This window comes from Aulostomus chinensis, chromosome 8, assembly GCF_037954235.1.
Source record: "Aulostomus chinensis isolate RoL2024-O1b breed Wild chromosome 8, RoL_Achi_v1.0, whole genome shotgun sequence".
Lineage (NCBI taxonomy): Eukaryota > Metazoa > Chordata > Actinopteri > Syngnathiformes > Aulostomidae > Aulostomus > Aulostomus chinensis.
Window position 1 is genome coordinate 18,551,890 of NC_141327.1, and position 127,854 is coordinate 18,679,743.

Here is a 127,854-nt window from a genome sequence, read left to right on the forward strand (position 1 = left end):
AAAACTTTCACCAAAAAGTCCCAAACTTAAGCAGGAAGTGTACAGAGGCAACAAGTTTGAAAGTCTGGCACCTTGAGTCACTTCAGAAAACTTTGAAATAAGTTGAAATATTTTTTGAAATCGACTCCAAAATTACAATGCTTGTCAGAACGTTTCCACCTCCAGCAATACCAAAAGTTTATAAACGCCTGAAACTAAACACAGTCTCACCTGTGGAAACAGACAGACAGAGAGATGGAGCTCGTCATGAGCCGGCACGACCCTACCTGCTCTCCCCAGCCGCAGTCCAGGACTCTTGGGCCCCTGGTCCATGTTACCCCGTAAGAACAGGGGGAGGCGATGGAGGGGGGAAAAAAAGGAAAAGAACAAAAACTTTTTCCTGTGTCCCCCCTTCTCCCTTTCTCTCTCTCTCTCTCTCTCCCTCTCTCTTCCCCTCTCTCTCTCTCTCTCTCTCTCTCTCTCTCTATCTCTCTCGTTGGCACTGTTTTTCTTCACTCCCTCTTTTCGCCCCTTGGTTTTACAGTACTTTAGGGGGGGAATTGTAGGTTGAAATAATTCGACCCTTCCGCTCCCTATTGCACTCCCTGCAAGTGCTCAGTCAGCTGCAACTAAACGCTTTAGGTGGAAAAAGGGCTTCGGGGGGAAGCGTGAAATGATCACGCGGCGTAAAGGAGCCGCTCTCTCAATGTGCGCTCATGTCTTGTCCTTTTTCCTGCACACACAAATGCATTACGTGTCCACGTGCACGCGCCCTCTCACGCAAGCACACTGGCGCGCACGGACACGCATGCAGATACATCCTGGACCTTTCCTTGCAGAGGGCCGCGCCCCCTCACTTGCATCTGTTACTAAAGTTCCACTTTATTAACCCTCCCCCTCCCCCTCGCTCCTTTTCTCTTTCTCCTTCCCATCTCCTTCTGTTATGTTAGGTTCATTTCCTGTCAGGCTCAGCCGTAGACTGCCTTGTAGGTAACTTTGAAATATATGTTGTTCACGTTCGGTTCTTAACTCACAAACCTTAGTAAGTTGTATTTTTTTTTTCCACGCGGATTGACGTTCCGCTTCTGTTGCCCGGTCTTTCTAAATCAAGTCCATGTGATTTTCTCCAAACTTCCCTCCTGCTCTGTCAGGATAGAACTTTACGCACGGTGAACTTTACGCATTACGCACGGACTGCGAACCCTGTGGAGCAGTGCAGACCTCCACGTGCGTGCACTGCAGGTGTTGGTGGTGTTTGCCGCTGTGCGGATAATCGGCGGCTTCCATTTTTCGTTGAACATTCTAGAATACGCCAACTGAATAGTTCTGCTTGTACTGATGCACCCGACTCGCAGTTTAATGTTCTCAGGGAACTTCATTCACACGCGGAAGAACAACAAAACTTATTGCGCGTGCGTTGGCTCTTCATGAAAGCAAATATCCACTGAAGACAAACAAACTGGAAAGATTATAATCTCCTCCAGCGTAGGCGACCTGCTGGAGCCATCTTGATCATTCATCATCATTGGAAGTAACAATTCAGATTACGCAAAATTTGTGACGCTGATGTTTATGTCCACGCTTTCATTTCCCTCTGTATGTTAGTTGACCCCGAGTTCACGTGCGTTAACAAGAATAAAATAGTTGAAAAGAGAATGGAGCCTATCAGACATTCATCAGCTAACAACCTGAGGGCGCATTCCTGCTTCCAAAAAAAAAAAAAGTAACCGGAAGTTTTCTCTCTTCGGGGGACAAATTCTCACAGGTAGACACGAGTGCGTTCAGCTGGATTTTAGCACTGAACCAGAAACCAGGAACATCATTTTTTTCGTGTTGAAATACGAGTGAAAAGTCATTTTAAAGCTAAACAAGTGGATGTTGACATGAAGGCCACGTCACGTCAGTGTCACTCACGAAGTCAAAAACGCAACTTTAACACTTTTTCAAACCCAGTTACACCTCTCTCTCTCTCTCTCTCTCTCTCTCTCTCTCTCTCTCTCTCTCTCTCTCTCCTTCCATCTCCTCCAGACAGCCGCAGCAGGTCTCCGGGAGGGTTCACGCGCAGCCCCGAGACTATTGAGTGCGGAACAAAGCGCGAGACAGCGAGCCATTCTGCTCCGCTTGTCGCCTCGCGCTGCAACAACCACGACCCTGACCTCCGGCTCGCGCGCGCCCACAACATCAAAACATCAATGTATTTTATTTGAGATAGAAGTGGTGGGGGAGGGGGGGGGGGGGCATCCGGAGGAGAATTCATAAATCAATTAGTAGATGGAATATTTAGTGTTAAAAGGGTAATGAGAACCTTATTATGGAGGGTTAGAGCCTTCATTTTCACTTACGTGTAGACTAAATATGAGAGGGAGAGTTCTTATAAATACAGAGACTTCTAATATATATCAATAAATGACCCGAAGAGTTACAGCCAACTCTCTGCGTCCGTTTCCAGCTTCATTTTGGGTAAAATAGATCATAAATCCCCAGCAGACGTGTCTCCGCTTTATCTTTTTTCTAGGCCCCCAAAGTTGAATCTGTATGCATGACCATGCCGCGGATTACTCAGTGCATTTCCTAAACGTGTGAGCTCGCAAGAAAGACTCCACAATTATCTGTTACTGAGCTTTTTCAAGAAACCCGGTTATTATAGACACTATACACACGTTTTAATTTCGGTTTTGTTTCCAAGGTCACAGCGAGGATTAAACATTACAGTTTCAAATATGTAAAACCGTCAAAAGTTGAGGGAAATTATGTCATGAAGGCCTTAGATTAAGCTCTGCCTGATAAATGGTGACGGTGGAAATTGGTTTTCACATGAGCAAATTATAAACTTGTATTATTATTAGTAGTAGTATTTTTATTATTAAAGGGCAGTAAATCGAAATGACCCGGAGTTCTTTGTTTTTAAATCTTGGAGGACGAGAAGGTTCTCACTCTTCTCCTGCAGCCTGACTGAGGTGTCGCTCCACATTTGGCTCGCCTGCTGGATCTCTTCAAAGCATTCGCCATAGTTTCGATATTAATCCCCTCTTGTTTGTTTTCCATCCCCGTGCTAATTAATGTAATTAATAATGGGGGGGGGGGGGAGAGACGTTGGATCGGTGACCCGCTCTCTGACCGTGCGGAACCGGAAAGAATCGCATTAAAGAGGGAGACAGAAGAACTAAAGGGACGATTAGAACAATAAGTAAACACGTAAACACAGGGGGAGATTCTCTCTCTCTCTCTCTCTCTCTCTCTCTCTCTCTCTCTCTCTCTCTGGGACTTTTGTCTTTCAGCAGAGCGTTTAAACTGCAGGGAGAGTTCAAAGACCCGCTGTTGTCAGGGCTGTAGATCAATGCATATGTGAGGAGGAGGAGGAGGAGGAGGAGAGCTGGACAGAGACAAGGATTTGAGTGTCTTAATGAGGAATTACACATCACCACCAGCAGTGGAGCTCAGCAGTCAGCAGCAGGAGGCAGAGCCCAGAAAAAGTAGTGGAAGATCACGTGTTTTCTATGAAGCATTTAAATGTAAAATACTACTCTTATGTGCCATATGATGGATTAAGGTGTTCCAGTATATATCACCTACCAAGGTGGAGGAGAAGTTTTCCAACAAGTGGTCTTCTTTTGTTCCTGGAGCAGCAAAGAATGTTCATTGTGGTGTGATTTAACCAGGAAGTAGGTTGAAAGAAGGCTGAACTGGACGTGAGCCTGTACGCTTTCATCCCAGCGAACCTAACATGAAGGGGTCTGGGGGCTCTTGGTGGAGTTGGGCCCTAAACTTTTTGCTGAAACGATTTAATTACAATATTAAAAGTCTTTCAAGACTCCTCTTTTCATGAGAATGAGACCCTGTGGCTTCGTGAGAGTGCCTGTTTAAATAAAGGTTAAATCTATAAAAAAAATCTTTTATTTCCATCTAATTTTTAATTTTTTTAAAAATATTTTCGACTTTTGTGTTTGACTTGGTTGTTTTTTGCTCTAAATGCTGTTATTGTAAGGCATTTTTGGATTTTTAGAATCATACACACACACACACACATATATATATATATTTTTTATATATATATATTTATTTTTATTTATATATTTGATCAATTTTGAAGACACCTTAGTAACAACTTACTGGTGCTCATGTGTTTGACTCGGATCCCCCCCCAACCCTGGAGCCCCAGTGGTACTGATTGAGCCCACCTCTATATCCTTGCGATGTAATTCAGAGTGGCACTTCTCTGTGGCGACACAAGCTTTTTCCTTTTTCTTGCCACGCTGTTGCTGTGACTATAGAGGCTGGAAGGGGGCTTAAGGGCTGCAGGGCGGATTGAGAAATGGGACACATTATTTGTCCATGAAACATTATGTGACACAACATGACACCAGGCCATTTGTATGTAAAGGTAAACATTTCAGCGTGACGATTGGACACGAGCGAACAAGGCTTCTGTCAATGTGGTTTTATATTTGCTGCCGAGAAAGAGGTGTTGTGGCATCGTGTGTGTGTGTGTGTGTGTGTGTGTGTGTGTGTGTGTGTGTGTGTGTGTGTGTGTGTGTGTTGAGCTTCTGTTCACAAATTTAATCCCTGTAGACACAAGTCACTCGGCCTGGTCTGAAAAGGTGTTGTCAGGCTTGTTCTCTTGTCTTTTCCTGCTGAAAGCATCAACAGACTGCTGATCACAGAGCTGCACAGAAAAGTGTTTTAGCAGTGTGTGTGTGTGTGTGTGTGTGTGTATGTGTTTGTGTGTCTGAATAGGCAATTCATTTGATTTAAAAAAGCTTGACCTGCAGCAGGTGTCTAAAACATGCGCCAGAATGGCTGCAGTCCTTTTTGGCTTGTGGCCACTTTTATGAGTGTGAGTGTGAGTCATCATCGCAGGTCATCATGGCCCATTTTACTCTGAATCGCAACTTTTCGCCCTCAAAATGTTTTGTTGATGTGTGGATGAAATCAGACACTTTAAACGATTGATTTAATAAAAAATGGATTTATTTCAGATTCCCCTGAACTTCCTCAAAGGCCGAGTGAGTGAAACTATTGTTGGCAGTTTTGCAAATAAATACGCTGCCTTAAAAGCTTTATAATGGCAATATTGGATATTTTATATAATAAAAAAAAAAATCAGCCCGATTAAATAACTTTGACACTTTAAGCTACTTTGAATATGTTTCCCCAGATATTCCTACTAAGTATTCTATTCAAAGTTGTGAAATGCATTTTATGTTTTCACAGAAAATCTACAGTAGGACAACGGTCATTCAAACTATTAATTTTAGAATTCCTTATAATTGTAACATCATAATTAGAATCAGAATATGCTTTATTGGCAAAGTATGCGCGCACACGCACACACACACACACACACACACACACACACACACACACACACACAAGGGAACTGGCTCCAGTGTTTCCACTACACTCTGAGTACTTTCACAGCATAGATATACAGTATGTACAGTACAAGCTGCACTGTATGTGTAGACTGGACAATGGTAAACACATATTTAGAATAATTATGTGTATATAGCTATATACATTTATACATATCTTTAAACACGCTTGTGAAAAGTTAACCGTTATGTCAAGTCAGAGTGGAAGAGGAATAATGAAAGAATAAATATGAAATGATTATCCCAAAAAAATGCAGTTTTCTAGAGATGGGTAGTGTTCTGGATTATGCAGTATTTTACAAGAGAGAATAAAAAGTAAAAAATAAAAAAACTACCAATTTTGTGTGAAGGAGTGATTCTTTTCCTGTCCTTGTCACTGCATTCATGTGAGGCCCTGATTACCAGGTCAGGGACCACTTGTCTAAGAAACTGACTGTCAACATGACACTGAGCTCTCTGCTTTATTTTATCCTAAAGAGGTCAACAACAAAAAAATGAAATATTAACAGAAGTATGTGAATCCTTCCATGTCTCCGAAAACGTGAAGGTGGTATCATTTCTTTAATCCGGCGACTTTTCTTTTTCCTGAAAATTAAAATACGTTTTCAATAAGAGAAGAGGAACCCCAGAAATATGATTTTTCCATAAAAGTCATGCGTAAAAGCCTGTGAAGAGTCGTCATTCCCCCCGCGGCTTTGTTTTATCATTTGTTTCCTCCTGCTCTGATGAGTACATGCTCTACTTGGCATATTAACTCCACATTCTCTTTAATACAATCATCAGCTTCTCCTCCTGCAAGTATATTTGTTCCTCTGATATCTGTTAGAAACAAAGCAAATACAACATCCTCTGTTTATGGGATTGAAAATCTCAAAATGTCGCTGCAGTGATCCGAGGGTGTAAAAAAAACAAACAAACAAACAAAAATAAACTGGTGATGCTACTGTAGTACTTTAGATTCACAAACGCTGTACATCCAGTGTACGTGAATGGCTTCAGCACAGAGGGCCCCATTTGGGTGATGCATGCGAGCCATTTTTGTTCAAAAGCGCTGATCCAGGGCGAGGTTTTTTTTTTTGTTTTTTTTTTCACTGGGAATTCCTCCTGCCTGGCTGCTTTAATACAGGCTGGCTGGTTGTATTTACATACATACAGTAACAAGGAACCCTGCAGCAACAAACAATAAAAAAAGGAAGCAGTGTTTTGTTTTTTGAACAGAACTACAGAACTGAAACAAGCTGCAGCAACCAGCTGGTGTTACATGGGGAAAGGAATTATTTAGACATTTTGCACTTACTTCTATGGTTCCAATGTATTTTCATTAACAATTCACTGATTAGTTTCTTATTTAAGCCATTATTTCTTCAGTTTTTAAAATGGCGCGCTCGTAGCTGGGGGCCAGAGGTCATGGGGACAAATTGTTGTGTAAAACGACAACAACAACAAAAAAAGCATTAAAACATGGGATCTTCTGATTTGTAGCATAAAAGACAAAGAAAACAACAAAATGTTCACATTGGTGAGAGTGCATCCCGCAAATTTTTTCCCATCCCCCCCCCTAAAAACTAAGCTGATTAGAATGGCTTATTTAAAAAACAGTGTATTTTATATTTTCTCACATTGCACCAAAGGTCAATATTCCCTAGAGAGAATACAATGTCTCTAAAATCCTCATCAAGGTTTTGTCACATGGAATAAATCCGAGCCGTATTCTGGTCTTTTCTGGAAGTGCGTCTGTACACAAATGACCATCAGTTTCAGAATATTGCCAATAAAACACACAAGCTGACAAGAATCCTGGAGAGTCGGCCACAGCCAGTAGTCCCAAATGAAAGTGGGAGCCATCACGGCTCATACAAACACCATCAAATGAGAGCAATGACATGCTTCTTTTAACTCCTTTTTTCTTCAATAAAGATCATTCATCAGGCAGAACCATCCTGCTGAAATGTGTGATTGGAAATCGGAGAACTTTAAATCGCCATCCTGGACACTCCATCCATCTTCAACATGCCGCTGGCCTGGACGCGTTGCTGAAATATGAACTGCTGAACCAGATGCTTCCATTCTACTTTTTTTCTTATAAAAAAAAAAATAATAATAGTAAATACCAGCAAATGCATGAAACCCAAAATCAGGCAGCCACATCACAATTTCATTGAGGCAGTGAGGCATCCCAAACCTGCATCCAATTTAGGGAGATATGTGGAGCAGAGGAGCCCCCCACACACCCACACACACACACTTCCCAAAAACAAAACACATGCAGGATATCAGGTAGGTTTTGTGTGTGTGTGTGTGTGTGTGTGTCCGATGGGCTAGAAGAGGTGATAGTGTTGAGACATGAGGTGCAGCCTAACCTTTAGAAGGAAACAATCCAACTCAGTGATGGCCTTTCCTGAGTTGACACGCATGGAGAAACCCCTGGGATCAGATGGCATTCGCCTTCTGATTCTCTATTATAACGCTCACTTCTATCAGGATAGGGATGCCTATAGTTGGATATATAGGGGTCACAATTATTCTCTCGATATGGAGAGGAGAAAAAGATGGATGTTAATGTTACAAAGTCTGCACGCATGCCAGGGTGTAGAGTAATTTTGCTGTATTCAACCTGTAATAAATATGACTGATGGCGATAGCTAGTCTGCTGAATTACATTTACATATAGATTTACATTCCCATCAACACATAATAATAGCACAGGCCTGAAGGTCCACCAGTCGCTCACACACACACATCCACCGCCACATTTCATGGCGAATATTCGTGTTTTATTGAGGAAGGTGAAATTGGGCTGGATCATTTATCAGCAGGAAAAGCTGCACAACTTAATTAATGACATTTTATAATCACACGTCTCACAATAATGGAGTGAATGGGTGTTTTCAAATGTGGGCCGCTGTAAGTTTGGCAATATTTTTTTTGCATCACAGAGCTGTTATTCAGATTCCGTGTTTTAGACGTTTTCGATTGTGACGGTAAAGAGCTGAGAGGAAATAAGAGTTCAACTCAGATCCGCTGTTTAATTTGAATTCTTCTCTGAGACCTAAGCTGTTTTGAGTAATTTATGATGGAGCGCCATGTGAAGAAGAGGTGCAAAAGAAAAAGCGGCTGAACACGGCCCGACCACGCCTTGTGCAGGAGGAGGTGGTTCACTAAATGTGGGCGCATTGTGCGGTTCTCTTTATATGTTTAAGCCATTCGGCATCAAGAAACCCATTTGGAAGGACAGTTACAAGATCAAGCCTTAGTTTATCAAAGAAGATGCGCCATAAAGTACAAATGCCCTTGAGTTCCAGCATAATCACATGCTAACAAACAAAAGAAACAACATGAAATGTATATTTACATTTAAGTCATTCAAGTCAAGTCATTTCTTCATATATCCACATTCTATAAAGGTGCCCAAGAGAATTTCATTGATTTTGTCATTAAATACTCTTTTAATGGGGAAAAATACACCGTCAGTGGTTTGGTGGTCTTGTAGTTTGAGGAGGAGCCTGAATGCCAACACTTGGCGCTTGTCTTTTGGGCAAACCCTCAAAAAACAAGTAATTTTAGACTTGGTAACTACGTCTCTTGACTACTTCAAGCTCAAAACGGAGAATACCACAGCTTCACAGTCCTTCACACCAAATGAATTTCAAGGCAAAATGTACTGACATATTTCATACATCAATGATATTGTAGGTTATTTTCTTATTATTGGAAGAAACCACAAGCACTGACGCTCTGTAACCCAGAGGTCCCGGAGGGGGGGGGGGGGGGGGGGGTCTTTGTACAAGTGTCTCTGCCTCTTTTTTCCCTTACTTCATTCACACTAAACTGCCATCCTGCACAAGGTACCTCTCAGCTGCCTGATAGAATTATAAAAAAACAGCTGTTAGCGCTCATTTATGTTTATGTTTGAAGAGACGATTTAATCTCTCAAAAAGCATAAACATAGCTCTACATAATTTTCTAAATACTATATAGGTGTATTAATTACTTGGTCTGTTATTAATCTAATCATTAGTATTTATATATTTATCCTTTTAGAATTTATTTTACATCTGGTGGGACAAAGTGAACCTTTTGTTAGGCCAGGTTTGGCCCCAGGCCCCATTTTGGGCACCCCCTGCTGAAGCCAATTAATACAGCATATTAAATTCTTTTCAGGATTTTTAAGTTTTTCCCTTTGATGAGGAAACGTAAGCACAGCAAACCACAAGTCTAACAGATGACTCCAAAATCCACACGAAATCTGTAAATAAAACACAGTAGATTATTTAAGGCCTAGGAAAAAAAGCATACATTTTGAATTTAGGAAATAATAATCAACATAGGATCGGCCTGTTTAAAACGATCCTATTGCAGGTGAAGGGATGAGTGTTTTTTTTTTTATTTAATTTTTTTTTTTTTTTTTTTGAAACGCTTTGCTCTCCTGTGCTGGCAGTGTTCGCCTGGCCATGTGAAACGTTACGGTCGGCCAACCTATTTTCACCGGACAAACCCGGAAGTAAATCCCTGTCGGTCCCATTCTGGCTGGAAGTGAGAGAACTGCGCTGACACCGGCTTCAGTTTGTTGCATAAAGGTGAGTTCACTGATATTGATAATAAACAAACAGTGACGGCTTGACGGAGAGGTGCTGCGGTCCCAGTCTTTCACTTTTCACGCGTGTCTGTGACGAAAGTGCTTCATTGTTTACATTCTGCTGTACTGCTTGTAAACACGTGGAACAGATATGGGGAACGCGTGCTAACCAGAGATGGTCGATATCTAGACGTGAGCCCGGTGACTTTTCATGAAGTTAATTCTTGAGTGGCTTCAGGTGATATTAGATGGACTGATTTAATGCTCGCAGAGCTTAAACGAGAACTCGTTTGTGGAGCTGTGTCCCTGCTAGCCAGTAGGTTAGCATTTAGCTTCCCTGTGCTGCTATCAGATTAACTCATGTTTGAGTGAGAAATTTAGATTTCTGCCATTTCAGTGGACTGTTTTAGACCTATTGCCCCACAAATATCCACATTGACCAGTTTGGGAGAGATTTTTATCCCCCCTCCCCCACCACACACACACACACACTCATTTGCTAAATAAATTTGGTCATGCAACATTTTTGGTTTTAGGATGTCATAGCACACTGAGCCCACTGAAAATATATTCACACTAAGGTTCAAAAACTACCAGTGGGAAAAGGCTTCTACTATAATAAATGTAATAAAATCACAAATACACATTAAAAGTTGGGGTGGATTATTATTATCATTATCATTATTATTATTGTGTTTTATTAGAGGTGGGGTGCTATATTACGGTTATCCCAATACTTAAAAAAATCTAGAAACTGAGAAACTGACCTTGATATTTGTCATATGACATCAAATCACTCAGGCTGCAGTTTAGCGTGGGTCTGAACAGAGCAAGTGTGTCAAGGAAGGAGCTTTAACATCCTGATGCTACATCACCACAGAACCAAAGCTATTATGAGGGTAGGAAGTGGGATGTCCATGAACTCATTAAACACTCACACTCACTCTCACAATCCTGAGGAGAAAACAAGTCAGCCTAAATACATAAAAACACAAAGGTGTTTTCATCTATTCTGGCTGATTAGACCTCTGCTGCTTTGGTTTATGGTGCACACAACAGTTCAGTACATTCAGTTAATTACATTCTTCCACTGCAGCAATAATTCATCAGCTTCAGGTCTCCGTGATCTGCTGAACTTATTACACATAGCTGGCGCTTTCCCTCAGCAGCTGGTAAGACTTCTTCTGTCCTTTTAATCCCTAACGGCCAGCTTGTGACTGTCTAGCGTGGCATTTCTGGAGTGTGTGCGGTCTGAGAGCCAATCATCTCCAGCCATCATGGCACAGACACGCAGGACTGGACAGAGCAATGGGCCAGTGCCATTTCTCTGTCCACTGTGTGTGTGTGTGTGTGTGTGTGTGTGTGTGTGTGTGTGTGTGTGTGTCAGAGAGTGTCAGAAAATTAGCTGCACGGAGTGTTTTACAGCGTGTAGAAAGTCTTTGCTTCTACCATAATTGTTGCAGCCAACATAGCCGTAGAGATGCAGTCTTGTTGTGTTGTTTGTCGACATTTTCACCACACAGGTGACAAACTTTGATCCGAGCTGAGTTTCTTAGCACCAAAGTTCTGATGAAACTGTCCACAGGTAAAAAGAATCAGTGCCACTGGACCGTGCTCTTCCTCGGCTTTGTTAACAAGCCCTCATGGATTTCAGAACCAGACCAAAGTCTGTTCCCCTCCTGTAATTGATGTTGGCTTGTGACCACTTGTTATTCACCACTGTAGATAATAGCTCAAATGTTTTATACAGTGGCCAGTGAGAACTCTTTTAGGACTGTCTGGAAGGTCTGGATTAACTCTTAGCAAGCAGGCAGTGTAACAGGACAACTATGGTGCAGGTGTTTGTTAGCATGTCTAAACTAAAAAGCCCTCAGAGAGTTTGTTCACCACCAAGGAGGCTACGTGGATACAGAAGAGGAGTTTTGGACCATCGAAATATTGTCATACATTTTCATCCTAAACACAAAAATTCCAGTCACCTGGATGAGTGATGCAAAGCAGTGTACCATGTCTAGGAGCTTAATAGTTTTCTCTCTGAAAGGCAAATTTCATCATTGACCCTTATTTAGAAAGTAGTTTTGTGGATCATAGATTGTGATCAAAATTCATCTGACGTGTTCAGTCATGAAACCAAAACTCTCCTCATCAGGAGCCGGAAGCTGCAATGTGATCCTGATCACCTCCAAACGTTCATGCCAGTCATGATAACAAATTATTGCAGTACATAATATTGTCATTTCCAGAGCAATTGGCTGAAAATATGTTCGTAGCTTTAAATGTGTGTCTTGGAAAGCTGGGTTAAGTTAAAGTAGTTTTGGCACATCGGCTTCATGGATGATTATATTCATTTTTTTGTCAAGTTTCGTGCAGTATTACATAATTCTGTTAACGGCCATCATTGTGTTATGAAGTCCAGTAAAATGACGATTACCGATGGTCATTGTGTTAAATCGTGTTTTTGCGTCTGTGTTTTCATTCCAGATTCGGCTGCTGAGGCCTCCGTTCCCCCACTTGTGCGTGTGAGTGTTTCATATGAAAGAAGTACTTACACACATGCACACGTGTGTACTGAGGGCGTCCTCGCGGTGATGTACTGTAACTATCAGGACCGACAGGAGCTGGAGGATGATCTCTACCACGTGGATGAGGGGGACTCCGAGGGGTCCGAGGAGAACAGTGAGCTGGAGTTCCGCCTCTACAGTCAGCTCCACTACTCGGCCAACGCAGATGAGCCGGAAGAGCAAGAGGACGGTGAGGAGACGGAGCATGGAGGACAGACTCAGCAGCTGGAGGTCACTTCAGATGTTAGAGAAGTAGAAGCAGAATTCAGACCTCCGTCATCGAATATCGCCAAGTCGCAGAAGACCAAGGGAGAAAAACGTGCCAAAGAGAAGAAGCAGGAAAGGGCCGCTAAAGATCAGAGGTCATCACTCTCAGTTTTTGAGGAGGTCATTGTCATTGACTCCAGCCCTGAGGTTATCTCCATATCGGAGGACGACACTGCTGACGATGACAAAGGAGTTTGTGCCGTCAAGGGTCAGAGTTCATACCAGCTGCAGACATCCACCCCAGCTCAACAGGTAGACACCAGACAGGGTGTGTGTGTGTGTGTGTGTGTGTATGTATGTGAATGAGAGAGAGAGAGTACGATTGCTTTGATCAGTTACATTGTCCACCATATGGACGAAGGGACACGATGCAGTTTCTGTCCGTCACTACACGAGGGATTATTGAACTACATCCAAGCTTTCACCTTACCAGTCGTAATACAACTTTGATGCTGACAATAACACAGACCCTGTTAACATGGATTGCAATATTATTTCATATACGGCTCTATTTTTGATTTAATCGGTTATAGTTTTTACTTGTGGAATATTCCACTAATTGGACTATTTTTATTCAACGTGTTGTCTGATTAAGACTGAAGACACACGCCTACAATTATATCCCTGTATTCATGTTGGAATCCTCCTCCTGGATTTTAGCCTGAAACCATCCTGCTGTTACCATGGTGCGTTTGAGTGTTTTCTTGCTAATTGCAGAACACTGTGCTTTGATTTGAGCACCAGCTGGAAGCTTCAGCTACTGTATGTCACAAAACAGTTTGAGTGCTGTTTGTTTCCCAGATTTCTGCAAAAACCCCTGTGAACTTCAAAGCGCGATGAAGGTGTAAACATGTCTGCAGCGCGCTTGAATCAGGCAGCTGCCATCAGAACACTCCTCCTGACTGGATGTCGATTTGCTGCGACCTTATTCTGGCAGTCTTAAGTTCTTCAGAAAAAGCTGTTTCCATGACGGTGTTTTATTCTAAATATTGCAAATTACTTGTTTTAGGAGCCGATTGTTGGCTAAAACTTTGCATTAAAAGCATTTCAATTAAAAGAGAAAGGTAGAGAGGGAAATTGGAATTTAATTGACATTTTTCTAAGACAAAGAGACTCTCGGGTCTTAACCTCCAGGTCTTGATTGGCTTCACTTTGACAGTCATAGTTAAGGGTTCATTTGAATCAGGAAGGGATCCATAATGGTGCGACTGACTATTCACACTGTCGTGTGGTTATGTAGGCCTCCCAGAAAAGGAAGGCGAGTCTTGGAGGTCCGGTGACTGTTGACTCCAGCAGCTCAGAATCTGATTCAGACTCAGAGCTGGAGTCCAAATCTGAGTCTGCTTCATCCGATTCTTCTGATTCGGACGATCTGGAGAACTGGATGATCCTGGGTCGAGGGAAGCAAGATGGCGACCACTCGATATCGCTCAATGTGGAAGGCGGATCTGACAGTAACACAGGTGTGTGTGTTCTTACATATTTTGTCCGTGTGTGCATGGAGTAGTAACGCTCAGAGCCTTGTGCTTTATTCTTGTGCATTTTGTGACAAGGAGAGTGGAAGCACGCAGCCATTTTGTGTGGTCCAGCTCACTCAGAACACTTAGCTTCCATGCAGCACATCACTAAGGTGCAGACACAAGGATGGACCCATGTTTGTGTGCGCGTGTGCAGCATCTTTGTCTGCGTGCGCACACATTTGTAAGCTCTTAGCATTCTTGGCACCATCCGCTCAGTCGCTGGCTTTTCTGATGCATCTTTAAGTATGTTTGTGTGCATTATGTATTGATATGTGCATGCTGGGGTTGTGTAAATGCGAATATTTGTGTTTATAAAATATTCCACTTTCTAATCAGCATGCATGTGTACATGCACACACATACCAACAGTCATAACGCTAATGCCAAAAACAAACAAACACAGAGACAACGCAGGAGGAGAGGGAGGGAGAGCTGGGGGTAATCAAAAAATGAATAAAAATGTTCCCTGCAAATCTCTTCAGATCTACACATTATCTTAACCTGCAGCCTCAGCAACCTCTCCAACACCCACCCACACCCCCCACCCCACCACCCCACCCACTCCTCACCCATCTCATTCTTTTATCCTATTTTCTCACTATTGTGCCTCTCTCTCTCCCCGCTCTCCCTCCCTCTGTCTCTCTCTCACCGTTCCTTCCTCATTTGAATTTCCCTGGGCTGATGTTTCTGCAAGAGTGCCCACTGACTCCAAAACACAACTGGGCTAAAGGAGGGGGTCTGGAACTGATGGGAAGGCTTGAGATTTTTGGCCTGGTTTTGGGAGGAAAGGAGGATTTTAGGTTTCTCTCTCTCTCTCTCCCTCGCTCTCGTCTGGCTCCTCTCTGTGATCTTTGGAGCTTGACCTCATGTCTGCACATGGGGGGTCAGGGGTGTGGTGTGAAAGGGGTCTTAAAGTGAGAGGGGTGGGGGGAGGGTTTTGCCCCCCCAAAAAAAGGAAATGAAGGTAAAGAAATTTGAGGGATGAGCCTCGATAGTCTTGAGCTTTTCCCCCTCCGTTTCCATGATACACACTCATCCGAAGCAGGTTGAACATATTAAAGGAGCAGACTAATGATACGTTGATACCCCCCCCCCCTCAATTTTGGTTTACAATTCAATGAAAAGGCAACAAAAGATTGATATAATTTATTTGTCTGTGCCTTGGAGCTCCATTGTCTCAAATATTCTTTGAAGTCTGCCGTTAATCTTGCTTCCTTTGCTACCATGAACCTGGATATCATGAGCTGTGTTTCCGTACAAATGTTTGAACACGAATTTCTAAATACAGCATTGAAAGGTCGATTGAAGACGCAAGAAAATTGAAAGGCAACCAAATAACCTGCTCTTAGTTCAGTTGATGATAAATTGGAAGACATTTTGTGAATAAGTTTTGACGCAGTGAACGTTTTAATCCATATTACTGATCGTCTGTTTCCGTTGTGAATGTTTTAACACAGTTTTTGACAAACTGTTAAAGTCTGAGAAGCAGGTGGACACGTTCGAGGCTGAGCTTCAGCAAAACATCAGAAACCTGCGAGAATTTGAAGTGGGTATCTTTCAAAAGTGTTCAGTATCAGGGTCTCTACCTGTACCTCAACTTTAATGGATCCTGAAAAATACTCTCGAAATTGCAGAGTCAAATCTGTTCTAATCAAATGAAAAAAAAACGCATTAAACACGAGGTCACGAGCCGTCTGTGGTAGTCACTCAGTTTCACAACATGGAAATGTAAAGCAATGTACCAAAATAGGTTTACCCAAAGTTAAATAGTCTCAACACGTTGGCCTTTTTCCACTGAAAGCAATTTTACATCGTAGAAAAATAAATTGCAAGGAGTTGTGAGCATCTGTCCATACGCCGCAGTCTTGAAGCGACTCGGGCGGTGCCTCAAAGGTATGGAAGTTGGATACTCAAGCCTAACTATCAGTTCTGGGGGGCAAAGCTGAAGCCTCAGAGCAGATGTGTGTGTTAAGCTGGCGTATATAATGATAAAAAACAGTCCCCAGTAAATGTATCATTCTGATTTACTCAGCGGTCCTTAGAGCCACTGCGTGTTAAGAAAATGTCATCGATTTGACCACACGTGGGCAGCGGCATTAAGTCGCCTCACTGCAACACACGGAGCCTCCTCACGTTGCCGCGCAGGGTTTGTCAAACTGATAAAGATATTTTCTTAATTTTGCTTGAGTTCTCTTATCTCCAGGTGTGCTGAGCTCTCAGGGCCGCTGTAATTTAAGTGTTTTTAGCAAGGTTTTCTAAAACCGGTGGAAGTCAGATAGTCAATATTGATGTTAATGCTGCACAAACAATAATTCAGCCACCAGCTCCATCACTATTTAAAAATAACAATAAGTGGAAACTGTTCTTTTTCCAAACGGTAAAGCATGTTGCCAGTCTCGCCTCGTCTTGTAGCAGCAGCACGAGGCTGGGGGCTCTGAGAGCGCAGCCAGGGTGTCATTCTGTCTTCTCGCGGTATTAATACACTACAGTATGGAGCAGCTCCATTAATACCTTCCTGTGTAATTATATCCCGATGCATTTGTTTGCTGAGAATACAAATAATAGTAACAGTTAACCTGAGGTGTAACAGGCTGTGTGCAGTGTTAGTGTGGAACGACAGGCAGCAGCAGCAGCAGCTCAGCAGAGATTTTCCGCCAAAAATAGTGTGACAAGTACGTATCCAGCATGGAGGTGGGCTACAGCGTTCCCTCCTCTCTCTCTCTCTCTCTCTCTCTCTCTCTCTCTCTCTCTCTCTCTCTCTCTCTCTCTCTCTCTCTCTCTCTCTCTCTCTCTCTCTCTCTCTCTCTCTCTCTCTCTCTCTCTCTCTCTCTCTCTCTCTCTCTCCCCCCCCTCTCCCCCTGCTGTTGTGGGTTTACTAGTGTTTGCAGTTGATAGACTGGCTGCTTTTGTTCTTCTAGGAGTTTGTTTCTCATTCTGTTTTCATTCCACAAAGGAAGAGAGAGTGAATTACATCACCGAAACACCTGATTGAATTTTTATGACAACGTAACCTCTACCATCCGCAACTTGTGGCCGTGAGATACATTTAAAGATCGATTCTATTTATTCTTTTTTTTTTTTTATACCATAGTGTATATTGAAGCCTCTCTCATGTTTCTTGTTCTTCGTGTGTGTGCAAATGCACAGAGTAACAGGTTTGCACGGCGGTGACTAATAGTATTTGTACGCCTAAAGCCCTTCTCAGCATCCCCATCAAATCACATTCACTACACTTAGTCTCTCCCTCTCACCTACAGAAATTGAATCCTTTCAGCCTCTCGTTCCATCTCTCTCCTGCTCGCTGCCACTTGTTCACATACTTTTTTAACAATCTAATCTTGTGTCTCTCACATAGGGGTTTTTATCAAATGCATAGACACTAGTGCACTCAGGCCAAGTAGCTATCTGTCACCTGGCTGTTGGTGGGTGGGTCTGTAGGTACACTGGATAAAAGGGAGAGAAAAGAGGGATGAAGAAACCAGGGGAAAAAAAAGGCAGGGCTTGCCAAAATCCATCTCAGTGCCTCTTCAACCCGGAGAGGGGTAGGTGTGTGTGTGTGTGTGTGTGTGTGTGTGTGTGTGTGTGTGTGTATGCGCGCCTCTGGCTGAATCTGGGGTGTAGGCGGGGTGTGCTGAAACTAAACTTGAATCGTAAGTGGTTAAACTTCACTCAGTGATCACACTTTTTTCTCTCTCTCTTTTGCTCCCCCTAGTTTTTTTTTTTTTTTTTTTTTTGTCCCTTCGGTCGTGGTCAGTGCACACCAAACTTTGTTTGAGGCTTAGAGAGTCGGCTCTGGCTCACTATCAGGGTGGCCGATCACATCAGAGTGTGTCTCAGTGTGTCTGTGTGTGCGTTTTACTTAAAGTCTTAGTGAATTAGAGAAGGAAGTGTGTTGTGGTGTTTTCACTCAAAGGTCATCTCTGTCTGACAGAGGAGGAAGGTAAGCTCTTCTCTCCTACACTTAACTCCTCTCCTCACCTCTTTTCTCTCCTCTCCCCATGTCATTCGTCCTCTCCTCCCTTCTCCTGTCCTCTCTTTGGGCCTGCGCCCTCCTGCAGTCTGAGACCTCATTTGGCTTTTGTATATGAATACAGAGAAATATGGATTCAGTTGGCGTCTCCGTGTATTTGTGACCATGATTATGAGTGTGAAAGTGTGATTATATTAAGGGCATTGTAAAAATGAGATTACAGTAGCACGCTGGGTACCACACCAGTTGTGTCGGTGAGTGTGTGTGTTGTGGGTGTGTGTCGTGGGTGTGTGGGTGGGCGGGCGTGCGCTGCAGAAGGGAGGCATGGATAGGATCAGCTCTTATCTTGGCTGCCCAGTGCCACACGAGGTGTAACGCCACACCCACACCACCACACAGTGTGTTTGAACAGGCACACACACACACACACACACACACACACACACACACACACACACACAGACACAGACACACACCATGAAATTGCTGTGCCATAGTTTGACTTGTATTATTCAGTTTTTACAGAGGATACGCAAATTAGATTAGGTCACTGCGCGGGCCTTACATTAGCGCTTGCAAAGTAAATGGTAAAAATTCAGTTGAATTCCAGATGTTTTCATTTCTCAAATCTTTTCTCTGAATTTTTGGACAACCACGGTCGTCTGATACGTAAGACAGTGGCATCTTTTTAGTACAAAGTGTTAGTAAGCGTTCAAATTTGGGGACACGCTCCATAAATTTAGTAGTGTCATGAAAATGTCATAAAATGTGAGTGAAACCTAACATTTAACATCCAGAGCTCGTGTATTTCATATTTTAAATGAAGGCATCGCATGTTTTATGTCTTCAAGTCCTTAAAGGTTATTTATTTACATTTCCACCTTGTTATTCTTCAGTGCCTGATCTTATTAACAGCAGAATAACTCCACCGCTCACCTTAACTTTCAAAGAACGTTTTATCGATCCATAATCACAGAAATATTCAACAAATTACCCCCCCCCCCCCGTCTCATTCTACTTTTCGAATTTCCAAAAAATTTTCATGCCATAGCAACAAGACTTCAGATCAAATCAGAGGGAATGTTAAGGGCATTTGAGTTTATATCCAAAGAAATCAGCATCAGACTGAGGGAGGGAGAGACGTGAGAGTGGGTCAGTTCAACGAGACGGGCCTTGCCGGTCGGGCTGGTTCGTCTCCAGGCTGAGACCTCAACTTAAACAGGGTTTTATTTCTGTCTTTTGAATTTCAAATTGTATAAAATATTTTTTAAAAAAAACCCATAAATACGGTTCCCGCGCAGCCTTTCTCATGCTATGAAGCAGCAGTTAGCTTTGTTACCTGTGTCACACTCTCAGGTTTAAATTACTGTACGTTCTACTCGTCATTCGTGTGGGAACAATTTTCTGATAGTTTGAGAATGTAATTCGTTTACATTGACTTGACATTTAATCTTGCCGTTGAATCGAGGACTGCAGCATCAAGAAACAAAATAACTCTAATTATTTTACGGAATTACGTTGCTTTTTGATTTTGCATAAAATGTCAGTTTGTGAAATTGAAGGCAGACGTTGTAATCCCTGCTATGGGGGATTCAAGAATATTCTTCTGTCAGCCGTGCTGCAGTCTTTCTTTTATGTGGTTTATTGTTGCATCTGGAAGGACCAAGCCATCCTGTATGAAAGTATTCTTTGTCAAAATAATCTATGAAAATTTGTCTTTTTTTTTCTTTTTTCTTTTTCTTTTTTGGTACTTTGACTAAAACAACACCCACAGACATCTGTGGTTGAGGCTGCAGGTGTTCATTTGTATTAATGTGGCTATTTGTTGTTCAGTGTGAGTAAGGGGCTGCATTTAAATATAATTTCGAAAATATTTGGCTAACTTTGAGAGACACACACACACACAAGCCCAGCTGTATTTAAAGTAGTATTGAAATGGGCATAACTTTTTGAACAGAGCTGAAAATATTTATTTTAATGTGACCGGTCAGACTTACAAACCAGGATGTCTGCAGTGCAATTGTTGAGTTAATGAGTGAACATTTTAGTGAAAGTGAATCTGTGATGCAAGGATGGATACCGTGTGTGTGTGTGTGTGTACACGCGTGCTTGCACCTTTTAGACAAAAGTTTGCAAGCCGATTCACCACCACGCCTGAAGTGAGCCCAATAACCGTGCACTGGTCCTCTGGAACGAAGTTTCACTGTCTTTAGTTCCGTTTAGAGAAAGAATCCAAGAACTGCAACTGACCAGAAGTGTCAAAGTGAATATGAAATAGCAAACACACACACACACACCCTTTTTGCACTGACTGTAGCCTGGAGGAAGCGGTAATAAACTGGAGACCAAGCGGTCCCTACTGTAGTTTAATGTATGTGTGTGTGGGAGTGTGTGTGTCTTCTTTAACCTTTATTTAACCAGAAAATCCCTCTGAGATCAAGAGTCTCCTTCCTAAGAAGTCCTACAGCAGACATTGTGCCCTGAAGCTACAGGATCAGACCCCAAGACAATTCGTATACACACACACACACACACACACACACACACACACACACACACACAGATGTATGCTTAAATAAAACATAAAACACAACACCTGTAATCCAAGGTTATATGTTGTGATGGACAAGGTAGTCCCTTTGAATTAGGAATACACAGATAGTGAAATTCTGACTCTATATGACATTAAACAAAAAAATAATTGGCTGATACATTATACTTGTTTGTATCATACACAATACCGCTTGTGTGTGTTTTTACATGATCTACACCCCCCCCCCTCGCCCCTGAAATGAAGAAATATGTATAGTGAGTAACACTGAAATATTCTTCAGCCTTTAATGACACTGTCTTTGTACGAATGCAAATTCACACCTAAAAAAATTGGTGAAACAACCTTTAACTCAACCACGTTTCACATCAGCAGACATCGGCCACAGCGACTGCCGAATGTCATCTTATTTGCCATTCGGCTAATAGCAGTCAGGAAGGCCAGGATCAGCTGATAGACGGCCGATACATTGATGCATCTCTGTTTTAAAAGTCAGATTTAAACGTCAAATGCAGCGTCTGCAGTCTTTAAAACAACAACTCAATCCATTGGTTGCACTTGCCCATCTGCATACACATTACAGTAAATGCTGTACACACAAGAGGAAGTACAGCCTTGTCATACACACGTTCCAGCCTAGCTCGTGTTGATGGCTTTAATGGACAAAGGAATGTTGAAAACCGAACTCGGTAGCATCTGCAGTTAAAGCGCCTTTCTTGTATTTTCCACCCCCCTCCGACACATGGTCCATCCGCCCGCCCCCCCCCCCCCTCCCCCCCCACACACACACACACTTTTTTTTTTTTCTCACTTGCTTGGAACAATTTCACTGCTGGTCTTTTCAAAAAAGACCTGCAGAGAGGGACGGGAGGGACCGCAATGTGGTGAGCTTAGGAAGAAAAAAATGTCAATTACAATTACCAATAATAATCATTATAATTAAGCAATCACTTAATAGAAAATCAAATTATTGTGGGGGTGACAGTGGGACAGGGGGCTCCCATGGGACTGTTATTAATTTCTGTTCTTTCATTTTGGCTGGAGAACTTTCCCCCTTATTGTCTTTTCTTGCTTTTAGGGCTAGGAGGGGTCGTCAAGAGGGCTTTATTAACTGGTAGCCTAGGGTGCTGATATTTATGGGGGGTGGAGGAGTTGAAGGGAGGGATATGTATTAATATTAATACGTTTTTGGGATGAGGAACAGGAAGAAGAGGGGCGCGCAGGGTGTGTGTGTGTGTGTGTGTGTGTGTGTGTGTGTGTTTTGGGGGGGGGGGGCTGTACAAAGGCAGTCATGGATCCACAAAATTACCCTTCTCTCCTCGCTCCATTCCTCTCCCCCTTTTCCATGGCCGTCTTCTTCCGTGACCACCAGAGGGACGAGCCGTTTTGGAATCAAGAAGTTCGGTTTAACAGTCAACAGGACAAGAGGGAGAACCCCAAACACACACTTAGAGTTCGTACACTTGCTCTGGTATGCAAAGAGTTGCCTAATAATAGCTGGCCAGTGTTTTTCACAAGGTCCCACAGGGGGTGTGTGTGTGTGTGTGTGTGTGTGTGTGTGTGTGTGTGTGTGTGTGTGTGTGTGATTCTTGGCAGTGTACCCTGCAGAAACACAAGTGTGCCTGTTTAGCAGTTTCCTCTCCAGAGGCTCCTGGCAGTGTGTATGTGGCCATTCCACGGCTTCTCCTCATGTCTCTTAATTAAGGCTCTCGTCAGACAGAGAGCAGCTGGACCTGGTCTGGCCGAGCTGGCACTCACTTTAATTTCAGTCAATCCAGCCCTGCCCTCATCCTTCAGTATCTGCTTCCTTCTTTCTTAGACGGTTAGATAAAGAATGTATTTGTTTCTGTCCTTAGCAATTCCATGTTTTCTCTCACTGATGATGGACTAACAGTTAAGGATGGTAATTGATAAAATTATTTAAATGCCATTATTAATTTTGATTATTGGTCCAATTCTTTGGCGATTCCTGGTCAACTTTTCATTGTAAGGGAAAAAAAAGAGAAGGCCTATATAGGATTTCAACTCCGTGGAAACAAAGTACTCATGTCTGTGACATTTGCTCACATCAGTTCTTTTAACTCCTCATCTTTTCCCTTTCCGGGGCATAGAAATGCAATGATGAGCCTTGAGGCGTACAATGTTGGGCCTGAGCAAATGACACCAATGCTCTAACGATTCTGGTTCACTGATGTCTCTGCATTGATGCTGAGGGTCTTAATAGGTTGACCTTCCTTTATTAAGCTCCATTACCATTTAAGAGCTTCACCGTTCGTGGACTTCTAAACACCAGCATTTAACTGTCGGTCTGTTGTCACGGGGGCAAATGCACAAGAGATGATCACATATTTCTTCTCCTTTTTTAAAAATTTGATCATAAAAGCATCGAAACAATAAGATTGATCGGGAAGCAAACTCCTATTTTTCTTCAGGATATTTGAATATTGCTGGAGGTCTTAATTAAGAAGGATGCTACATTCATAGCTACACGAGCACCAACACACAGCCCTTAACCTCGGATGCGAGGATGTGATGTTTTCTCAGTTTGAGACAAATGAATATTTCAGGAAATAAACGAGTGTGATCATTAGTGGAAGGACTTCCCCGCTGTCGTGGGGGTAAGTGTGCATTCATCAGCATGATATCTTGAATATTTCCCAAAGCAAACACAGACTAAAGGTTCTCTCCATATCCACACCTTTCTGCCCCTTCCCCTTCAGCACCCCTCCCTCCATCCATCCATCCCATCTCTTTATTCATCCACTCCCATCCCCAACCACCCTTCCACACAACAAGACCAAGCCCTGGTTACGTGGCTGTTGCTATGCCGGGCTTGCAGACTCGGGATTCCTACTATAGGCTGGTCTGAGCTAATCTAGCTGACAGTACACACACATCTCCTCATTCAGCGGGTTCAGTATCCCATTCATGTGCCTAAATGTGGTGAATAACCATCATCAGTTGGGTACATTTTCTCAGTATTGGTTCGACTAGCTCCCCTTGCACAAATATTGTGTGTCTGTGAATGAAGTTCAAGTCTTTGCTGGTGCGTCCTATGTGCACGCATGCCTGTGCATTAGCACACCTAGGCTGCCCCTTTATCCGAGGGATTATGGTTAAATGGAATGCTCAGATTCTTGCGGCGAGCGACTGATAAAGCCGAAGTCGGGCGTTGGGAAAGAAAATTAATTATTGAGGATAAAATCAGAGCGAAGGAGATAGTTACCAACTCGTTGGGGAGTTTAGTCATTGATATTACTGCACATGCTTTCAGACAACACAGCCTTAATGTGAGGTGTGTGTGTGTGTGTGTGTGTGTGTGTGTGTGTGTGTCTGTCTGTCTGTCTGTCTGTCTGTCTGTCTGTGCGTGCGTGTGCGCACATACGGGCAAAGCTTTGCAAACTTTTAAAGGTTTGGCTAGACGTCCCCAAATGGAAAAGCATTTCGCTTTTACAAAGCCTGACTTAAGTAATATTTTTCTGTGGATCAGCTGAAATATTCAGGGTCTCCTGCAACACCAGGTGGCCTAAATTCCATTTCAGAAGGCATATAGCAGCTCTTTACCAGTCCTTATTCAAACCCATATTCACTATTTAAACTTGTTTCATGCATGTCTGAAAAACATGAAAAGTACAACAAAAATTGCTATTTTAATGATGTTTTTGATTAATGATATTTTTAATCCAAAGAAACAAATATAGCACCCTTGAATTCGGTGTTTTGGGGACAAAGATGCTCCGGAACCTTTTTTGAAATGACAAACAAAGACCTACCAAACAAAGACGCGTAGGGAACGTAGGAGTTTAAAAGAATGTTAAAGCTGATGTCAACTAACTGAAATGGCCCCCAGTTGTTATCCTAATACACTTTAACAATGAATGAATGATATGAATCCAGTTTCTCCTCATCACTCCATCTCAGTATTGTCTTTGTCCTTTTTTGGCTTCAGTCTCTTAGTCTCCGTTCTTTGAATATAGCTGTTATATTCAATTTCGTATGAACACATCGAGTTTGAAAACACACAAATGAAACACTGCCACACACAGCGGCCACCTTCAGATTTGATCACCAGTGGTTTCACGGCACCTCAGTCAGTTCGTACCAACTCCTTCCTAATATTGAAATGAAACGCTCCGGGTCTTTATATGCTGTCACAGATCACCATTTTCAGGTCAGAATGGAAACTGAATGAGAAATGTAATCTGGAAAAGCTTCACACCGTTTTCCAGTTTTAACAATCTTGGTAGCTGGGACCAGATAAGCATGTCTGACCTCGGTGATGACGTTGCATCCAGGTGACCCTGTTTCTCTCCTTTAAGGGTCAACTGATCAATAGCACTTGGTTTGAGTGTCTCAGGCCTGTTGTCTCCTTTGTACATCGGTCTTTATGTAGGCCAGCAGAGCACCAGAAGAGAAGAAGGGACGGGGAAGGGAAAGAAAAAAAGGAGGGGGGGTAGCGGCGGAGTTAAAATGGAGGATGTTTGCAAGTCGACGAGCATGACCGACTTCCTCAACCAAATCTCCGGATATTTATTCAGCATTACTCACTAATCTAAAAAAATCTTCCTCCCCTTTCTGTCTGTCCTCCTTTTCATTCACACACCACACAGGAGGGGTGAGGTGTGTGTGTGTGTGTGTGTGTGTGTGTGTGTTTGTGTGTGTGTTTGTGTGAGAGCGAGTGTGCTTGTGTGTAGGTTTCAAGTGATGGGAAACTGGGGATGATCTTAAAGTTGTGTGATACAACAGAGAGATAACTTGTTTTAAGATCAGCCTTCTCGCCTCCTCCTCACTTTGCCTGCCTTTCTTACAAACACGCTACCGGTGTATCGCTCCACTCTCCTCCCTTGCTATTCCCTCTCTTTTATGGCTTCCATAAAAGCGCTGTGTGTTGAGTGAGGGCGGCGAGTGCCAGCGGTATTAGCAGGGAGGCATTAGGCATAAACTCTAAGGTATATTAAAGCATCGGCCCTGTTGTTCATATAAACACGCCAATTCAATTTAGCCTGCCCCACGGGGAATGGGATTTCAGCAGCTTCCGAGAGGAGGAGGAGGAGGGAGAGAAGGGGTGTGAGTGGTGGATGAGGTAAGGCAAGAAGAGGAGGTGGGATGAAGGGATCTTGGGCAGTAGAGGAGAGATGCTGAAGCAGGAGTGGAGGAGGAGGGGGGGGGTTGGAAGGGTGGAGTCGTGATGTGGAGATTGGCACATGGGAGTGGTATGACGGCGAGTTGGAGGAATTCATTATCGCATGACGTAAGCACCCATGTGTGTGTGTGTGTGGACATGCATGCAGGGATGAGCACCGCTGTTATAAATACATGCATGTCCACACACACACACACACACACACGCTCTCGCATGCAGGCAGGCAGGCAGGCAGAGGGCTGCGAGCGAGTGTCTTGCACGCTTGGACAGAGCGTTTGGTGGGAAACCCTACAGTTATATTATTCAATCCAAATTCAAATGGGCTTGTCAGGAAAGCTCCTGCTTTTTATTACCTGTCAGAAAAGCCAAGGGATGGATGGAGCAGAGGGGAGCAAATTAAACGTCGTAAATAAGACCCCCGTATCTCTCAACTCTCCCCCTGCCATTCTGCCATTCCTTACTGCGCTGAATTTTGGAGGCACACACACACAAACATTTACAGATTTGACAGCGTGTTGTTGTTCGGCTCTGTCTGAAGTTTACCTTTACAATATTTTATCCGTCAATCAGATTCAGGAAGACCACATTATTTTGTTTATGACGGTGTCAGCTGAGCCAAACACTGGACGTAGCGCCGGAGTGAGACGTTCACTGAGGACAGTCGAATGCACGTTTGAAATCTAAAAGTGGGAAGCCATGAAGGGAAGGAAATTAAAATATTAAGAGAGCTTGAATTGAAGATTTCTGAGCGATGAGCAGATTATGTGGAGAAGTAAAGAGAGAGAGACACACACACAAACACAAGCACACAAAACTGCCTCCCTGCCTCCCCCTGTCTTGCCCCTTTCAGCCAGGCATAACCTCTGCCATCTGTCCACTCTCCTGCCGCTTCTCTTCCTTCTCTTTCATGTTCATCCTCCTTCTCTGCTCTCCCTCTTCTGTCTCCAGACCTCACCCCCCCCCCACCCACCCCCAACCAAAATAATGTGTGTTTAATGTTTACACATTATCATCGTCCATGAAGTTTGGACATAGCTCATCACTTGACCTCAGTCTCAGTTTTAATTTTTTAATCCTGACTAACCTTGGTTTGTATTTTAGTCATGTTCTTGTTTACACCCTGTGCAGTCTTTGCTCCTGATTGTTTCGTCTCCTCTTTCTCTTTGTAAGGAATGAAGTTGACTAATTAATCCTGAACACCAGAAATTTTGAAAACCAGGTCTCAAGTGTGCAGACTCCGCATTTTTTTTGTATGCTTCCACAGATTTACAAATTTACACATACTTCAGCTGTAGTCCTTATTGACCACGGTTAATACTGTTGGATAAGTATTTAGGGGATTTCTGGGGGCCTTTTTAAAAGAAAATAAAGAGCTCTAAATCCACCAGGGTGCCTTGCATCTCTGATTATGTATCAGGTGTCAGGGTGCGGCTGCTCACATCTAAACCCGCACCATTACCCAGAAGTCGTAGCGATACGAGTGGTGTAAAGATTCGCTGATGTTTCAATATTCTCTGGGTTTAATTTTTTGACAATATGGCTGTGTGTGTGTGTTCAGACTTCTCTTATCGATTTTAAAAGCCCGAACATTAATCGTGGATACAGGAGTTCCGCACTTGGCGTGTTGATGCTTCCCACTCTGACTCATATGTTTAGATTACAGCATTGACAAACTGCAGTGATTGTTTCGCCCTGTCCTGTTTTCTTCCCCCTGCCCTGCTCGCTCTCTGTGCCGCCCAAATTGAGCCCCTGCCCCCCCCCCCACTTTTTTTTTTTTAAACCTTAAATTTCTCTTAGTTGGCAGAAAACGAAGACTATATATCACTAAACTTTCATAAAACACAAAGTTGGATCAGGGTCAGGTTTTATAAGAAAACTGGAAGATGTTGTTAATCAAAGCACGGTGAACAGCAGCCACGTAGAGCGTCCCAGATCTCCCACCCTACATCCAGGCGCACCACGGAGTCACAACATCTGCAGCTTCAAGTGATGCAGCTCAAATGAGAAAGCAAATGACGCCAAGCCAGAGCTCCCTGGCTTCTGTCTGACATTTTCCATGAGGATTTGGTAATGATATACTGTAATAATTCACCATAAAATTGTATCATCGGTTTCAGATTAATATATTAGACATTTAAAAGAAAAGTCATTTGAATTGGGCACCAGTCCTGTAACCAATGAGAATGGGAGGTGCTCTTCTTGCCGCCATGATGCTTGTGTTTCTTGTGTCACTCAGCTAAAGCTGCACCTGCCCAGGTATTCGGCCAAATTTTTAGCTTTCCCAAAGCCAGGATGAGGGGTTTATCCAGGTTTATGAAATCAGGATATGATGGTGGGATTGAAAACAAGTAGGCTCTAACCTGATCATCACTGAAATATCTCAAACATTTGGCACCAACGACTAAACGTGAATCGGTATTTTGCAGTACCAATGTAATTTGGTCTGCACCCGGAACAGTACAGGGTTCACCACCCACCCAACCCTCATCAGTTATCATCTCACAATAGTTGACTCATAATGAAACGTGTAGTTGTGAGACGAAATAAATCAGGATTTCTTTTCCACCCTCTGTCTTAAATCTCCCTCCAACTTTGCCAGATGAAAAAAATAGGGCAGCTGGATGCATTAGAAACTGTATTTGAGTGAAGTAATAAAAGAGCCATATTAGAGCTCCTCTTCTAATCCCCTTTTGTTGTCTGTCTGTCCCATCCCACAGAGGGGCTGCTCTAATTAAAGACTAATAATTGTATTGTTTTATAAAGCCACAGAGACGGAGCTTTTGCTTTCCAATCATTCACTCTCTCCAGTGTACGCTGCCAGTCGAGGGCTATCTCGCTGGATGTAGTCTAACACATTGGGACTGGCTGTCGTGTGTGTGTGTGTGTGTGTGTGTGTGTGTGTGTGTGTGTGTGTGTAAGCATACAGTCGGAGGAGGAAGGAAGGAAAAGGCCAAATCTAAATTAAAACTTTAAAGCACCATTATTTAATTATCCCAAAGGCTGTGGATTTGAAGGATTGAGGGGTGTGTGTGTGTGTGTGTGTGTGTGTGTGTGTGTGTGTGTGTGGCCAGGCAAACGTACGTGCTGTCCAGGATTATTTCAGTTTTTCAATTTGCCCTTTCTCCTCAGTGTGTGCATGTGTATGTGTGCGCATGTGTGTTTGTATGAGGGTGTGTGTGTGTGTGTTAAAGAGTGTCAGAAAAAGTAACCTCTTATTGGTTGCCCTCTCTCTTGTTGCCCCTCCTTCACCTCTACCCTCCACACACACACACATGCTGAAACGCCGGCAGATAAAAAGGCATTATGGTAAATTCCACTTAATGACAAATTTTTAATTCAGGGAACAGGGCCTAGTGAATGGAGCTTAATTACCAAGGCCAAAGATCCCTTGGAAAAATAACCCCCTCGACGTGCCCAACCTGCCCGATAATGGAGCGCTCCGCAAAATGCCTCTGATTAACCAACGCCGTTTATCTACCCTCCTTCCCCCTTTCTCTCGCTGTATAATAACAAAAATAACAATCATGAAAATTCTATCTGCCTCCCAGCCCCCATCACCCCACTTCCCTCTCTCGCGCTCTCTCGCCTTTCCGCCCTCCCGCCCACTGCCTGGCTCACTCCCGCAGGAGGAAATTCATCAAAATGAAATTGAGGTTGCAACTCACTGGTTTTATTAAAATATATTTGCCCCTCACAGACATTGTGTGCCGTTGTTTGTGTGTTTCTCCACAGATGACAAAAAGGCCTCTCTGAATAATGTAAGAGTTTTAGAAGGGATATTTTATGTTTGCGTGACAAAATCGCTATAAATTCAAACACTTGTTTAGCGGTTAGCTACTCTGCTGTCACACGATTATCAGGTTAAAACCTCAGACTGGCACTTTGGGTATGACAGCTTTGTTCTAGTGCTTGTAAGCTTGTAGAGATAAATTAGGTTAAACTTAAAATAATATTGTGCATTGATCATATAAATTAAGAAATACTTTGGCTTAGAATGTTCACTTCATGATTGTCCATTCATATTAATGTATTCCATGTATTTTTAATCTATAATTTTTGATACACAATCACTACAAATGCCGACATCCTCAAGCTCCTCAGCCGTTTCTTCTCCTGAAATCTGACAGTTACGCGACCTCCTATAAATGACCAGTCATCCCAGTTTCAGATCATCAGCTTAACGTTTTTTTTTTTTACTACCAGTTAAATTCCGGGTAAGAAGTTATAATACCAAAAGATTAAAGCAATTGTTTAAGTTTTTAAGGTTCTAGCTTCCTCAGAGCTGTCGCTTTTGGAGTCTTGAAGAGATACTCAGGTAGGGAGCTGTATGAGTGCACTGTTGTTAGTCAGTCTTTAACATGTTTTTAGGCATAAACCATTCAGACATGTTTGGGCAAAAAAGTAAGCAAATTATTATTTGTGATGAGTGTGTGTCTGATAACCACTCACTCTTCATCGACAGATGATGATAAATGGTATGTTTCGATTGAGCAACGCTAAACCAACAACTTACGGACATTAAAAAGGCACGACGACTACCTGCCTTTTGTAAAAACCACAGATGCACTCTCACTTGAACACGTCTCTGCCCCACGCTCTCTCTCACACACACACACACACACACACACACACACACACACACTCATACCAACAGACTCTCACTTTTCAAGGCCTCCTCTGGTCCCCGTTATTGTGCACCCTGATTGGACCATGTGGTTGCCATGCGGTTGCCAGACCGCGCCCCTGCTGTGTGGTAATTGGTGTCTCTGGTGTTGCCGCGTGGCGACGGTACTTTGACTGACAGGTTTGGCCACCTGCCCTGCCCTGGCTGCCAACATGGTGTGGAAGGGGGTGGGGTGGGGGGGGTTAGGCAAAGAGGAAGAAGGGACGTGGCACAGGCTGGCAGGGGGTGAACATTCGACACGTCATGGGTGGGGGGTGGGGTGGATGATCAGAGACAGGTTACGATGAATTATGTGATGGCCGACCACCAAGACTCAACAGGGACCAGGGTGATGGCATCTGCTTGTGTTTCACGGAAGCTGCTTTTGCAAAAACAAACTCGTCATTAAACGTCCTTTAGTTCTCCTTTTTAATAACTGGCCTTACATGTGACCCTTGGTAACGAAAGCTTCCTGAATTCTCACCGAAGCAGATTTACTGCATGGTTTAGCAGATTAGCGAGAAAGCAAGCTAACAGACGCTAGATATTCAGACTCTGGATTTTATTTAATATAGTCTATGAAGAAATTTCTCTCTCTGGTTTGTGTATTCATCCAACTTTCCAAGCGGCGATCTGCTTGTGTCCATATGGGGCCGGTCACCCTTTGGTGCATCTCTGCTTCTTGCTAAATCCTTTATGTTTTGTGGCGCTAAGAAGTAAAGGAGGCTATAACAAGTAGGAAGTCATACTTGCAGGTTTTTTAACATTTTGTGTAAGCTCATCGTCGTTTTTCCCTCCATCTTTGGTAACGCAGAATGACTACACACTCAATTGCCAATTTATTAGGTACACCTACATCAAACCTTTACACAGTAATATGCATATCCCTGCATGAAATCTTCACATTATGAGGAATCCAATGTGTTGGTGGAGTTATTTGGTAGTCATTGTAATGAGGCGAAAATTTTGGGTTACACTGTGAGGAGACCCCAGTATTTCTTGTCCTGTCAACCGTTGGTCTGCTTACATATTTGTCACCATCGAACGTTTGTTCAGTCGTCAGGCCTCAACTTCCTGCTCTCCTCTTCCTCAAGGCTGCTAGTCTTTTATAAATGAAATGTGTCTTTTGACTCTGCGAGCATGACAGGTGACCCGCAGCTTTTACATTACTGGAAATTTACTTGACTGATCATTTTCTTCTCTCTCAGCCTCTAACAGAGAGATCAACGGAGATGAGGAAAGAAAGAGCATGAAATGAAGCCAAATGAAATCTGCTGCTTCAATCTATAATCGGCCTGTACAGCTATTGATCTATTCCCTGCGTGGCAAACATTCTCGCACACACACACACACACACACACACACACGTTGACTGTCTCTGCATGACGTTTCTTTGCCTAATTTCGTCCCACATTATTTTTTCCCCATTTTCTTTCTTCTCTTAAAGAGCTCTAACACTTTGCCCTCTTCTACCTGAATGCTGCTGGCTGGCTGTCCGGTGGGCATCAGACTGCTTCTCTTTTGTTGTGTTGTAATGTGCTCCACGGCCCATACCCATGCATTTTCATCCTCATTTCCTCCCTCCCTCCCTCCCTCACTCCCTCGTCCTCTCCCCGCTCTTGTTCATCTCACTTGTTCCTCCTGCTCTCTTTGCTATTGTGTTTTACACCCTTGGCCAGACTTTTCTGTCACACAAAAGATGAACAGGAGGAAAGCTCTGTGTGTGTGTGTGTGTGTGTGTGTGTGTGTGTGTGTGTGTGTGTGTGTGTGTGTGTGTGTGTGTGTGTGTGTGTGTGTGTGTGTGTGTGAGTGAGAGGTTGACTCCGCCAACCTTTCCGTGTGTTTAACCTTGCAGAGGGCAATGCTGTAGGGCAAGGGTGATGTCACAAAGGAAGCACTTTTTTTTCATGCACACATGGACGGACACACACACACTCACCGCCTGCACACTCCTCCCACCCCTCACTATTGTCATGTATAGTGTTGCTAATCCAACCCTGTCGCTTCAGTATCAAACATAACCTCCATTTGGGGGGCAAGACCCCTCTTTGGCTCCCATTTTGTGTGTGTGTGTGTGTGTGTGTGTGTGTGTGTGTGGGGATGGTTGGTTGGTTGGTTGGTGTGTTAATGGGCCCAGTCAACAGCATGGTACAATAGGCGGCTGGTTTGGGATGCCTGTTTAAGTGTCAGGACAGGAAAAGAGGGTTAGGGACAAGGCGGGCCTGTCCAAGGCTTTGATGCTTCTACGCACACACACATACACACAAGGAAACACTAGCTAATGGTTGTTAGCCCTGCAACATCGAAAGATGGGATGTGTGTGTCGTTGTTTTCAGTCTCGTCGTTCGGTTATCAGCTTTAAACCACCCTGTCTGGACTACTTCCCGTGAGGACGGTCCCTGAACATTTCCTACCAGTGCGTCTGTGTGTGTGTCACCCAGGAGAGCCGGGTGTTCATGGTTCATTAGCCACACGTTCACTTCCGTTCTGTTCTCCCTGGTAGAGAGACACATTCACTCTCTCTCACACGTACACACACATACACACACACACGCATACAGTTTTGTTGTGTTCTGCCGGCTCTGATGAACTGGCACACAGCCTCCTCCCCTCTCCTCCTCATCTTCTAGTAATCAGAGTACCTATGAGACAGACAGGTAGCATCTGTCGCCTTCTCTCCCCTGATCCTTCCCTCCCTCTGTTACTGTGTGTCCCCCCTCTTCCACGCCGTCGTGTTGAATTTCCCTCGACGAAGCAGTGATGTGATAATGTAAGAGTTGTCCCGTAAAATCAGAAATCGGTCAGAACTTGCTGTAAATGGGGCGCTGAGACAGACTTCCAGCAGGCGATTGTTTTGATGGACACATGCGAGCCCCTACATGAGGACTTGGACCTCTAAAATGGCCACAAGGAGCACTTTGACATTAGATCAGTTGAAATTGAACAGTTGCAGTCAAACATGGTGGAGGCATCTCTGGAGTCTGTTCAGCTGCTCAGTGAAGCCTCAGCCATCTGCTTATTCAGCTCCAGACTCCTTCAGATCTGCTGGGCTACGACAGAGCGAGCAGCTCTGATCGTTTGGTTTAGAGAAGGGCCTCAAGGTTGATTAGCATATTTTAACCCAGTGTACAGACGACGGCCCCCCCACTCCACTCCTCTCCCTCTCTTCCCCCTTCCATCCTCATCCTCTCCCGCTACAACCCCCCCCCCAACCCCTCTTCCCCCTTCCATCCTCATCCTCTCCCGCTACAACCCCCCCCAACCCCACCCCCCATGTGTTTGATTCCTCGGCCGTGACAAAGACCTTCACTCTTTATCCGTTTGTGTGTTGGTGAGATGGGGGGCCCTTAGATTAAGGGAAAGCTTCCTGCTCTTTATTTTGGGAGTCCCCCTGGGAGACGCTTTGGGAATGACTTTCGTTGAGTCACTAACACCTACACACACACACACACACACACACACACACACATATATATATCCACACTTTTTGCCCCCCATCTTCTTTCAAACTGCTCATTGACCGGATGCTGGTAGCGCAACTACGAACGCACAGACACAGAAACACACACACACGTCACACTGAGGCCTCCCAGCCCGCTCACACTGCAGAGGTTCTCATGAACTTGTCTGCATTGAACTAACCAGAGCTAACTACTCCAATGAGAGCGTGCAGATCAGATACTGCGTTTAGTAAAGAGATGGAAAACTATGATTCTTTAGCTGCTCCTACTAATAATAGCCACAGGAAGTGTATGCAAAGTGGTGAAGCACTGGATCTGTAGTTGCTATCCAGTTTACAGCACAGCAAATGAGATGGGGGATCATTAGCTTCCTGTACAGTGGAGCTTAGCAAGTTGTGATAAAATAAATCATTGAAACACACGCGTACGCACTGAAATGCCACTTTTGCAAAAGTGTCTTTATTCTGCCTATCTCACAGGATTCAAGCAATTTTATAGTATTTTTGCAGATTACTTTTCAATACATGTTACTGTTACTTAATCGCAATGAGATTCAACTACTGCTTTGCACTTTTCATGATTTCACACTTGAGCATTTCTCACCCGACACATACTCTGTCTTTAGAGTCAGGAACGGATGTTGTATTTGAAGTCACACCTTCCTCAGAGCGACTACATTTAAAAATCTGCCAATTACGCACTAAATTGAAGTCTTGTTGATGGGACTGTTGCAGCCTCAGTCAATAGTTTGTAGTTAGTAACTGATGATAAAGTCCAGATCAAATCTCAGATAGGCTCACACACAGGATGTGTTGTGTTGGCAAACACTCCTGGTATTCGGGCAACCAAATATTCTTTAAAATTTAAAATTGGTATTAATATGAGTCTCATGTGGGACTGACACACAATAAATCTTTCAAAATCTGCATTTATTTTGATAGTCGATTAATCGTTTCAACCTTTCTGTCTTGCAAACATGTCAAAGCGTTTCCTGGTTTGTCATTTTTGAAAGAAGATGTCAATTCTTTTTACACTTGTATGAACTGATGACGCTTTTGCCGCACATCGCTGTAGGGTATCGGGAGGAGCATTTTTCACATTTTAACAGCATTTCATTGACAGTTTATTGATTAATCATTGAGAAAATCAGGAAATCAAATAATTCTTTTGATTTGTGACTGTAGTCAATTGTAGACTGTAATCAATTTTCTTAATCTGTTCGTGTCGTGTTCTTTGAAGTGAAGGTCGTGGTAGTGAGACACCCCATCCAAACAGCAGCCATTTTTTCGAATTTGTTTGACAGGGAAGAGAGCCGTTAACCTCCCCTCTGCAGTCGCGCATCCAGGGGGAGGAGAGAGTGAGCAGAAGCAAAGGAAAGAGGGCTGAGGAGAATAGCGATAAGGTTTCTGGATAGAGGGAGTCAGAAAAGGAAGGAGAGAAAGGTGGAGCGTAATATTCGATTATGGCTGAAGGCTGCATGTTTGTCCAAAGGCTAAAGACTGTTAACCAAGTAATCGTGGAGGTCGATGGGTGTGTCTCAATGTGTTTGTGAAATCATGACAGCGTGTGTGGGTCATTGCTATCAACACGTAATTAATGTTCAGCACACGTGTCTGTGTGTTTCTCAGCATGTGTGTCAACGTTACAATTTCTGGATGTCAGTTACAGTCTTGTGGGCCTGAGGAGACGACAGCGGCCTCCCTCAGGGCGCTGTTAGTGCCACTCTCATACAGATGTGCTTTTGTGTGTGTGTGTGTGTGTGTGTGTGTGTGTGTGTGTGTGTGTGTGTGTGTGTGCACGTGCGTGTGTGTGTGTGTGTGTGTTCTACTCTTACAGGAAAGTCACTCCCCATGCTTTTAAGTTGCTCATCGGGTCGGATATTGTTTCTTTCTTTTCTCATTCTGATGTATTGTGCTTTCATTTTTCAATTCTTGTCACACTCTTGAAGGGGGGGGCAATCGCAAGCAAAGACCACCATTATTTTCTACAAGCTTTGTAATATTTAGCAACATGCTTAAATTTGAGAGCAGCACTGTTGTCTGCCGAAGTGGTCTTGTGTACACTGATGCATGGTTAACTTCTGCCCAGAAGCACACAGAAACATATTCAATAAACCCTACTTTCTTTTAAATTTCAAATCTTATCATTCTTCACAAATTTTTTTTTTCTTTGCATAAAGAGTTTTGTTTGAATGGCAGTTGATGTTATCATACAGTTGTTAAAATAAAAGAAATGTTTCTCTGCCCTGACAGATGCAGAAGAAGCAGATGGCAGCTGGTTGGTGTCTGATAAAGACAAGGACGTACGTAACCAATTGAATTTTTTACTGTTTATAATCTAAGCTGTAACTACGGTTGAGGCATATAATCTGTTTCTGGTCTCAATGAGAGAAATACTATAAATTTAATTTTGTGCATTAATAAATGAAACGTAAGTCTCGCAGATGTTTATATTACACGACTTTGATGTACACAGTGTCAACACGATGCCGATGACGTATTAACTGTGTGTGTTTCAGGCCCAGATATATAACAAGGACAAAGGTGGCAGGATCAGCGTGCAGCGAGTTTCAAACAGATACTATACCGACAAAAGCGTTCAGTGTAGAAACTGCAACAGGACTGGCCATCTCTCCAAAAACTGCCCCGACCCCAAAGTCAGTTCCACTCAGTGAGCTCTAGCATGTACTGCTTATACACACTGATGGTTCCGCGTGAGCCCGACTGCTAACTGTGTCATCAGTGTGTGTGTTTGTGTGCCTGCAGAAAGTGTCGCCCTGCTTTCTTTGTGGCACTCCGGGCCACCTGGTCAGTGAATGTCCCAATAGGCATTGCAACAACTGCGGCCTGCCTGGTCACCTGTACGAGTCCTGCATCGAGAGGGCGTACTGGCACAAGCAGTGTCATCGCTGCAGCATGACGGGACACTTCTATGACGTAAGTACAGTTTCAGGATTTGTTTTTTTCTTTTTCTTGTTTGCTTGTTCAATCAAATGAAGGTAGAAGTTTCTTCATCTTTGGGTGCTTTTAAAAATAGACTTAATATAATCACGATAGTTTACAGAAGCCCAAATATCCTCAAACCACTTCTTAATGGCGACAAGGAATATGATCAGAATTCATCAGATATGTTAGGAATATAAATTTGAGTCACATGTAGAGCTGCAGCCGTTAATCACCAACTCTTTTGATAATTCATCATCTCAGCCTCTTTTTTTAAACAAAAATGGCAAAACATCTGCCAGTCTCGAAGAATTTGCTGCTTTTATTTATTTATTTTTTGTCAAATGAGGAGTCTTTGGGCTTCGTACTGTTTAATGGACAAAAGAAAGGTTTTCAATCAATAATCCTGCCAATCACCGAGAACAGTCCTCAGGATCCAGGAGCGACGATTTGACCCAAACACACGACCCAAAAGGCAAGGCAAGGCAATTTTATTTGTATAGCCCGTTTTCACAAACAGTTTGTCCCAAAGGGCTTCACATGGCATCATAACAACATCCTCTGCCCTTAGACCCTCACATCGACTGAGGAAAAACTCCATAGAAAACCCTTTTAACAGGGAAAAATCTGAGAACAGCAACAGAGGTGGGATCCCTCACCCAGGACGGACAGACGAGCAGTAGATGTTGTTACAGGGAAGAAAACAGTTTACAATACTAAATGTGGGAAACATGGAAGTGGGAGGGGAGCGCAGGCCGGTGTAACAGCGGGGGGTTGGAGGGGCGATGCAGGTGGCGGTTGGGGCAGAGAGATGGAGCTCCGGTGGATCTGTGGAAACACAGAGAGTCTGCGAGACACCAAGGCCAAACTACAAAGTGCAACAAGTAGTGGTAGTGACAGTTCCAAAATGTGCGGAGAGGAGAGGAGAGGAGAGGAGAGGAGGGAAGGGCTCCATGTATCCTGATGTGTCCCCCAGCAGTCTTAGCCTATAGCAGCATAGCTATCAATGGTTCAGAGCTACCTGAACCAGTCCTAACTGAAAGCTCTGTCATAAAGGAAAGTCTTAAGCCTGGACTTAAAAGTAGTCAGAGTGTCTGCCTCTCTGACCCATGGAGAGAGCTGATTCCACAGTAAAGGAGCCCAGTAACTGAAGGCTCTACCTCCCAGTCTGTTTTTAGAGATACTGGGAATCACTAAAAGACCTGCATTCTGGGGGCGGAGTGCTCTGGTAGGACAGTAGGGACTAATTCAGGGGTGGGCAATCATGTGCCATGGAGGGCCGTGTGTATGCAGGTTTTCCTTCTAACCAAACACTTTAACAGGTGATTCCACTGATTAACACACCTTCAGCCACAGAAGAGTGTTAATCAGTGGAATCACCTGTTAATTGTTTGCCTGCACAAAACCTGCATACACACAGCCCTCCATGGCACATGATTGCCCACCCCTGGACTAAGTAGTTCTTTCAAATAGGATGGGGCTTTATCATTGAGAGCCTTATAAGTCAGCAGAAGGATTTTGAAGTCGATTCTAGATCCTAGAAAACAGTTGTCAGTCCAGAGAATGGAGCAACGTCAAAGAGATGATATGAAATATCTCTTAAAGCACATCACACTTCAGTCAAGGAAAAATCAGGGCTACATCAGCAGATGGAATAACTTTTCATCTGAACGTAAACAGGGGGGAAAATACTCTTGACGTCCCCCGCAGAGAGCACCATGGGTAATGAAGTCCAAAACACCTACAAGTTAACTCAAGCCATCTTGCCTCTGCACGTCATTTATAATCAAATGAAATGTCCAGTCCTCTTTAAACTCAGTGTTTAATATTTAACTTTGATTTAAATCTTCCATGAATTACTAACTTATAGCTTATATAACTTTCCTCTAAATGTCATAAAAAAAATCAGTCCATGAGATTTTGAGAGAACCTGCATTGGACATGAAGACAAATGTTAGACATCAGAGGAAGTCTGGCGCTTGAAAGATCCTGATTCGCCCACCTGTATACGAGTGTGTGAACAGGTTACTGTAAGCATGATGAGGCATTAGTCAACTTTATAGCAGTGCTTTATCCCCCCCCCCACACACACACACACACACACAGTCTCCTTTCCTTCCACACACTCTCTAGCCCTGGTAATAATGAGTGACCAGGGGTCAGCACACGCTGCTGTTCACATTAATTGATACACTTCAGTAATTACAGCTTAGTTATGTCTCTGCCACGCTGCATATTCCAGCTGTGTGTGTGTGGTGTGTGTGTGTTTGCACTGAAGGGTGAATCTAATGACCATCAATGACAATTATCCTAGCGCATCGTTCATTACCCTGCCCATTTACACCAGCGCCATAGGATGGAAAACCCTGTGTGTATGCAAGAGCTCGCCTGTGTCTCCCCCGCCTCGATCTGCCTCACACACACACTCTCTTCCTCTCTCGCTCTCTCTCTCTCTCTCTCTCTCTCGCTCCGTCTCTCTCTCTCTCCCCTTCTCTCTCTCTCCCTCTCTCTTGCTCTCCGTCAGTCAGTCATGTACTGTGCTCTGTGTAATGGATGAGTAACCAGGTGAACACCGGAGGGAGAGGGGAGACCAGGACACACACACACACGCACGCACGCACACACACACACACACACACCCTTTCCTCTCTCTCTCTTTACCTCTCTCATCCATTTTTTTCCCTCACCTTTTCCTCCAGATCTTCATTCTCATCTCTTTCTTCCCTTCTGTTACATGTTGTTTTTCAAAAGAAAACAAAGTATATTGTAATTACTGTGTTCTTGAAACTTTTTTTTAATATCGTAGGCTTGAATTATATATGTGTGTTTGTGTGTGTAAGAGAGAAAACGAGAGTCAGGTCTCTGTCCCCTGGGCCTTTCTGTGTCTCTCATTAAAGACAGACGGTTGACGGAGCGCGAGTGTGTCGCTCGCCTCGCCTGTCGCCCTCGACAACAACACACTACCCCGGCGGTCTGGAGGGAGAGAACAAATGGGGGAGTAGCGGGTGGATGGGAGGGTGGTGGAGTTGTTAAAAAAGAAAGAAATCTAGATGAGATGTGGAGGGAGACACAGCTGTTGAAATTCACATTTATCCATGTCTGTATTCAAATCTAGCAGCCCAGATTAAACCCCAAAAAAAGCCTCCTTCTCTTCAGACTAGTTTAGAGGTCTGGATTTAAACAAGTAGCCTAATGTGACAAGAATTTAGATATCCAGTAATATATATGAAGGAACTACGTTTGAGTGTTTAAAAGGAAACTAAACAGACAAGCCTTCGTCATCCAGGTGGAAATCCTTTCCTTTTCTGTCATTCTTCCTCTCTTCCACTCAGTAGGTGTGTAAGTAGATAAATCTTGTTGCCCGCGGCGACTGCGGCATTTTCAATTTCCCAGTGGGAAGTGGCGGCAGTTGAGAAAGGATGTCGGAACGCTTAAGGAACAGCGTGGCAAAGCCCCAGAGATAATGCTTTAGCCACACTGGGACAAAACGACTGACTGCCTTCCTTACTGACTGTTTGAGTGAGTGCAGAGAGACGCGTGGAGGGGGAACTGGTTACCTTTGAGAGATCTGACTTAAGAGACAGAGGAGATGCTTAAAGATTCCAGCAGGAAAGAAAAAGGACACCATTGTCTGCCTCTCAGTTTGGTCCTCTGTCTGTTCATTAGCATCTGTAGCTTCTTCACTTGTCATGGCTCTCTCCCTCCTCCTGTCAAGAAAAAGAAGAGTCAGTTCTCCCAGCTCCTGCCTTTCTTATTGTGTCTCCACCATCCCACCCAGAATAGTGACATGTGAACACCAAAGGTTATATACTGTTTATTTCCATTTTACCTCTTTTCAGCAGTTTTGTGCTCGTTAAAGGTGTGTGTGTGTGAGAGAGAGAGAGAGAGTGTGTGTGAGTGATCTGTGTATTTATCTTCAATCACTCATTTGCTGTTTGTCCTCCCCCAGGCTTGTCCGGAGATCTGGAGACAGTACCACGTCACGGTGAGTGTTATTTCAAAAACTGAACTTAGAGCTTGGTATTATCACCCAAAATCAATAGAGCAGCATAATCTCCATATGAAAGGTACAAATTTCCTGTGACAGACAGAAACAATAATTCTCCTCGTAATTATTGCAAATGAAACAGGCAACTGTTATGTTGTCTGTGTGTTTTCATCCAGGGAAAACACACAAGTTTGAACAGGTAATTGTCCATACCTCTTTTTCAATAGAGGGTTTAAAATATCAATAACTGATGACACTTTATGATTTTTATTTCACTTTATTTGGACTATCCATACAAATGAGCTCAGAACAAGTTCTTCTCCCTCATCTTGTGTTGGTCTGCTTCCTCCTGCTCTATATTCGCACCCCTCCATGTCTGCAAAAATTAAGAGCTGCATTTGCAGTGTCACAAGATCACACAAGACTGTTATCTCACAAAAGAACGTCGTTCCCGTGGTGATAAATTGGCATCACCCAATCTTCAAAGATGGATCCGCTTGTATGTATGTGCTCCTTGAGTGACACATGCTTCTTTGACATATTATTGAAATCACAAGTTAATACCCCTTTTAATAGTGATGTGAAATGTTAGTGTTCAGAATGTACTTCAAAGACGCAACCCGAGTCAACTTTTGAGTGGCTCAACCCAGCCAGCGAGCAGCCAGTGACGCCCCAGACTTGGTCATTTGAAACGAGCCTCGTAAAATATCTTCATTCTTACCACTGCACACATACATCAGTATCAGCAGATACTCGCCCTGCGGGCTGCCATAGGCCTCTCAGCAAATAAGATAGCTGATGTTTATCTATTGATGTGAAAGAAGGTTAAAGGTTGTATGATTGAATTTGTTCTGGAGATATATACTGTGAAGCAGGGGTCACCAACCTGTCAATCACTTTGAGACATTTCAAGTAGATCTTAAACACATAAGAGAGGCCGCTCCTAAGCGCCATTTCATTCCTCAGGCAGTCGTGACCAAAATAGCTTTATTGCTACTGGTTGCTTTTGGTGAACTGAACTCCTTCCAGCAGTCGTGAGCATCATCCATAGGCAGTTAAATGATGCCACTAATGCAAATGCTGATTGACTGGGAGCAGAAGCGGAGATGACACGAGGCGCCAAGCCAGGCAAGCTTCACGGTCCTCTTACCATCGGAATCATTGCCGCTTCCGACTTGAATTCCGCTGTGATTTAAGGTCAATAGATTGATCCGAAATGATGCCGAAGAACTGGCATTATAATGCTCATTGGCACCAAATAGAGTTTGTGATTTGTCGCGTTTTAGAGGACAACAAGCAAACAACTTCTGGAATGCTTGTTTTCTGAATGGAGTTTTCATACATTAAGAGTGACATCAATTCAATTTTAATTGTTTTATGAGATGTGTTGTATTGAGCTAATTAACTTATCTAACCAACAATGCAAATATGGCCCTTTCCGCTCTGAAACAGTTTTTTTTTTTTAAATCACATAAAAATGTAAATTTTTAGATAAGATTTTAAAAAATGCTTCGGTCAGGCCCTTCTTCGCTACTGTCATAGATGATTTTGAGTTGGAAAAATAATGGTGACAACTAGTTTGATGGAAATCTTCAAAAAGTGAACAGTTATGTTATTGTTCATTTCCGAAAGTGACAAAACGGTGAAAAAATAAGAATAAAGAACAGCAAAATACACACACACGCAAATTGGTATATGTTCTCCCAAATTATCTTTAAAAAAATTGGCTCAGAATTTTTTAACTGGTAGATCTCTACTTGTTTTAACTAGTTTTATTTTGTTAATCTAATACTACAGTACTAATGGAATAACAGAACTCCTCAGGAAAAGCCATTCACTAAACATGTAAGATTGTGGAGTTTTCATGTTGGTGGATATCGTTTGCATTTAAAAAAAACCTTATTCTGGCCTCTGATAGCGTCTTGATCCTGGCTGATGTCCGTCGCTTCCCTCCTTCCTTGTGCTTTGTGCGCTGTAATCTCCAAATCGGCCTTGTGGAGTGTCAGGAACTGAGTAATGCTGAAATTCTGAACATCAATTCTAAAAAAAAAAAGGGGGGGGGCATTTCTGCCCTGAGCATTGTAAAGATGTGACACTATTGCTAAAATTAATAAGTCGGTTGTGATTGGTATTGACCTTGGTCTGCTGCAGAGGAGTGAACCATGGCAGGAAAACATAAAAAACATATTAAAGAAGTACCGAGAGAGATGGGAACCTGGTTCTTTTTTTTTTTTTTAAATTCTTTTTCATTTTCAACCCGGTGAACATGTGATATCCGCAAGTGTATATGCATGTGTGGAGGTGTGTGTGTTAACATGTCAGAGAGTAGAAAACTGTGTGACAGTCGCATGGGCCATATGTCAATGGGGAGGCTTTTACTTTTGTGTTTGGGGGTGTGTTTATCCAAAATCTGAAAAGATGACTAGTTTTCTCCATTCTGTGTGTGTGTGTGTGAGTGTGTGTGTGTGTGTGTGTGTGTGTGTGTGTGTGTGTGTGTGTGTGTGTGTGTGTGTGTGTGTGTGTGCACGCGCGCGCATCTAGGCACAGGGGTGATATAGACCTCAGCCTAAGAGAAAAGAGCAGCTTGTTTGTCAATTAAAAGACGTGATAAAGCATGAAATGGGCTGCCAACGCCACACGGGACGAGGGAGTGAGAGAGAGGGAAGAAGAGTGTGTGTTTGCATATATCTTGGTGTGCACTTTGTATATGTGTGTGTGTGTTGGGGGAGGTCTGTCACTCTCCTCTATGGAGATTAATTAGCAGGGGCTGTCTAATGAAAAAGCAGCATCGTTAGCGCTAGGGTAGCACGGCAGGAGAGATGGAGGCAGGAGGAGGGAGCGGGACAGAAGTTCCTGGGGAGACGCAGGAAGAGAAAATGGGAGCTGAGTTTAATTGTTGCTCACATCTGAACACGGGGTTCTCTTTCAACCTGAACCGAGAGAAAGCCATGCCGATGAACTGATCTTTGGTCACCTCGCGACAAGATGAAACCACCATTTTCGTGTGTGTGTTTGTGTGTGATGGCGTGCTTTAACGGGTGGTGGATTGTGACCCAGGTCTAATTGAAGTATTTAAGCCATTTAAGCACTGGGAACAGAAGGTCGTTACAGATCCAAACTGGCATGGGGTTTAGGGGCGCGCATAGACAAAAACGCTCACTGGCACACACCTCCACACATGCATACACAGGGCTCCTTCTGTTTAAGACAGCCTCATTTTATTCATGATGCTGCTTATGACCCTGAACTCCCCAATGTGAGAAGGTGTGTGTGTGTTCGCTTTGGGAGATGTGACTCTGTCACCTTCCGCTGGGCTCAGCCAGGTGTGAAAAGGCATTCTGTCAGACCTCCCTGCTACTGGGTCCATTTATCGTGTGTGTGTGTGTGTGTGTGTGTGTGTGTGTGTGTGTGTGTGTGTGTGTGTGTGTGTGTGTGTGTTGCACGCGCTGGGGTCCGTTTATCTTCCGTGTGTTGTCTGACTGCACCTGGCCCTCAACTAACAAACTCCTCCAAACCACACAGTATAGACCACAAAGCCCTGGGGTATTTACTGAGAAAGTGAGATACTGACACACATGGACACATACACACACATACTCTCTCTCGCTCTCTCTCTCTCTCTCTCTCACAACAAGCATATAGAGCAGTAAATGGAGTAAAAATCCAGCCACGTGTCTACCTCAAATCATTTTTACACATCAGTATGATTCAGACATTTGTTTATTTCCATGGAGAGGTAAGTTAACGTCAGCAACTTGTTCACGTTTGCTTTCTCTCTCTCTCTCTCACACACACACACACACACACACATATCCTTGTACTTATATCTTTGTGAGGACTTTCATTGACGTAATACATTCCCTAGCCCCTCACTCTAACCATGACCATCTCAACTGACTGTCTGACCCTAACCTTGACCCTAAACCTAACCAGAATCTGATTCTAACCTCGACCCTAAAACGAGTTGTCTTGTCCTTCGAAACAGCCCTTTGAAGATGTGAGGACCAGCTAAAATGTCCTCACTTTCCAAAAATGTCCTCACTCTGTTGGTTAAATACTTATTCTAGTCCTCAATATGTAGCAAGTACAAGAACACACACACACACACACACAGGTTTTACTTCTGTCTTTTACTTACATTATGCTTGCAGGACAGGGTTGCTCCTCTTCCTGCAGACCCCACCTGCTTTCCTCTTTTAATCTTACTGTTTTCTGTATTTCAGTTTTTTACATGTATTCAAATTTTCTTTATATTCTACCAGTCGACCTCCTCTTCCATTTTACCTCCCAGCGTGTGTTTTTAAAAAGCTTTAAAGACCAGGTTTGATCTTCAGACTGGTCGAGGTGCCTAGCATAGCCTTTTTCTGTTGTGGAAGAACAACTATGATCACACCTGCACCCCCCCCCCCCCACACACACACACACACACACACACACACACACACACACACCCCAACACAAATCCCCATTTCACCGCTGCGTTGCATCATGCTCCATCTGTTTGGGATCGTTTTTGATTTCTGAATATCAATACAGAAAGGAGATTTTGGAGAGACGGCAACAAATTTTCATGGTAGACATCATAAGTTGAGCAGCTAATGATTTTTCTTTTCATTAATGATAAATTTGTCAAGTAAATGTGTTTGTGTGATCAATGGTTTTGCATAAGAAGCCGTCCAGACTGTTGAAAAATCCATCACAGAATCGTCGATGTCTTCGGATTTTTTTGCACAATTTAGCTCAAAGATTTTAAAAAGAGAAGCAGCAAATCTCACCTTATAAAAAAAGTTAGTGATTGATGTTCATGTCTTCAAACTCATTATTTTCAAGGAGAAATATTTGAGAGAAGGATGAACAGTGGGTGACTTAAGTCTTTACCAGCCTCATAGGAAGAGAGAGCTAGAAAGTGTAATATATTTGAGTCCAGTAGTGCAGGACAGGGAGAGAAAGAGAGGAAGAAATGGAAGACAAAAAAGGGCGAGTGGGAGGAAGGCGAACGGAGAGCGATCAGCAAAGGCCAGTTGAATGACCTGCTGTCTGTACAAAGGCTGCTTTAATACATGTAAAGATCAAATGTGTGCATGCATGCATGCAACACACACACACATACACACACACACACACACACAAACGTATCATGCTTGCTTCCTCCAGTTCTTATGGCCAGGACCCCACTTGTGCTTGGGTTAAGACCAGAGCGCCTCCCTGTGGCTGCTGCAGGAAGTGGAAACTCTGTTTTCCTACCAGCTCAGATACCTGAAGTGAACGTTTTCTTCCTTTTCACTATTGGCATTGATAAAATCAAACTACCCGTGTGCAATTTTTTTTTTTGTCCCTCCTTATTATTGGGAAGAGGCGTTACATTCAACACGATTAGCTGAAATGTCTGGATATGAGATGGACAGGGGGAGAGAGAGAGAGAGAGAGAGAGGGGAGGTGTGTTGCTGCTAAACATGCAGGAAGCAAGCTGAGCGCAGGAAACGAGTGTATTAAACAAGGGTGAAAGAGACGGTGAGGAGCAGCGAGAGGGAATCTGAGGGGTGCAGGTATATCAGTGTGAGCATTGATCAGCTTCTACTTAGTTACTCGTGGTGACACCTGTACATGTGTGTTTATTGATTGCTAACTCTGTCCATGGTGGTGTGTGTGTGTGTGTGTGTGTGTGTGTGTGTGTGTGTGTATCGAGCAGATTCTCTCCTCACAGTGGTATCAGAGTGAGTGTGTGCGTGTATATTGATTTCTTCCCTCAGGACTGGTTTGTGTGCGTGTGTGGAGGAACCCCTTCAAAAAAAAAAAAAAACTGTCGGTGACCTTTGTGTTCGACACCGAAATGAAGCTGTTTCAACTCGTCTCCCTAAACTCCCATTTGGCGTCTCTCTTTCTCACCCGACTGACTTTCTTCTCCCCTTTCATTTACAATGTTTTACCTTTTTTATAGCTTCTTGTCAAAGGGTCTTTGCTGCTGTGGCCTCTTGCATGTCTTTGTTAGCCCAAGGTGAAGACATTGTGTCCCTTAAATCCTCTTCTGTTCACAAAAAAGAACATTTCTTAATATTCTGGGGGGTTGTTCTCTTGTTAACACAGCCAGGCTATTTGAGGTCAGCTGTGTAAATTTAGCACATAATGTAAAATATTTACTTTGTGGAATTCAAAATGGGTCATTTTCTTTTTTTCTACACACACACACACACACACACACACACACACACATATTTGAAGTGTAAACAATATGAATCATCAAGTACAATGACCAGAATGAAACCTTCAGATCAGCACCTGATGATGTTTTGGTGCCTGTGTGGCATAGAATTGTTCAACAAAGCCGTCCCGCGGTGATCATTAACTCTTGGCCTCAGATGATGAGTGAGCTCGAAAACAGGTTTAAAAAGTGCATCACAGATTAATTACTTCCTTTTTCTTTTTGTTTAATCTCCTCTTAAGTGAATTGAGATTTCATTAGAAACTTGATGAATATAAATGTCAGGTTTGGATTTTGTTTTCTGTTTAGAAACGTGTACTTCCACAAATTCCATTATTCCATTATTAGTTGGTTGACTGTGGTGAATGGAGGTGAGTGTTTGTGGTACATTGTGTTCCTTGGTGTAATTGTTTCAAGCTGATTTACCAGAAATCTAGTTAAGTCATTATAAATGGCACAAATACAGAGTGTTCTTCGTCTGCAACAGAAGGGATTTTTTTTCCCCCCCTTTCCCAACAGTTTTTTTTTAGTTTGGTAAGTTGATCATCATGAGTTCATCCTCTCCTCAAATACACCTCGTCTCAGTGCTGCTGCTCAACTGCTGTGTGTGGAGCTAGAGCACCGTTCAGTGGCCAACTAGAGAACTGCACTGTTGATGAGTTTATGACTCTTATTCAACAAATTTGTGTATATGCTGTCACATTGGAAAGAGAAATGGAGCGTTCAAATCCGTCTGTTCTCCCTTCAGAGGAGAGTTGTGACATTCTTTGTGTACGGCGTTTGTAGCAATTGCGCATTTTGCACTGAAAAAACCCCGACCCTCATGCCGCAGGCTTGCTAACCGTTCTTCTTCTATTCTGCGTCACAATGCGACCATCACCCGTGCTTTTCCTCTGTAAAGCCGGCCGTATCTGTGGTGAATAATAGAATTAGAAAAAAGGACACAAAGGTGTTGCTTTTTGTCACTGCTCTGTGTGGCGTTATTGACAGTCACACAGCACGTACACCAACTACGGAAAAGAAAAAAAAAAGCCCAGCTGAAAAGAATGAGTAGGAAAGGATGATTCCTTTCCCTCTGCCCTTTCACGCTGGGAATCTTGTGCCGCTGTCAGCACCCACCGCCGCTATTGAGGAATGTCTGTGTAAAAGTGACTATATCATATATATTCAACTGGCCAAAGAGACACACTTTCAGAAATGAACAATTTTATTCTAAAATGTGCTGTTCTTGTTAAATTATATAAGGTGACCATTGTATTGAGGAACGGTCTTATAGGAGGAAAAGTCTTCTCTCCACTCAACTTGAAATTATGGGTTTAAGTTTTGACCTTTTTTTCCATCTCTATCTCTGCCCTTTCTTTCTTTCATTCCTACTACATGAATGGGCTCCATTCAAACAGCGCTCTGTAAAAAACCCTTTAAATCCATTCAGCCAGCAGTTTCTGCTGTCTCATCATTGTACCGTACCAGACTCCATCCTTCCACCTCTGCCGTGTCAAAAGGCTTTTGCTCTCTTTTCACCGCCAGACTGACACGCAGCTGGCACAGAGGGCAGCGGAAGGTAGGTTTTGAACGTGTCTCACAACTCAACAACAAGCATCGAGGGCAAATAGATTTAACGGAGGAGGAGTGTGTAAAGACTGTTAGCAGCTATACAGTAAAAGAGTTGGTTGGTTTTTATCCTGCTAGACCAGAGGCATTCTGTTAGTGGGTTGTCTGTACATCCCATCATAACAATAACTAATATTACAAACCATTAAATCACAATTAATATAAATATTCCACATTCTCTCCTCTAAACAGACTGTTATTTTGTCAAAGGGGAAGATGGAGGATGCTGCGTTTGTTTTCCCACACTGCTGTACAATCATGGGGAACTGTAGAAATGTTCTCGCACTCACTGATACACACAGGTATTGTGCTGCGTTGGCTGGCAATTGTGCGTCTCTGAAAGTGTGTGAATGATTGGCAGAGATGATGGAACCGGCCTTAAAATCCTGACCTGAACAAACAAATTGAAGTGCCCACATCTTGTGTCCATGCCTGCGTTCTCTCATAGAAGAGAATGCAACAGGAGACCTCCCTCTTTGAGTTCTGCACCCCCTGAGACATTCAACCTTCGGCTGTGCAGCCCCTCTACTTCCAGGAACGGTCAACTTTCATAAGATGGTACATTCTGCCATGTTTGGTCTCCTGTTAACAATAAATAAGGCTAATAAACACAGAGACCTGTTATATCATGACATTACATTGGTATTAATAGAGGTGTTCTGATACCTCCAATAAGGTCTAGGAGGCTGCTGTCATCCAGTGCACGATTCCATGCGGCAGTCAATCTCTTAATTTCTCATGTGATGTCTCATTTAGGGGCAGCATGGCTCAGAGGTAGAGTGGCAGTCTAGCGACCGAAGGGTCACTGGTTCGATCCTCACTTCCCCCAGTATCCTTGAGCAAGATACTGAGCCCCTAATTGCTCCTGATGGTCCTGCGAAGGACTGGTGACCCTTCCAGGGTGAACCCCACCACTCACCCAGTGTCAGCTGGGCTCCAGCCCCCCCCCCCCCCCCCGTGACCCTTAATGGAGAAACGGTACAGAAAATGGATGGATGGATGATTTCTAATAAGTTACAATATGGTGAAATAAATTAGTTGTCTGTCTTCGTCCCATGGAGGGATGCTGCTGCCTGTGCCAAGACTTGATGTTCAAATGCTGAAGTCCTTTAACATAATTTTTGTTACCAAGGATCAATTAAATACTTGAAGAAGCAAAGGGTCAATGGCTCATATCAAAAAACACATTGTGGTCATGTGACATCTGCATCTCATTATTACCACATTCAAGAAGCATTTTGTCGCTGAGAGAAAATCAGGATTCCTGCTGATTGTCGCCCGACTGATTGACTGACTGACGGGAGGAGATAGAAGGAGCCTCTGGGAATTAGACAGCGTGTGAGTGTGCACAGGGCACCAGGTTAGGGCTTTGCCCCCCCCCCCCATTTTTTGTTTAAACACATGAACATCGTCGCCTGAAGCAGTCTCCCAGATCTTTGACTCCTGTGTGTAGATGAATGAACTCAAATGATACAATTAATTTTCTTTCAGAAGCTGCTCACTTGAAAATCCCAACACGAATACAGAATAAACTCTCTTTTTCTCTGTGCAAGATGGTGTTCACCCTTTGTAGCCTTTTCCTCTCAGTAATTCACAACAGTCCAATTAACCCTCCGTGTTAACCTAATATGTACATACTGGAATGTTGCTCTCACACGCACCACAAGGGTCTGTTTGTTTTGGTAAGAACCCAGTAGTCTTGTGTTGTGTTGCGAGGCTGTTGTCTATGATAAAGCACGCAGAGTTGCTCCCCTGTGGCTCCAGTAACATATGCAAACCTCTCCCCATCGCTGCAATAACATATGCAAAACGCCTCCGCTGGCCCCCGGCCCCCTCACTCCCACCCCCTCTCCTCTCACACACCCACACACACACACACACACACAGTTATCAAACACAATCCGTGAAGCAAACAGGCTTGTGTGTGTGTGTGTGTGTGTGTGTGTGTGTTCCTTCAGATTGTAGTCTGCAACAGTCTAAGCTTTGTGTTGGCCGAAGGATTATCATGGCTTTGCCACCAGCAGCTAAGCAAGGAGCAGAGGAGAGCGCGGCTTAGAGAGACACAGTGTTTGTGTTGGGACAACTGTGGGAAAACACAGGTGTGTGTGTGTGAGAGGGAGCGAGAGAGACAGAGTGCTCATGTGTCTGCGTGTGCATGCATGAGAGGCCACGGATGGCTGGTTGTCTGTCCGCATGGCGTAGCCTTCAGGACCTTCCCAAACACACTCCAAGACACACACACACACACACATATCCTTGTACTTATATCTTTGGGGACTTTCATTGACGTAATACATTCCCTAGCCCCTCACTCTAACCTTGACCATCTCAACTGACTGCCTGACCCTAACCTTGACCCCAAACCTAACCAGAACCTGATTCTAACCTCGACCCTAAAACCAAGTCTTGACCTTCTGACAGCCCTTTGAAGATGTGAGGACCAGCTAAAATGTCCTCACTTTCCAAAAATGTCCTCACTCTGTTGGTTAAATATGTATTCTAGTCCAAACACACACACACACACACACACACACACACACACACACACACACACACACACAGAGGCTCTCTCTACCCTAAAACATCAGTTCTCTTTCTGACTGACAAAATATATTTGCACTGCTCCTGGAGCTCTTAATATCATATCAACAGGCGATGCAGCTGCACACTCTCTCTCTCTCTCTCTCTCTCTCTCTCTCTCTCACATGCTCACTCACTCTCTTTCCTTTTATTCAAAGCAACTTTATCAAATGACATATTATGGCTACTTAGGACAATAAGGAAAACTGTAAATTAAGAATAACTGCAGCCTTGACCTGTGCTCTGTCCTCCCAAATTTTGTGGAAGTCAGCTTTGTAATTTGTGAATGATCTTGCAAACAAACAACCCAATTTAACCTCCGTCGTAGTGATAGTGAGCTTCAGGAAGATTCAGGACCCTCAATTTGGTGTCCATACTCATATTGTCTCTACCTGCCTAATGCAAATGCATCTCTGATATAAAATTTTTATGTCATATTGAATATTGTTATTGTGTTTTTATTTCCATTCTCATTCAACACATTTGTGTGATATGTCAAAATAGAGTAGGGGACAAGCACATTTGATACAGCTTGTTAGGACTATTCCACTGCTTTTGGGCTAAACCATAAGCTTTTGGATGTTTGAAATAAAGTAATTTTTTGGGATCTTTTTTTTTTTTGCCAATGGAACATAAAGAAACAGGGTGTCAAGTTTGTTTCATTGAAACCTGCAAGAAAGGCACAAAATAGGGAGACAGAATGCTGTGCTGCTGAGCTGAAGGCAGCAGTCACAGTACTGCAGCATTTCAGACAGGCATCTGTGTAAAGGGCGCACTGTCACTGCTCCATGGAGGAGGACCAGCTCCACTTGAGGTGCAAAGGTTCATTCAAGTTTGCAAAAATGTCTTTCTCAGTAAATCCTGAATGGTGTGTGTGTGTGTGTGTGTGTGTGTGTGTGTGTGTATGTATGTGTGTATATATATATATATAAGTGTGTGCTCATATATGTGTGTATATGTATATATTTGTGTGTATGTATATATATATATATATGTATATATATATATATATATATATATATATATACAGTATATGTTTGTGTGTATATATGTATATATAAATACATATGAATGTACATGTATTGTGTATATATATTTATATACATGTATGTATACGTGTGTATATATATTTTGAGGGTTTGTATGTATGTGTATATATGTGTGTGTGTGTGTGTGTGTATATATATATATAAATATATACTAACACATATATGAGCTATTATAAGGGGTACCTTTTTTCTTTAAGTAACTTAATATAACTCCAACTTTTCCTTTTCTTTATAACTTAATCAAGCATCAATGTCTTTCTGCAAGAAAATAGGATTTTTGCTTTTGCCTGAATCCGCTATCAAGTTTCAGCCGTGTTCTAAATCCTTCAAAATACTCCTTTTACATGAACTACAAATAAACAGTGTATATTCTGCAACTACTGAACCTGCTCGTCTGCTCAGGTTTAACCAGAAACCGACTCCAGCCAGGTTTACTAAAGGTTTGTGTCGATGTAAACACACATGGAGCCTTTGGCCTCTATAGTAAGCAGAGGTGAATACCTGAATGTAGTTTCTGGCTTTGCTGATCTGAACTGAATTCCAGACACATGGTGAGTGGCGTCTGTTAAACTGTCAAATTGACTTTCCAAGCACAGTCAGACTCTCGAGTCTGGGAGCCCCTGAGAAGGAAAAAGAAACACCACCGTAGTGATCTGATCCCTCAGGCCTTAGCTATTTAGATTCCCCTGATAGGAGGTGCCAGATGAAAACACAGAGCGGGAATGAGAGCGGGATGAGGGTCCATCCAGTTAATTAATATTGTATGAGGCAGACCTCTCCTCGCATGCACACGCATACAAACACGGCAGACAGGAATCGCAGGTTGATGATGGAAGAATAGGAGAGAGATTTCATTTCTTCTTCTTCTTTTTCTTTCATTCATTCTATGTGCTGGATCCTAGTAGGTTGAGATAACACAAGCCCAAGGTCAGGGAGGGAGACGGAGGGAGGGAGGGAGGGAGGGAGGGAGGGAGGGAGGCCTACAGCCAATTTACATGAAAGATGAATGGGAAGAGGGGCAGGGAGGGTGGAGGTCTGTGGGGCTTGAGACGGGGACTCTGATCTCCTTAGGGTGTGTGTGTGTGTGTGTGTGTGTGTGCGCGCGCGTGCGTGCGTGCGTGCGTGTGTGTGTGTGTGTGTGTGTGCGCGTGCGTGCGTGCGTGTGTGCGTGTGTGTGTGTGTGTGTGTGTGTGTGTGTGCGCGCGCAAGCGCTTGCAAGAGGTCTGTGATCTCCTGGCCTTTGTGATGGAGATGGGCCCGGCCGGTCTGACCCGATAATGACGCGACGCTCTAATAGCATTCATCCTTTCTGCCGCAAAACTACTCAAGCAGAAAAGAGAGAGAGGGAGAGAGAGAGAGGGGAAAAAAACAAGTGTGAGTGGTAGATGTGTGTGAGGAGGAGAAGAAAAGGAGGCTAGCTAAGCTATGTTTAAGAAATGACGTGGGGCACAAATCATTTGTAATCTTGGAATCAGAGGGGGAGAAGAGTTGGGGGGGCACCTTTAGATGAATGTGAAGGTGTGTGCAGTTTTGTGTGTGTGTGTGTCAGTCAATTGCATTAGGTGTGTGTGTATGTGTAACATTAGCAGTAAATGCACTGCGCCTGTGTCTCCTCTCACACTCTTTATCAGTGTATATTTGCTGTGGGCGCTGGAGCATGGAAGGCTTTCAGAACACAGGCCCATAGGGGACAGGACCCTGTCCCCCCCCCCCCCCCCCTCCCAACACACACACACACACAGTTACTTATCATACAGGGTCATTACAGGCCTCTAACTAAAGCCCTGCTAATCACTGGTTTATATCGGCAGCCATATTCAGCACACAATACGCAGCAGCTGGTATCAATAGAGAGCAAGGGAATGATGGGAGACAAGTGAAAGATTAAACTACCCAGCAGGCTTATACCAACACAAAGACAGAGATTTAGAATTTTGAACACCTTGGTTGTCTTGTAACAATCTCTTTTAATTGTGTGTCTGCATGCTTAGACGAAGACAGGTCCTCCTGTGAAGCAGCAGGGGGAGGATAACGGTCGGACCCCCGCCTACTGCTACAACTGCTCCAGGAAAGGACACTTCGGACATGTAAGCAGCTCCCAGCTTTCTATCCCAGTAAACATCCAGGAAATCACTGCTGCCTCTTAGCGTGAAGGTCCTGGGTTCAAATTGCAGGCGTCCCAAGCTCCTTCAGTGGAGTTTACATGTTGTTCTTGTGTCTCTTGTCTCCTGCTGTCCTGGTAAAAAAGACTGAACTTGGTCTCCGGCTTCTGCACTGCTCTGTTGAGGAAGAGTCCAGTGTAAAGGATACTTACTTTTTTGAATTTACAATTTGACAGTTGCTTTCTAATTTGTTCAAAATGTGAACATCATATAAACTTATTTTTACACATATAGTATCAGTAAATGTCAGCTTTCAACCAAAGCAACATAAAACAAATTATCATGCATCTTTACATTTTTGAGGAATTCTGTATAAGAGCAGTAGACTTACATTTAGATGGCTTCTCTCTGGCCTCATGACTGCAAATATAAAATTTAGAATCTTTCGTTCTGTGGGATGTAGCTATAGTACAGGACTAGTTACTGTTCTCCTTCATGTTTTAGAAGTTATACCTACTTCTGCATGAGATCCAGCCTCCTAATGTTTTGATTCAGGTCCCCAAATTTGTTAAGTGATGGCAGAGTGTGAAAGGGATGCTCAGCAAAAACCTTCCCTCCGTGTATCTGTGTTACCATCTTATCTTTTTATGATCATTTAAATCTTTGTGTGTGTGTGTGTGCGCGCGCGCACGTTTGCCTTCCTCAGACGTGCACCAGTCAGAGGATGTTCAAAGGGACATACGCCACCACGCCCTTCATCACCCACTACGACACCATGAAAGACATCAAGTGCAGACAACACAGGATCAAGTTGAGGGTGAAAGGTAGGTCCCATAAATGTTGATCGCATATATTTGTCATGACTCCTCTCTGTGGCGTTACAGGCGCAGATGAGGGTTATACAGTAAATTCAAGTCAAGATCATCAGTTGTCATTTCCGTAGAGCTGAACAGTGAATCAAATACGGCACAATATGCGTCACATAACGTGTTTTGGAGCTGGAAAGATAATCAAGTCTGCAAATAGTATTCCAAGAGAACATTTATATTTGCATCATCATCAATAAATATTTTTTTCGGTTGAAATGTGGCTAATGACACAAAAATGATGAGTCTGTCTAACATCATAAGTCATGGTGCAATTAGATATTTTCCAGATCATTAAGCCCCTATCAAAAAATGGTAGATGCCGTTTGGGCTGGACAGTTCAATGACATGCGACTGACAACAAACATGTAGATCCTCTCACTGACTCTTACTCATTAGCCTTAATTTGCTTAATGATTTCCCACTAATAGGTCACTATGTCCACACTACAGAGCTTGTCAGCAAAGGACGACAGCGTAAAAGAAAAGTGTGTAAAATGATCGTTGATGGGATTGTAATTGAGGTACATTTGAAATAACGGAATATTTATGCAAAATGATGTCACTCAGGCCCAGCATGGACTCATTTGTTCTTCAAAATTAAAAAAAAAAAATTTGTATTGATAAGTCAGATCATAAAATATGAAGTACTGTCATAAAAATTCGTTTAAAGTAGCAAAAGTTAAAGTGCTCATTGCACAAATTGGCCTGATTGAAGGTCTTTTAGCCATTAATTGTTTATTGATTCATATGCATGTGAGCAGAATATTAATGTTGTCATCGTTGATCTATTTTCCTCATAATAATGCATATAAACTAAACTCATATTGAAATATCCCACCTGCTCTGTCTGCTGATGGAACTGATGTTAGTAAGCTAGGTGTACTGTCAAAGTTGTTAGTGACTGATTAATAAATGAGTCTCTCCTCTCTGCAGAACTGATGAAGAACGGCCTCATGCCTGAAGGCTCTACGGCCCCTCTCACTCAGGGACCACCGAAGAAGAAGCAAAAGACCAGCCATCCCAAAAACAACCACCACTTGAACCCCACACCCCATCAAACATCTAAAAACCACAAACCCAGCCACATCTTCTTTAGAAATGACAATGACTTCCGGGCTTCCACGCCCAAAACAAATAAATACCACCAGCCAGGAACTGCCAGCACTGAGAAACAGTGGAAACCCAAGAGACCAGTGCCGACCTCCAGAGAGCACCTCCCTCCACCTAAACTCCTCCTGGATGAAGCAGATGACTTTCCCAGAGGGGGAGGAGAGAACACCGAGAAGCGCCAGAGGAGGAGGAGGAGGCCGAAGAAATGGAAGCAAGTTCCTCCAGAAGAGTCCAAGAAAGCAGAGAAGAGGAAGAGGAGAAATCACAGGAAGGCTGACAAGAAACTGTCCGCTCAAATTTACCCAACCGATGAGAATCTGTTTATCATAAAGCAAAGGAAACGCAGCAGATAGCAGAAGCTTGTGTGAGTCTCCTCGTGTGTTCAAGACCAGGATGGGTCAGGCAGATGGGTCATCTCAGAGGGGTGTACCCCAAAGCCAGATCAAGAGAGTTATCCCTCCTACTACGTGGCTAGATCACCATGGTAACTTACACTGCTAACCATACCTGCTCCGGAGCAGTTTGTTTCTGTTCTCTGCAGTTTGACTTGGCCCACTATGTCCGTTGGAGTTGAGGTTCTCTTCGATGGGAGAGATTAGAGAAGGACTCGATCCGCTGGCTTCTTCTGTTGCAACTCACAAAGATTCCCAGCCAAGGGAATGCTTTCCATATGCAGACACGCCACCAGACCAAGTTGTACTGTTTCAACAGCATCTGTTTGCATCGTCAACTAATATTCACATTTCTCAGATCTCACTAACTGAACGTAGGTTCCCTCCGATCGTCCTTCTCTTTTTCTGTTTGCTTATGCTAATAATAAAGCTTTTAAATTTGAAACCGAATCTCATCAAAAACCATAAAAAGATGAAGGCAGTGTGTTTTTAATGCCCAAGTCCCTTCAACACTTCAAACACACGGTTAGAAGATTAATAAATAAAAGTTACAATTGTAAATCAAGTTTGGTTTTGATAGGCAGAACTAAATGCAATGATTGACTATCATGTTCAGATATGCTCCATGAAATTTTACCAGAAATAAAAAAGAAGAGTTGTTAAAATCAATATTAGCCCAACTTCTAAGTTTACGCCATCAGCAATGTTCCACCATCATTACTGAACGGTGTTTTGTTTTGTTGGTGTTTTTGCTTAAAAGTCTTTCTTGATATTCATTACTCTTCATTATGATATAGATGGCAACTGATGGATCTACTTTCTGTGGATGAAGCCTTAATTGTCACCCTTTTTGATGTCATTCACCACCGTTGTGATATTCTTTACCTTTGATGAGTCAGCGCACGCAAATATAGCCCGACTGATGGACCCCCTCCTTTCCACTGGCCTCAGTGCTGCAGAGAGGTCACCATGTTGTCTTCTGTGGTCACTGTGACAGTAACAGTGGCATCAACGCACAACGTGTTTAGACGCTATGACAAAGCTTGAAAAGATCTTTTCCTTGCATCAGTGTGTGACATTTACACTTAATTTCTGTGAGTAGCAGCTGGTAAACTAACAGTCGTCCTGTCGTCACGCACCTGTTCGCATCAGTCACACTGCAACGTTTCAATTAAAAACAGAGAATCTTCTGGTTCTTCTACTCTGAACATACTTCAATGTTTTATGCTGCTGTTGATGTTGGAACTAAAGAAGTGAATTTTCTCAAATACTTGTTTTTTTTCCCTCTTATTTAGAACTTATTTATGAATCTTGATGCAAATCAGACTATCCCTATGAGACCCAGAGAGAACGCGCATCATTGACAGAATCAAGTGTCCTCTCTTTAAATTCTCATGTTTTTGTCAGAAACAAAACTTTAATAACATGACCTGTGGGAGTATGAGGAGGTACCATATGTTAGTACAGTATGATGAACTGTTACTCAAAGTCTCCCTCACAAAAACTAAACTTTGATGTTTTCATTTTTTACTTGGTTTGATTCTGTGATTCTAGATAACAAAAACATTTACTGACTTACTGGATAAAAGCTTTCCATGTGAATTCACAACTGCATTCTCTGTAGAATCGGAACCATTAAAAACAATCTGTTTCTGGTCAGGAAATGTCCTTTTTTTCCCCCTCCACTATGCGGCCACTGTATAGTTGAATGTTGCAGAGCTAAATAGTCATAGAATAAAACAATTTCACAAGTCATTCACCACTGTCACAATCAGAGGGAGAGAAGATGATTTGGCTTACGTCACTACTGAGCTTTTAAATGGAGACTATTTCTGTATTTTTTTGGTAAAAACGGGAGAAATTTAAAAATGGGAGATCGCTGCCCTCAGGAGAAGGAACTCGTGAGACTGATATATTACTCTTCATGTTTGTTCATCTGTGGACACAAACATACCACACAAGACTTTTTTTTTTTTTTTAGATTAAAATGGCTCTTATAAATATCAGTATGTGCTGGAATAAACGGTCACAATGTGGAAAGTTGTTTCAGACTGTAAAAATAGCTGAAAGAAAACTACTGCTATAAATATTTATCACCAAATTCGTCTGTATCCTGTGTTGTACTTCATAAATTAACCATATAGTAAACCACGGAAACACTAACGTACATGCTATTTACTCTCGTAATAGTTGGGAAAGTATATACCAAGTCCTTATTGGTGGTTATTCCCGCATTTCCGGGAACCCTTGAGGGCAACAGATGAGAAACTCGTGACGCGTTACGTCGCTCCGCCTCTCGTCGTAAACGGCAGTGTCCAAGCATCTGCTCTCGTAAAATTGTCTTGGGGAAGAGCTCAGGGGAGACGCTTTCCCCTCGCACGACCGCAGCTAGTGAGCTGGACAGCCTCTGGACTCGGGTAAAGAAGAGAAATGGAGAACGGTTGCACCGGGGACGCGAAGCTGGACCAGGCTGTCGGCCAGTGGCTTCGATATGACAAGGTGAGATGACAGCTAGCAGGCTAACGCTAGCCTCCTGTGCTGCCGCTGGGCTGTCAATCATAACATTACCTGACATTACAGACGTTACCGTCCATCTTTGAGCTGCGGGTAATACTAATAAATGACTACGTGTGTATGTGTACACAGGACTACATATGACATGAGGGTGGAGCTCGTCGGTAAATATAACTGATATTTGTCAAAAACGCACTTTTTCAGCTCCAGTTCAATTCAGATACACATCTGCTTGATACTGATCCTGTTTCCTTGAGTATCATCATGTCATCATGATTATGGTTCTATTATATAGCTCTAGTACACCACACAGCTGTTCTTATTAGAGGAAGAAAGAGGAAGAAAATATTTAATGAAATTGATAATTGTATATGTATTGGTGTCTGCGACTTTCATGATTCAAGTCCAGGTTCCTGATCAAGCAGTGCAACCTGGAACACTGTGTGGATCTGCACCATCATTCCGATATCTGTGGAAAATTTCTGCGCCCCGTCCTGATGTTCCTGTTCCGGAATCCAAACGCTAATTTTTTAGCTGTGAGGCAAATTCCACAGGATTGGATTATGCATTTTCCACTTTAAAAGCAACCAAAATACCTGTTGAAATTTGTGCTTTTACTGGATTTTGCAGACTCGCAACCGAGGTGACTCGCCGTATCAAACGACTATACATTTTAATAAACTTCAAGCTGTCCCTGTCTTGATTAATGTAAATCAACTGTCCAGAGCGCAGCAGGTCAGCTCAAAGGATACATTTGTCTTCAAATTAGAAAAAAAAAAAATGTCATGGAGGTTTAGATAGGACATGTAGAGTCACTTTCAACGACAGTCACCTTTATTTAATGATGAATTTTCTCATTGAGTGGCAGAATCTCCTCTTCCTGTCATGGCTAAGACTTCAGCATTAAACATTTTCACATAAATGACAAATTATATAAAAACACAGAAAACGATATCTCTAAATAATTTATCCTGAAAAAAAAAAATCTCACATTTGAAATCCTCGGTAATTCTTGTAAAAACGATGACTTTTTCTCACTGTAACTAGTGCTGCACTGACTGTGTTGCACAAGTTTATTTTTGTCTCTGCTATCAAAATGATCGTGGGGCTTCCTCCATGCAATCCAGACCCGATACTGATTATCACTGATGTCACTGATGGTCTGTCACACACACACACACACACACACGCAAAGTAATGAGATTAACATGCATCCGCCCGTCTGACTAACACAAGCAGAGTCATTCATGGACTAAAAGAGACATGAGCTCCCACTAATTGGGTCACATTGGCAAACGAACCCACATTCATTAGTCTACAGATAATTGTGTTTGGGTACTTTAGTCTCTGACCTGAACATGAGGTGTCATACGGATCCACTTAGAGTATTTATGGGTGCTGTTTCTAATGAAAACGAGACATCTCCTCTGTCTGCTGATAAGAGAGTTGATGAGGATGCATTAATTCTATCTAATTTCATAGACTGTTGGTTTCCTGTTCAAGTCATTCAGGAAAACATTAAAACAAAAAACACCATGCTGTGTTATTCAATTTGAGCAGTTAAATATGGAATTATACTCTGACTATCTGAATAGGTGCTTTTCATTTTGTATATGTTGTTTCATTTCGTCTGTGAAATGTTGTGAATTTTTAAAAAAAACAAACGCTCATCGTCATTTTCACAGAGCCAAGTGACGTGTTCACATTTCTTCTTTTTTCCATCCAACAGGTCCAAAGTGAAATAATTTAAATTTTCTTTCATGAATGCCAAAAAAGTAGGACACTTGTATGTCGTTTAAGTTTGGAACAAGCAAATCTTTAACATTTTTGCTTGGAAAAACACTGAAACGAGCGATCGATTCCCAAAGTAGTAGGTGATTATGTGTGTTGGTGTTTCAGAACCCAAAAACGGTGTCTATGGTGCAGAAGCTCCTGGAAGAGAGAGCAGTGGAGGCTCTGAGGAAGTGCTTCTCCTCCAGGATGGAGTTTGGAACTGCAGGTCTGAGGGCAGCTATGGGCCCCGGAACATCCTGTATGAACGACCTCACAATCATCCAGACCACACAGGTTAGTTAATAGACAAACTGCTGCCACACACACACACACACACACACACACGCGCGCACACACACACACACACACTGGATTTTCCAGATGTACATTACTCAGCTTCTCACCATCGTTATAGGATGACAGTGCAGACTCTTTTCTTTCTGACATCTGCTGCCATGAAAGTTTATGAAAAGATAAAGTTTCCCAGTGAGAATTCTGTATTTCCCTCTTTATGGATGAATAAATTGAGCCGTTAACATGTCTTACAAAAGCTTTCTAACCACATCCTCCTCTCAGAACGAAGTTGTTTCTTAGTTTATTTCCCTAAATTTCCTCATCAAACTGCCTGTGGTTCACACCCTGACAGGGATTCTGCCACTACCTGGAGGAGAGTTTTGGGAACCTGAAGGAGCGAGGGGTGGTGATTGGCTACGACGCTCGGGCCCACCCTCCCAGCGGAGGCAGCAGCAAGCACTTTGCCAGACTTGCTGCGGCTGTGTTCATCAGCCGCGGAGTGCCCGTCCACCTCTTCTCTGACATCACTCCGACTCCCTTTGTGGTAATAACTTCAGCTTCTGCTTCATCCTTGTCTGTTTCTGCTTTTTTTTTTTTTAAAGCAATATGTAAAAAAAAAAAAAAGGGAAAAAAAAGACATTGTTTCAGCTACTGGATTAATTTCACTCCTGTGTGTGTGTGTGTGGGGGGGGAGGGGGGGGTCTGGTGGAGTAGATGACAGTCAGACAGAAGCTGCTGGGCAAATTCCATCCAGTAAACACACTTGACACATGAACGACATGTTACATAATACATGTATGATTCACTTACTCGCACAAAAGCCACTTCAGTTTCACACTGTGTGAACTAGTTGTAACATTTTCATGGCTTTGCTTTGCTTTGCTGGTGTACAAAAACATGAGACACTCTATTCTGAGGTCTGACTCATTAAATCAGTAGAAGTTTTTGATCACTCTCTCATTTTGTTTATTTAAAGGTGCAGTGTGTGGGACTTACAATGAATTTTTGAGTGAACTGAAACAGCTGACTGACATGTTGTGATGACCATAAACCAGCACATTCATGTCGCATTCAGGTGCACCTCATAAACCCTGAACTCAAAGTCTTTTGTAGTGAAAAGCCCTAACGGAACATTCAGTTTGACCTTCTGCTTTTGAATTCAAAGCAAAGTAAAATATAAATTCCAATCTGATACTGGACACATTGTCATTGTTGTTTTAGCTGGTAAAAACATGTACAAAAATCAGAGGGTAACATTTTTTTAATTGACCGGTTATTTTGCTGTTGAGTTCAATGTTGATTTCGGACCCTGTGAGACGTGACAGCACTGGATCGCTGCTAGATTATCACTTGGTACTACACACTCGTCCCTTCGGGGCTCCTTGTGGTCAAGAGAGGCTCATCATTTTGTGTGTTAACTCTCAATGTTTATTGTCAGTCTGGTTGTCTGTGTGACTTAAAAAAAATCAATTCTCTCTCTCTCTCTCTCTCTCTCCCCCCCCCCCCCCCCTCGCCCCCACAGCCTTTCACAGTTTCCCATCTGGGTCTGTGTGCTGGTATCATGGTTACTGCCTCTCACAACCCCAAACAGGACAATGGTTACAAGGTAACACTTTTAATACTTCAATTTGCGCTTTCAAAAAGGCTTTTAACAAAAATGAAGTCACTTCTGATTCAGTCTGCTGCCTCTGTCTCAGGTGTACTGGGAGAACGGTGCCCAGATCGTCTCCCCTCATGACAAAGGCATCTCCAAGGCCATAGAGAAGAATCTGGAGCCTTGGCCTGAGTCCTGGAACACAGAGGAGGCCCTGGAGAACCCCCTTCTCAAAAACCCCTACGAGGACATCCACTCAGAATACTTCAAAGCCATCCAGAAACACTGTCATCACAGGTGCTGCATCACTGACCCACCTGTGGAGTACAGCAGCCATTACATTGCCAAATCTGATCTTATGTGTTGCATCTAGTATCTGTAAGGAGGGCGTCTGTAATGTTTGTCTCCACAGGGAAATCAACAAGAGCTCAGAGGTGAAAATTGTGCACACTTCCGTACACGGCGTTGGCCACACATTTGTCCAATCAGCTTTCAAGGCGTTTGACCTTCACCCTCCATACGCAGTTGAGGAGCAAAAAGACCCAGACCCTGAATTCCCCACCGTTAAATACCCAAACCCTGAGGAGGGGGAGGGAGTCCTGGTATGTCCCGAACACACACAAACACATTTAATGTTCATGCCAACACACACAGCCTGTTCACATAGGTGTGTGGGTGTTTTGCAGACGCTGTCGTTCGCCCTGGCAGAGAAGGAGGGGGCCACTGTGGTTTTGGCGAATGACCCAGATGCTGATCGACTGGCTGTTGCTGAGAGGCAGGAGAGGTGTGTCCTCTGTCAGATAAATATATTAAAGCGGTGTTATAATGCTCATTCTGTTTCTTTCTCTGTAAGCCTCAAGAATTTTTTTACAGAGATGTTTTTAAAAGTTTTCCTGGGAAATGTAGGAAATGAGGCAGATTCGTGGCAAATATTGTCACTCACTAAAGTAAACTGCAACATGTCAGAACCATAGTGGTGATTTTCATACTCGTTAAACAGGATTTTGGTTTTATTTCCTTGTGACTGACACAAACATCTTGTGTCTGTCCGTCAGCGGCCAGTGGCGTGTGTTCAGCGGTAATGAGCTGGGAGCGTTGCTAGGCTGGTGGATGTTCCGCTGCTGGAAACAGCAGAACTCAGATGCCACTGCTGTGAAAAGTCTCTACATGCTATCGAGCACCGTCTCATCCAAGATTCTGCGCGCCATCGCTCTCAAGGAAGGTTTCCACTTTGAGGTAACAGTCACGCTCATTTTTGTTACAAAAATGAATGAGTTCAGTACACACTAGAGACGAAGATGGCTGCAACTGATCCAGAATGCTTTGTTGCATGTTGTAACATCTCAAGAAAACATCTATCAACTCAACTGCACATTTCCTGCAGAAATAAGGCGATAAAGAAGCATTTTATAGTACAGTATAATTAATTAATTGTTCTTAGCAGCATAAATTGATTGATAAATTGATCATAAAGTTACATGTCATACTTACTTGGGATGTGGAATGATGTGTCTGGTGCTGATCAAGTACAATACACTCTTGTGTATAGAACTCACTTCAACCTTTTCATCCAAACACAGGAAACACTGACTGGGTTCAAGTGGATGGGAAACAGAGCCAGAGACCTTTTGGATCAGGACAAGACTGTTCTGTTTGCCTTTGAGGAGGCCATAGGTATTCACGCACACCCACATACACACACACACACACACAAATTGATGTCATCTTGAGTCATCATCTGCAAGCTGTCCTGATGAATTCTTTGTGGCATTACCTTAATTCCCTGCCTGAAAGTATTAATGTGATGTAAATGTAACTGGGGTCAGGTGAAGGTTGGGGACCACTTAATATTCCACTGTTGGCCAAACACTTCTGCACGCTCAAAAGACCCAAACTGCCCTGCAGGCCTGGAAGAATCCTCAATGAGAGCAGGCACACTGAGGAGATTCATGTGACCTCCCAGAACCGCCCACCTGTGTCACCGCCGTGGCGATTTTATGTAGCAGATAATCGATCAAGATCGAGATCAAACTTACAAGAGCATAAAACAAAAGATGAATTGCATGGAGTTTCTAACAATTCTGTTTCCATTTATTAAATAATTACCAAGTCTGCTGATTAATCTGTCAGCAAACATCTAATGTGTGTGTTGTCAGTTTAATGCAACAAAATACTGTAAAATAGATGAACCCAAAACTTCTAGGCAGCAGCTGACAGAGTTCAATATTTTCTGAACCGTTTCCTTCGGTCAACGCTGATGCAGGGTCGAAGGTCATTTGGGGTCGTTATAACTCATGCAGCATCGCATAGTTTAGATTTTTCCCATGTAACATGATTATGATGCAACAAGTGGAATCACGTGTGTGTGTGTGTGTGTGTGTGTGTGTGTGTGTGTGTGTGTTACAGGGTATATGTGTAGTCCCTGTGTACTGGACAAGGATGGTGTGAGTGCTGCAGCCATCGCAGGAGAGATGGTTTCTTATCTGGGAACCAAAAACATCAGCCTTTCTCAGCAACTCACCTCCATCTATGAGGAGTAAGCTACACAGACACACATACACACATGTGGAGTCAATTTTTATTGTTGTCATTATTATGTAGTTGCTAATTGTTTACTTGATCTGAAAATAAAGTCTACATTGCTAATTATAACATTGAACACTGTTCTTCATTAAATCTGACTGTGTTTTGTTGAATATCTCTCTCTCCAGATGACCTAGAGCTTATTTTATTATTTATTTTTCTTTGTATGTGTCTTATACATGGACTTAATAAGCCATCAACTTGCCGGGGACTTCAAATGCATATTATATTTTATGTCTCATAAATGAAACATGAAATATTAAGGAGAAAATCCACAACATGTTCAAACATTAAGGCGGGCCAACCAGGAAGTGCTGCCAATCCGATGGTGTGTTATCTTGCAGTAGCTGTGAGCTGTAATTGTGTTACGGACTCTAAAGCAGTCTGTGGTCTCTCAGGTACGGCTACCACATCAGTAAGAACTCCTACTTCATCTGCCATGACCAGAATGTGATCCGCAGCCTGTTTGAGCGTCTACGCAACCACAGCGGTCAGGAGGGCTCCTACCCAACCAAATGTGGTCGCTTCGCCATTTCTGCTGTTCGAGACTTAACCACCGGTTATGACAGCACCCAACCAGATCACAAGGCTGTACGTGCACACCCAGATACCCGCTTCCACACCCTGACGCTCACATCCACTCAGAATGCTGCTAACACCCAATATTCACACCGAAGGGTCTGGACAGACTCAACAGTAACCTTTCAAAGTATCCATCCATCCATCCATTTTCTATACCGCTTATCCGTTTAGGGTTAGAGCCTTTTCCAGCTGTCATTGGGTGAGAGGAGGGGTTCACCCAGGATGGGGTCGCCAGTCCGTCGCAGGGCCTTTCAAAGCAATAATTATTAAATTGGCTATTTCCAGTCATTTTGGCAGGAATTATAATGATACGCAAATACTCACGTATCATAGGACATAAGTACACTGTTTGTAAAATATTGGATGTTGTCGTAACAACTTTATATAGACCAGTTTTATAAGTGAACTTTAGTGAAAGCTCATCTGGACTGAGACTAAAAGGAGAAATCCAGCTCAACTTTAGTCCCTATTTTGCATATAAAAGTTTATTATCATTTTTTTTCTTCTTTCACAAATTCCTCTTAGTTTTTGTCTTTTTTTCCTTTCCACCCATTCATGACGTTCCCTCATCTTCTCCCCAGGTTCTTCCCACCTCCAGGTCCAGTCAGATGATCACCTTCACCTTCTCTAACGGGGGGGTGGCCACCATGAGGACCAGTGGAACCGAACCAAAGATCAAATACTACACTGAGCTCTGTGCTGCTCCTGGTAACAGGTACATCACTAGGGTCCAGTCAGATTTAACACTAAAACAAACTCCTGGTTGTTTTCACGTGTCTTACTGTGTTTCCCCTCTCAGTGATGTCACACACCTGAAGAAGGAACTGGACGACCTGGTTGACGCCATCATCAAAAACTTCTTTGAGCCACAGAAAAATAAGCTGCAGCCGAAGCCGGAGTAGAACTGATGTTTATCTTCAGAGATTAACTCATGACCAAACTCATGACCAAAACCAGTTGTAACTATTTCACTTCACATCATGTCTTAATAAGATCAGACAGGATTCATCCGGATCCACAACTACTCACCGTACTACTTTAGGCTGTTGTGTTTGTTGGACCTGCACTCTGATCTGATCTGGACTCCACGATCAAACCTGACTCCCTCTATCATCCTGTGTAAGTCAGCTGCAGGTGCACACCCAGCCACCACTGAGCATTACTCCTTTTACTTCAATGCTGGAGATCCTAACACTACATCTGAACTCTTCATCATGCACATTCCTGCTTCCTGAGCAGTGGTGGACACTAACACACTGCATGTACTTGAGTACTTTACTTAAGTTCTTCTTTTTTTTATTTTGAAAATCTGTAATTCACTTGATACTGTATAGGGTTAAATGTTGCAGTGCTGCAGTGATATCCTGCCTCCGCATCATATTCTACAAATTTAAGAATTCATGCGAAACTCCTCAAAACCATTATCATTTTAATGTGTTTTTTATGAAAATCAGAGTAATGATTTAAGAATTCAAATTCCCTTTAATATCCCCAATCATATGGCAGTATCATTCCAAATAATTGCAATTACATATTGTATTTATTAAGTATTCAATACATCTACTAAGTTTACAGGTCATTTACAAAATCCAAGTAATTGTTCCTCAGTTTTACTCAAGTATAACTAAAATCTATCAACAGCTTTTTGAGTTATCCTGCTAATAGACAGACAAACCACCCCCAGCAATGACCTAAATAATAATTTGACTGAGCAACTTTCACATGTAGTTGGGTAATATTTGACCAGAAGTATCTATACTCTGACTGGAGTACTGGGGTCGTGTACTTTGTTCACCACTGCTCCTGAGATAGAAACACACTATGCTGTATCTTCATTTGTATCAACCAGTCATTCATTCCCTGCTGGAATAAAGCAGCAGCTCCAGGGCTGCTTCTAAAAACACTGGCTGAAACTGAAATTGTGACTGCTGACTAATGGCTGCCGTGGACTGTTGTTGACCTCTGTGCAATATCTGAGAGAAGAGTGGTCTTGAAAGTGACAGCAGGAAGTGTAGTTTTAACATCAGATTATGATTAGAACTTGACGTGACAAATCCTGATTTACTGTTTTGTAAATCAGATAAGCTAAAAGCTCACAGCACCACCAAGTGGAGAAAATGTAAATGCTCCAAATGTACCTTTCTATTGAAATTCATATTTGCTAAAATGCTAAGGGACCCTGGTCAGCACTGTGCTCAGTTTAAAACTACCTTTACCCCCCAGAATTTGAGCAATCTTCTTTGACTCTCCCAGAAATGGATCCCAGCCACTTGCCTTTTCCAATGTGCCTCTTTCTCTCTCTCTCTCTCTCTCTCTCTCTATCGCTCTCTCTCTCTCTCTCTCTCAACACACCTCTTCTCTTCAACCAGTTCAACTGCTGTTAAAATGTTTTGTTTGTTTTTAAATGCAAATCCTTTATTTCAGTGATGTAAAGGGATCACACAATCATGGAAGAACCTGAAAAAATCCGTGATGCTTCAAATGTAACAATTTCAAGGCATGAAATAGTTGTGGAAAAATAACAATAAAGCAAGAAAATGTTGGAAAAGTCATGTAAACTTGCCTCACAAACACTTAAACATTAACCTGTGGGTGGTTCAGTTAGGATCGACTGTGGAAGAACCAGTTTGGTTAAGACTGATTCTGATGTTCATGTTTATGTTGAATCAAATGATATTGCTCATCAGTACTTTTGGTTAAATAATCTAATGTAAATTTTGAAATTAATTATTGGGCTTTTTCAGATGTTTCAGAGAATGTATGGTCATGAAAAATTTCCCTGGAAGTTATTGAATGAGTGCGCAAACCTTGGCACACATTTCAGTGCGCAGTAGAGGTACAATTTATCCGCAGTAGAGGTACAATTTATCCGTTCCTACTTCTTTGTGAGAAATGTGTCAACACTTGAATTTTTACTGAAGATGGAACTGTGATGGAATCAAACCATCACACCGCTGTGTTCCTTCACCATCATCACCTCCCACACTTCAAAGTGACTGCATTCACTCAGTAAGAGTGTGATTTTGAGTGTCTGCATGAAAGTGGTTGTTCACAGATCTGATGGTGGTGTGTTTGTGTGTGTTTGTGGTTTTAGATTAGAGGGTCCTGTTTCCCACTGAGAGGTTGTTGTTTTTTTACGTTTAATGTAAACGAATAGAGGGTAGAACATCTAATAAACTGAAGCTTAAGTAGAATTAATAGTGATAGAGTCACAGCTGTGCTCAAGGATTACCCATTTAATTAGTTGTGTGTGTGTGTGTGTGTGTGGGTGACCACCTGTTGCTCAGCTCTGTCACACTGACTCTCTCTCTCTCACTCACTCACACACACACACACACACACACACACACACACACACACACACACACACATACCAAGTGCACCACACAAACATAAAAGATGCTGGGCCACAGGACGTTGTCTCCATAGTAACATGCTTCTGTATCCTGCTTGGTTCATCAAAGCAAACCGCTGTCACTCAAATACACACAGGAAATGCCTGTAAGGTAACTGCTACGTAAACAAATTACTCCTCATCTGCATGTGTGTTTGCGCCACATACCCAGCCACAAACAGACTAATAAATGTTTCTACAGACATTAAAAACATCCGATCTGAAGCACTATAGCATCACCCACGTGTGTAGAGAGGCACTCGTTACGTGCAGTAACGTTGCCTCGGCATCCTCTTCGAGAGCACGCACGCAGCATGCACTTGTCATGCCCCATCTTGGTGGTGCTGGGAGGAGAGGAGGGAGGTGGAGGCGACCCTGTCATCCAGCCTATATTTAACTCAAACAAGACAGACTGCCCCCCCCCCCCCCTCTCTCTCTCTCTGCCTCGCTGGATCGCTCTGTTGTGCTCCGACAGACACGCTACCACCTCGGTCGCACACCGGGCAGGACACCGGAGTTCTAGCACTGAAGAAGTAAGGAGACCATACTTGCCCGCGGTGATCTTTAATTCATGTAAAAATGTTTAAATGAGTGTATTTTTCATTTTGTGTGTAGCGCAGAACGATCTTTGGTGTCTGCGTAACACCGTGCGTAACGAGAACTCATGCTCTGTGCGTAAAAATTAAGATAACCGACGCAAGGGAATATGCTATGCTTTATTCAATCGGGTGTGACATGTTATATTTCATTTCCCTTTAACTATTGAATGCCGAACTGCAACTGCACTGATTTAAATGTGATTTTTATTCATATGTATACATATTGCAAGGTCAAACATGATACGGTTTTGTTGATTCCATCATACCATGACGCAGATAGATTTTTCATTATTTTCCGGTGTTGTTGCTGATAATCCCATCTTTAACATCTTGTCTCTGTGTCTGTCAGCAGGGGGGTCATCCGGACCCCTCCCTCCTCTCTCTGTAAATGGACTAATATGATCCTCATAGTATTGCTGTTATGTGTTTGTGTCCTTGACACAGTGCAAGTTTAGGTCAGTAGTTGAGCCATGTGTTTCTGGGTGTGTAAACAACACCAGCTGGTGTCTTTTTTTCCTCTATGTCCTCTAAATGACCCTCGGGACTACTGTACCCACAAGCCTCAACTGATTTATACTTAAACGCTGCTCTGATTCCTCAAAAATGCAAACACTGATCGTGCAAAATTTCTACTCAGGTTATTTGCTTTTGTTTGAAGTCTTACAAAGTCAAAAGAGTATGTTATCTACACCCCAAAAGAGTATTTGGGCTTTCAAGTACTCACTCAAATGTGTCTTGAGCTCACAGACTCATTTTTACATTGCTGCGTTGCTTCTTTGTGACTTCAGAATGCAGAAAGATCCAGCGACCCCTAATGAGCTTAATGGCACCCAATAGCCACTTATTACAAAAAGCAGCAAAACTATCCGAGGTATGTTCTCAGTAATCCACCAAACCTTAATCTGAGTTAAAAGCACCCCATTTATATATCTTCTATTCCAATACTTCCTTTTACAAGCACGAGTGAGTTGGTTGACTAAAAGTCAAACTGTTCATATCAAAGCGTCTGTGCATTACTGAGCATACGGCTGGATAAAGAAAATGTAAATTAAACTGGATGATGCACTTGAGAGTTTATAAACTTACATTTTTGTACAGTTTTGTTGTTGTTTGCGGTCCAATTGGGGACGAGGCTGATTGATACTCTAAATTGACCGTAGGTGTGACTGTGAGTGTGAATGGTTGTCTGTCTCAATGTGTTGGCCCTGTGATGGACTGGTGACCCATCCAGGGTGAACCCTGCCTCATGCCTGAAGGCTGCTGGGATAGGCCCTAAACACGTCGTGAGTTCTAGACACTTGTATGTTCGTACCTGAAACACACTTTTTGGGTGCAGTATCACTTAAAGGCTTCCATTCTTCATCTGATGTTTTGCAGGTAGAGCAGAGGCAGGCTGCCTCAGGCCATACCAGCCACAATGGAGGGACTTTACTTTGAAGTGAAGCTAAATAGAAATGAAGCCCCCAGGCCAGGGGGCTCCAGCAGTCCCCGTCGTGACCTAACTTCAAACCGTAGCTCATGTCCATCACTCTCACATCCCTCCTCATCTCAGAGACGCTCTTCTGCAAGAGAGGGGACTGCTACCTTGGGAGAAATGGTGGAGGAGGAAATAGAGGAAGAGGAGGTACGATACAAACTGACACTGATTGGTTCCCTACCAGTCCACCACATGACCACCATGGCCATGCTGCCCTGGGTGGTGGCTGAGATCAGCAGATCACAGCCTGCAGAGAAGGAAGGAGGTCAGCGTGCAGGACCGCGGAGCGAACACTTGAGTCAGACGGTTCTTCTATGTGTGTCGGCATCATGGGTGCGATGTGTGAGTGCGTGGGCTGAGGGGGCGGTCTGGGACCCTCTAACTCACACAGTGCTGTTTGAATGTCGGTCTCACCGGGTGACAAAACTGATTCACAACAGCCAGGAGCCCAGTAGCTTCGGCTGCCTGGTCAGAGATGAACCCAACTGTGCCTGCTATGTCTTCCAATGTCAGGACACAGCTAAGGTAGGTGTGTGTGTGTGTGTGTGTGTGTGTGTGTGTGTGTGTGTGTGTGTGTGTGTGTGTGTGTGTCTGTCTGTCTGTCTGTCTGTCTGTCTGTCTGTCTGTCTGTCTGTCTCAGGCTGTAGACACAGTATACAAGTATATGTATAAACATATCATGGACGGGGGTTTGCCCATCGGCAGGATTACATAAAAACTATGAGGCAGGTTTTTACTTAACATGGTGGAAGGGCAGAGCCTTGGTCAAGGACAAACCCATTAAATTTGGGGTCAGATTAGTCATACCACCACCTTGCAGCAGCAGAAAATGACATGGTACACTTTGATGTACTTCTTAAATGTGTTGACTACATATTAATAGTATTAATATAATGTAATATTAAATGTCAATTAGCAGAATTGTAAAATTTAGAAGCTTTGAAACCTGCAAAATGGTAGATAAAAGAAATCTGATGACTGAATGCGCATTGGTCAAGCCAGTACTGGAATGTTCCTCAGTTGATTTTACTCATTTCAGCAACTCAAGCCAAAGCCAGCAAGCCCGACATCCTAATACTGTTCACACGCTTGCACATGCTGCTGGCTTGACCTCTAAACATGTGTTCAGTGCGTGTCCCTGTCAGGCCAGAGATATTTGAGGGACTTTGGATTTGACTAGATCAGAGAGATGGAGACAGATGAGAAACAAAAGGAATGAGAGCAGACAGAAGATCCAGCTTGATCTGGATAGCACATTGTCCTGGCTCACAAAACAAACCTGCCTGCGTGTCCTCTGTAAAGTACTGTAAATATTCCTCTGTGTGTGTGTGTGTGTGTGTGTGTGTGTGTGTGTGTGTGTGTATTTTCCACTTTTAGGAAACAGAGTAAAGGCAACTGATACTATGATATCACACAACATGAGGTATGCAGAAATTGACTGCAAAACTGGTACTTTAGATTTTTCAAGTAGCTGAAGATTTTTAGATTAAAAATGGTGTAAACATATGCACATATAATATCATGGTTCTCCTGAGTGTGTGTGTGTGTGTGTGCGCGCGCGCTTGTGTGTGTGTGTGTGTGTGTGTGTGTCTGAGACCACCTGCTGCTGTAGCTCTGTCAGACGCGCACACACGAACCCACACACATTAATTATGGGGGCAATTATTGTTGGGCTCTGCTTTAAACACATTCTATTTAAGCTTTAGCTTCTCATGTTCATACAACTTCTATTCATTTACAGAAAACATATGTAAACAACCTCGGTTGGGAAACAGGACACCTTGAGGGTTAATACCACACAGTAACGCCATCATCAAATCTATGAACACGTTTGACAGGAAACAGGAAACCCACACATACACACAAACTCTGGCAGCGATTATTGTCACTTTGAAGGGTGGGAGGTGATTGTGCAGTAACTGATGACTGGATTCCATCATAATTTCATGTTCGATAAATATTCAAGTGCGTAAAGACACACTTCCATAAAAAATATTCCAAAACAAGCACATTATGGGCTGTTGAGACTTTCAGAAACAAGGTACCAACGCATTCACTGAGTACAAGGATCCTGATTTTCAATTATGTTGTCCAGACACAGGGGCTTGATGGTAGTCGATCAGCAAAAGCAGCATGTGAATACGGATGTGTCTGTGGATGAGCGCATGGATGTCTGCACCAGACACCCAGAGATAACAGGAACAGGGAAATTGTGCACCAGCAATTTCATGCAAACCAAGAAATTAATAATTTAACATGCTGATTTTTAATGGTGCAAGAAAAGGCACTGTGTTGAATAGAGTACAGTCACTCTAACAAAATAAGTCTGATGATAGTGTTAAGTGACAGCAGTTGGGACGATCAGCAGTTTATTACAAGACCATAAATCTATGATGCATCATCACAGATTTAAATAAATCAGCAAAAAAATAAGAATTACGTATCCAGTAACTTACCACAAGAAAAAGTCATTCTTATCGGCTGCAAGAAAGATGGAAGGACTCGTCTGCTTCTTACTCATCAAGATGTTGAGAAAGACTTGAAATTAAACACAAGCTGTTTTTGAGAAGATGCTGGACATGACATTAATTTTCTCATTTTGATTTATTTGGAATAATAGCACTACTCAAATTGTTTACATATTCTCGCCAACACCCAGAACACAACAGAAGTGGAGGACATGTAGTCATATTTGGATGTGAAATACCTCCTTAATGTGTAATTAAGGAGTTAAAGTGGTACTTTGTCTTTAATGTCATACAGACACTGTCTCAGATTTTCTGGTCCTGATGTGGTAAACAAGTGACCACTAGGTGTCACTACTGAAGCATTATGAAGGTCACAAGGTTTGTTAAGGAATCTTTATTTGTTGCTGTGTTATTTTGTTTCTTTCTTAAATAGAAAAGAAATTGTAACCAATATTTCTTTTTATTCAGCTTCTAACATAAATTAAAATATATTTTGCTAACAGTTTTAATGCTTTAAAACAACTAATCAATGTGCTTCTAAAGTAAATTTTTTTTTTTTTTTAATTTTTGACTAATTTATCTGGGACAGTTTTTGCTGCTGTCACTACTTCTTCACCAGTATGGAGATGTTTATGATAAAAAGTTAGATGCTGTGCTATTTGTTGTTATGGATTCGTTGCACTTGGAGCTTTTCCTCACTGCATGTCATGTTATTTATGTAAATTGAATACATCAAACTAAACATCCCACAAGTCATTTTCAAGATACAAACAAATGTCATTGATTTTCGTGATACTACATTTCCCCCTAAAACATTATAGTTTTGCAATATTCTACTTGATATGCATGGACTCGGGTTTCTAGTTCTCTCATCCACATGACCAGCAGGATAAGATCAACATATAACAGATCAATCATTTTCAAATGTGTTGGTTTTTGTAAAGGTAGAAAATAAAACTCTAAGGTGCTATGTTAAATTTTATATTCCCCAGTTGCTTTAGTAGCTTTTAAGAGACTGGAATAATATGGCAACTGCTGTGAGAAAGTCTTCCTGCAGGTTGAGATTACGCTGTAACAGCTGGAGACATCAATTTATTTGTTACATTCCTTTTTCTTGGCCGTTTGTAATGCATCCCATAGGTATTCATTCCCTCTTGACTGGGTGTGTTTTCCTCTCTCTGGACAGGAAATGCTGCTTATGTTCAGTCCCACCAGAAAGGATAATGTATCGAGAGCCAAAAATGGTACAAGAATGAATAAGTGTGGAAATAATGCATTTAAGATTTAGATTATTTGAAATTGATTACATTTCATGAATGAACATGTGAACGTATTTCTTTTGTTTATCTATATTTCCACATGTATTTATTTGAACGTGTGCTTCTGCATTTATTTGGTTGTGTCTGCACAACTGGTACATTCATTTATTAATTAATTTACTCGCATGACGTTTTTAAGCTCTCGATGATAACGGACACAAACCGCGTAACGAAAACCACCCAAAATTTTTTACCGCCCAGGCGTTAAACTGACCCGGGACAAGAACTGTGGCCATCCCGTCCTGTCATCGCATTGGTGGATTTGGCTGCGTCAAGTTGACCATAGTAAAAGCAGAGGAAGCTTTGTTATTTTCAAAACAAAAGCACGGAGTTATCATGACACTAACCGTGTCCATAGGAAGTCATTGGAATTCTTGTACTTTGAAGTTTTAGAAGCGGATGTGATAAAATATTTTGTTGGCTGACTTGATCCTTCACAGTGTGATCGTCGGCTTCAGGGGGAACAAAATTCACTTTCCAATGAAATAATATCCAAGTGTGTCCCACATCGCCAGAAACAAGTTTCAGACGAGTGACTTCGTGTATGTGAAGTTTATGGCTGATGGGATGAAAGCGCGACTCCAGCGATTCAACCTGTTCAACGTCAAACAAGAGCAGAAAGATGTAAGTGCCGCTGTATGGTGTTGATGAAGTTTGCCTTGCAATGCTAAGCGGACAGTTAGCTAACGTGAAGCGGGCTCGTGAGGCGGCATTATCAGACAAATCAACGCAAGCTTCCAGGTTTTTCTGTCGCTACTGTAAATGTAAGCCAGGCGACTGGGAGTGAGACTCCTCCGGAGCAGTCGTCACCTGCGGGTCTAGTAATATATTCACTCTCAACTAATGTCGGCACAGAGGAAAAGTTTTACATGTAAAATATGATTTTAACTTAAGCGTGACTCTAGGAAGCTAAATACTCAATGAAAGCTAATCAACGCTCATGGGTTTTACAGAGTTGAGCTGGCCACGAGAGCTCTGGAGGCCATAGCAAAGTTTTGGGTCATTTAGGATGCTATTGTTGCCATAACTTTAATTTAGTTCTGCGAGTGCTGCCAGACAGTATGCTCCTTTTACATCTAATAAAAAAACAAAACTGTCCTTGTTTAAAACTTTGGTAAAGCCTGAACGAAGTTAACTGGCACGTTGGTATTTTGCAATAAAACCTTTGAGTGTAATATTACAGTTTTAATATTCAAACATGAATAAGTTGGGGATGTCTACTGAGCTTGTGACATTATATTTATATCTATAATAAATCGCAATATGGCACATAGTGACATTCAAAAGCTGGAGGTGCAACACTTGCTGAAGGCCAAATGTGAGACGATGCCATCCTGGTGCTGCAGCGCTATCTCGGCATGTAAATTCTACTCCATACTCCACACGTAGGAAAACAACCTTGGGACAGATCCCCTCAAAATCATATGATTGTCTTTTAAACATATATCTTTATAGTCAAGTGTGAATTATGACACAATAATGATGATCCATTCTTCTATTAATAATATTATTATGATAGGATAATTGGATTTGTATACATTTTCTAGTGAATTTCTCCCTAGATTTGAGCTTTTTTTGCACTGTAAATGAGGTTTATTGTTGTTTAACAAATCTTAATGTGTTGTGGTGTACAATAATTGTTACCAAAAAAAAAGTGATAATTTGTCAAACCAGTTACTCCATGAAAATGCCACACAAGTGAATAGAATATAATTAGCTCTATTTAATCAAACTGTAAATGTCACTTTAGGCTCTTTGAACATTTTTGGGGCATTTTTCAAATCTTCTAAGCTTTCCTACCAAATGTTTGATTCATTAAATAAGGACAAATATGAATTAAAATCATCAGTTACAACCATGAACACAGTTGTACCTGATTTGTTTTCTTACAATCTGGCTGTCCACTTTGCCTCAGGGAATCCTGTTCAGTGTGTCATACAGGCGAGGAACTGCTTTTCTTTTCAGTGCTGCTCCCCCTAAAAACCAGAGCTACTTAAAAAAACAAAATAGAGCTATTGTCTTGACAGGAGAGAGTGAGAGCTACTATACACAGTGGCTTCAAGCCTTCATGAAGCACACGAAAATCTAGTCTGCTTAGCTGTTGTACACACAAGCCAATTGTAGGTGTACGGGAATGAAACCAGGAGTGAGTCATGGCCATATCACTTCCATTATACAAATGCCAGAACTTCAGTCCAGGCGGTGGAGGCAAGTCTTTTAGTCCATCTTATTAGTCACAAGTCTCCCACATCTGGTTTCGCACATGCTAATGTCATGTCCTGTGCTTTGAGTGAGACGTAATGTCACTATCTGCGAAGGAGCCCGTTCAGATGCAGTTGTTTGTAATTATTGATGTGTCACATTCAGTTTAGCACGTTTGCTCCTGTTTAGTGACAAAAAGAATTGATTCAGACCGAGTCACCGTCTGAAAAGGAACAACAATAAAAAAGCAAACATGATCTTTAAAAAGTCAAGGAGAAATTGTGTTAAATAATGGTGATGATGATTTTTTTTTGTGTGTTACAAGTAATCAGCTCTATTTAGGTATGTCCTTATGTTTTAGTACCCAGGTTAAGTACATTATTTATTAAAATCAATTTTAGAAATATGTGTGACATTTCTGCAGTCAAAGCAGCTTTGTTTTTTCATAACAAAGTAAACAAACATCCAACAGTTAAAAATCTAGCCTAGTTTTGGTAAATATCAACCATTAGCCAAATTCTTTTGTAAAATATAGCATTTTAGTAAATAATGCAATATCGTGCATCCTTTGTGTACATGACTCAAAGATTCAAAGTACTTCATTGTCATTTCCACATTCAGTGTATATGGGAACGAAATTTGGTTTCTCTCAGCTCTGTTTTTTTGGCATAAAACAGATACAGAACATGGAATACAAATAGAGAAAAGAAAGTAAAGAACATTTTACATAAAAATACACACAACATGGGAAATAGTGCTTCCCATGCTGAAGGTAGTGTTTGTCACGAGCAAGATTTAGAACAGAAATTTACCCAGTTGCACAACTTTGAAAATATATGTTAGTTTTGGTGTAGCTACAAAGGAAGTCAGGGATATGACAACTGTTTTTGTGAGGTGATTTTCTCACTTTTGCTTCTTGTAATCCCTTGGTCTCACATGCTCTCACCTCCTTCTTTTTATTTATGTGATTTCCCCTCTCATGTGACACACTCCCTGCACTGTAATAAAAACAAGACAGTTAACTGGAACCATCTTCCTGTCTTTATACAATAACACCTTGTCAGGTTAAACCTGCTTTGTGTCCAGCAATCTGTCTCTGTCTTTGTCCATTCAGTGGTCGCTTTTGTCCCTGATCATCCTGTCAGTATTGGAGATATAACTAATCTTGTCACACCTTTTGTCAGCCATCTGAGATGAGGGTATCATGGTTATCACTGAGCCTTCCTGACCTGATTTATTCTTAGTCCAGAGTTCACTCTGTGACAACACAACGCTTGGACTACAAGGCCCACCTTTGTCTGTGTGATGATGTTGAAGTGAATTAATTATCTTTGCCTTTGGTTGTCATTTGCTGTGCAGTAGCTCCTTAATCTAAATAGAGTGATGTCAGTGTTGGTCCCTTGTGGCGAACAATTTCATTGACATTTCCTGCTTTTCTGCTCGCCCCCACTCTCAGAATTCCCCTGTTTCTCTCACTTGTTCCCCTTTTTCTGTTGTCTTGAAGTTTGTTGAGTGGCTCCTGAACTTTGAACTCCTTTGAGCTTTGGCTGTGCTCCACGAGGCACAAGATCTAGGCACATGACCATGGGAGGTTCAGACGTGGGACTTTCTGTTGGCTCGTCATACTTGTTGATTCTCTGAGCTGGACAGTATGCCACTTGGTTTTCATTTGTGAATTTCCCTCTCAGTTTTTACCTCCTCGTTGTTTTAGTCAGATGCATACAAGGTGAATATTCAAATTGATCATTGTGACAGATTTTAAGGACAAAATATTGTATTTAAAATCCCCGTTCTAGCAACTGACCAGGCTCTTTTATGATATCCTCACCTTTGACCCTGTGCTGGCTGTGACTAACACTGAAAAGTTTATTTTGCTCAGTGGTCTGAATTGCAGCTTCTCTTTCACCAGTTGTACTTATGTAACTTCCCTCTTTTCAAGGTCAGTACTACAGTAGCTCTATTTAATGCTGCCTGAGTGAAAGACACCGTGTCGTTTCTCTGTGAGACGCCACGTCTGTGGGTCAGCTTCAGCCTGTGTCCAACTACCTTCATGTCCCAGACCAGCTTCATGTATACCTTTCTTGAACAAGACGTTGTGCATCTGTTGCCAAGTCTGCCTTTTGAGTAGCAAATCCTCTCTGTCTGCTCCCCTTCAGTCCTTGTGTTCCACAACCCTATATCAGATCTTTCAGCCGAGCAGAAAGGAATTGTAAATGAAAGAAGTGAAGACTTGTGTAATTGTTTGCCATTAGTGAGACACAAGTCATGATTGGAGAGACCCACAGCATGCTACTAGTGATAATAGCCATTACTTGTAGCCAATAAAGCCTGATCGATGTACTGCAAACAAAGCCTATTCAAGCTTATTGCGCAAAAACTGTACCTGTGTTAATGCCAGACTGAACTGAGCCGAGCTGCTAAACACCTGGATCTCTTGGTGAGTCGGTCTACGCAGGTCGAAATGCCGAGTCGACCCTTTCAGAGTGCCCAAAAACCCATGTTGACCCACATTTTTGGTGCAGTGTGAAAGGGGCTCTCGTAAGTGAGTCTCAGTGGAAGTTGTCACAAGCTGTAGCATTAACCACTTTCACTTTAAGTAGTTGGAAAGCAACACTGGGAATTGATTAGTTTTAGCGTTAATGCATTGACAACTAGCATAAACTGTGCAATTCTTGTATGGTGACAGTGTCACTTATTAATCCTAAGTAATTTTGTTTTTGACCACAGCAGAATGGTCAGCTGCGTTCAAGCTTGAGGAATGCTCACCATCTCACACAAGTTCTCACCCTCCCGTCCATACACTTGTTCATGGTGCAGTATGTTGGTGTGAAACCTGCTGTATTTGTAGTCTCTTTTTTGGTTGTTGGCCTGTTTATTTCCTGCTTAGGATTTTCGTCGTAGCCCTTGTTAGCCGTCAGATCCCAGCTTCAAGCTAAACATATGTGGCTGGCTTTGTCAAATAGAATTACCGCAGGAGAGAAAAAAACATGAGCTCAAGACACCCACTTGTAAGTACTTGAAAGACAAAACACACTTTTTGGGTGAAGTATTGCTTTAAGAAGCAGCCGTTAGCTAAAAATAGCAGACGGGGTGAAAGTGGTGGGTGGGTGGGCAAGCTAAGAGAAGGCCAATAATCCACCATATGGGCACTTTGAGTCTTCAAGGACAGTGTCCCTGAGACACAAGTATTAAAAACAGAAGGAACAGGAAGGGAAGGTGGAGAGAAAACAGAGAGGTCTGTTTTTAGTGGACAGATAGCAGACTCCCCTCTCATGCCAGAACCATTAAAAGCAAGTGGAGTCGAGGAGCAAGAGGGTGAGAACATGATGTTTGGAAGTTGCTAGTGCTTAGAGAGTGACACAGTCATGAGCTGTTGAGACAGGAATCAGGTAAAGGAAACCTGACTGGTGAGTCTTGCGGGTAAAAGATGGCACACAAATATTTTAAAAGCAAAGGGTTCTTTTAGTTCCTTTGGACAACTTTTACAGTATTTTGTTGACTTGATTGTAAGAGTATTTTATTCTGGGGGGGAGACTCGACACAAAACTAGGTATTATTCTGAATTATGAGATGAGCTGTTTATGGGGTCTGTTTGTGGTTCAGTGCCCATGTATTGTGGTGGGGAAGAAACTAAATGATGCAGCTTGATTCTGTGCTGGAAAAAAGTATTTTCTTGATGGAAAAATTTGAGAATCAGACTTTTAAAACCTAATTCTTGACAGTTAGGTGACAGCGGGTTAGTGCCTGTTCCTGCTGCAGCTTTCATGGGTTACCAACAGTTCACAGCTTGTCAACAAAGCAGAAGCACTGACCAAAGTATTGCATTAGAACAAGTAATATATGGCACGTTGAATATACTGGATGTATAACAACTTGTTCTTCATGGGATATAATAAATGACTGTATCACAAACATCAAGAACATGTGCTACATTATCAGCTGAGAAACTTTCTGTAATGTTCCATCAAGGAGGAGGAAGTTTGCTTTAGTTAAAAATACATTTACAGTTTCAAATTGTCCAGATCAATAATGCAGAAGAGAAATAAACAGAGATAAGAAGAGCATTTTCCTGTTGTGATAAGTTAGCCAGTAAGTTCCAACCTAATAATCTTCAAATGAGCCATCCTCAAGGCATAATGTTTATAGATGAATGTGCCAGGATTCACCATATATTAGTTTACTTTATTAGTTTATTAAGTTTGTCAGGGACCATGTACAAAAGAAAACAATCTCACAGAGAGAATACAGCAACTACTGTATACTCCAATAACATACAGAAACAATTACATATCAGAATACATTGTGTTCTGTATACTTATAATACATTCACACACATCAGAGCCATACATTCAGATGCTGTTAAATCACCATAGGCAATGTCTGATACAAAGAATTACTCTCAGAAGACTAAACTAATGTAAACATTCCCGGTTATTGTCAAACCATTTCTTAGTCTGCTGTGTGAAAAAATGGAAATCTGCACAAACTTTCGGTTCATTGGAACGTTTTCTTTGTATGAGAGGGAGCTTTCATGAGAGTCAGATCCACATCCTCATATTGAGCTCCTCATCAAACAATGCTGTTGTCATCGTCCTCACACTCAATACGGACCAGCAACATCTGTGCTTCTCAACAGCTTCTGTTGTTTGGCCTTGCAATTCAAACAAAATCATTAAGCACAATCAGTTCCTCCTAAGTGTGTGCTCATTATTTTATTCTCTCTCCAACTGATAAGATATTTGAGAGCCTCGCACTTTCTCATATAAGGCGTCACTTGAGCGGCATGGCTCAGGGGTAGAGTGGCCGTCTAGCAACCAAAGGGTCGCTGGTTCCATCCTCGACCCCGTTGACCATGTCGAAATGTCCTTGAGCAAGATACTGAACCCATAATTGCTCCTGATGAGTAGGTTGGCACCTTGCATGGTAGCCTCCACCATCAGTGTGTGTGTGAATGGGTGCATGAGATGACACTGTAAAGTGCTTTGAGTGCCGCTAAGGTAGAAAAGCGCTATATAAAATTGAGTCCATTTACCGTTTACTTGTAAATGGAAATGAATGTGTTGTAGTAGAAGTGAATGGTAAGAGAAAGTGGGTCTTTTTATTTTGTTTTAAAGAGATACACCCTAGTATTTCTTATTAATTCATAAAGTATAGCAAACTCCTAAATGGAAACTTTTTAGAGTGATCACAATTGCACTGTAATAGTGATTTTGAGAGTTACTGTTTAAAAAATTTTAATGGGTCAGCAGCCGTTTATTGTTGTAATGATGCACACATCCAGAGGTGCTTCCAGTTAATAGTTAACAGGTTTGCCAGTTTGAGCTGGGCGGATATTGTTTTGAAAAGCAGAGAATGAGTTCACCTCATGTGGAGGCAAGACACAGCAAGACCTGGCTAGAAAGAAGTCTGAGACTGCATTTTTAGTTGCACAGGCATCTTTCATCAGTGACATCACTGATGTGACTCACATACTGCTTCTGCTTAGTTGGTCCACTTCCTCCTTTCTGTTTGTGGGTCTGGAACACTGCCAGTGTGGCGTAGCAAAGTGGGCCTACAAAACAGAAGCATGGACAAGCATTTAATTATTTGGCATTATGACAGTTTGGAACAAACACAGCAACACCTCTGTCTGCTCATTGCTTTTCTTTCTTCAAGACTTTTCCAAGTAATGTGTCAGACTGTTTAAATAGCCATGGAAATCCTCTGTGTTAGTCATGGAAAGAGTGGTCACAGAGAGGGGTTTTTGTGTGAGCATTGACTTATGGTCAGCTTGTTCTAGCCTAAATGTCTGTTTACTGGCAGATCAGCCCTGGGAAGCAAAAAAAAGGAAAATACTACAAAACAAAGTGCATAGTTTGCACATGTTGAATATGTTTCAAATGAGCCGAATGGTTTTAGTGGTGAGACAAATGCCAGGTAGAAAATATTTCTCATTCCAAAAAGGATTGTATTTTTATTCAACCTATTCCATTTTTTATAATGTTAGGCTACACTCTGACTGCGTGATCCATTATAGATATCGGCAGCTGACACACAGTGTCCACAGAGACAGAGTCATAGTCCTTATCCTGAATTTGTACAAGGCCCTGTCTGAAAGATGGTGACAGTGATTCAGTGGGATGTGATGATTTCAAGCAAAAATACCCAATTTCACTCTATTCTGCATCAAGTATGCCTGGTCTTGCATTCTTGATAATGTGGGTTAGTTCTTCTCGATCACCAGTGAGTAGTTGTTTGCATGTATGATAACCTTTCATTTCAATTTAGGGGTTTAAATTTAACTGATGAATTCACATCCACAGGTAGGGACAGCTTACATGGTTAAAAAGGTGGAAGTACTGTAACTTGTGAGTAAATAAACACAGCACTTAGCCTATCAGTACAGTTCTCATAATAAGCTCATAGGCTTCCCTTTTCTCATGTGTTAGTTAGTTCGTTTTTCTCTCCCTCTGACCTCTCTGTGATTAACGAGGTCCCAAGCAACCCAGTGATATCCCCATCTCTCTTTTTATTGGGGTTAGCTCAAATTAAACACACACACAAAAACATGACACACTGCCCTTCACAATGTCACTCTGTACAACACATTTCTGCTCTGGTGATGTTTTATTCTACTGTCTAAGTGGCAGGTATTTCATTTTCTGTAATGCAGTATCGCTTTTTTGCTCCCATTGGTGCCAGCTGAGTGGATCAGTGCACTGCAATGCCACTCATTGAACTTCCGGAGCATTCCCTTATCCCTTATGTAAATCAGTTTTTATTTAAAAAAAAATCACCATAAACCACAAGGCAAATTAATTGATAGAAGCATTTTCTACACCCCCCCCCCCCGTCAAACTCTCTGCCTCTATTTCATGCACACTCAAATATATTTCCTATGTTGGAGTGTTTAGCTTGCACACAGTAATGTGCACAGTGCAAACAGGTTAATTTGGGTGATCCTGCTAGTCATTCTGTCTTTTTAAGTAGTTTTATAGGAATGAGAGCAAATAAATACACAGGATACTGGAATTTATAGGAATAGTGGAGTGTATAGTATCGAAGGAAATGAAAGGACAATTGAGGAGGATGTGAAAGAAATGAATTGAACAAAAAGAAGTTGGCACAAAGACAGCTTTGAGACACAAAGGTCACAGTTTTCAACACAGCAAGACATAACAAGGTCTGTTTTAATTCAGGGAGGCAGCCATAACACGACTACATCAGACGTATATTCCGCTGTGTACTGACGGCGGCAGATGGCTACCTGTTTCTGGACAAATGCCCTTGGTGCTCAATGATCAGCCAGACAACACAGGCAGAAATGAGGGCAGTTAGTTGTAGTTCCTGCTCATTAAATTACTGTAATCATCTGAGTGAGTCAGTCTTTGTTGTGGTAATTCATATTATGGTATCATAAAAGATATGAAGCTCATCGGTGGGCCTAAGCAGCTACAACCAGTTCTCTCTAAAAATGCCACGTTTTGCACTGACACATTTTTGTTTCTAACCACAAAGTAAACATCCATGTGTTCTTATCAGCCAGGTGCTAAACAGAGGCAATATTTAACAATATAGTCTTTCCCACACTTTGCAACTCATTTTACAGGCATTTGGTACTGCACCACATTTACTTTTCAAAGTAACAGCATTGCCCTTCATGTATAAACAAAATAGATAATGTACACTAAACTTACAAAACCCACTTGGAGAGTGTGAAATATGGGTACCACTGAGACTGTGTTGAGCTGCATGAAGGGACATTTACACTTATAAGGTAATGTTTTAAAGCAGCCCCACGTAATTAGCAAGGGTAAGCAGGAACGTCAAGACCTGAGTACACTTGATGGTAACTGAATACACTTGAACACAATGTTTTCAAAGTTATCTGTTCTCATGCTCCGGTGGATATGATAACACTCAAATGGACAATTGGGCACACCTACCTGACAGTTCCACCATTTACATTTACCTCCTGTTGGTCAATGGGAATGCACACTAGGTCTGCTAAATAATATGAAATTACGTTTGTGTTTGGTTTTGATGCTGTTTGCAATTTCTCATCCATTTCTCGCTATCTCTCCAGGTTCCTGAGATCATCAGTACGCTGAGGCAGGCTGGCAAGAGCTCTGCCCGCAATGATGACATTACCACCTCCATTTCTAACAAACCTTGCACAGGCTCTGGAGGCACTAAACCCCCAGAAATATGCCTCAACACTTCTGTTCCTTCAACGAGTGCTGTGGCACCCACCTCAGCTGTGTCTCCAACAGCCTTTGCCAAGAAGTTTGAGGTGCTCTTTTGCGGCCGTGTGAGTGTTGCACACAAGAAAGCCCCACCTGCGCTGATTGACGAGTGCATTGAGAAGTTTAGCCAGTTGCATGGCTCGGGGAGGACTGAAGCAGGAGGGAATAGTCGAGGATTAGTTGGTGGTCTGAAGAGGGCATTGGCCTTCCAATCCAATGGACTGGGGAGTTCTTCTGTAGGTGACGGTGATACCGGGAGCCCCACCATCGGCAAACGGCCAGTTCTGTTCAAACGAGACCCCAGCTTTCCTTCTCTGCAGGCCCTTGATGAGAATGGACTCTCACCAGAGATCTCCCATGCCAACACTACTGAGGCACACACTCACTCATCTGGAGTACAGCCCACAAGTCTGCAGGAGAACCGCACCATGCTGTTTACGGTAATCTTCATGAATGGCCACATACAGAATAGCAGGCACTCCACTGACTCTACAATTGCTGGATTTTTGTATTTATTATATGTTTAGATATACCACGTGGAAATGAGCAGGAAAGAGCTGTGAGTTACATCGAAATTGCGAGGTGAAACTAGATTCTGGATTTCTGTTGAAATGTATCTTAAATTTCTCGTTTCCCTAATTTTAGTGGTGGTCTAATTTAGTGATTAAGACCTCTTGAACGCCAATTTACCTTAGATTATCTGTCTTTTAGCTTGTTGAAATATTCTGTAATGTTACTCAGACACTATCTTAATTTTGTTTTTTGCCTGGTTAAGTTGACAGTAATGCAAAAAAGAAATTTAATGTATTAACCACTGACACTTTCTGATTTTCAGAAAGTATAAATAAGAAATATTTGTGTACTTGAATGACTTCAACACACAGTAAAATTGTAGCGCACAGCATTTTTCTGACAAAAATCTTATTCATCTTTGTAACTTTTTCCAGTTTGTTATGTTGTTTGCCAGAACATTTTCTGATAAGAAGAGTACTTTGTGTGGTAAATCTGCAGTTTTTGGTTGTCTAGATTAGACGTTTTTGTGAAGAGTGCTCATGAGGACAGAAAAGGGAGAAACTGATAAAGAGAGGCAAAATAAGGATCCCCTTATGACTCAGCATGAGTAAATGCTGACTGGTGCTTAACAAGATCTCAGCCAGACTCTCCTAATTGACCTTAATTTGACCTTGTGATGGCCCGATGGCAGGAGTTTTCCTGTTTGTCATCCATACAGGAAATGGTCAGCACTGGCTCATGAACCATCAGATTCTGTGGCTGCCCGCCTCAGCAGATACAGACTTAGTACCGACACTGACAGTGCACTCTGCTGACAGAATGACCTACTTATGGTGACATCATCACCTCTCATTTTGTTTCCTTTATGTGGAAGACCGCATTAAATCACTGTCATACTCCGGGAGGAATCTGAAGATGTGGTTCTTATTCTTCTTATTATGTGAAACAGTGAAGGGGAACTTCACCAAAGAAGAATAGCTTCTCACAGAGCTTGGAGTCTTCAGATATAACAGACATGAGATCATTGACTTATTACAAACCACCGATTCCCCGCTGGAGACTGAGGAGTGATAGTGACTCATGTCCTAATTATGTTTTCAATGGGGACGTCCCTTGAAGTGGAACTATCTGGGAAGAGAGGAAATGAAACTGTTTCATTTGACACGTTTGAAAAAGAAATGTAAAATACTATTTTTACTCTCCCTTTTTATATCATGTAATCATTAATCAAACCCAGTGGATGTAAATGACTGAAGAACACATATAAGTGCTCGCCATGTAATCTGCAGTAACATAGAAGACTTTTGTCTGTGTATTTTTAGCATGGATACTCATATACGACCTCCACAACCTAAAACATAGGTTTTGCAAGGTTGAAAAAAACAAGGTTGTTACTTTTGAAAGGCTGACATTTCTGCCCCTTAGAGGAAGAACACCAATTTCATATCGCGTGAAGCAATTTGAAATCATTTGTCAACAACGTAATTTAAGTTTCACAGACACACACACACACAATAGACCACAAAAAAAACAAAACACACACACACATGGCAATGATGTGTATTTAAAATTCTTGATTGAATTGCCTTTGTTTCTGTCCAGGTGGGAAGGTCACAGATCTTCTTGATTAGTCCAGACACTAAGAAAGTTGCAATTGAGAAGAGTTTCAAAGAAATCTCCTTCTGCTCACAGGTATGGATCCCTAGATTTCCACACAAAATGATATGGTTTGTGCAATTTTTTTGTTGTTTTTATTTTTATTTTTATTTTTAATCTTTTTCTGAGTCCTTAATATCTGGTCATCTCTTTCCAGGGTATTCGCCACGTGGATCACTTTGGCTTTATTTGTAGGGAGACCGTGGAAGGAGGAAGCTGGCACTTTGTTTGTTATGTCTTCCAGTGTGCGGATGAATCACTGGTGAGCTGGTGATGTTCACCCTCAAGTGGTTGTGTATTTTCCTCTCCATCATATGGTCTTTAAAGGCAATCATATTTGCTGACATCAGTCAAGTTCATTCTGTCTAATACACATAGAGACCCACTTTATAGAAATGTAAAAACAAAAAAAAGTGTGTATCTCTATATTTCTATTGCAATTCCACATGATCAGGTTTATCATTTGATCAGTTCACCCAGTTTAATTTAATTTGGGTTTTAATGCATAACTGCTCATGAAGCTGGTCACAATACTGTTTTTTTTTTCTTCAATCAAAGCTAAACACTGCTCCACTTCTTTAGATCTATGACAGATAAGTGCTCTTACCAGTTTTCAGCAGATCCATTGTGTCATCAATACAGGGTGTTGCACTATGTACAGCGGAAGTCACACACCTTTGTCGAGCTGTCTCCACAGCTACGTCCCAACTTCTAGTGTGTAATAATACAGTTGAGAAAACAGTAAAATTTAGCTGCCCAAATACAGACTAGATATATAAGAGAAGGAACCCTTGAAACCCAATCGGGTGCTGCCAACTGGATTTAGGGGGTCGGAATGAGTTGTAAATGAGACTGCTCAGATTGGTTCAAAAGAAGGTTCATGAATGGGCACCAAACCCTGTCAGAGGGAAAGATCTATGAGTCATGGTGTGCTGATAAAGAGCCTCAATCATTAGATGTATGTACTGTACGGTATAATGTTTAGTTAGTGTTACAGGGAAATTAGTTTTTAGTGTATAGAGACTTGATACGTCAAACTGGATCAACTGTTTGGGGGAGGGGTGCATGTCATTCTCATAGTTTTGTTTCTTTTATCCTTGTTTGGAGATCGAGCTGTGGAACAGCTTAACTGTGTTCTTATGTTTGAGGGATCCAGACTTTCCTCTGAAATTTTTAAAAACTTATTTTTTAACACAAGTGAACCGCTGGGTGCAGTAAACTCAACTCCCTAAAGTCTTGGGGGTTAAAAGAAGGAAAGGGATTTGTTATACAACTTGAAGCCCACACTTGTAGATGAAAGCAAAATTAATGGACTTACAATATATTGAACAGTTGTACGAAGAATTAACACTTTCACAAAAACTGTATTTTGACTGTGTTTTGTTGTTGTAGGTGGACGAGATCATGCTGACATTGAAACAGGCGTTCTCCGTTGCAGCCCTGCAAGAAAATGCAAAGACTCGGAGTCAACAGTGTGAAAGCTGTCCCATGCAGCAGCTCCATAAACTGTGTGAGAGAATAGAAGGTGAGACACAGTCCCTGGGGTTACTGTGAGTGTCCGGAAATCTGCCTAATCAATAGAATTTATAATGATTGCAGGGCAACCTGAGAGAAAGAATTATGACTTTTGGTCAAATTCCTACTGTAACAGACATTTATGCACACTGTAGAGTGCACTTGGTTAACCAGTGTACCTCCCATGTATCTTGATGAGCAGCGTTATCTAACTGCCGAGCAGCAGCACCCTCTGCTAATACCGAGTGATAAAATACAAAATGTTCTGTTGTCTTTAGAAAAGTATGAAATGTTTACCACCTTGCTGAAGCCGTCAGCGACATCTTTTACTGCTTGTCCTCAAAATATAAATCAAATCTGAAAGTAGAAATTAACAGTGCATTTATTTGTTGTTGTTTTTTGGGGTTTTTTTGTTTTTGTTTTTGTCTGTGTTTTACAGGTCTTAATCCATCTAAAACTAAGCTGGAGCTTCAGAAATACTTGGCCACCCTGGACAACAAGGAGCAAGCTTCAGTCTTTGAAAACACTATGGTAATCATTTTTTAATTATTATGGCTCTCCTCCTGTGGAGCTGGATTCAAATAGCACCTGCCCCTTGAAAGACAGCTGTCTGTCTGTATTGTCAACATCATGACTGAATTACTGTGTAACTGCACATCTTTCATAGTCTCCCTTGCTCAGGTCTGCGTTGGACTCTCACAGTGATTGGTGATACACAGCTAAAGGAAAAATTTTGGTTGAATGTTGAAAATTTGTCAATGCGTTTGCTGACATCTGCTGGTGATGCAGTTGAACTGCAGCATTACGCTGTAGGACATGGTTTTGCCAACTCATTAGTGCAAGCATTACAAAATAGTTTATCAAATTTCTAAGATAACTATGGTAGCCCAGTGTAAAATAAAAGAATTATACTATAGCACTTTCTGAAGGTGTAACTACAAATAGTGGATGAGAATAACTTGTAGGAGGACGAACACTGACCACTCCCCATGGTGCTGATCTGCCTGCTGTAAAATAACCTTCAGTTGGCTCCCACAGGTGTAGGAAGAGGCTAAGTTAACAGACGAATCATCAGTACAATAAATATCATTTTTTGTGTGTGTGTGTGTGTGTGTGTGTGTGTGTGTGTGTGTGTGCGTATGCGCGTGCGTGCGCACACAAAAAGCGGGCTCGTCCCAAGAGTGACCAGGAGGAAAATGGGTTGATAATGGCGTCTTTGAGGGCTCTGTATGAGGAGAGGCAGAAGAGCCATCTGCACACACAGGCTGGGGACAGCAAGCAGGTATGTTCTATGTGAATGTTTCATGTATACACAAACAATACCAGATCCCTTTGCTTTTTCGTGAGATTGCCTTTTTCTCATTTGCTGTCTTGCTCTGTTTTGTCTGTCTGTTGCTGTTTCTCTCGTGTGTCTTTAGTGTGAGGAGACAGCTCCTGGTCCAGTTGAGGCACAGCCACAAAGTAGCAGTCGGCAGCGTCTTGAGCAGTTCAAGAGTCGAGCCAAGCGTTCGCTTACTGAGTCTCTGGAGGGCATCTGGAAGGTAGCTATACTCTCTCTCTTGACAGTGCTTATACAACCATGCAAACAGATACTTATTAATTAATAAAGAAAAGCAAGTATTTAGTTTTGAGCTTCTGAAATGTTGCGCTAGCTAATGAGTCTTTTTTCATGGTGACATTTACTGTAGAATTCATGTGTATAAATGTGCGTGTGTTTTTCTCAGGGGAGCAGCAAGGCCAAAGCTCAGAGGGAAAACAGTGAAGGAAGTGACAGTGGCTCTTCTGTTTGTACCGTCAGCAACAGCCAGAACCAGTCCTCCTTCGATGACCCCCTCCCTGCCTTCTCCCAGCTGCGACCCACCAGCCCACTGAGGTGACCAAGCTTTAACAAACTTGCCCACACACTGACTCATCTCCTCTGTCAGAACAGTCAGTGCTTCAAAGGTCACAGCAGTTCTACCTGTTTACTTTTAAATGTCCCTGGGACCTGTTCAGAGAGGGAAGGAATTGTCAGCTGAGCATTCATCTCTTCAACTATTAACGGCAGCAATTCTTTATTAATAATGCGGGGCAGACAATTGGAACAAATTCATATGTTCAGTGTTTGGATTTTCTGAGCTTGCTACTTCTCTCTCCAATAGCTCTATCTCAGTTGTTTCATCAGCTAGGATGAGTTAACATAGCCAAGACCACACTTATAAAGTCAGCTGACGTTTCAGCACAGTTCAGCGCAGTTGTTTTTGGTGACCCTGTCGTCTTCCTGCTGCCACCATTTAATTAACTATTTAAAAATTAAAATCTGCATTTCCTAATCTGTCATAAAATCCATTGTTTCCCCTTTTTCAGTCCTCTAAACTACGCCTATACTGAGTGCTGGTCAGCCTTATACTGACAAGGCTCTTAAGATGGAGTGAAATACAATGATGTGTCTGGTACAGTTAATCAACATTTCATATATTTTGCTGCTCATTTCATTTCCAGGTTGTAGGCTACAAGTAGTTAGCCATTATATACTGGAAACCTAATGAGAATTCACAAGAGCCTCAGAACTATTTCACAGATGTCTTAGCCAGGGGTGAGTTGGATCATGTACTGTGGGGAACTGGTGATGTGAGTTAGTGTTTCACAACTGCTGGGTCAACCTGTTGGCCCTGAACCTTATCTGGTTTAGGCTCACTATTTGCAAGGGGATTTTTTTCTATTTTGGATAAAGTGGAATATTAATCCAAGCATTTTTGGTAGAAGATGTATGTTGAAGCTGTCAAGAAGAAAATCAAGCAGTTATTACCTTGACAAAAATCCACCTTCACACATCATTAATTTGAGATATTCAGTTTGGCAAGCTTACCAGTAACATTTGGCTGTGGGTGCTGGCCTATTGGAAATATGAGTAGATGGGCCTTAAAATAGGAAAGGTTGAGAACTCCTGATGTAAGCAAAGGTTTTGCTGAGGCTCGGTCTATCGGTTTAAAACTCTCAATAGATACTTGGCATTGCTGGATTGTGTCTGCCAGCCAGTGCACATTACTGTGTAAATCTAGCAGCCTTTCAAAAAGTGAAATTACATAAGACCTTCATTTTATATCACCTCACCTTTTGCTTTTCATTTCTTTAGGTGCCACAATTCGACAGGAGACCTGAAGCGCCTCGACACCTCTCTTTGTCTGTCTCCTTCGTCATCCTCCTTACCTGGTGATGGTCAGCAACAGGGTTTCCGTCGACGAGCCAGCACCTTCAGCCACCCTCCTACTCCCTCCTCAGTAGAGAATTCCCCATTGCACACACCAGCTCATAAACCGCAGCAGGACCTTAATGCTGCTACCAAGCCCAGGCTGGTTCGGCACTACTCTGTCAGCACCGACACTCCGCACCAGAGCAAGTAAGGAAAAAAATTGTAGTTCATATCGCTTATCAGTTCCATAAGGAGAAGCCAAATATAATTTATCTTGTGCAGAAAAATGGTCTCAGACTCTTAGGAGTTCCATATCTCCCATCTGTGAGGTTTTAAATTGAGGGTTGGTTGTATTTTGCTTTGCAGTTCATGGTTGTGTCCGAATAATTAATTTTGATTGACTCCAGCTCAATATAAGGAACATATCTGAGTAAGCGATTTGACCCAAAAGACTTTCCTAGGCCTCCATGACTACTCGTCTTCATTTGCCTTCCCCTTGTCTGCTTGTCTTCACCCCTCCTTTTCCCTTCCCGTTTCCCCATGCTTATGTAAAGCACCTTGGGTACTCTGACTGGGGTTATATAAATACAAGTTATTATTATTATTATTGACTAATGTTGGAATTCTCCAAAACACATCAAAAAGGAGGCTCAGTGCTTCTTATATTAGCTCCTTTAGCATAGCAAACAGAGTATTCAATCCAACAGATAGAATAAATAACAACTTTGAAAGCAAGGCACCACTCAGCTGTTCACCAAAATGATTGATGAGTGCAAGTGGCAGGAAGAATGTGGCTTATAATATATATTTGACCCTTCATCCTCTTCATCTACACAAACCTAAATCCTCATTCTGTCCATCAGCGATTGGAATAGAAATTAATCCTAAATCCAAATCCATCCATTGAATTTATATGCATCTTTATTTTAATTTTCAACATGTTCATCCCTCAGTTGTACATTGTAGTTTCACGAGACCGATACACGTCAGTAACATGCACTGTCTCCCTGATGTTGCCTAGTGAAAATGTAGGCGGGTTCTCTCTGCATCACTGTCCTCTTCTCCTATTGCCTTTCGATTTCTCCTCCCCACTTCCACTTTACCCCTGACATTTTCCGTCAAGGAATATCGGATAGGAATAGGAGATAGGAGGGACTATTCGGATCCAGCCTGTCAACACAGATGCTGTGTAACAACTTTTACCCTCCCAAGGGCAACAACTGGAGCACGAGATTTCATGTATTCCCTTCCAGACCAGCACAGTGAAGGGGTGAAATGAGAGGCTGGTTGATCTGTACTGAAAGCTTAAGAATTTTATAATGTGTAACTTGTGCCATTGAGGAATGTGGATAAATGAGGCCGAAGTAGTGTTGTGTGCAAGTTCCTTCGAAGCTGACCTCAGTAACCTGCTAACTGTTGCTGTTGAGCATGAAGATTTAATAACTTAGTAATACATTCATACAGCAACATCTGGTGTTTTTAACTTGTTATAAGCATATATATTACACTATATCTATTTTGGTTGCAGCTAATTATCATTATTATTTTTATTTAAAGTATAAAAGTACTGTAAGCAGCAGGTGAAAAGACATTAAATAAACTGTAATTTATTATTGAGGAGTTTGTAATAACCAACTGAAATTCCTGGCAAATTCTAGTAACATTGACAGGGAAGTCCCAGCTCTACCTTCAAGTGCCTTTCCTTTCATTTCCCTGCTTTTTTATACTTCACCCTTTTTCTGTGTTGACACTTTTTGTTGCATCTTTCATTTCCTTTGCTTTCTTTATGTCCACATTTGCACGGTTTCTCAGAAATGACCCAGCTGACTCCGCCCTTCCTCCTGTTCCCAACTGCTCTGCATCCCTCTCTCCTCTGCCCCCTCATCCTCCTTCCTCCCCTTCTTCTGGATCTAGGCCCAATAAAAGAAGGTGAGACTCCTGCTTTGGTTTTCAGTTCTGCTGCTGCATATTTGTTCACTTGCACTTGAAAACAACTTGCTTTTTCTTTTTTCTGCTTTTTTTAATGTTCTGATGTAAGGCCCTGTTCAGACTAAGAAACCTTAGGAATGACACAAAAGGCAGAGGCAGAGATGACTTGCATTGTAATGTAACAATAAATCAAATGAGAGTTTCTAACTGGGCTCATGCATGCAATGGTTTTATGCATACAACGATTTTTTAAAGCCTTGATTTAGGTACACATGAGACATTAGGAGTAAAGCAAGGAGTCACAAATAACCAGCAGGCTTTGCTTCTGAAGACTAAAATGAAGGTTACACATTCTTGTTATTGTGTGTAAAAACATTTCATGAATGAGGTCCAGTGATTGACAGGTGACTCCTCATTGCTGTGTCTGTTTCAACATTTTCTCCCCACCCACAAACACAGCTATGCCAAAGCCCAGCTGAATGCTAGATTCACCATCTTCGAATGAATTTTTTAAAAAGAGAGCATTTCCAGAGTTTAGTCTCTGTGTGCACAGGGCTTACATTCATCTTTTCATACCCTTTCTGCCTTTTTTCACCTCCATCTCTCACCCTCAGTCCACTGGGGGGTCTTCGTGCTCGTCTCCACTCCTCATCCTCTGTCCCTAATTTTCTGAAATTTCAATTTCTGGCCCCTGTCCAAGAAAATGAATGCCCTGAAACAAAGAGAAGGTATACACATACACACCAAACAATGATATCAATGTCAGTGAGGAGCATAGAATTACAGTAATACCCATTCCATGTTTCATAGGTTCCTCAAATGGATGTCATGTTGGTATTCTGGTCATTTTTAAGTCGATGAACCTTTCCGTGTGTGGTTGTTTGGTGTTTTCAGAGATGTAGCAGCTCTCTCCACATCAAACGCAGAATTTGTTGTTGGGGAGAGTCCCCTGCGCAGCCATCGCCACTCCTGGAGGCAGCAGATCTTTCTACGGGTTGCTACACCTCAGAAAAACACAGAGACTAATGGTAAGAATGGACACAGTAAAAACTGACAACTTGTTGGCCCTGAAATAGGACATTGACTTGTTGTCTGGTCCATCACTGTCAGGCCCTGTTTTCGTCTTAAAAGCAAGGACAAAGATTCTAAGTGTTATGCAGATGTTAATGAATACAAGTACCTAAGTATGGTGTGATAGTATGTTGTGAGGATGTGGATTTTTGAAGAGTTTGCAGCACTTTTAATGGACAAAGTCTACATTTGTATCTATATTTACTGTGATTTATGCTTTTAAGATTACAGAAATTGCCTGTAATTATGCCTTAGTTACCAGTTACATAGAGAAGAAAGATGTAGCTCAGAGAAGAAAATCCACTTTTCATTGTCTTCCAGAGTGTAACCAGACATTTTTTAAATGTCATTTTCACATCTTCTGCACTTTGCCCTCACCCAGCAATTCCCCTGAGACTCATTTAGAGGATGAGAGGGCAGCTTTGCAGGTAAATGCAGAGAAGGACATGGAGGGATCTTGTTCCAACAGCATATCTAACAAATATGCCCCATGGGTTAATTCTAGTGAAAATTATACAAATAGTTTCCTACATATTTAGTGTCTAACACTTGAATGATTTTAATACTTGCTGTAGTTTTCTGGCACAAAATAGTCAAATTAGATCTTGGAAAAAATGTAGGGCGAAATCATTATCACAGTCATTTAGTAGGCAATGCGGAACACTAAAAGACACTGAGAACATTCAAGTCTGTAGTGATACACTGTGTCGTTCCTGTGTCTGCATGCTGCAGCATATGTAAATATTTGATTACTCAGATGCATTCATCCATGCCTCAATCTACCGAAATATAAGAGCATGAACAAGAACGCATCATTTGCTGCCTGTGCTGGTACTTAAAACATCCATGTGTAATGACAAAGCCTTTCCACTCTGTGTCACTCTTTCATCTCGTGAAGTTCCAGCTGGGACAAGAAAAGAGGAGGGGGGTGAAAATAGATGAGATTACCTGTTCCGTCTGTCCTTTATGAACTTGATACACTTACTGTTACCTCGCTTTTGACAGCTGTTTCACTTTGACTTTGGTGCCACACCAACATTTCATCTCTGTCATGATCTCTATAGATCCACTGCTAACTTAGTGTATTTTGAAACTGCAGTCAGGAAATCTATAAAATACGTACTAATAGCATGAAGTGGATTCATACCACATTTTCTCTGTTTTGTTTTGAAGCATTTTATCCAAATATTCATATGTTGGAATGTACATCTCCTTTACTATCAAGATGTGAGTGATTGATGTTGTGGAATCCTGTAGCTGTTTTTGGAGCTTTTGAATTGATTGTATTTGATTAGCTTACATGCTCTTTTCTGATGTAGCCAATTGACTTTTATCTAGAGCAAATATTTGGCAGTGATGAAATTTGAGGAAAAGCCAGAGTGCTTTTGGCAAGTAAAAACAATTAAAGTGAGTCTGCCTGGGGATTGACAGCCATGTCAAATACTGTAGCAATGTGACAGATAGAAGTTGAAAATTATGTTGTACATATTTTAACTTTGCACCAGTCTTATCAGTAAAAATATACACGCCTGTTCAGAGGTAGGAGTCATGCTTGTACCTGCACGTCTTCAGATCCTGCATTGTGATAATTACACGTACAATGTGTGTGTTTGTGTGTATGACAGAGTAAGTGTTGACAGTTGAGATAGTTGGGTTGGTCACACTGTAACTCCACTGTGCCGCTTGTGTGGAAAGCCAACTTAAAAAAAAATGACCCCTTTGAGAGGATTACATGACGGATGCACATATGGTGACATAATGTCAGACAAGATACTTTTAACATCAGCAAGGAAGTATTGTCTTTATTACCTCTGTCAAAGAGGTGATGTGATAACCAGCATTTGGTGGTTGGTTTAAAGGAGCCGCATATCTCAAAAATAAATGCGGTGAAGATAGTTCATGTTATTGAGACAAGTGATGTATTTTTGAAGGTCATCTGGAATAAAAGGTTGATGTGAAGATCAAGAGCAAGAAAAGGCTTTTGCCAGTATTTTTAGGAATAAGTGTTTAAAAGACACGGTGTCACACTCTGACAGCTTAGTGAGTAGCAAATGAAGCATATTGCATACCGTAATCTATAACTTGCAGGGCTGCCCAGGGTTCAGGTGTGTTTTTTTGTTATGCCACTTGACGCCTGAGCGAAAGTACGTTATCTGGAATATGGAAGAAATCAACTGGCGTTGATGGCATTTGACACAGTCACATGAAATGTAGCCACTAAATATACCAAGATTAACTTTCAAGAAGTAAACAGTTGCATCGTCACTCAATGTAGGATCCACACGCAGCAATGAGGGTCACACTAAAATCATAGGCGTGGCAGTTTTAAGTCCCGTAATGCCAGTGTGGTGGAATGAAAAAAGTAAAGCAACTCAGCAAAAGACTTCAATTCAAAGTGGCAACATTTTATGGTTCTATAATAACAATGTGTCAAATGACAATTTATGAAACTAAAGATAATTGTCACTCAGCTCAGAGATGATTATACATTTTTATTGCATCTTTGTTTCTTATTAATGGGTGATGCACATTGAGATGTAAATGGTGGTTTGATGTGTTTAACACTCTTTGGCCTCAAATTTCTTCAGGGGAGAAGTGCAAACAGCTTCCTATTGTAGTGTGTGCTGTGTTTGACAAGATAACACTTCATTACAGCATCTCTTTTTTTTTCTTTTTCTTTTTTTGCCTTTGATGCCATTTGTCTTCCCAATTCCAATTTCACATTATCAGTTCTGAAGAAACAAGGCAGTTGAGGCTCTGTAGATGCTCAACCCGGCTGGAGGCGACACAGGGAACTGAACCAGCAGCTCCCAGGTTGATAGGCGCCGTTTAACGTCTATACTGTCTGGGCGCTGGATCCCACTTTAATAGTAAGAGAAATGCTTGGATTTTTGGAAACACCCAGTATTGTAATTTTCCTTTCCCCTGTGATTTTTGTTGGATTTGAATATACTTGAATTGTGGAACTTGTGTGACCTTTCATCTACTAACTCAGTAAAGGTGATCTTCAAGGGATCAGCTTGGTGGAGGCATCCCTTATGGCATTGTTTCATTCTCATATGAAACGTGAACAGCCGTTTAGGCACCCCGAGTCAAAGCTGAACCTGAGGTTTACTCTGATAGTTGACTGCCATGAAAAGTTAGCTGGTCAGTGTGATGGGCGTTGTGTCGGCTGAATTCAGTGCTAACTTGGGCTGGGTGTGTATTTATGTGTGCGCATACATACATGAGGTCATGGGTGTGGCGTGTGTGTGTGTGTGTGTGTGTGTGTGTGTGTTCCGGGAGGGCGGCAATGTCTCAAGGTCATGTTGACAGTCCACACACAGACAGCGCCAGAGGAGAAGAGAGCGCCAGCGTTGTTGACCCACTTTGTATGGTGTGTGTGTGTATGCTGGGACATGGTTCTGGCCAAGTTGGAGTATTTACTCAGGGAGTGGATTGTGCCACTTTCCACAAGAGACTGCATGCTTATGTGTTTAGTCCTTTTGATGTCAAGATAGTTTTTAGTATTACTGTTAGTTATGTTCATGATATAATCATTATAGGTAAGATTAGGTTAGGGTGACGGGCTCAGGGGTTGGTGTCAGTGGACGGTCTCCACTTAAATCGAGCTGCACGCATCAGTGCATGCTTCACACCTATATGCTAACGCTTCTGAGTTTTGTTGAATGGGTGTAGCAGTCTGTGTTTGTTTAGCAAATATTGCTCTCACCTAGAAGACTTCACTCTGTGTGTGTGTGTGTGTGTGTGTGTGTGTGTGTGTGTGTGTGTGTGTGTGTGTGTGTGTGTGTGTGTACAGCTCTCTTTGCAAGGACAGAGTTTGGTGTTGAACCATCCAAGTGAGGAAATTTTGGTCTTCATGACTGAGATGGGTTAAGGATTGGTTTTAACATTAAGGTTAGAATTAATTTAATTAATAAGCTCAAGGTGAAGCATTCAGTTGTGATGGTTAAAATTTGGGTAAGGGTTAAGAGAATGCATTATATCAATGAATGCCCCATACAAAGGTGACTCTTCAGAGGTGTGCGTGCGTGTGTGCCTGGATTTTCCCTGCTTATCTTACACTTGAGAGCATTTTGTTTGTATAGTGACTCTCATCTTTGAAAGCCTCTCTGACGCAGACAAAAAGTAAGCATAACATCTTAACCTTGTCTGACACAAAGAACACTATTGTCAGTGTGTGTATGTGTGTGAGAGTCATGTACAGTATGTAGGTGAACTGACAGAGACCTTAAGTACTATCTGGATAGTTGCTGTGTCCTTCCTCTAAACAACACAGGATATTTTGAGGTCTGGGATCCACCCTGTACTTTAGGGTGGAGTCTCACAAACACATTTTTACTCTGTGTGTGTTGCACCCAACTGTGTCAAATATATCTATGTTTGGCTTTTTTTTTATTTTGCATAAGTGTCAGAGGAATTGACATAGAAAAGAGGTCAGGCAGGCTCTTTCCAGTTTGAGCCAAGCTGGTATTTTCTTGTCCGTTCCAATGATCTGAACTCGTACTTGTGCCTGTTAGCCTCTCGTTTGTTTTTTTCTGTACAATAAAATAATATGATAACAAAGAAATACAGATGGAAATCTCAAGAATTATCACACTCGATTCAGTGTAGCCTCTTCATGCTCATAACCCTCTCCTTTTGTTTTCAGCTTTGCAGTGCTGTTAAGATTCAGTGTGTTTGCACACTTAAGATTACTGTAACCATAAAACTTGAGCTTCGGCTTCATTTTTCATTTTCTTAATCTTCAGTTTGGTTTCACTGTCACTTTTAGTGGCTGTATCAATTTAAATGCTGCTGTACTGTAGACATAATAGCGTGTGGTCTGATTCAACACAATGTAATGTAACATGTCTTTCAGAGCGGGGAGACTCCTGTGTAGATGGGGGTCGAGTGTGTGTGGGCCAAGTCGTAGGTGGTGGAAATGTGGACTTGTCCATGAGGGCATTGTCTGAAGAGAGGACAAAAAGGAGCAAAGCAGAGCTGAGGGAGCTTTGGAGGAAGGCCATCCTGCAGCAGATCCTGCTGCAGAGGATGGAGAGGGAGAATCAGAAACTACAAGGTGAGTCGAAGGGATGGCCGAGGGGAGAACTGCATTTCCATCCACTTACACTCAGTATGCTCACACTGGCTCTTCCACAGTACATTTGCACCTCCACAAATGATTATTTTTTCCAAGTATTTGTGTACTCACACATCAGTGATTACAATTAATTATGTATTCAGTAGCATTTTTGCTTGGTTTTAGAGTGAATTTGATTTGTTGTCCATCTTCATGATAGTAGGAACAGCAGCCAGCTCTGTGTAATCTAGCGCATTTGGCGTCACTCACCTTATAATGCTCTTAAACCACATGAACAGTTTCTCCAGAAGCTAAATCACATAAAAAACACATACTCTCTCAATCTCTGGCAGCCTGCCTTTCCAGATGTGCTTACACGCAGCCATTTGGTAATAGAGAGCGCGCCTGTTTTTTTTCTTTCTTTACATATTTAAGCCAACCACAGATTAATAGCTTATATAATACATAGGGGGTGTGTGTGTGTGTGTGTGTGTATTTGTCTGTGTTCGCTCATAGGCATATCTTAGGGTGTGCCAAGAGCACCACCTCTCTCCTGACCTAGTTGGCACGCACTAACACATAGCCAAGTATGCACCACACCCCTAACTACCTGTCGTGTACACAAACCATTAATTCCCCCACACACAGCACTTCATCGTCACACAGACAGAAATAATTGCCTGTACAATTGGGTGTGGCTGGAAAATGTCGGGCGATATTGATGCAAGGGCCTTCCACACGCATAGGGACACGCAGTTGTTATGTGCTCCACTATCTCAAACAGGTGAAAGTTATCCTCCCCCAGGACTTCTCTCTACCTATGCCTGTCCTCCACTCCGTTGCTGCTGTGTGGCACCCGCTTGACTATGCTGGATTTTGGTACAGTGATGTCACTTTCTCACATAGTCCCCTCAGTTTAGCAGAATTTCCTTGTAATATGTGTTTTTGACCCTTAATATGGCGCTCCCCTCCCCACGTGTATAAAGGCATACACACTTAGCAAATACCAGAGTGTGTCTGACATTGTTTATGCGGAAAAATAATAATTGCCACATTAAAATCCTTCAAACAACACCCAATTTTTTTTTTTTTACCAGTCACTCAATACATTAAGATTTTTGCTAATCTACCAACCTCTTGCATATTTTACTTTTATGACTTTTTCTTTTTGAACTCTAAAGTCTAGCTGGTGGTTGGTGTTCATTTAGAGCCCTGTCAACAGCCAAACAGCGCAACGTCTGCACTACCTCAGTTGTCCTCACAGCATTGTTTTGTGGGTTTCCATTTGATTAAATAGTTTCTTGACTTAACAAATTAGCAGCCTCAATTTTGTTGGATATGTTTTAAAGTTGTAGTGCAGTATTTAAAGGATTTTTTTGTGATAATGTAACACAAACATAGAGCCATAAAACACTTTTTTTGGCCACATGAGCATAAAGCATTAAGTGGAAGGAAAAAAAGGGACATACTGTATAATCCAGACAATCATCAAATATAAAACAATACCAGTTAAGCCAGATGAAATTCCAGTGCAGAAATGTTGTAAAGACTTCTTCTGGAAAAGTTCTGTATTGAGAATAAACCTATAGTGGCATGATGTGGGGAAGAAGCCCCACACTGCAGTAGCTTAGCCAGTTGTCACACAGTAGCATTGGCAGGAGCATGATAAAATGGTTTGGATCCTAATGATGATTTTCACCAACAAATTAGTGGCCTTGAATGTTTTGTCACCTTGTAGTATCTGCTGTGTTTGCTTGGATCTGTGATGGGGTGAAAGTACAGCCTACTCTCTCCAGCTTTGTTTTACAGACGAAAAAGGCATAAAGTGTGTCAAGCTGGTACCATGCAGTGGAAAGGCGACCAATCATTCTCATTCTTTGTGTTTTGTTGCCTGGTTTATGGGTCGCGTGTGCGTGTGTGTGTGTGTGTGCGTGCGTGCGTGCGCGCGTGTCAGCTCCAGGGTGGAGCATCCTATCCTGTTATGTGTTATCAAGGGTGGGGTGTTCCAGCAATAGACTGTAGGCAAAATTGGGAGCTTGAGGCAAATGCAGGTTTTGCTAGCTGGGCTATAGCCAATGAGTGAGTCCTGATGGACTAGACTATGCCTGCTCCAGACAACTGATAAGCCAGACAGCCACTGCCACTGCCTCTCCAACAGCATCTATTCTTACGCTGGGCGTGTGAGCTGTCTAAATTCCCTTCCTTTATGACCTAGACTATGCCTTCCAGGGCACTCACACACTACTTTACTGTGTTTGATTGTTGAGGCACATTACAAAAAGAGTTCAAATGCTTTTAATTCAGTTGTGACCTTTATCAGATGGCCTATTGGCTACTTTTGCTTGGCACTCAACGTTCTTTCACTTCACTCTGTATTGTGAATGAAAATCAACAGCCATCAGCATTGTCACTTAGCTCATTACAACTGTAGCGTTATCGCAATTACCTCATTTTGCTTGTTGCCAATTTTCCTTCTGTTTCGTGGAGGGTATGCATGCATTTTGGACAGGAAGTGGCTGGCTGTCTCTTCTGTCCAATAGTGATGATGTCATTCTGCATAGACCTGCCAAGTTGCAACTGGTTACTGGGTGGACACACCACACATGAGTGGAAAGGGTGGAGAAATCCTCAAGGGAAGGACGGAGAAGGGGAGTGTGTGGTTGACAGACAACGCAAATGGGGATTGAATAAGAAGAAAGACTTGAGTTTCTACAAGCAACTGAAAAAAGAAGAAAAGATGGGCTGTGGGTTAAGAGATTAGGAGGGGGGGGAGAGGAAGGGTGTTGTCAAGAAGAGAGGAACAGAAGAGGGGTGCTGGGTGTGCCCTCACCTTCTTTGATCAGGGTGTCATTGTGTTACAACGGAATTCACAGTTTGTTTCTGTTTAGTTTTAACGCTGCGTTCATGATAAGAGTCCGAATCCGGCGCCTACTAAACTGAACAATTGTCCCAGTATCTTCAGTTAAAACTGTATGATGACGCTAAACCAATTAGTTAAACATCAAAGGGTATCGCTTCCGTTCTCTGATATTTATTCTGCGTATGAAACTTCAAATTTATGAAATACCAGGAGCCTGTACGAAGACAATGGAGGATATTTAGGTTTGTGAGGGTTTTCAGTGTCACAAAGGTGTTTCAGCAGGTTATGGCAAGGCTGGTTTCAGACCAAATCAGGTGGTCCTGTAATTGCTCAGTAATGTTGGTATGCTATGTTGTGAACAGTACCCTCCCCCATTCAATTTGGTCATTGCGGTTGAACAAGAAACAAGAGGAAGAAGTTTCTTAACTACCGACACAGAACCTTTCCTCCCTTTCCTTTCAGTGAACTCAAACAAATGGACACACACCAAAGGGAGGTGGTTCCTATCAACTTTATTGCAACATAGCTGCAAGCCAGATGGCAGCGATCGCTCTCTTCCATGTTCTCTGGTGCTCAGGAAATGGCATAATGCTACATGGTTCTTCCCATGGGCATCTTCCAGTCTGGTCTCCTGCTCACATGATCAGCTTCCACGGCTTGACATCATGTTATGTTTCTCTAAAAGATGTGACCAGTTCAACTTTTCCTGTCTACGGTGCCTTGGCGCCGCTGTGGCCCAACCTCCCCTCCCTTTCTATGGCGCATCACAATTGGAATATCCCGTGGCAGATATCCTGCATTCTACTCTTCTTGTTCTTGTTCATTTTAATAGGAAGAGTTTTCAGGCTGAATTAAGTTTATTTCATTTGCTTCAGACATCATGTAACACCAGCAGGGTTGCAGCCAAAAGAATGACAACATTGATTCTCATGCAAAAAGAAAACTTCTAAGCAGTTCATTCAGTGTTACAGAGTAAGGTGTAACATCTTAATTCAACCCAACTAAAAACATCAATCAAACACACACACACACACAAACACACACACACAGCATAGGACCAAAACAAAGGGTACTCAGCCAGTCATGATTGATGTATGTTGTCCGTTTCAATGTCTGCAGCCTCAGAGAGCGACCTGCAGAACAAGCGTCTAAAGTTGGACTACGAAGAAATCACACCCTGTCTGAAGGACGTCACTCTGGTGTGGGAGAAAATGCTGGGGACTCCTGGAAGGGCAAAGGTCAAATTTGACTCTGAGACTATACATGCTGCAGTTGCACAAGGTACACTCACCTCCACAGATTCATACTGTTTATCAGTACAACTTAGAAATGTTTGCTTTTTGTAAAATCCCCTGGTATTTGCAAATATTGACCAAAGCTTAATGTATAAAGCTCCAATACTGAAAATATGTATGGTAACTTCCCCCTTATCATCAGCCTTGGGCTTTTTCCCAAATATGGGGAAGGAACCAACATAAAGTCTATGAAAATTGTTTGTCACAACAGAGTGAGTGTATTTCTCTTGAACAAAGCTGCCTTCAGTGTCGCTGCTCTGTTCGTTCTCTAGTATGTTCTGCACTAAGAACAGGAAGGCTATCTTTGCTTCCCTCAGCTTCAGACAGGGGCGCGTACAAGGTTCAGAGCACGGATGCATACAGAAAGGCAATTGACTGAGATTGTTTGAACTTGGTCAAGCTAGATTATGACACAACTGATGATACGCCGTATCTGCTGCACCAAAAAGAGATTGGAGGTCAGTAGTTAAATTGCAAGGCCGGATGTGAGCAAACCTCCTCCTCCTATGATCTTTGAGTGAGGTTCTTGATTTCAGTCTGTTATTTGTATCAAGACTCATTGAGTTTATGCCACCAAGTGGATCATTATATCTGTACTGAAGTACAACATCCCGCTTGTTTTACACCTCCCCCTGTTATCACCACCTCCACGGTGTCCTCAAGCAAGGCCCTCAGCCTCCAACTGCCCCAGTGGAGCAGACTATGATTGTACAGGGCTGTTTCCAGGTGTGTTAACAAAGTTGAGCCCACTACCTGTAGGTGTGTTAACAAAGTTGAGCCCACTACCTGTAAATATAGTAAAATAATTCACAAGTCAGTGGAATTGTCGTGCTCTAGGTATCTATCGACGCACTTAAAATTCTTTTACTAGAATTACTAATAAGACTAGTACTAATATAACTGTTTTCAAAAAATGGAATATTTATTTTAAGTTTAAGAGGTCCAGAATACTTTTTCTTGCCTTTTGAAGACAGTAAGAACTTTTTATTATGGTCGTGTGTTTATGTTCCATCAGTGAATTTTGCAAGCAGCAAACTGTTGGGTTTCAGTCAGTATTGTCCAAAAACAAAACACAAACATTGTTTCCATTCCATCCAACATTCTATACCTTCTGTCTTGAGTCCAGGTCAATAATTGATTAATTCTTTTATTGTGTTCAGTACTGTGAAAACAGAACGATCATGGTTGCCCTTCCACTTATTTCTTGTGGGCCAAAAACCTTTCTTTGTCTGCCACTCAAACTAATAAGTGGGTTGACATGAGGTATTTTACAAGTCAAGGTAAGGCTCCTCTGAGGAGAGTCTTCAGCCCACTGAACTACACCACATTCTCAATTCCTGACGTCAGATCTCATTATTTGTGTACTACACTCACATTCTTTAATGCAAAAGTGGTAGAAATCCGCTTTTAGCAGCATCACATTTACAGCTGTCGCACAGCAGCAGTAGTAACATTGCATAGCCCAACTCAGTCCCACCCTTGTCCTTCTCCATTTCTGAAAGGTGTCCCAAGGCAGCATCGAGGTGAGATCTGGAAGTTTCTGTCTGAACAGTACCTGCTCAAGCAGACTGTCCCTTCCCGACCCCCTGCCAATGACACTCCTTACAAAGAGCTGCTCAAACAGCTCACATCGCAGCAGCACGCCATCCTTATCGACTTGGGTAACGCACACGCACACATTCACTTTGTTTTGATGCAAATCAACAACTTTGTAGATTTTACAGGGTACATTATGATGTTTCAGACCTCACTGTAACACTGACGCCTTCACAACCCCAAAGACACACGGTACATACACCCCACCCATATAACACCCACATACATTCACATCCACCCCTGCAAAACCTCTTGTTTTCTTGCCTCCGGGGCCTTTTGTCATGTTATTCACTCAACATAACTATTGAAGGAACAAAAATGACGCCAAACGCATTCTTGGCATAAATGGTGTAATATCAAGGCGCTGTATGATGTAAGCATGTTGTATTTGAATATTCAGGTAGCTGTCCATGGCTGTAAACATGAAAAGCACTAAGTTAACACAAGTTAGGCGTCATGATGAAGGATGAGAATTCAAGACTGTAAAGTTCAGCACTTCCACACCCAGCATTCTAACGTACACTCTCAAACACACACTTTCCTTCAGGCAGGGGAGGGGGTGGTTGCATTATGTTCATAAACATAAAGCCCCCACAGCACATTCCACACACACACACTCACACAGTCGTCATTGTCTCCACCGAAGCTTCACTGTCACATGCTGTAAGTCAAGAAGTCTTCAGCCCCAAAACACACACACACACCTGCCAATTATCAACACGTCCGACGTTAAAACTGTACTTTGACAGATCCCAGGTCTTCATTATGTTGTCACTTTTGAAAGGTACATGTCCTATCAGACGATACATGTTAAGCTCCTGAAAGGGGGTTATGCTGGCTTTGCATAAAGCCACATTCATGCATGTGTTTTCAGGAACATGTTTGTAAGCATAGCGGCTTGGATGGGTTGGCACATGCTCATGCACTCCTTAACATCAACAGCGCAGTGTGAAGTCTAGCATTCTAAGGTGATGTGGAGCAGAGCAGATGCATGCACACACCCAGAGGCTTCGCTATCTGATAGATCATCATAGCTGACCTTGATTCTCTCAGATGTCTGATAAATCAAGTTAATCAAATCCAGTTTGAATGGTGGTATCTTGTTTTCAGTGCTGTAGCTGTTTGATCTTAGACATCAAATGGGTACTTTTTCTGCCACAGTACTTCATACTACATATAACCAATGCAGGTGCCTGGATGCTCTCTTTTCCCCTATCACAGGTCGCACTTTTCCTACTCATCCATATTTCCATGCCCAGCTGGGGGCAGGACAGCTGTCTCTGTATAATATACTGAAGGCCTACTCCCTGCTGGACCCTGAGGTATCTTCATCTTGTTTTTCTTTCACTTTCTTTTTGTCTCTGAGGTTTCATCTTTTATTTTATTGCACCCTTAAGTGTTTGCATTAATGTCAAGGTTGTTTTTATTGTTGTTCTCATAGGTGGGGTATTGCCAGGGCATGTCATTCATCGCAGGAGTGTTGCTGTTACACATGGGAGAAGAGGATGCCTTCAACATGCTCAAATTTCTCATGTATGATGTTGGGCTCCGAAAACAGTACAGACCTGACATGATCATCCTGCAGGTAAAATCATAATCATGTACATCTCATATGATTTATTCTGTAATCACATCACATCATGGCCTGGGTAAATCTTTGATTCTGAATAGCTGCAGGGTTTTCATTCATTCCTGATATACAGATATCTACTAAGAAGTGTGAATGGTTGTCTGTCTCTATGTGTTGGCCCTGTGATGGACTGGTGACCTGTCCAGGGTGAACCCTGCCTCTCGCCTGAAGGCTGCTGGGATAGGCTCCAGCCCCCCGCAACCTGTAAGAGGAAAAGCGGTAATAAATGGATGGATGGATGGATGACATACTTACTAAAAGATGTCTACAGATCACAATCTATTCTATTTATGCCCTCTTATCAAGCCACCTCAGCAGTCTGATATCAGATATCTGATCTGATATCAGCATCTCATTCCTTCTCACTGTTGTCAAGATTACATTTTTCATTGACAGTCAAGCACACACGGGAAAAGTGTAGGACCACTGACCATCCTTGTCTATCCCCCCAACATCCTCAAAGAAAAACTAAACCTCCCAAAAAAAATCAATTAAAATGAAGACTAATGAATAATGAATGTCTAGGTGAATGACTACAAAGGCTTGAAGTAGTCTTCTAACTTGATTTCAGGGCAAAATATTTTTACAGAGTTGGCAAATATTGCCAATATTGTGTGGGGTATCATCGCTCAGTGGTAGAGTGGCCATCTAGCAACTGAAGGGTTGCTGGTTCAATCCTCACTTCCCCCGGTGACCATGTTGAAGTATCCTTGAGCAAGATACTGAACCCCTAATTCCTCCTGATGGCCCTGCAATGGACTGGCGACCTGTCCAGGGTGAACCCCGCCTCTCACCCAATGTCAGCTGGGATAGGCTCCACATCCTTTCACTCAGACCCATGAAAATAGTTTTATGCTTCAATTCAGATTCAGATGTACCAGTTGTCTCGACTGCTTCACGACTACCACCGGGATCTGTACAGCCACCTGGAGCAGCAGGAGATCGGGCCCAGCTTGTATGCTACCCCCTGGTTTCTCACTGCCTTTGCCTCACACTTCCCTCTTGGTTTTGTGGCCAGAGTCTTCGGTAAGAACTGCTTATGTGTCTACAACCGTAGAAAAACACTTGGTTTTTGTAGTTGTTCACTTAACTGCTTCTCTTGCATGAGAAAAGTAAGGCAGGGTCTTTGACAGAGATGTTTAGATAATCTCCATTCCCCAGTCACCATTTCTAATTTAGATCTTGATCCCAGAATGATGGAAGAGGAAAGAAAATGAGAAAACAAGGATCAAAGGACTTTGCAAGATGAGGAAATAGAAGATTTAGAGAGTAAGATAAAATTAAATAAGAATTTCTGCAAACTTGGCAGTTTTTTTGGAACGTAGTCACACACACCTGTGATAACATCTTAGTTACACATGTGAACCAACCTTTTATCATTTAGTCGTTCATGTAAATGCCATCACACCCACAGCCCCATGTTCTTCCTTGTCTCCTTTCTCTGTTTCATTCCTTCCTCCTCTTTTGTGTTTATTTTCTCCATGCCAGTTTCTTACACGGTGCTCAGTCAGTGAGCGAGACTCACTGGCTCCTGGTGCTCATCTCAGCAGAACACGGTGTGTGTGTGTGTGTGTGTGTGTGTGTGTGTGTGTGTGTGTGTGTGTGTGTGTGTGTGTGTGTGTGTGTGTGTGTGTGTGTGTGTGTGTGTGTGTGTGTGTGTGTGTGTGTGTGTGTGTGTGCGTGCGTGCGTGCGTGCGTGCGTGCGTGCGTGCGTGCGTGCGTGCGTTATGGATGAGAGAGAGCGAGAGAGGGCATCATTGCAGCTCTGTGAACACTGAGATCACATGCAGGGCTCCATGTTTCCACTCCCATTCCTTAATCTGTTGATCTTAATGATTTTATGAAACCCTGCTGATCCCTTACTCCATGCACGTACACAAACACACCTACTCAGTCTACCCTTATAAGTTTACATTTAATAAAATTAGTAGTTACTTTTCAAATTCTCTATGTAAGCTGTGTGTGTGAGGATCTGTCACCATTCATTTTGCCTGTCTACCAAGAGCTGATTAAATATTTATTTAGTTTATTTCCTTGTTCCTTCTCTCTAAACTCTTCCACTCTTTTCCTCCCCCTGCCAGATATGTTATTCCTGCAGGGGTCAGAGGTCATCTTCAAGGTGGCTTTGAGTCTGCTGGGGAGCCACAAGCCTCTGATCTTGCAGCACGACAGCTTGGAGTCCATTGTGGACTTCATCAAGACCACGCTGCCCAACCTGGGCCTGGTGCAGATGGAGAAAACCATCAACCAGGTGGGTGAGAGATGATTCATTGAGTTGGTCTGGTCAGAAATGTTGAACTACCCCTTTAACCACTGGACAGCTTATCACTCAGTAATCTGTGATTATGTACATTTTAACAATTTGCTCCACAGCTAAGACAAGCTACCGTGTTTACAGCACAGGAGCAGCATTCTGCATTTAGCTGATCCACTCAAATGAACTCAACTGTTAGGCTCAGGATAGACATTTGCCAAAGTTTGCTACAATGAGGCAACATTTTTCTGTCTAAACCCAGCCAGAGTCTTGCACAGTATACACAGGAGTCTGACCCTAAACTGTCTGGCGTTCTGATTGTTCTACCCAGTTAAGCTTGACACAGTTGGATGTAATCTTAAGTGCAGTTTGTGCTTTTGTTTGACAGCCTCTATTCCTAGCGATAGTATGTACCATCTGATATGTATGTTGTATTGTATTATGTGATGTCACCTGAAAAACAAACCCCTTCACAAAGGAGATCTTGGCCCAACAGAGACAGGCGTTCCAACATTTTTAGTCCTACTTTGACTAAAATACCTTAAATCTAAATTTTAGTCCGAACCAGGCCTACTACAGGTGCTGGTTCTATTCTAAGAGACCTGGCAGTTCCTCCTCCTCTTTGCTAACCAGGATGATGAGTCCTGGCCCATCTACTTCATGACTGGTTGCCTGAAAAGGAAAGACACAGTAGATGTGCTGTCCTGAAAAATCCTTACTATTTTACAATTGGTGTCATCCTTGTTAGAGGCTACACAAAAGTGAACTAAAAAAAGCCCCTAGTGCAATAAAAGTGGCAACAGCCCCCATAAAAATGTCCTTTCGTACTAATAGAAGTACTCTACACTGAAGGAATTGGTTTCTTTTCTTTCCTATTGGTTGTTTGTTTTTCAGCCTTCAGCTGCTGTCTCTGCTTCTGTCTAAAACACCTTGTCCGTTGGGTCGCCTCTGTCCTCTTGTTGTAGACATGTCTGAACTTGCTGTGGCCCCGGGCCCACTTGTCTCATCCGTAGACTTGCTTCTTTCATTGTACTGGAGGAGGTTAAGCTGCGGCTGTGGTGGAATGTGGGTGTGTTTTATCTTTCAAGGTAGCAAAAAACTGAATTTGGGTTGTTGCGTCTTTTTCTACCCTTAATCTTCAGACATGTGAAGGAAACTCTGAGATCCTCTGAGAAGGTCTGGTTTCACTCAGTTCTCTGTATTCTGGTTCTTGTACATGTAAAATCATACAATTACTAGCAAAAACCAACAACCGAATAGGAATAATTTTTGCTAATCTATCAAAAACAAACTTGGAAAAATCAAAGTACATCTTCACAAAAAAAGCTGAAGTAATAAAAACCAAATCCAGTATGTTGTAAAGCTGAGCTCTGCCAGACCCGGGTTCACCAGGCCTCATCAGTCTCCAGACCCAGGTTCACCAGGCCTCATCAGTCTCCAGACCCGGGTTCACCAGGCCTCATCAGTCTCCAGACCCGGGTTCACCAGGCCTCGTCATTCTCCAGACCCGGGTTCACCAGGCCTCATCATTCTCCAGACCCGGGTTCACCAGGCCTCATCAGTCTCCAGACCCAGTTTCACCAGGCCTCATCATTCTCCAGACCCAGTTTCACCAGGCCTCATCAGTCTCCAGGCCCGGGTTCACCAGGCCTCATCAGTCTCCAGGCCCGGGTTCACCAGGCCTCATCATTCTCCAGGCCCGGGTTCACCAGGCCTCATCATTCTCCAGACCCGGGTTCACCAGGCCTCATCAGTCTCCAGACCCAGTTTCACCAGGCCTCATCATTCTCCAGACCCAGTTTCACCAGGCCTCATCAGTCTCCAGGCCTGGGTTCACCAGGCCTCATCATTTCTCCAGACCCAGTTTCACCAGGCCTCATCAGTCTCCAGGCCCGGGTTCACCAGGCCTCATCATTCTCCAGACCCGGGTTCACCAGGCCTCATCAGTCTCCAGACCCGGGTTCACCAGGCCTCATCAGTCTCCAGACCCAGTTTCACCAGGCCTCATCAGTCTCCAGACCCGGGTTCACCAGGCCTCATCAGTCTCCAGACCCGGGTTCACCAGGCCTCATCAGTCTCCAGACCCAGTTTCACCAGGCCTCATCAGTCTCCAGGCCCGGGTTCACCAGGCCTCATCATTCTCCAGACCCGGGTTCACCAGGCCTCATCAGTCTCCAGACCCGGGTTCACCAGGCCTCATCAGTCTCCAGACCCAGTTTCACCAGGCCTCATCAGTCTCCAGACCCAGTTTCACCAGGCCTCATCATTCTCCAGACCCGGGTTCACCAGGCCTCATCAGTCTCCAGACCCAGTTTCACCAGGCCTCATCAGTCTCCAGACCCGGGTTCACCAGGCTTCATCATTGTCCAGACCCGTGTCCACCAGGCTTCATCAGTTGCCTGAACACCTGCAGATGATGAGTTGGAGTTCTAGCATGTTCTGCTGTTTTAGTGGATCCACTGTCCAACACAGCTGCTTTCTAAATATCAGTTCCATGTTATAGTCAGCGTCCCTGAATATTACTGGACCTCTGTTTAACATAGCTTAGCTGAATCTGTAGTTTTGACTGAGACATAACGGAACATAAACATATCATCTGTCCAGCTCCAAGTTATATCTTGTAATTGTTCCTACGTTTTTGTTCTTGTAGTTTTCTTGATTTTTTTTTTTTTTTTTGTGTCAACACACAGATTTGTCAGTGGACATTTCCAATAGAACAGTCAGGCTGATTAAAACATTTAAAACTTGTAGCTTGAGTTCGCAAGTCCAGACATATTAAAGATAGATCTTTTGTCTCCGAGTCATTTCCCAGGCTCTAACTAAATTATTGGGACCTGAGCCTGAAGGTACATCAGGCGAAGACCCGATTATGTTTTTCATCCTGTATCTCCTGTGGAGAAATACATAATGGCTGATATTTCAAAATCTACTTTTACTCAGATCTTTACCTTTTTTCGCATACAGACGAGTAACACAGAAAGAAGATGTGCAGGCAAGATTTTTTTTAAAAAACCTCAAGGCTGATAGAAACAAATCTCACGTCCGTCAGCTCAACAGCAGAAGTGATCTTCACCTACTGTCGACCTTTAGGAGGTGGAGTAATTTGCCTGTTTGATCAGAAGTAGATCAGCTTGTAGATCTTGTGTATTCCTGTGTATAAATGTACTACAAGGATGTAGTCCATCATAAGTGGTGGTTTTATTGTTCTTGGTGGTGATAAAGAAACCTTGTAAACACTTCATTGCTTAACAGGAAAATTGCAGTGACCTGCTGGCTGAGTGACAGAGGCTATCAGTGTTAACCCCACCCTCCCTCTAACTGTGGTGAGAGCAGCTGATGGTTGGAGTGTCATTTAGCTGTCATACGTCAGTATTTGTGGTGAAAACAAGACAACAAGCGCATGTCATCAACAGCAGGCTGCCATGTTTGATGAGTTGTCTCCAACCCCAAACATCCTCTCTTGTACAGTATTGGTCCAGTGAGTCCGTCCCATTCATGAGAATGGATGTACCTTCATCAGTGGTCCTGAGGGGAGGAACAGTGATGAGTCAGAGTCATGTAGTTTAGGAAGTATGAATTTACTATATAATTTGCATGGTACGTAGCAAGAAAGGGTTTGGAGTACAAGTACAAGCTTGCTGGTACTTTCCCTCCAGTGCTATTTATCCACCTCAGGTTTTCTATAGGTGAAGCGCTGTGACTCACAGTCTCACCAACAAAAAGCAGGTGGTGTGTTTAAAGGATGTGAGGAGGCACATGTGACACACCTGCTCTGTTGCTGGTGTGTTTGTGTTAGGCTGCAGTGTTGGTGTTGTAGCTACACATCATCAGACTGGAATTATCACAGACTGGGGAAGGAAAAAGGACACATTCGAATTAAATCGTCTTAATTTTTATTTTATGTTATTTCTCCCCAAAGTTGTGGATACGCCAACACTGTTAACGTTGTGCTCACAAAGGTCGATGACCTCTGGGAGCACGACATCATTATTGTCACGTCTCTAAAGTCAAGACCGGAAGGGAAAAAAACGACAAAGCATTTTTCTCGTTGAACAACAACACTAGCGCAGCACACAGGATTCCTCCGACTTCACTTAGTAAAACGTTTGTGCTCTGCACGCTTCAGGATTGCACATCATTATACTGAATATTGGAGCAGGACTAGGACACTCAGTACCCACCACCCCGCTCACATAATCCACATACCTATCTGCAGGGGTGTACTGGTGGGGCTGCACTCAAATATCATTTCTAAGTATTTCTATTTTACTTGATTGTTTTTATACATAATTTGAGCTTACTAGAGCCCACTGAGTATTCTGTCTAGAAAACACAGAGTAATGGATTGCAACACTGTTGTTTTATCTGTGTGGGCTTACTTCTGGTACATGACGTATCTGAATTTTAAGAACGTTCATTAATAAGTCACTGTTGCTCCATCAGTTGGCTTCGTTTGGTTGAAGTAGAAGAGCACCATGATGTGAGCGAGTGATCACGTGACCATCATTGTATAAGTCATTGGTTTTCTTTCTTCTGTCAGAGGTTTCAGAAGGCTGCATCACCTCATAAACGCTTTCTGTGTGCATCAGGTTTGTGAGATGGATGTGTCCAAGCAGCTCCAGGCCTACGAGGTGGAGTACCACGTCCTGCAGGATGAGCTGCTGGACACGCCTCCAACCCTCAACCAGCACCAGCGAGCCGCACAGCTGGAGAGGACCAACCAGAGCCTCCGACAGCAGAACCTCGACCTGCTCGAGGAGATGCAGGTGCGTGCACACGTGTTGGCAAACACAGTTTATCCGGTCTTTTGTTTTAAACGTGGTCACCTTCACTTGCCTCCCTCCGTCCCACCCAGGTGTCCCAAGCTCGCGTCTGCGGCCTGGAGGGTCAAGTGGCAGCTTTGGTGCAGTCAGAGAGTCAGCTGAGGGAGCAGGTTTCTGCTCTGGAAGAGGAAAAGAAACAGCTGTTGAGCACCGCCACACGGCTACGGGGCCTTCTCGCCAGTCTCGGCATACAGACGACCCCCGACGGATACACACTCTCCCCAACAACAGAGACACTTGTAGTCACAGCAGCTGCACAAGCGGACGGCAGAGAGAAGCCCCGGCTCCACCCACTCGCTCCTCCAGAGTGTTCATAACTGCACCCAATAATCTTTCAAATGATAAGGTCCAGCTGAGGAGGAGCCAGTGACGCATAAGCCCCAGGATCAGAAGGTCAATGGACTGGGGGGGGGGGTCATTAAAATGACCCTTGACCTCCACATTCGTCCTTTTTTCCACTTCCAGGATGTTTTGATAAAAAAGAGGAGAGGCAAAGGACTCAGTGATGGGAATAACAGAAAGTACGGGGGAGGGAAGCATTCAGACTCCTGAGTATTTCCTCAAATCTCTTGAGCCCCTCCCCTGCATTCTTAAATGTAAATGAGCATGTAATTTGACCAACAGTCCCCAGAGACAGCACTGTCCCCCTGGTCCTCGTCTGAAGCCAAACACTTGTCAGTCTTTGAATGTCTCTGATGTGCGTCACGCCCCTCTGAGAGGGTTCATTTAAGCGGCTGAATTCGCCAAAGAATGTCCTTTTTTAAGAAAAACAAGCTCGAACAAAAACTCAAATATTCAGGTAGCAAAACTAGTTATGATTCTGAGATCACTCAAAGAGAGAGAACACGAGACCGGTGAAGAAGAGCACTTCACGACAAAGTGCTGATATTCATTATGGATTTGTCCCCTACATTTCTAGTCCTCCACGTTTAGTCTTCCTCTTGATCCGGAGGAAGGCCTGTTTCCCCTGAACGCCCGTCGATCCGTCTGTAGAGAGGCAACAGCAGACTTCACCTTTCAAACAGTAGTTGTGCCTTTGACACAGTGGGTTAGAAGCTTTGAGTGACTGCAGCTCAGATAGGAGCCCGCTGCTGCTGTCGCTCAGCCATTAATCATTTACTGTACTCAACACACTGAATCCCTTCAACCTGAACTACTCGCAGTGTTTATATGTGGTGTGTGTGTGTGTGTGTGTGTACGCGCACTGAACACAACAAATCTGGTGATTTACACTGTAAACATATTTTGCTTTTACTCCCTTGCACATGTTTTTTTTAATTGACGATTGTACTATTATTGTTGTATCTAAAATATATATATATATATATATATATATATTTCATATCCTCAGCACGTCTGAAGCTGTTTTTCTTTTTTGTGTCCTGTGCGTGTAACGCCCATGTGTCAGACTGTGAAAGACGATGTCGATTTTATCACCTCCTGTCTTAACACGCCAGTCCCCTTAAACGCTATGTGCTTAATATGACGTTTCAAACCTATGGTATCATGAACGCAATATAAAACAGACGGGCATTGGTTTCCAGGAACTCCTCTTGGTTGAAGAACTAGCATGTTGGGGCAAGTGTTGACTGTTAATATGCGTCTGTGTAGAGAACAGGAACAGCGCTCCCCCCCCCCCCCCCCCCTCCAAAAAAACCCCAAAACAACAGAAATACATCATTAAAAGCAGGTCACAAACAAACACCTGTTATTGTGGAAGAACATTATGCGTTTCAATGCAGTCCAAACAATGAACACCAGATGCAAGGTGATCATGTCCAAACCAAAGAGACTCATTCACCATTATAAAATCTACATGATAATCTAAATAGGTGACGCGTATCTTTACTGGCAAGCCGGCTTCCAGTTTTTTTCAAAGTAGGCATTTCCTCAAAGTGACTTGTGTATGATCACAAAGAGCTTCCTGCTAAACGTCCTCACATTCCTGAAGCAGTGTGAGGTCCTCTGAGTCCATTCATCAGCCAGCTGCTCGGGCCGCAGCTCCATATTTAACACCAAGCTTCAGGTGTGTTGGGAGGAGTAACGGTGATCAGGGTGTTACTGCTTCATGTTGACATAAACAGTTGGACTCTATTATTCTGAAGTTGTTGGTGAAGGTAAGATGAAGCAACTAAAATCTTTTCCGTAGCCGCCTTCCTCAGTGAGTATATGGTTAATAGCTTTGACCTGCCAGTGGTCCAGAACAGTCCTCAGGATCCAGGATCTACAGTTTGAGCCAGATCACCTGGAAAAGTCACTTGTTCCTTGTAATATTACCCTTTTCCCCACATTTCATCAAATCTGTCCATTCTTTTTTGTATACAAACCCTCTTAGTGTATAAAGTGTAAACATGATACATCTGACGAGATGAACTTCCTTCTATGAATCTATGAAGTATCAACAAATCCTTCTACAGTGGGCAAAGAAGTAACAACTGGCTGTTACATGGAAACAAATGATACTCGAGTGTTTGCTAAGTACTTGCTACCTGGTGGGCCCTCTGGAGGAAAGTTAATAAATTTTACTTTAAGTATATTGCAAGTACAGGGTACCTGTGAGGTACAGTGACAACTATGACATGCTGCTGTTCCTCTACGTAATTATGGTGTCAAGCGTTTCTGAGTTATGTTAAAGACAAATTACATTAATAACAAATTCCTTTTCCCTTTTGTCTGGGTAGTTGTGACGGACACTTTTGTAAGTGTGCAGAGAAGCTACTCTCACACACACACACACACACACACACACACACTCCAGGGATCTATGAGGGTAAAACAAGTAAACAGACTTAGAATTTGACATGAAGCATTACTTGCTGTCACATCAGCGTTTAGATTCTCGGCTCACTTCTGTTCTCTCCCGGTGCCACACGTAGCTCGGTGCAGTCACAAATACTGTGATCCCTCTAAAATGCTGTGTCAACCCTCCTGACCTTTGACCTTTCCCTGCAGGGATCAACAGGATAAACACTTGGTTATCAGTGTATTTCTGTCAGTCAGTTATGACTCATCTCACTTCTTTCAAGAGTCAGCCGGAGTCTTGAGCCAAAACAAACTCTCGGGCTGAACAGAGATTTCCAAGCAGCAGCAACAAATAGAGTCATGTTCTTTACCTGAGCCTGACACGCCCTCCTCTCCTGATCACACTGATCAGCAGGTACGCAGCGTGGCGGTGCTGCTCCGCACGGCTCATCATCTCTTGGTGGGTTAAACGGGATTTATTAAACTCCACAACCCTTGACTACACAGCCCCGCCTATCTTGTGTGTGTGTGTGTGCGCGCACGCATGCTTTTCTGACACACCTTGAGTGCCAGAACTGACGCTACTAAAAGGATATCAAGATCCACATCTTTTCAGAAGCGTCTTGCATAACTACTGCTGAAACTTGACATCTGTTGACTTTGGTAATTCTCTGGCTGATTTAAGAGGATTAGTCCTGCCTTTGTTTTGTGTGTGTGTGTGTGTGTGCGTAGTGTTTTATTTGTCTGTCAGGCTCAGCTGACTGCCAACTTCACGCTTCTATGTGGTGTATTAAGTAAATGAGGTGTTTTTTAATGATTAATAACGCTCACTCAATGACACGCGCAGGCACGGTGGTGAGATGAGGGAGCGATGGTCAGTCCAGAAGTTCAAACCGTGGCAGTGCAGGCTAATAAAGCGCCACTGTGGCACTAAATCTTGATAAGGAGCTACTTTACCTGAAGCACCTGGATAATTCCAGCGATGGAAGCCATAAAAGAAGCTCCTGATTACATTTGGCCTTCGGCGGCTCCGTGAGGTTGCTCACCTCACTGACCCTAGCTTGACATCTGCTTTAATGTAAATATTCCCCCGCACGTGTTTGTTTTGTTGCAGCAGTGACAAAACACGCAATTAATCTTCCTCCTGTGGTGATAAGGCTTCTGCTTCCTTGGGAAAGTTTCAGGAAGTGTTTGACACTGCGGAAGTGATAAAATGACAGAGACTCGAGCAGACAAGCTGGCAGCACCACTGGGCTTCATCTCCCTTCAGCATCGTAAATACCAACTCTGCTTTGGCTCAGCAGGTCCTGTTGAGCTCTTTGACCTCCATTTAAAGGTCAAACACAAATGTAGACCAATTGTGAGGGAAAGTTAAACGTTAACTCTTTAAACTTTTTTTTTTTTGCAACAGTCAAAACTGGAACTTTTTTCAAACAAAAGGAAACGAAAAACTAGTCAAATGTAAGTACAAAATATTAAATCCATGATCAACAAATCGCAAAGGCAATCCTGGCGAAACCTAAAATGGAGAGTGTGCCTACTTCATGAGTTTTAAATGCTAAATATGTAAATCTAAATTGAATTTATTTGCTGTAACCTATTAAAAACGTGTATTCCTGATTGTTAGAGAGGGATTTGTATTTGATTGCTATAGTAAATAGATTTGCCCTCAAAAATGATGTTTTTTAATTCCCTGGCTCTAAGTTTTACGGTACTTTTTAAATAATACTTCAGACAGAAGCAGGTAAAAACATATACAATCACATAGATATACTGTATGTATATTAGCAGCTGAGCTAAAGCACTTCAAAAGATTTTATAACTGAGTTCACAAAACACAAGATACTCTGGGATACAGAAGGCAGGTGAGAGGATTCGGATATGTAATTAGAATAAAACAACAACGCAAAAATAACTTGAGTACGATAAAAAGGAGCGATAGAAGTGAGAGACGGGGTGGAGTGAGGGAGTTCTAAGCGTTTTGAAAGCAGTCCCTGATTTAAATGGTTACTGGGCTGCCCTGATGAACGAGCAGTCGGGAACGTAAATGATCTGTTTTAGTCACAAAGTGGGTTTGTTCTCCATATAACAGATTTCTCCTGCAGCAGCTCGTTTTTATTTCCTCAGGAGAATTTGACCAAGATTTGATGAATTCATGAGCTACGCTGCTTTTTTTTTTTTTTGAAACCACAGAGGCAGTAAATGAACATTTCAGCACGTCAGTAGAACATTCAACTTCGATGCAAGTTTTAGTTTTGTGTGTGTGTTCTTGCACATTAGCCTTCACATACTGTGCGGGCGTGCGACCAAAACTTTGAGCCCTGGTCATCTCACATTACCTGAAATAGTTTGTTTTCACCCAACTTGTCACACAAGTCCACATTCAGAAAATATGCAAAAACAAACAAAAACTGCCAGATCTGTAAGTCAGTTATATTTGCCCAGTGTCAGTTGGAGTGTATGTGATTGTGTGTGTGTGTGTGTGTCTGTTTGTTAATATAAATTAAGGAATTTACATCCCTTGGTGGGTCCTGGAATCAGAAAAAATGATCATTGCAGGGAAACAAAGGTCCTCACCGCCATGATTCTGACGGGCCTCAGCTGCTCTTACACATGTAGCTACGTGCTTGTTTCCTTCAAATAGCAACTCACCAGCTAATTTCTTTGAAATATGAGGACGAGTACCTTAGCTCAAGGTGTCACTGCATCATAAACCCCATCAGTGGAAGCTCCTGGTGTGTGTGTCAATAAACTATCATTCAAGACAAATGCTCATTACGCAAGGGGCAACAAAAACGACCTGTTTCCAAAAAAGTGTCTCAGCAAGGAAGTTGCACAGAAAAATCACCTTCCTGGTCATTTCAACATCACCGTCTGAGTAAGAACGTGCGTTTCCTCACACACACACACACACCGCCGACGTTGCAGCTCTACATGTCCAAACCTCTGGTTAACATGTCACATGTTGCATAATGAACAACAACCACACAGGCCTTTGGGGTGGAGTGGTGGGTGTAGAAGGGTCATGTCTGTCTGCTCAGGTATTCAAGGTTTTCCTTTAATTTGTCACCTCGTTGATGAGAGTGTGTGTGTGTGTGTGTGTGTGTGTGTGTGTTTGCTGCCTGACGGCTAAACACACACACCTCAGCAGTGTTTCGTCCTTCTTCACATTCAACGGCGATAAACTGTGAGTTGTTCAAAATGGGAATTCTGACTCTCTCATATGAACTCAACTTCGCTGATTTGATTGTGAAGTGATCAGGTGGTGAGAGAGTGGGAGGATGATGATGATGATGGTGATGATGAGCAGCAGCAGGCAGTCACTTGAACTGACTGCTGATCAACAGTCACTGATTATCTCTTATGAAATAAAAGGTCATAAACGCGGCGCAAACCACCCAAGGAGCTGCAACAGAGAAGCGTGATGTGATAAGGAACAATATAACGGATCTTTAGTCTCTGCCAGAAGAGCCTGAGTGGAACTGACGGGTGATCAGAATGGACGAATATCAGGAACCAAGACGACGCAGCAGAGCACATCGTTCCTCGTAATGCAGTTCACGGCGTGTTGTGGTCGTTTCGTGCATTTTCTTCTTGACACATAGGAGTGTGAAGAAAATGAAATGAGTTAAACCACAATAACTGAAAGGAAGAAAAAAAAATCAGCACAAGATGCCACAATTTCATGAGAACTTATTTGACTTTCCGTACTTTGTGTTTTAACTGGAGGCTGGATTCTGTTGACATTCTGTCCGTCAGTCCCATTGTCATTGATAAAGTATCTGCAGAACAGTGTGTGCAGATTTCTTCAGATCTGACAGAAATGTTCACTGGGCACAAGAATGAAGTGAAAAGTTTTTGGTGGTCAAAGGAAATGGTGCAAGGCCGCTGTCACCACCCGAGAGCAGCATCCCTGGAACACTTCGGAGCAGAAACGTCCACTTGGACTCAAATCTGAAAAGATTTTGGTGGTCAAAGGTCAAGGTTTCCGTGACATTTTGCGAATGAAAATGCAATGTTTTTTCTCTTAGATATTTGATTTGATTTTCAACATAACTGAAAGTAGCTGTCCAAGATGGCAGCCTTTCCCTCCTGCATGCAGACTCCAGATCAGGGAGTGACTGCCAGCTTTGTCACTATAACCGCTCGCAGTTGCAATGGCCGCTCCAGGGGAACTCTGACACACACAACTTCCATACTGATCATTTAAAAGGAATCTTTTATGAGCGGACTCTCTGTCACTGAGGCTCCGACACAGTTTTACTGCTGGACTGAAGAGCGGCTGCAGCACCTCTCCGAGTGACCTAAGAGAGGAATCGTGAGGCCCAGATCCTGGAGGAGGCGGACCTCAGTGGTCCCGCTGAGTCACAACCTGTTAACACAGAACAGAGAAAAGTCACTGGAAACCCAGGAGGGATGATGTTACCGCATTTGTGACCGTTTTGTGTAGATATATGTGTGCAAGGGTGTTGCTGTTTGTTGTAGAAGGTCAGGCGCCACAGTTTGGGTGTGACCACCAGTGTCCTGTCAGCACATCGAGCGTCCACAAGATCCCTCCCTTTACCCCCTGCTCTCCCTCTCCCTCTTTCTTCCTCCCTTCCTCAGAGCCAGGGTGTAACCAAGACTTGACTTGTCAGTTACTCAGATCTGTAAAAGAAGAGGGGGGTCTGTGTGTGTGTGTGTGTCTGCGTGTGTCTGCGTGCGTGCGCGTGTGTGACAGCAGGCAGGTTTCTTGAACAATAAAGCTGTCTGTTGGTTATTTCTGAACCCTGGAGAGGAAGCGCTACTCCCTGCAGGGTGGGGAGACGATTCATAAAGCCCCCACCCAACACTCACACACAAACACACTCACACACACTGCTTTTCTGTGAGGACATCCACTGACATTCTGCACTCTTGAGCACCTCATCCCACCTCCCCATTACCATAAAAACACAAAGCCTGAACCTTGAACAAAACTTAAACTCAGTTCACAGACAAAAATGCCTTAACTACAAGAACTCAAAGTTGAAACTGGTCCTCACAACGATAGCTGCTCTGGCTATCTTTGAGCCTCGAGTCTGTTTGGTTGTCCTGCCCCACCCTTCTTCTACGAGTGTCAGGAGTTGTTGTTATTAGAAAGCTGGCATTATTACAGCTCTGAACATCTGGCTAACTTCCCTATGGCCTGAACTGCTGCGGTGCATTCAGGCCCAGGGCAGAGGTGTGCTGCAGGTGGACTATTTACAGTGATATGACGCAATACTTGATTACTATTTAATTGGAAAAGGAGCATGTTTGTCTGCAGGAGAATAATGACGCGCACCAATAATGCCACCCGAGGATACTGTCAGTTTAGTGATGCAGCTTACAAGTGTGCCTTCTGCTGTTTTACCCTTCAGCCCTTCAGGTATTCTTTTTAGGGACTTTGAAGGGAAACAAGCAGACAATCAGAAAAGTTGAGAAATAATGAAGATGCGCCTACTTTAGGAGGCGCTTGCTACGATTAGCGTGCTAATACGTTTGCAATACAAATATTTTTTAGCCTCTCTTACAAAAACCATAGAAATAAAAAAATAGTATAATAAACAGGCAAATACAAGCATCCTTTTAGAGTTTCACAACAGTTCCATAGAAAGTGTGATCGTGCAAAAGAACGTGAATAGAAAAGTTTTATATACAGCGTATATATATATATATATATATATATATATATATATATATACATATATATGTATATATATATATATATATATATATATATATATATATATATATACACAAATGGAAATCTCATGACAGTTAACAGTTTGTCCTTTTGGCAACATAAACATTTGTATGAATAAAATTCAACCACTAGCAGAGTGGTTTAGTATTAAACTTATTATTATTGTATATTGCAACTGTTCTTGATATGCATTGAAAATGCACCAAAATGATTTATGCCTTATTCTCTATTAACGCTAGAGGCAAGCTTGGTTTATAGCAGTTATAAAATCTTAGTTTAAAGAAAACAACTGTCTTTTCTGGGCAGGAAGAGGAAAATGATATAAGAAATAAAGGAAACAAGAACATGTAAATATGCGGCACACAAAAATACAAGCGCAAGAAAGCAAACATGATGCTTTTTGAATGAGCGCATTCATTCATTCTGTTTGACTCAACTGGCCTGTTGGGTCTGACAACACAAAGTGTGCAGATACGCATTATGCTATCCATACGTGATCGCTACTGCCAGCTTTCATGCATGCATTTGTCTCCAACCATACTTCATGCGTCACTATTTGAAGGACGACCTCAGACACTGTGCCTCCAGCTCGTGCAAAATATTATAGCTCGACCACAAATCTTGGAAATATGAGAGTTGCATCCTCTCCGTCTCACACTGGTCACCACACGGTGCACAGCGTTAAGCCCTGGTCCCCTCGTGAGGTGTGAGTCAGCATGGCAGTGCTGAAGAATCAGGCAAGTTCCCTCTGTGTCATTCTCTGTAATGACACTGTGTTTTTTCTTGTTCATGGATTATTAAATCATTATGTTGCGTTTCAAATCTAATGTTGGATTTTTTTTTTTTTTTCTAAGTGTGTGAAGTTCTGTGTCTTCTTCAGGTGTATGAGGCTTATCACTTTGCGAAACGACCGAACGCATACTGAGCCGCTGCCTGTATGCAAAGCAGATGCATATATGCGATGAGCAGGGCTGGAGCAGGTGTTTTGGAGCCTCGACAGGGCCAGACGGCAACAGGATGAAGGGTGACAATCATGTTGTTTGAGCAGCAGGTTTATCAGATGACTGGGAGTGGCGTCAGACACACCCCACCAGACAGGATTCCTGTTGCTGAACTCATAAATATTTGTGGCACTACGCTATGAATGTTTTCTCAGTGGATTAAATAATCTGTTAAAGTCTGTTTTCCTGAGAAGTTGCAGCGTTGGTGAATTAAGTGAAGACCGTCGCTACGAGCTGCGTGTTTTTGTTGGTTCATCTGTGTATTGGATCTTTTGAACTACAGCGCCACCATCGGAAGCTCAACAATGTAAACAGAAAGACAGTCGCGTGACAAACTGTGATGTGAGCCAGTGATGTTAAATACCTGACCTTTTGTAAGTGGAGGAGTCCAAAAAACTATTACTCGTGCACTTTTGGAAATATCTGATTGAGCTAGCATCAGCTTAGTCTGAGCTAGGTAGCATAACATGGCGTTTAGCAAAGCGTTTTAGTAATATGATGTGAGTCCCATAAAACGGGACATCTTTTGATATCAAATAGGATATGAGCAATAAAGGTAGGTGCAACATTACTGACAGCTGTTAGTTTGCATGGATATTGAGTAGTAAGCCGCTGTGTCTTCTAAACCACTGGAAACCCTAAAAGCTAGAGAAAAGGCAGCAGGGAAGGGCACAATATTGCTAGTTAGCTTAGCACAAATCTCCCTTCTCCCGGAGACCATGTCAAAAGGTCCTGATAGGCAGGTGGGCACCTTGCACGACAGCCTCCACCACTGTAAAGTGCGTTGAGTAGCACTAAGGTAGAGAGGCGCTTAACGAATACATAGTTTCACTCCCTAGTTCTAAGGCCAAATCTTAATTTGTTTTTACTGCAATAACAGTCAAAGGGTCATACAGTTTGGTTGCACAAGAGGGTAACTGATCAAACTCTGCAGGTATGATCGCCTTCATTCTTGCAAGCAGGATGAAATCTGGAATAAGAGGCAGACAAATGACTGACTAAGATCTGGTAGAAGGGGCCAGAGGTTAACAACAAGTCAGGAATAGACTGGTTGAACCTGTAGAGTTTAATAATCTCTGGATTGATTTGCTTCTAACATACAAAGTCCTCAACAGTCAGGCTCCTTCATATCTGACAGAGCTCATAGTCCCTCATTACCCAGCCAGAACCCTTAGCTCCCAGGATGCAGGGTTACTGGTGGTTCCTAGAGTTCTAAAAGTAGAATGGGAGCCAGAGCCTTCAGCTATCAGGCTCCCCTCCTGTGGAACCGTCTCCCAGTTTCGGTCCGGGATGCAGACACACTCTCTTCCTTTAAGAGCAGACTTAAGACCTTCCTTTTTGATCAGGCTTATAGTTAGGTCTGGCTTAAGCTGGCCCTTAGACATGCTGCTTTAGGCTTAGACTGCTGGGGGATCTCCCATAGTGCACTGGGCTTCTCTCTTCCTCTCTGTGCTCCTGTATGTGTCATACATAAACCATACTCATATGTGTTACTAACTCGTCTTCTTTTTTTCTTTTTTTTTTCTAACTCGTCTTCTTGAAGAGACTGTTGGGTGTAACTTCATTGGAGGAGTGTGGTGCTGGACCTGCTGTACCTGTAAAGTGTCATGAGATAACTTTTGTTGTGATTTGGCGCTACACAAATAAAACTGACTTGACTTGACTTCGGTTTTGAAAACAATATTACAGGGTTTATCTAATCCAACGGGACCTTGCTTCACCAAAATGGGTTCATGCCTTTTCCACACAGACAAACTGAGAAGTATGACAAAATATCCTCCTTGGCTGAAGTAATTAGCAGTGCCGATTACGCCGCGAGTCAAACTCAACCTAAAAAAAAAGCCCCACACCCTCTTTTATTCTTCTCGTACAACTATACCATGCAAATTTAGACGCCAGAGGAATTCTGGATCTCAGCAGGCTTTTAAGACTAAATTAGATATAAGCAACTAGCCTACAGTATTTGTTCTAACAGTTCTATGTGTTACACCCTGCTGCCTGTCTGTCTGTGGTAAATATATAGAGAGCTGTGATTGTTCTCCAAGTAGACATAAATATAACAACGTCCATAGCGTGAGAGGCACCTGCCGTTGCACAAACACACACTCTATTCATTTGATATATGTCAGCTGTCAGAAGAGGTTGGAAAACATTCAGGCATGAAAAAAATACATAATCCCCTCATTCATGTTTAATGGCGTTCAAGTGAGTGGAATCAAGTAAAAACACACTCATTTCTTGCACAATGTGTTCTTTCTTATTGTTTTCGGTTCATTTGGCATCCTGTCCTCTCTGCATGTCTACTGGCGTCGAAACAGAGGCATCAACGTGTTCCCAGTGAATCATGATCAACCTTATCAGTCTGCAATCAAAATTAGAGAAGACAGAGACTTGTGAAGCGCTACAGGAGAAAAGGTGTGTTTGTTTCGAAGAAATAGAACACAGGCGTCTGCTTTCTGTGTTCCAATAAATTGTCAGTGACAAATCAACTTTCCTTTGTCCTCTCAGTCTCACTCGTCAGCTTCAAAACTGGCATTTATACATCTTGTATATCAGGAATTGGCATCAAACCTGTTTTGTACACTCCCATTCCAAGTGTTTTCTCTGGGACGCTCAGGCAGGGGTACGCACGCCCTTTGAGTGTGTTTTTTTTTTTTTTAAAAGCGGCGCCGCTGAAGTTTTACGTTTTTCAATCGGTTTTGGGTGATTTTTAGTACAGTTTTCGGGTGTCTATTCCCCACACAACTGCAGCCCCCATAGCCCCACCCTTCCCGCGCTACCCCTGGAAATGCTTTGAAAACTGCTTTTTACAGTAACTGCCCACTACAACGCTGACAACAGGGAACAGGCAGACATGCATACATGAAAAAACAGATCATCAGTATCACTCAATGATTTCTTTAGCAAAATATCAGTTTACCCTTTACAGTGAGTGACACAACACAAAACGTGGAAGAACAATTACTAATTAGATTTTTCCCTCTGCTTTGTTTTCTTTCTCTTTTTTCCGTTCCGTGAAAGCAGAACACGCGTGGTTTCAACCATTTAAAACTAACAATGCTGGTAATGTGACCCACGTGTCCGTCTGTCAGCCCACCAG

General features: G+C 42.6%; 3 protein-coding genes and 1 long non-coding RNA gene across 9 annotated transcripts; 3 read left to right on the plus strand and 1 right to left on the minus strand.

The window, feature by feature from the left end:
- Nucleotides 1–9,730: 9,730 nt before the first annotated feature.
- On the plus strand, nt 9,731–58,959 carry zcchc7 (zinc finger, CCHC domain containing 7). The gene is made up of 10 exons (XM_086211453.1): nt 9,731–9,928; nt 12,409–13,007; nt 13,996–14,218; nt 36,316–36,365; nt 36,582–36,719; nt 36,829–36,999; nt 40,955–40,990; nt 54,424–54,519; nt 55,241–55,358; nt 56,336–58,959. The coding sequence occupies exons 2-10, from the start codon at nt 12,516–12,518 to the stop codon at nt 56,863–56,865; spliced, it is 1,854 nt and encodes a 617-aa protein (XP_086067579.1). The 5' UTR covers nt 9,731–9,928; nt 12,409–12,515; the 3' UTR covers nt 56,866–58,959.
- A 242-nt stretch (nt 58,960–59,201) lies between these two features.
- pgm2 (phosphoglucomutase 2) lies at nt 59,202–68,681 on the plus strand. The gene is made up of 13 exons (XM_086211457.1): nt 59,202–59,403; nt 61,318–61,485; nt 61,838–62,029; nt 63,008–63,091; nt 63,183–63,376; nt 63,492–63,681; nt 63,766–63,863; nt 64,135–64,315; nt 64,660–64,753; nt 65,486–65,615; nt 66,061–66,253; nt 66,826–66,959; nt 67,044–68,681. The coding sequence occupies exons 1-13, from the start codon at nt 59,335–59,337 to the stop codon at nt 67,144–67,146; spliced, it is 1,830 nt and encodes a 609-aa protein (XP_086067583.1). The 5' UTR covers nt 59,202–59,334; the 3' UTR covers nt 67,147–68,681.
- Nucleotides 68,682–70,076: 1,395 nt separating this feature from the next.
- On the plus strand, nt 70,077–119,072 carry tbc1d1 (TBC1 (tre-2/USP6, BUB2, cdc16) domain family, member 1). Of its 3 annotated transcripts, XM_086211454.1 has the most exons (22): nt 70,077–70,171; nt 71,615–72,239; nt 85,769–86,368; nt 88,044–88,133; nt 88,255–88,359; nt 89,490–89,622; nt 90,052–90,143; nt 90,778–90,894; nt 91,031–91,153; nt 91,337–91,485; nt 92,728–92,991; nt 94,597–94,713; nt 95,608–95,741; nt 100,646–100,846; nt 104,826–104,987; nt 106,504–106,662; nt 107,819–107,919; nt 108,039–108,182; nt 109,094–109,253; nt 110,309–110,478; nt 115,071–115,247; nt 115,337–119,072. In XM_086211454.1, the coding sequence occupies exons 2-22, from the start codon at nt 71,655–71,657 to the stop codon at nt 115,619–115,621; spliced, it is 4,068 nt and encodes a 1,355-aa protein (XP_086067580.1). In that variant the 5' UTR covers nt 70,077–70,171; nt 71,615–71,654; the 3' UTR covers nt 115,622–119,072. The 3 variants fall into 3 exon arrangements, with proteins under 3 accessions (XP_086067580.1, XP_086067581.1, XP_086067582.1); XM_086211455.1 differs by lacking the exon at nt 94,597–94,713 and having other exon boundaries at nt 115,337–119,065; XM_086211456.1 differs by lacking the exons at nt 70,077–70,171; nt 71,615–72,239 and adding an exon at nt 75,933–76,125 and having other exon boundaries at nt 115,337–119,061.
- Nucleotides 112,510–118,503, minus strand: LOC147257490 (uncharacterized). 4 transcript variants are annotated; one of them, XR_015117607.1, is made up of 5 exons: nt 118,418–118,503; nt 116,216–116,291; nt 115,308–115,423; nt 114,249–114,329; nt 112,510–114,006 (listed from the first exon to the last, which is right to left on the minus strand). It is a non-coding gene; the product is annotated as an uncharacterized LOC147257490 (long non-coding RNA). The 4 variants fall into 4 exon arrangements; XR_015117608.1 differs by lacking the exon at nt 114,249–114,329 and adding an exon at nt 118,153–118,250; XR_015117605.1 differs by lacking the exon at nt 114,249–114,329.
- Nucleotides 119,073–127,854: the final 8,782 nt, after the last annotated feature.

What these genes read in the sequence shown, in the direction of transcription:
- tbc1d1 (XM_086211454.1), top strand. Translation starts at nt 71,655, where the DNA reads ATGGAGGGACTTTACTTTGAAGTGAAGCTAAATAGAAATGAAGCCCCC. An exon ending in ACTGTGTGAGAGAATAGAAG is followed by an intron (nt 89,623 to 90,051) that starts GTGAGACACAGT and finishes TGTGTTTTACAG; the next exon opens with GTCTTAATCCATCTAAAACT. An exon ending in CAGTCTTTGAAAACACTATG is followed by an intron (nt 90,144 to 90,777) that starts GTAATCATTTTT and finishes GCACACAAAAAG; the next exon opens with CGGGCTCGTCCCAAGAGTGA.
- pgm2 (XM_086211457.1), top strand. Translation starts at nt 59,335, where the DNA reads ATGGAGAACGGTTGCACCGGGGACGCGAAGCTGGACCAGGCTGTCGGC. An exon ending in CAGAAACACTGTCATCACAG is followed by an intron (nt 63,377 to 63,491) that starts GTGCTGCATCAC and finishes TTGTCTCCACAG; the next exon opens with GGAAATCAACAAGAGCTCAG. An exon ending in AGGAAGGTTTCCACTTTGAG is followed by an intron (nt 64,316 to 64,659) that starts GTAACAGTCACG and finishes ATCCAAACACAG; the next exon opens with GAAACACTGACTGGGTTCAA.
- zcchc7 (XM_086211453.1), top strand. Translation starts at nt 12,516, where the DNA reads ATGTACTGTAACTATCAGGACCGACAGGAGCTGGAGGATGATCTCTAC. An exon ending in CGGATCTGACAGTAACACAG is followed by an intron (nt 14,219 to 36,315) that starts GTGTGTGTGTTC and finishes CTGCCCTGACAG; the next exon opens with ATGCAGAAGAAGCAGATGGC. An exon ending in AAAACTGCCCCGACCCCAAA is followed by an intron (nt 36,720 to 36,828) that starts GTCAGTTCCACT and finishes GTGTGCCTGCAG; the next exon opens with AAAGTGTCGCCCTGCTTTCT.